This window comes from Ovis canadensis, chromosome 13 (assembly GCF_042477335.2).
Source record: "Ovis canadensis isolate MfBH-ARS-UI-01 breed Bighorn chromosome 13, ARS-UI_OviCan_v2, whole genome shotgun sequence".
In the NCBI taxonomy this organism is placed as follows: Eukaryota; Metazoa; Chordata; class Mammalia; order Artiodactyla; family Bovidae; genus Ovis; species Ovis canadensis.
In genome coordinates this window covers 93,584,300-93,727,092 of record NC_091257.1, presented here as the reverse complement: position 1 = coordinate 93,727,092, position 142,793 = coordinate 93,584,300, and the positions used below count along the sequence as shown (strand labels likewise).

Sequence of the window (142,793 nt, the reverse complement as noted above, 5' to 3'; positions counted from 1 at the left end):
CTTCCCTGTGGCTCAGTTGTAAAGTGTCTGCCTGCAATGTGGGAGACCTGGGTTCAATCCTCGGGTCAGGAAGATCTCCTGGAGAAGGAAATGGCAACCCACTCCAGGATTCTTGCCTGGGAAATCCCATGGACGGAGGAGCCTGGTGGGCTACAGACCATGGGGTTGCAAAGAATCAGACATGACTGAACGACTTCACTCACTCACTCAGAAAGAAAAACAAATTGACTTATATAACTGAGTCAACTTTGGCCACCTCATGCGAAGAGTTGACTCATTGGAAAAGACTCTGATGCTGGGAGGGATTGGGGGCAGGAGGAGAAGGGGACGACAGAGGGTGAGATGGCTGGATGGCATCACGGACTCGATGGCTGTGAGTCTGAGTGAACTCCGGGAGTCGGTGATGGACAGGGAGGCCTGGCGTGCTGCGATTCATGGGGTTGCAAAGAGTCGGACACGACTGAGCGACTGAACTGAACTGAGTTCAGGGCTATTCCAGCTTCAGATATGGCTGGATCCAGGCGTACCCATGTTGCTTTTAGGACTCAGGCTGGCCCCACCTTGCACCTTGCCGTGTTGGCCGTATTTCCAGGCAGTCTTTTCTCTCACGGTGGCTCAGGGGCCATGGCTCCACCAGGCTAAGATCCCACTAGCTCAGCCACTTCAAGCAACCATTTCTTCTCTTCTGTTCCACAGAATTGAGTTCTGTTGGCTTTGACTAGATCACGTGCCTACCCCTGAACCAATGGAAGTAGCAGGGGCCTGGGAAGCTTCGATTGGCCAGGTCTGGACCACCAGTCTACCCCTGGGGCTGGGGCCAGCTCAGCTGATGGGATGGTGCACCCCAGGGGGGACATCAGTGTATTCTCCAAGAGGAGGAGAAACAGGAACTGGGTGGGCCCAGACCACGGGGAACGCAGCATCTTCAGCTGTCCACACACCAAATCTGACAAGGACCCATGTTGAGCCTGGCATCAAGCCCAGAAATAAATCTGGCGCCTTTCTGCCATCTGGGAGGAGAGAAAGAGTTAAGCAAGTATAATTCAGTGCACCGTGAGGGGCTTCCCTGGTGGCTCAGTGGTAAAGAACCTGCCTGCTTACATAGGAGACACGGGTTCTATCCCTCATCCAGAAGGATCCCGCAGGTCATGGAGCAACCAAGCGCAGTGGGCCACAGCCATCGAGCCCGAGCTCGAGAGCCCTGGAGCTGCAGCTACTGAGCCCGCCTGCTGCAACAACTGAAGCCCACACGTCCTACAGGCTGCACTCCGCAACAGGGGAGTCACCACGATGAGCAGCTGCACACCGCGACTAGAGACAGCCCGCGCAAGGCAGCGGCGACCCAGCACAGCCACAGATCAGTCCAGTTCAGTTCAGTCGCTCAGTCGTGTCCGACTCTTTGCGACCCCATGAATCGCAGCACGCCAGGCCTCCCTGTCCATCACCATCTCCCGGAGTTCACTCAGACTCACGTCCATCGAGTCAGTGATGCCATCCAGCCATCTCATCCGCGGTCGTCCCCTTCTCCTCCTGGCCTCAATCCCCCCCCAGCATCAGAGTCTTTTCCAATGAGTCGACTCTTCACATGAGGTGTCCAAAGTACTGGAGCTTCAGCTTTAGCATCGTTTCTTCCAAAGAAATCCCAGGGCTGATCTCCTTCAGAATGGACTGGTTGGATCTCCTTGCAGTCCAAGGGACTCTCAAGAGTCTTCTCCAACACCGCAGTTCAAAAGCATCAATTCTTCGGCGCTCAGCCTTCTTCACAGTCCAACTCTGACATCCATACATGACCACAGGAAAAACCAAAGCCTTGACTAGATACATGAAACTAAAGTTATTTTTAAAAGGCACTGTGTGATATGTCCCAGGAGAAAGAAATGAACAAAGGGCTACAGACATAGGAGGCAAGACCTTTACACTCATCCCTGAGGAGAGAAGCGGTACTCAGCTGGCGGGAACAGCTTCGGTAAGGCTGAGGAGGTGGGACAGGACGAGGTGTGTTTGAGGAACCAAGAGCCATCCACTTGATTTCCACATAGGGGACGAAGCTGCAGAAGTCAGGGTAGATGGGTCAACCCAACTGAAGCTTTTGGACTTTATCCAGGTGGCAGTGGGGAGCCATTGATAGTTCTAGAGCAGAGACGTGATCCAGAGTTGCGCTTTCTTTTTATTTTTAATGTTTACTCATTTAAACATTAGACTGGGCTGTGCCCGGTCTTAGTTGCAGCATGCAGGACCTTCGGTGGGACTTTTCTGTTGCATCACACGAATCCCCTGGAGGAGGAAATGGCAACCCACTCCACTATTCTTGCCTGGAGAAGTCCATGGACAAAGGAGCCTGGTGGGGTATAGCCACAGGGTCACAAAGAGTCAGACATGAATGAGTGACTCTCTCTCTCTCTCTCACACACACACACACACACACACACACACACACGGTCTCTCTAGTTGTGGCACACAGGCTCTGGAGCATGCGGATTCAGTTTTCCGAGGCATAAAGTAAAAGTCGCTCAGTTGTGTCTGACTCTTTGTGACCCCATGGACTGTATGGATTCTCCAGGCCAGAATACTGGAGTGGGTAGCCTTTCCCTTCTCCAGGGGATCTTCCCAACCCAGGGATTGAACCCAGATCTCCCACATTGGAGGCAGATTCTTTACCACAAGGGAAGCCCAAGAATACTGGAGTGGATAGCGTACCCCGTCTCCAGCAGATCTTCCCAACCCAGGAATCGAATCAGGGTCTCCTGCATTGCAGGCAAGACTTTACCAGCTGAGCCACCAGGGAAGCTCTGATGCATGTGGGATCTTAATTCACCCACTAGGGATCGAACCTGGGTCCCCGGCACTGCAGGGCAGATTCTTAACCACGGCACCACCTGGGGAGTTCCAGAGTTGTGCTTCCTGAAGATGAACTATGGAGCAGGGAGGAACCTTGGGTGGCTGTCACAATTGTCCTGGTGCAGGTACCGGGCACTGGGGCGGGACAAAGGCCTCGGAGAGGTGGCAGGCCGTGGCTTTCCTCACTCATCTGCCCACAAAGCTCCTCAACTCAGTCATGTTCCCTAAACCGACAGCAGTATCTGCTCCCGCCTCCCGGGAACGGAAAATGGTCCCTCCAGCCTCCCAGTTACTTGGACCAGAAAGCCTAGAGCTGGCCTGCTAGCCTCTCTTTGCTCTGTGACCCCTACAGCCCTTGCAGGCAGTGCCGTTGGCTCTGACTTTCAAAATACACCCTGAATGCCACTTCTCACCACCCCTGTGCCCATCACCCTGGGTGGTGTTACCCCCCAACCCCCATCTGCACCCTGTCTCTCCCACCCCACCCCCGTGTATTCTCTCAGAGCAGCCTGGCGGATCCTTCAAAAAGACAAAGCCCCTTTTGTTACAGGAATTGAAAGGCACTTCCGGCACTGTCCTGCCCGGAGCCCTCCAGGGGGACTTCATCGCCCCAGAAGGAAACCCAAAATTCCCTGGCCTGGAGGCCCTGTACCCTTTGACCCCGTGACCCCTTTGACCTCCTCCCTCAGCTCTCCCGGGCTCACTCAGCTCCAGCCCCACCACCCTCCGCTGCATTCTGCAAACATTCTGTACTCGAGGCCTTTTCACGGTCCCCAGGGAAGATGGCACATAGTAGGGTGCTTAGCAGACGAGGGGGTGTGAATGGAGAACCGTGAGATAGAGGCCTGAACCCTGATGGGGCCTGAGGATAGGATGGGGGCCCGTGGGCGGACCCCAAGCTATCCAGTTAGGCTGAGCAGGGCCCCAGCTTGTCCCCGAGGAAGGGACCGTGGCCACCCCAGCCAGCCCCACACCCCACTTCTATTGACCTGCGTGGTGCCCACCGAGTGCCCCGGGCCAGGAGTCAGGACAAACGTGGAAGGCAAGGCAGGAACGGGCCTGGTCCCTTCTCCAGCTCCCGGACCCCTCTCCAGCTCTGGTCCCCTCTCCAGCCCCCGCTCCCCTCTCCAGCCCCCGCTCCCCTCTCCAGCCCCCGCTCCCCTCTCCAGCTCCTGGGCCCCACTCCAGCTCCTGGCCCTCCTCAGGATGCAGGGACGCTGAGTGCACCGCTGAGTGCGGTGGCAGGGGGCTGGACACGATGACCTTGAGAGGTCACTATGTCATCCATTTGGTCTTGGCGGTCTCCCTTCATTCTTGCCTCGACAGACTGAAAGATCACGAAGCCATCTCTTCGACAAAGCATGTGGACTTGACAAATAGTTGCCCAGCGGCTCTTTGTGCCAGGAGCGCGGTCAGGGGACATTTTCGCCACAGCTGCCAGCTGGCTTACCCCGCTTTCCCGCGAACCAGAGGGCTCTGCTTGGTGTTACCCAGAGGGGAACAGGGGTCCTGGGAAGTGGGGTGGTGGGGCTCCAATACTCGGGGATGTTCACCAGCGCCCGATACCCGCAGGAGCCAACCCACTGCGAGCCGTGGGTACTAAAGACAGAAAATATCCGACTTGCTTGGTGGCCCAGCGGTTGAGACGCCGTACTTCCACTGCAGAGGGCACAAGCTTGATCCTTGGTCGGGGAACTGGGATCCCACAAGCTGTGTGGTGTGGCAAAAAAAAAAAAAAAAGACAGGAACTACTGGGTTCAGCAGATCAGATGTGCAGGACAAATGGCAGAAAAGAGACTGGGACCCTAATTCCTAGGTACACTGCCTGGGTTTCTGTGCTTCCAAATACCCATGTCCAAGCCCATTCCCAAGTTAATAATTACAGCTACACTCATGTTCCACCCATGTGCCAGGCCCTAGTCCAGTATCTCATACCAATTACCTGGCTTCATTCATTTGACAAAAGTTCACTGAGCACCAACAGTGTTCTGGTTATTAGTAATGACCCAAACACCCAAACCTCCTGCTTTCCTGGAAATGACACTCTAGTGCCGTGACAAATTAATATAACATGTCCTGTGTGCAGCTTCCCTGGTGGCTCAGATGGTGATGAACTGTCTGCAGTGCAGGAGACCTGGGTTTGATCCCTGGGTCGGGGAGATCCCCTGGAGAAGGAAATGGCAACCCACTCCAGTATTCTTGCCTGGAGAATTCCATGGAGTCAAGGAGCCTGGCGGGTCACAGTCCGTGGGGTTGCAAAGAGTCGAACGTAACTGAGTGGCTAACACATTTTCATGTGTATTAGAAGGTGATAAGTAGCTTGGAGAAAAACTAAGTAGAGAGGGATCCTGTAATGGGGAGGGTCATCAGTGGCATCACACTTTACAGGTGAGTGCTGTCATCACCCGCATTTTGCAGATGAGGAAACTGGGGCCCAGAGAGGCTGTGCGACTTGCCCAAGGTCACACAGCTCTTAAGCGTCAGAGATAGGATTTGAACCCAAGCCCGGTGGCTCCAGAGTCCTGGCTCCTGAGATGATGAGGAGCCTAGTCCCCTGCCTTTAGCACAGGCACCCGCATAGCCATGGGACAGGAAGGGGCTCAGGGAGGAAAGGCCGCCAAGACCAGCTCCCAGATGTGCAGCCTTGGAAGGTATTTCTCCTGCCTGGGCCTCACTTTGCACTTCTGCAAAACGGGGAGCTGCAATTCCTTTTTTTTTTTTAATTAATTTATGTTTTATTGAAGGATAATTGCTTTACAGAATTTTGCTGTTTTCTGTCAAACCTCAGCATGAATCAGCCATAGGTATACATATATCCCCTCCCTTTCGAACCTCCCTCCCATCTTCCTCCCCATCCTGCCCCTCTAGGTTGATCCAGAGTCCTCGTTTGAGTTTCCTGAGACCTACAGCAAATTCCCATTGGCTGTTTATTTTACATATGGTGATGTGAGTTTCCATGTTCCTCTTTCCGTGCATCTCGCCCTCTCCACCCCTCTCCCCATGTCCATAAGTCTATTCTCGATGTCTGTTTCTCCACTGCTGCCCTGTAAATAAATTCTTCAGTTCCACTGGAGCTGCAGTTCTTGCCTAGAGTGGGGGCACCCCAGGGTGACCCCCAGCAGCTTTCATACTTGCCCTGCAATCTATCCTCTACCAGGGGCACCTCCATAATAGACCTCGTCACTCCCCAGCACGAACACCCTGATGGCTCCACTGCACTAGGAACAAAGTTCCAGCTGCTCTCCCTGCTGGGGTGCTCTCTGCTCGCTCTCCCTGCTGCGGCGCCCTGGCCGCCAGCTGCTTCTGCCCATGCCCTGGTGCAGGCCTGCCTCCGGCTCTTCGCCTGCATCCCCTTTGCCTGGAACCCCATTCCGCACAGATGGGCAACAAACAGGACTCGGCCCTCACCTGAAAGCCAGAGCTCTGCTGTCCCCTTGGCATCGAGATGCAAAGACACCCAGATGGAGACGGAGACGCTGACAGAGGAGGCAGCCTCTCTCGACACACACCAGATAGACGGCGCCAGGGACGCAGCCAGAGGCGGATGCTCACCCTGCTGCAGACACACCCAGGAAGGCACGCTGGGCCGCGGCAGACGCAGGGAGCCGCAAGCCTGCTCAGACACAGCGCCTCAGCGTGCAAGGCATGCCTGTGCGCACTCAGCGACGGTGTCAGGCACACGTGCCCCTCTGTGCACACACTCACGCTCCACCAGCACACACACACACACACAGGTGCGGGCACACATCTCCCTCAGGTGCCCGGAACAGCCCTGTGCCAAGTGTCCTGGGCCGGGGACTGCCCACAGCCAGCCCTGGCAGCAAGGTGTCCCCGAGAACAATGGTGCCCCTCCCCTCCCGCCGCGCAGACACAAGGAGCCATTGTCAGGCCGCCGCACACGACGGGCAGACTCTCCACAGCCCTCCCAGCGGCTGCGCCCGAGTGTGGGGGCGGAAGGCTGGCGGCTCCCCAGGCCCACCTGCTCCCATCCGCCCACCCCGGACCCCACCTCCTCCAGAGCCTCCAGCCCAGTCCTACAGACCCCAAGGGGCCTAACCCTCCGGCCCACCTCCCCTGTGGGTCTCATTAACCCTCCTCAGGGGGGAGTCAGGGTTACCAGGGGCAGGGCTTGGTGGCCCAAAGTGTGGAACGTAGATTGAACACCCATGCCGTGTGACCCCAGGTGAGTCACTCCGCCTCACTGAGCTCCCGTGCCTCATCCATAAGGTGGGATAATGCCACCAGCTGCCTCATAGGGTTGGGAGGATAGCAAATGGAGGCAGAGCATACAGAATGCCAAGGCAGGGGGTGCAGCCTAGGAACCGGGAGGCCTGGGCTCCAGGACCAGCCCTGCGGCTTCCTGGCTACAAGGCCTTGGGCGATCAGCGTCCCCTCCAGACCTCAGCCTTCTCACCACGGAGTGGGGATGATCACGGTCCCTTCCACCGAGCTGGTGTCCACTCCAGCTGGGGGTGGGTCTGGCACACAGCAGGCACCGAATCAGTGCTGGCCACGATCCATTATCTTACATGGACGAGGGCTCCTTTATTCATTGGTACCTTCCTTTCATTTGTTTGACACTATTTCCTGTGGACCTACTATGTGCTCCTGAGCTTGCTGGGCCACATGGGCCTCGTAGATGTTTACTGACTGCCTGAATGAAAACTGTGGTGTCAGAGAAGACTCTTAAGAGTCTCTTGGACAGCAAGGAGATCGAACCAGTCCATCCTAAAGGAAATCAGTCCTAAGTGTTCATTGGAAGGACTGATGCTGAAGCTGAAACTCCAATACTTAGGCCACCTGGTGCGAAGAACTGACTCATTTGAAAAGACCCTGATGCTGGGAAAGATTCAGGGCAGGAGGAGAAAGGGACAACAGAGGACGAGATGGTTGGATGGCATCACCGACTCAATGAACATGAGTTTGAGTAAGCTCCAGGAGTTGGTGAAGGACAGGGAAGCCTGGCGTGCTACAGTTCATGGAGTCACAAAGAGTCAGACACGACTGAGTGACTGAACTGACTCAATGAATGAACGAAAGAAGGCAATTCAGTGCCCATGATGCCCTCCAGGCACTCCAAGGACACCAGCTCAGAGTGGTCGGGTGGCCTGGGCCAGCCTCTTAGAGGCTTGTGACATCCAGCCAGGGTCCTTTGTTGGTAAAGTGGCAACCGGACCACTGACCCCAGCCCCAGAAGTGAGGCTAAGGTGACAAGCAGCGCGGAAAGGGGAGGAGCTGTCGCTCAGGGAGCAACTACCATCTGGGGTCACCCTGCTGGGGGCACCCCGATCTTTTCAGGACCTGCTCCTTCTCATCCTTAGGTCTCTGTGCAAACAGATCCTCCCCTAGGCAGCCGTATACCCACCTCCTGATCCCTACTGCCGCAATCTGATCAGTTTCATCAGAAAACTTTCAGCACCACCTGACTTCAGGTGATGTGTTCCTTGGCTCGTTTAGTTTACTATTTCCCTCTAAACCAGGGTTTCTCAGTCTTGGCACTCTGGACATTTGAGGTCAAATCATTCTTTGCTGTGAAGCGGTGTCCTGGGCGTGCCATGATTGGTTCAGCAGCACCCCTGGCCTCTCTCCGCTGATGGCAGTAGCATCCCCTCCCCCCACCCACATTTGTTATGACACCACAAAGGCCTCAAACATTGCCAAGCGTCCCTGGGTGACATAATAGTACCCAGCTGAGAGCTGCTGTCTGCAGTAATGAGCTCAAAGTGGGCAGGGATCCTTATCTAGTCAGTTTCCTGCTCTATGCCCCAAAGTGTACAGTAAGTATTCAATACATTCTTATTGGGTGAATCTTAAAGAGATATATCGCAAAGACATGCTCTTCTTTTTCTCAGAATGCTTTTCCACACCTTTGTCTGGTGAACTCCTACTCATACTTCAAGACCCTGGTAGGCAATGTGTATGAGAAAAGTGGGCTGAGCAGGGACTGGGAGGAAGAAGAAAATATCTGCTCTGTGCTGCTCTGAAAGGGGAACCATGACCCCCTCCAGCTTCTCCACGCCCTGCAGGAAAGCGGACCCCGCACAGCCTGAGATTCCTGTTTCTTAAGAGAAGTCAGAAAAATGGATTTTACATCAACTTTCCTGGTATCTTGAATGTTGGTAACTGATTCACATTTTTTTAAATTACATCAAGGGCCAAACCAAACATATTCCTGGGCTGGATAGGGCCTGTGGGTGGCAGCAAGGTTTGCCCTGAGGGGTTTGGGGGTCTGGCCACCTCTGGGTACCCTGAAGGGTCAGAAGACAGTTCTTGCTCGTGTCTCACTTGCATCCGCTTTGCTGTAGTAGTGTGGAAGGGGTCCTCATAGGGCAAGGCAGCTCTGACGAGCAGAAGTGAAACTGCCAGCAGAAGACGGGGTTCACAGGCAATTGCTCAGCCCACCCTAGGCTGGCTACAGGCCCAGTTCAACCCAGAGCCCAGGGTGGAGGTCCAGGTCGGTGGCGGGGGGTCACATCCTAGGGCCTGTGCCAAGCCAGTCTGTGGCTCTGAAATTTCCACACGGTGGGCCTAGTGTTGGGGCTGTTCACCCCAGATTCCTCGGCCTCTCTAAGAAATAAAAACAGGGAAACAAAGGCGGGGGCGGGGCCTCACTGAGAGTTTGGCCTGTAGTCTCGTGGGCAGGCACAGGAGGGGTAGGAGGTGGACTTCTCTGGAAAGTCCCTCTGCTTCGGGAACTGGCTGGATGCCGGGGAGAGAAGACACCCGGAGGCTCCGAGTCTCTGAGGCTCCAGCCGTATCCAACAGCTCCTCTGACATCTGCCCTTCCTGGGACAGAACTTTCCAGAAACGGAAAATTGAAAAAGCCCCTCTCTGGAAACCCTGGGCCCCCTTGATGGGAACTAGGGGGCTACAGGGAAAGGGCATGGGCATGAACCCCAGGCCCAGGGCTCGATGTCCCTTGAAGCCACAGCCAGCCTCTCCTGTGCCCACAGCCCTTTTGGGGGTCTAAAGAGCCCCCCAGCCATTTCCCTCAGCCAGGCCCAGGTCACAGCAGACCCTGTCACCACCGTCCAGGAGGCTGCAGCCCCTGGACCACACCTCAGAGTACCCCCCCCAGGCAGTGGGCCTGGCCTCTCCAGTGTGGGTTCTGTATCTGCAACAGGCATCCTTTTGTGATGGGAAGTCAAGCATGTAGCACGTGATTGGTGCTGGGAAGGGAGAAAAGGAAGTAACGCTTTAGTGAGCAAGGACTCTGCTGGTCAGAACCGTCTCTACACTCAGCCTTCAGCCTCACCACATAACCCTGCCTGGGTGCAGTCAACAAACATTTGGTGAGCAACTGCTGTGAGCCAGGCCCTCAGGGTTTAAAACAGAATAACACAGAATTGAGCTCTGTCCCCTTGGAGCATATAGTCTGGAGGACAGGAATTAATAAAGTCCCCAAATCATGTCAAGCAGTTGGAGGGACATTAACACAGGGCAAAGGGGTAATGAATCTGCCTATAATACAGGAGACCCGGCTTCAATCCCTGGGTCAGGAAAATCCCCTGAAGAAGGAAATGGCACCCCACTCCAGTACTCTTGCTGGAGAATTCCACGGACAGAGGAGCTTGCTGGTCCACATGGTCCCGAAGAGTTGAACATGACTGAGCAACTAACACTTTTGAAGGGTTAAAGAGTAATGGGGAGCAACTTAAAAGGTCAGAGCTGCCTCCTGAGGGCATTTCAGTAGAGACCCCAATAGGGTAAGGAGGGGTATCTGGAGGAAGGATCTTGCAGGCAGAGGAAACAGTGAGTACAAAGGCCCTGGGGCAGGAGTGTATTTAGCCTGCTGGCAGAACACAAGTTGCCCAGTGTGGCTGGAGGGGAGGGAAGGAGAGAAAATAGAAGAAGATGAGCTTGAGGGGGAGCAGAGGGGCAGTTATGCAAGCCCTGGGAACCACAGGAAGACTGGCTTTTCTGCCAAGTGAGGTGGGAGCCACATGAGGATTCCGAGCAGAGGAGGGTCATGACCCGACTTCCTATTATTCGCCCCATGTTAGAGATGAGGAAACTGAGGTTCAGAGAGGTGAAATCACTGGCCCAAGGTCACACAGCCAGTGAACATCCCTGGTGGAATTTGAACCAGCATTCCTGTGACTCTCCATCTTTCCATTTCCTGACAGTTCCTGGTTTGGGGGAACCTTCTAAGGTGGCACAGTGGTAAAGAACCTGCCTGCAATGCAGGAGACATGGGTTCAATCCCTGGGTCGGGAAGATCCCCTGGAGGAGGGCATGGCAACCCACTCCAGTCTTCTTGTCTGGAGAATCCCATGGACACAGGAGCCTGGCGGGGTGCAGTCCATGGGGTTGCAAAGCGTCAGACACAACTGAGCATGCTCCTGCACATCTGGTTCTGGTGCAAGTCAGGAGGCCAGATCGGGGCAGAGAAGGGACTTGGAGCTGCTGTTTACAGCTCCTTCCTCTGCCCAGCACCACACCTCCTCCCTCACCCCCACCATCCTCCAACTGCCTGCACCACGGATGAGCTCCTAACCTTTCAGACCATCCCCTCCCCGGTACAGACCGGCCCTCCCCAGTACAGACCGGCTCTCCAATAACAGACCAGAGGGGCCATTCGAAGGACCCAGCGCACATGGCAGGGCGCCAGCTGAGGACCTGGAGCGCCTGGGGCCGCTGCGGCTCTGCCCCTGCTGTGCAGAGTGGCCAGGGCAAGTCCCCAGCCTCCAAAGTCAGGCTTGTTTCGAGGACAATCACTTTCTTTTTCTTGTAAAAAGAAGAGAAATGGTCAGCCCTTCAGTTTCACTCTGAGCCTGTCAATGTCTTTCCAGTAACTGCAGGGCAGGGGGCTGGGCCACTCCTGGAGGCGGCCTGTGGACGCGTGGGGCACTGTGGTTGATGCCACCTGGCCCCCCTTGCATCACCCCACTCCCCACTCCCACACCCCTCCCGCCTCCTCCAATAACTGCGGTCTTCGGTTTCCCTTTAACACCAAACGCAAAACTCTGCTGGAGGTAAGGCAGAAGGGAATCTGTGTGAGTCTGAATTGTGGTTGAGTAGAGATATTCTTAGGCGCCTGCTTGCAAGGGTGGTGAACTTTTGGTGCTAAAAGCAGAATTGCTTTTCAGTAAATGTTATTACTCAAAAGGAAGTTGTCACCGCCACCGCCACCCTGAGCCTCCTCCAACTGCCACACTCTCTGTCAGGCCCAAGGTGGTGGGGGGAGGGTCTCTGCATAGCTCCCAGGACCCCACCAAGCCCCCACGGGAAGCTCTGGCCGTCTCAGCTGACCCCAGCCAGCCAAAGCTGACATGAAAATGCCCACAGGCTGCCCTGGCATCATACCTCAAGGTACCAACTCTTTGCTTACTCAGCATTTACGTCTCCGAGCTTGAGTCTCGGAGGAGCTGAGCCCGAGCTGAGGGCGGGGCTGAAGGAAGAGCTGTCAGTTGATTGCTTCTTCAAGAGCTGTAGTCCATCTGGGCAACTCACCCTTCTTAATCCTTGTTTCCTCTTCTCTAAAGTGGGGAGGGGGTGATGATGCCCCAAAGCAAAGAGCTAAGCATCCCAACTGGTTATGGTAGATGTTTAACAAATAAAAAGAAAGTGAAAGTGAAGTCGCTCAGTCATGTCCGACTCTTTGCGACCCCGTGGACTGTAGCCTATCAGGCTCCTCCGTCCATGGGATTTTCCAGGCAAGAGTGCTGGAGTGGATTGCCGTTTCCTTCTCCAGGGGATCTTCCCGACCCAGGAATCAAACCCGGGTCTCCTGCATTGCAGGCAGACGCTTTACCGTCTGAGCCACCAGGGAAGCCCTTAATAAATAAGGTTATTAATAATAATCAAAATGACACTAAATTGAAATCAGACTAGGGCTCAGCTCCACCATAACCTTGGACAAGTCCAGCTCCACCATAACCTTGGACAAGTCCACTCCTCTCTCAGCCTCAGCTTTCTCCTGCATAAAGTAGAAATAGTAATAATACCTATTGTGCAAGACTTGTTGGGAGACTTTGACGAGCTGGAGCATGTAAGTCATGAGGCACACAGTAGGTAGGCAGTCAGCATTCCTTCCATCCCTTCTCTTTGGTGCCTCAGAGAGGCTAACCCCTGGGCTCGTGGTCCCCTGGAGAGGCCCAGCCCACGGAAACCGCCTGTGTTCTTCCTTCACTGAGAAAGGTCCTTGAGAGTGTGCTCCAGAGCCCAGAGGGGAGACAAGAACCCATCAGACCAACCTCAGGGCAGCCGTTTAGCACACAGCCCTTAGTGAGAAAGGAGTCAGAACAAACCTCTGATGGGGGGTCACCATCCCAAGCTAGGGAGCCAGCCGAGGATGCCCGAAGGTCCGATCGCCCGCCTGTCGCGGCCTTGAAGTAACGAGGAATTTACAGAGCAGCAGGCGCACTGGAGCGCTGGCCCCGTGTGAATCTCGAGTCACCTCTTGGAGTCTCTACCAAGCCCTCGAGGCAGGGCCTCCCGCTGCTTAGCCGCTTGCAGGGGTGGAAGCCAAGGCTCAGGTCGGTGAGAGGACTGCCTGGCTGCGATTTGAACCCAGCCGGTGCCATCGGCAAACCACACACTTAACCACTGCACGACATCCGCTGCTTGAGATTCTGATAGTGCCTCCATGTTACCAAAGATACAGTTGTGTTCAGAAGTGGCTAGGTAGAAAAAACTTGGATTTGTATTCTCCGTCAAATTTCTTTCGTTGAGATTGGTGTAGATTCAGGGGCAGTCTCAGGAAACAGAGATTCCTACTTACCCTCTCCTCCATTTCCCCCATGACAGCATCTTTTAAACGACGGCACGGCCAGATTGCTGACACTGATCCAGCCGAGATGCAGAATGTCTCCATCCCCGTAAAGACCCTTACCGCTCCTCTTCCACAGCCCCAGCCACCTCCTACCCCCAACTCTGTCCTTTCTGCTGGCCACCACTAATCTCGTTTCCATCCCTACAACTGTATGAGTGTAAGAATACTATGTAAACGGATTTCCACGGTGGTACCGTGGATAAGAATCTGCCTGCCAGTGCAGGAGACACCAGTTCAATCCCTGGTCCGGGAAGATCCCACATGGTGAGGAGTAACTGAGCTGCCCACCACAGATACTGTGCCCACGTTCTGCCACGATTGAAGCCCCTGAGCCCAGAGCCTGTGCCCAGAGCCTGTGCCCTGCAACAGGAGAGACTACCGCGGCGAGACGCCTGCCTCCTGCAACCAGAGAGCAACCCCCACTCACCGCAACTAGAGAAAGCCCTAGCACAAGGGAGACCCAGTGCAACTAAAATAAATACATAATTTTAAAAAAGAATACAATATAAATATTCCTAAAGAAAATCAATCGTGAACACTCATTGGAAGGACTGATGCTGAAGCTGACGCTCCAATACTTTGGCCACCTGATGTGAAGAGCTGACTCATTGGAAGAGACCCTAATACTGGGAAAGATTGAAGGCAGGAGGAGAAGGGGACAACAGAGGATGAGATGGTTGGATGGCATCACTGACTTGATGGACATGAGTTTGAGCAAACTCTGGGAGTAAGCCTGGCGTGTTGCAATTCCATGGGGTTGCAAAGAGTCGGACACGACTGAGCAACTGAGCAACAAGGTGAAGGGAATCATATGGTTTGTAACCCTTTGGGACTGACTTATTATTTTTTTTGCTCACATAATTCCCTACAGATTCATCCAAACTGTTGCACGTGTCAATATTTTGTTCCTTTCTATGCTGAGTAGAATTCCAAGGTATGGATACACCAGTTTCTTTAACTGTTCATTATTGCAGGGCGTCTGGGTTACTTCCATGCTTTCCCTATTGTAAGTCAAACTGCTATGAACATATGTGTACAGGTTTTTGTGTGAATCTAAGTTTTCATTGCTGTATTCAGGAGCACGATGGCTAGATCATCTGGTAGTTTTTAAGGCATTGCCTAACTGTTTTCCAGAATACTGTGCCGTTTTACATTTCCACTAGGAATGCGTGAGTGATCCAGTTTCTCCAGGCTTCGCCAGCATTTAGTGTTCCCATCACTTTTCACTTTAGTCATTTCGATGGGTGGGTAGTAATACCTCATTGTGGTCTTAATTTGCATTTCCCTACTGGCCAGTGACGTTAAACATCGTTTCATGTGTTTATTTGCATCTGTGAATCCTATTCCATAAAATGTCTGTTCCTGTCTTTTGTCATTTTCTAATTGGATTTCTTTCTCATTGCTGAGTTTTGAGTGTTCTTGATACATTCTCAATACTGGTCCTTTGCCAGATACATGGTTTTCAAATATTTTCTCCTGGTCTGTAGCTTGTCTTTTCATCCTCTTTGACAGAGCAAAAAAAAAATTTAATTTTGATGAGGTACAATGTATCACTTTTTCATCTTAGGAATTGTGTTTTTGGTGTTCAGGTGTAACAATTCTTTGCCTGGCCCTAGATCCTGAAAACCACTTTTCTCCTACTTTAAAAGAAATGAATGTTTTATAGTTTCATGTTTTAGTTTAAGTCCATGACCCATTTAATCTTTGTTATAAGGTGTGAGATTTGGGTCAAAGTCAAAGATCTTTTCTTTTTGCCTATGGATGTCCAGTTGCTCCCGCACTATTTACAGTAAGTCCCCTACATACGAACCTTCAAGCTGCAAACTTTCAAAGATGTGAACATGTGTTTCATCAGTATCAGGTGTGAGTGGCACTGCAGCTTGCCCCCCCAATCTCCTCTTGCTGACAGTCCTTCATCTCAACCATCCCCCTCCTCCCCTCCCTCCTCCATAGTAACTCTTCTTGCCCTTGATACCAGCCCCTGTATGCCAGCTGTTGTACTCTGCTGCTGCTGCTGCTGCTAAGTCGCTTCAGTCATGTCCGACTCTGTGCAACCCCATAGACGGCAGCCCACCAGGCTCCTCCGTCCCTGGGATTCTCCAGGCAAGAACACTGGAGTGGGTTGCCATTTCCTTCTCCAACGCATGAAAGTGAAAAGTGAAAGTGAAGTCGCTCAGTCGTGTCTGACTCTTAGTGACCCCATGGACTGCAGCCCACCAGGCTCCTCCGTCCATGGGATTTTCCAGGCAAGAGTACTGGAGTGGGGTGCCATTGCCTTCTCCGACTACTGTACTTTTTAAGGTACTACACTGTGAGATTAAAAATGTTTTCTGTTTTTTTGTGTGTGTTTTTTAAAATTTATTATTAAAAAATGGTGTGCTGCAGTCCATGGGGCCATGAAAAGTTGGACACGACTGAGCAACCGAACTGAATTGATTATTTGTGTGAAAAGAATTATAAACCTGTTAAAGATGGTACTGTAGAAACAATTGTGTTAGTTGGGTACCTAGGCTAACTTTGTTGGACTTAACAAACTGGACTTACAAACATGTTCTCGGAACGGAACTCAGTCATATGTAGGGGACTTACTGTATTAGAAAGGTTATCCTACTGAATCGCTTTCACAGTTTTATCACAAATCAGCTGGAGAGGTTTGTGTGGGTCTAAGTCCTTTCTTTACTCCATGGATGGCATGTCTCTTCCTCTGCAAACACTACTCTCTCCTGTGTGGTTAACTTTAATATGGGGGAGAATGATTCCTCCCACTTTGTAGAAAATATATTGTGTTTTATCTCTTTGATAAATGGGGTGGCCAAGCTCTGTTTCTCAATTCACTTTTTAAAAATAGACTATTGATGCAGACATGGCTGAGGCTCCAGAGAGATGTGTGCGCCTCCTCTGAAGTGTGCAGCTGTAGACAAGAAGCTGCCCAGCCAGGAGACTACATTTCCCGATTGCCTTCGTGTCTGGGTGGACCCGTGTGACTAGTTCTGGACAGAGAAGCGTGGCAGGGCAGGGTGGGGAGAGGGTACATATGTACATCACTCAGGCTGACGGGTTCCTTCTCCACCATCTCCTCTCTCGCTGGATCTTGATCCCCAGGGTGACGTTGAACACGGCAGAGCCTCCAGCAGTTGGGATACCTAAGTGACTGTGTGAATCAGGGGTCCTCCTCCCTGTGACCATCCCAAAGAACAAAAACAGCAGCATAAATGAAATACTGCAGCACTGTTAAATTTTAAAAGTTAAAGTAACACAATAAAACTTGTAAAATGTCCATCCATGTACAATTTACAACCGTTTCCCACAGCTCTGGCATATTCACAGTTTGGGAGACATATATCCTAACCCTGTTTTAGAAATCCGTCCACATTCCTTCTACAACTAGGAAAACAGAGGCCCAGAGAGGGAAGGGGTTCGCCTAAGGTCACAGAGCAAACCCAGGGCTGAGCCCAAGTAATTCCACTTGATATACATAACTGATTTCCATGAACCTTTGATTCCTTCTCTTAAAGGGTGGACAAGTCTGAGCATGTGTCATCCGAGGCTCCAAGTGGATGATTATAAAAACAAATCATAATTAATAATTCCTTAGGAGGCAGGTCAGAGAGCTTCCGGGGCAGGGTGGCGCCTCTGAGGGCTGATTTGGAGGAGAAGCAATTTTAAGAATCCCGCCTTTCATCGGGGGAAGGGGAAGCAATTTAAAATAAGCCTAATAAACATGGCCCATGCAGTGTTGACCCGTGGAATGACGCTCTCGCCTCCAGAAGCTGCTTCGGCCTTTGTGATGTGGGATTTGTCTGTGTGCTGAGGTTAAAGAAGAAGGGTGGGAAAAAGGCCATGAGGGATTTATTGGGGAAAAACAACATCAACAATAATTTATTGCAGAACTGAGTGGGTCAATGCCTGTGGGTTGCTGAACTGGTGGGTCAAAGGGCATCAGAAAGAGCAACTTTGGAGGACGCAGGAGGAGAGAGGGCAAGCGCTCTGGGGTCAGGTTCACAGACCCTGGTTCAAGCCTGATCGGCTGCTGAACAGCCGTGAATCCTCAGCCACGGACTTCACTACCCTGTGCCTCAGTTTTCCCATCTACGAAATGCGGAGTACAACAGAACCTCCCACCGACGGCTACCTGGGACTAAAGTGAGGCAATGAGCGTGAAGCTTCCAGCACAGTGCCTCTCACACAGCAGGCCCTCGACTCGTGCGTACCCGCGTTCCATCATTGCCGGGTAAGTGAGTCCTGACGTCAGTGCAGACATCGAACCAAGGCACTCGTACTCCGGCGCTCCACGATCCTCCACCCGGGCTTCACATTCTTATAATATCGGTTCCCGGGACCCACCCCAGAGACCCTGCCGCAGCAGCTCCTCAGGCAGGAGGGAGAACGGCCCCCGTGGGCCAGCACGGTTTCACGCACACCATGCAGGATGGACCGTCAGTCCGCTTTTTCCCCTTCCGCCCGGCGCTGCGCCGTGTCTCGGCTCTAGCCACACGGCTGCGTGTGTGCCTAGTCCGTTGCCTCTCATTTCTGATTTCTGCATCCTCCCTACTTCTTGAGCCCCTTCTTCTAGCACAGACTCCGGGTTGCTCCTCCCTCCCCTCTCCACATTCGTGATGAACTTTCTCCATGAGCACCCCTGAAGTGGGGGAAATGTCTCTGAGGCTCCCTATTATCATTGAAGTTTAACCTAGTAGCTCCAGTGACTGAAATCGGAAATCTCCAGAGTGGGGCCTCAGACCTTGAAGTTTTCTAAATGCTCTCCAGGAGTGATTCTGAGAAGCAATAACACAGATGGAGACTCACTTGCTTACCAAAATCTCCAGAATCAAAATACCAAACATCCTGGAAAGAAGAAATGTCAGTGAGTTAAAAATGGAATTTCAATTCCTTTGCCAGTTTACCGAGGGCCCATAACAGCCAGGTCCTGGGGACACAGAGTTGGTGACCAGAGTTAGCTTCAGAGTGGTCAAGAGACTGGCACTCAGGAGTTCACAACAGCAAACAGCACATTCTACATCCCAAGATGTGGTCCCTGCCCTCAAGTTGTTCACTCCCTAGTGGGACAAGCAAAGGTTTTAAAGGGTAATTACAACCCTCTGTGAGAAAGGCTAATATTAGATGTGCATACAAGGAATGGGGTGAAGTAATTGATTTAAAAGGGTTAGGGAAATCTCCCTTGGGAGAGTGAAGGATGGGTTTTAAAGGATGAATAGGAGTCTGCTAGAAAAAGATCAGGAACCAATAAACACTTGTAGCAAATGCTGTTGGTGCCCACCCAAATCCCCTGTATGACCACTCCCGCTTGCTGCAAATACCTGTGTTTACTCTCTCTACTTGAGAACTTTGGTCTGGCTGTGGGCATGTGCATAACCAGAAGTTCCAGAAAGTTGATGGCCTGGAATGAGCCCTCAGCTGACCACTGATGGAGAGTTGGCGGATACACGGCTGGTTTCCTCTCCCCTTGGCTGGAAAAAGTCTGGGATCCATGCTCTACACCGGCTCCCTGCGTGGGTTTGAGATCCCCTTGGATGTTGCTTGCTGATAACCACGTGTCCTATTTGCTTCCTTTCCTGTCTTGCTCATCCACCCTGCTATGGGGACTTCCCAGAATCACTTTCCGAATATACGTCTTGAACTTGAATCCTGTCTCAGGGTCTGTTTCTGGAAGAACTCAGACCAGGACAGCATGCTCTATGCAAGAGACCGCACGGGCAAAGGCAGAGGCTGGAAGGCACATGGTTTGTGTGGACGAGTCCCAGCACCTACTGCGCAGGGCGCTGTACGGAGAGGAGGTCGAGAAGTGTCGTGGATGGATCTCAACTGCCACGCTAGGACCCCGGCTTCTTCCCACTTTTTCTGCTCAGGAAGTGGGACCCCATTCCAGAGCAGGCAGGGAAGTGAGCTGTTTAAATTCCTCAATGGTGTGCTAGTGAGGCTGGTGAGCTAAGGGTGCCAGGCTCTCTAGTCACTGCGTCCACGATCCACTGGCTTTGGGGTTCATTTGAACATGATTCAAATCTGACCTGGACAAAGACAGGAAGAAACTGGCCAAAGGCCACTGTCTTTGGTTAGCAGAGACAGCCCAGCTGGGTAATTACTGCCCATCCAGTTTGGCTTTCAACAGGGCACACTAACTATCTCTCTGGGCCTGAGTTTCCTCCTCTGTGCCATGGGTACTCTGATGGCACCACCCTCATGGGACCACTGCAGCACCACGTGAGGCTCCCTTCTCTTGCCCCTCTGCCCTGTGGGGGCAGCTCTGAGGGACAAGAGGAAACATCGTCCTGAGCTGTCAGTAGAGAGCCCAGGGCCAGCTTCATCTTGTAACTCCCCCACCCACCTCCCCCAAATCAAGGTCTCCAGGAGTCTCTCGGGCCCACCCAGGTAGGAATCATCTCTGGGGTGTGCCCACAGTGCCCCCATCACATCCCCTTTATGCCCAGCACCAGTGTGGACCACAGGACCCCCTGGGCCCAGCTTGACAGGTTAAGCCTCAAAATTTAGTTGTGGCAAAGTTGAGTCGCTGACTTGCCAGCAGCTTCCCACCCTGGGCTCTAGGGGGGGCCAGGCCGGGGAGGGAGAACAAAGGCTTTTGTTTGCCCAGCCGCAGAGGAGGATGAGAAACAGCAACTCCTGCCTGATCCTGTGGAAGCCCCCACAGCTGCCGGCTCAGGCCTGGAGCCAAAGGAGACAAGTTAGAACAGCCAAGTGGGAGACCCGGAGCCCAGGGTTGGGAAATCATGTTGGGGGAACTGTCCACCCATCCCCCCTCCATTCATCCTTCCACCGCCTATGTGTCTATGAATCTGTCTGTCTACCCATTACCTACCAGTGCCTCCATCTGTTACCCATCTCTCACCCACCCATCCATCCATCTGCCCATCCTTTCCACAAGCACATACTGAGCATTATGGAGGCCCAGGCCCTGCGTTGGGTACTGGGAAAACAGCTGTGAATAAAGTCCCTACCCTTAAGGGGTTGATATTCTAGGAAGGGAGATGAGTCATAAGTAATATATTTAATAAAATGACTGAGGGGTAAAAAAAAAAAAGCTAAGCCACAAAATAAGGCAAAATAGGAGGAGTGAGCGCAGGACTATTGTCCATGGAGTGGGAAAGAAAGGCAAGAAAGAAACGACGGACCAGATCTGGTAGGGGAGCCGCAAGTGCAAAGGCCCTGAGGCACGATTGAGATCGGAATACCGGAAGAACAGCCTAGAGGCAGTCTGCGTGCGTGCTAAGTCGCTCCGACGTGTCCAGCTCTGCAAACCCATGAACTGTAGCCCGTCAGGCTCCTCTGTCCATGGGATTCTTCAGGCAAGAGTACTAGAGTGGGTTGCCATGCCCTCCTCCAGGGGGTCTTCCTAACCCAGGGATCAGACCTGGGTCTCCTGCAATGTAGGCAGATTCTTTACCATCTAAGCCACTAGGCAAGCCCTAGAGGCCAGTCTAACCATCACTGAAAGAAGGAAGGAAGGTAGAGGGCAATAGGGGGTAAAACTGCAAGGGCCCTGCGGGCAGAGAGGCCCAGCTCCCGCTCTGGCTCTGAATAGTCAGGGAATGGTTCCCTTTTCTCCCCAGACCTTGGAATTTCCACCTATATAAAGAAAGCCTAGATGGGACTGTCCTTTCCCATCCAGGGCTCTGTCATTTACAAAAGAAAAAAACAGAAAGATGGCCTTGCTCTTGCCTGAGAGCCAGAAGAGTCGGGTTCTAGACTGCAAGAGTGAAGAAAGCAGACCCTGGGGTCAGGGGTTTTAATCTCTCTGTGCCTCGGTGTTTGGGGCCGTAAAATGGGAATAATACTAATACCTTCCACCCCTTGGGGCTCTTACCAGGAGCCCCAGGGATGGTGCAGGGAAAGCATCTCTTTGGTTACCTTCCTCGTCCCTGTTACACTATGATTCGATGAGACAGGGATGGTGGATCTTGCTGACCCTCCTGTTCCAAGGCAGAGAGGGTGAAGCCCTGGGACGTCCCTCTGGATGCTGCCGGCCTGGGCTGGCTTGGCGAGGCCTGAGGGCGGGATCTTCAGAGCTAGGGTCTAATCCTACAGGGATTGCTGGAGCAACGTGGGGATAAGGCCCGGCGTGCAGCTCAGAGACCTCCCCCTCCCCCAAACAGGCAGCTCGGCTTCGGCACAGAGCTCATCTTGGGACAGGCAGCAGAGCCCCTCAGGGCTCCACCACACCCACCACTGGGCCTGCTCTCAGCCTCCCTTTCCAAACGCACTGCCCAGGTTCTCGTGCCTCGTCTGACCCTTCCCTGCCTTAGAACCTTCACACCTGTGGGGCTGGCCACCCGCTCTGCCCCTTCCAAGCCAGCTCCTTCCCCTCCCGCAGGACTCAAAGGTCACCTTAGAGAGGCCTTCTCTGAACATCAGGGCAACACAGCCCCACACCTCCATTCATTCTTCCTCTCTACGCTGGTTGCCTTTCCTGCAGAGCCTTCCTAAACACTCTCTGAAGTTCCTTGCCAAGTTCTTTGTTTCTCCACTGCCTGACTCCTCCGCTCTGATGTCAGCGCCGCAGGACAGAGGCTGCCCATCCTGCCCTCTGTATCACCAGCAATGGGCACACAGCAGGTGCTTAGTCCATTTTTGCTGAATGAATAATGGGAACGTAATGATTCCTTTATTTTTTGAAAACTGTTTTCCCACTTAAAAATTAACTTTAATTTCATAATGGACACTATTATACTCTTTAATATTTTTCTTCACTGTTACTGTTAATGGTTAAAATTCCCTCTGACCTTCAATCCGGACACTCCCTGAGGTGGTCATGTAACTGGTTTGGCAGTGTCCTCCCAGACTTACTCTTGTACACGTACACACATAGAAATGCACAACATTGCCGCTGATATTGTGTGTGTGCAAGCATGCGTGCGTGTGTGTGTGTGTGTTTATGTAAATGGTGAACCAGATTGGGCTCCCAAGTTGCAAACAACGTAAACAACTCTGAGTAATTGGACGTTTAAATTTTATGTGTCGACTTAGCTAGGTTATTGTGCCAGTTGTTCGGTCAAATATTAGTTTCACCGTTGCTGGGAAGGTATTCTGTAGGTGTGGTTAGCATCTACACTCAGTTGATTTTAAGTAAAGGCAAGTATCCTCCATAATGTGGGTGGGCCTACCAGTGAAAGGCCTTGAGAGTGAAAATGGAGGTGTCCTGGAGAAGAAGGAATTCTGTCTCTGGATTATAATATAGAAATCCTCCCCGTGTTTGTGGCCTGCCAGGCTGCCTACAAATTTCAGGCTTGCCACCCTCCATAACTGCATTCCTAAAGCTAGATGATAGACAGACAGAGAGGTCAATGATAGATAGCTCATCTCCTATTGATCTTCTTTTCCTGCAAAACCCTGCCTGTTACAGTAATTTAAAGAGACACAGGGGACTTTCTTGGTGGTCCAGTGGCTAGGACTCCATGCTCCCAGGGCAGGGGGCCTAGGTTCAATCCCTGGCCAGGGAACTAGATCCCACACACCTCAACTAAGAGTTAGCAGGCTGCGTCTCAGAGTTCAGATGCTGCAACTAAAGATCGCGCATGCCACAACTAAGACTAAGAGACACAGTCTCTTACAAGTAATTTAGGGGAAAAGAAAAGAACAATCAATCAAATAGACACAAAAGACAGGGTCAAGGAGACATTTCACAAAGGAGATGCAAAATGCCCAGTAGAATGACACAGAGGGGCTTAACATCACTGATTGTCAGGGAAATGCAATGTAAAACCACAGAGGGATACCACTTAGGATGGTTAAAAAGAAAAATACAGAAAATACCAAGAGTTGATGAGGAAGTGGAACATCCAGAAGAAACTCATACATGACTGGAAGAAACACAAAATGGTGCAGACGCTTTGGAAAGCTGGTGATTTCTAATCAAATGAGACATGCCTTCACCACATGACCTAGCAATAGGTCTATTACTCAACAGCAATGTAGACAGATGTTCGCCCAAAGATGTACACAGGAATGTTCAGAGCAGCCTTATTCATAAACAGCCTCTACCTAGAAAATAGCCACGTGCCCATCCGCAGTAGAGGGAATGAATGAACTGAGCCACATCCAGACGATGGCTTCTTGCCCAGCAATAATGATGAATGACCCGCAACCACATGCAACAACATAGATGGGTCTCAGAGATGTCAACATTAAGAGACGGAGCCAGACACAAAAACATGTCATTTAATTCTATTTAAGTAAAGGGCTAGAAACAGACACACTACCCTTGGTTACCTTTGGGGAAGTCATCACTGGCAGAGGGAGTAGGGGAGCTTCTGGGGAACAGGAACACTCTGTTTCTTGATGTGGGCTTGATGTGCTCACTTAGGAAGATTCGTCACGCTGTCACTTATGACCTGTGCCTTTTTCTGTATGTATTCTACACTTGAGGAAAAAGCTCACATCAGGGAGGGGACACGTGTATACCTGTGGCTGACTCATGTTGATGTTTGGCAGAAACCAACACAATTCTGTCAAGCAATTATCCTTCAATTAAAAAATAAAATTTTTTAAAAACTCAAATTAAAATCAGGGGTTGGGAGAGTCTAAGAGAGTTGAAGAACCAGGGCCAGTGCCCCAGCCACAGGACTAGATCGGGTAAGACCTCTCTGCAGCCTCTGGACTACCCCTCATTCCAAGTTTGGGTAGGTGTGTCTGATTGGTTAAGTCCAGGTCATGTGACCACCCCATAACTGCAAAGGAGACTGGGAAATGTGAACAGCCAGCAGGTTCACCATCAATGGTGGAAGTGGGTAGGGTCTGCCTCAAAAGATGGGGAGTCCTCAGGCCACTGCAAGGTACTCGACTCTTCCCCTGCCAGCAGCTATTCAGGTCGTTTCCAGTAACCATTTTGGCACATGTCCCTTGTGCCTGACGTTTCTCTAAAGGAGACGCCAAACAACGGAATTCCTGGGTTCTAAAAAAGATGAAATTACAGTTTGACTGTTTACTGTAAAGGTATCTTTCTGAGAGACTGTTCCACTTCATACTTGGACCAGAAGAATATGCGTGGCCATTTCCCCCGGCCTCCTGAGTACTTTACACTTTAGTCTTTTATTTGTGGCAAACAGAGGACTCAGAAACCTTGTCTAATTTTTGTTAGTTTATATTTGCCTGACTACCAGCAAGGCTGGATGTCTCGCATGCCTATTTGCCATATGGATTTCTGTTTCTGTACGTTGCCTGTTTCCATCTACTTACGCTGTTATTCTATGGGTTTTTCTCTTATTGCTCTGCAGGGATTCTTTAGCTACTATGGAAATAAATCATTTGTTTACATTGACGTTGCAAATATTTTTACCCAAGTTGTCATTGGTCTTTTAACTTGGAAGTGAACACAAGTTGTTTCTCACAACTTTTCTGAGGCTGGGAAATCAACACTGAGGCAAAGGGGGTGGGGATAAAGAGGAAAGGGGATCTTTCTGACCTTACCCGGTTTGGTTCCCACTAGCTCTGAGGACATTTTGTAATCTCTCTACCAGTCATCCTTTCATTTCCTTGTTCTTGTCACCAATAGGAAATCGTATTAGAGCCGCAGTCATAGGACTACTTAACTTCTACTTTACTCTTTTTTTTTTTTAAGCCAGAAGTTTACAAAACTTGGTGTGGAGAAGAGTAACTCCCATGCCCTTTGGTATTCTCAGAGTCCCTAGTGGGGAGTCAGCCAGGCTGACCACCTCTTAAGACTGTTGACTGCATGAATAAAGGAATTAGATTAATGCCAAAATTTTGCAAATTCCTTCAGAAGCTGCCGCTAGCTGACAAAGGGGCAAATGTTGTATAGGGCATATGTGAGCAAATGGTCTGGAGGTGGAACTGAGCAATGATTTAAAGTACCCTTGAAAATCTTTCGTTGTTCATAAAAAGGCAAGAGCACACGGTTTGGTGACTACAGATTCATTTTAAATGCACAAAGTCAGCAGTTGGCAGACTATAGCCCTTGGGCCAAATCCGGCCCTCCGCCTGTTTTTGTAAATAAAGTTTTATTGGCACACAGCCACATCCATTAGTTTCATATTGTCTGTGGCTGCTTTCCAGCTACCACAGCAGAGTTGAGTAGTTGCAACAGAGACCATATGGTCCACAGAGTCCAAAACATTTATTATGCACTAGCTTTATAGAAAAAGATTACCAACCCCTGAACTAAGCAATTAAAAAGACCTAACAAGTTATAGTTTCACAGTATTTTTAGATAAATAAAACAGAAAAGATGAAAAAATGATTTTTAAAAAGTGTTTGGCCAATCTTATATGGCTACATCTTTCTAAGCTAAATGCATAGAAGGCGTAATCCACTGCATAAAATGGTGAAGAGTAAGTCCAGATTATTATTATTATTATTTTAATTTTAGCAGCTGAGTAATTTCTTTCAAATTACTTTAAGCCTCTCAACCTCAACTTTCTCACCTGAAAAATGGTAGTGATGATAGCAGCAACATCATAGGGTTGTGTATTTAGTGGGATTCTTAGAACAGTGCCTTGCTGCTGCTGCTGCTGCTGCTGCTGCTAAGTCACTTCAGTCGTGTCCAACTCTGTGCGACCCCATAGACGGCAGCCCACCAGGCTCCGCCGTCCCTGGGATTCTCCAGGCAAGAACACTGGAGTGGGTTGCCATTTCCTTCTCCAATGCGTGAAAGTGAAAAGTGAAAGTGAAATCACTCAGTTGTGTCTGACTCTTAGCGACCCCATGGATGGTAGCCCACCAGGCTCCTCCATCCATGGGATTTTCCAGGCAAGAGTACTGGAGTGGGGTGCCATTGCCTTCTCCGAGAACAGTGCCTTAGAATCTAGTGAATGCTATATAATTATGTGCTATTATTACCATCATTGCTGCACACAGACAGGTTGATGTCCTGACTGTGCTACTTCCCAGCCCTATGGCCTTGAGCACATGGATGTCCCTCCCCAAGCCTTAGTCTCCCCGTCCTTAAATGGGATCATAGTTTCCATCACATGGAGTTTCTGTAAGAACTATGCTTAACACAGCATCTGGCATACCGTAGGCATTCCACACTTGTGGGATGTTATTGCCACTGTCCATTATTCTGACTTCTTTCTGACCCCAGAGCCTCCACACACTCTGGAGCTCAGCCCTCCTCCTGCCGTGCAAGGCAGGCCATGACTCTGGACCCGCTCTGTACCAGCACAGACTGTTTCCACCCAGCAGTGGTTTATTTAACTGTCCTCTTAAGTAACTCTCCAGCCATCAAAGGGCTGTTTACAAACCCCACAATTAGCTTTCCTGGAACAGCAAATAAACAGAAGCCTAATTAGGTATGTTTCTCCTGGCTCAAGGCACAGTGATCTGAAGGCTTGGGCATAGTAGCCATCAGTTAAATAAACATCTGTGGGATGTATGGATGTAGAGACGGATGCATGATTAGAAGAATAGATGGGTGACGGATGGACAGATACTGTTTAAGATGATGGAGAGGCAGACGAATGGAAGGACAGACAGACAGAAGGTGAAAGGGACAGAAAAACGGACAGAAGGATAGGCGGATGCAAGTGTGGATGGATGGCTGGAGGCTGACGGAAGGGACAGACGACAACGGAAGGGTGGCTGGATGGGCAGGTGCTTGGAAGGTAGATGAGTGGGTAGATGAGTAGGCGGGTGGATGGATGGATGAAAGGGTGGATGTAAGGGTGGGTGGATAGATAAGTGAGTGGAAGATGGGTGGGTGGATGGCAGATGAGTGAATGAGTGGGTGGACTTTAGTGAGATACTGGAGCAAGAGGGCAACACGAACAGAAGTTCTGGGCTCTTTCTGACCTCTGGGCCCTGCCCTGCTCCTCGCTGAGACGCCATGTCACCGCTCGGCAGAAGGGACTCAGGCCTTACGGTATCAGAACAATCCTGGGTTTAAATCCAATATCCTAGCTCTGTGATCTTGAGCAAATCTTATTGCTCTCTGGGCCTGAGTCTCCTCCTCCTCCATAAAACGGATGCTCGTAACTGCCCCCACTGCTTGCAGCTCCTGAGAGGCTAATGGGTCAAGTGTCCGGGCCATAGTCCTTGCTCTGTACATGTGAATGCCTTTCCTGCCACTGCCGGTGCATTGCCCAGACCCGTGTTCCAAGGATTCACCCTGACGGAGGGAACAAAGACCACCCGTACCCTGAAGAGCAGGGCCTGTTCCCACTGTGGGGGAGGGGCAACTGAGACCGAGCCCAGAAGTTGGACCTCCTTCCTCCCCAGCTCCCTCAGGGGTCTCCGCGTGGTCTTCCAGGTCTGGGAGATGAGAATGATGGTGTGAGAGCCAGACTCCTGAGATCGAATCGCTCTCCTCCCACTTTCCAGCTGGTCACTTCAGGCAAATTACTAACCACTCTGTGCATTGGGAAAATGAAAGTCCCTACCCCAGAAGATTATTGTGAAGGTTGAGTGAATTAATACAATGAAGTATTTCCTACAGTGCCTCGCACAGCGAAAGCGTGACTAGTTACTGTTATTACTGTATAATAGTTATTATTATTATTACTATTATCATTACCACCTCTCTCACGACCCCTTCACTTTCCTGGCCAGAAGAATCTCTGGCGTTCCCCACCAGAAGATGGCCTTCAGGCTGGGCTCGGAGGAACAGAAGACTCCCGGTTAAAGGGCACTGCCAACCAGGGCACTGCTGGGGCAAAGGCGTGGAGAGGAACGCTCCCCGGGAGCGAAGCTGGAGCGTCTTTGGCCAGAGGGGGGTGTGACTCCCAGTGGCAGAGGCTGGGTGGGGTGCCGTGAGTCAGGGTTTGGCCCAGCCAGGCCCTGGGAGCGCCATTTCCCATCAAGGGCCCGGGCGGAGTGGCTGCGGCTCCCTCTGGCCAAGGGTGAGGGTCTGAGTCAGCCCTTGTCAGGTAAGAGGAGGAGGACGCGGGACTTTCCCACCTGCCCTGGAAGCCCGTGTGAGCTGGGCAGGGTGCCTCCCATGGAGAGCAGGCAGGCAGGGACCTCTGCACCAGGTACGGTTGGTGCTGCCCACCTCCACGGCTGACCCTGGAGCCCCGAGTCCAGAGAGTGGCCTGGGAGCTTCTCCTCTCCCGACACATGGGCTGGGACCCAGGACCCCAGCCAGGGGCTTTTCCTAAGGGAGGAAGAGAGCTTTGGTGTCCAGTGAGGTCTGGGAAGCCAGGGAAAATCTCCCTTAACAGGAATAGTTATTTGAACCAAGACCTGAAGGATGGGAGGAAGTGGGCAATATATCTGGGGAAGAGTGTCCTCAAGAAAGAGAACAGCAGGTGCAAAAGTCCAGCAGTGGAGGCTGGGGTTTTAGGGGGGCAGGGAAGGGACTGCCAGGCCACGCAGGCCCTGGCGGCCCACGAGGAGCGCTTCAGACTTTAGGTGAGAGGAGCGCCCCAGGACGGCTCAGAGCAGGAGCGGGACTGGCCGACTTAGGTTCCGATGAGACCTCTGGCTGCACGTAGAGAACAGATGGGGGTGAGGAGTAGAGCACACGGCCAGGTGGCCGCAATGGTCCAGGTGAGTGAGGACGGGAGCTCGACGGGGGGTGGGGTCGGGGGGGACCCTGCAGGTGGGCAGAAGAGGCAGGTTTTGAGGAATCCCTTCGGGCATCAATCAACACATCCTTCCTGAAGACTTATGCCTGAGCCCTGTGTGGGAACTGTGGATACAAGGATGACAAAGACTGCGCCCTTGCTTCATGAATCAATATGATGTGACCAGTGCTCAAAGCCAGGGGTGAGCCAAGGGCATCCACACTGTACCAGGCCCCGTCTGCTGGCTTTCTACATAGGCTTAACTCAACCTGGTGAGATAAGAACAACCGTGAGCCCCCATTTTACAGATGAGGAAACTGAGGCCCTCTTGGGAGGGTTAAGTAAGCAGTGTGTCCAAAGTTAGGAGACTCCTCCCCACTAATAGGATTTGCACCAAGGACTGCACAGCTGCAGGACTGGCCCAGCTGACCGCTCTGATCCCCGGCCCGGCCCGTGTAATCAGGGAGGGCTTCCTGCAGAGCTGAGGCTACAGCTTGGTTCCCAGGGATGGGCAGCATTCCATCAGTGCACAGAGGGGGCATTCCACACTTGGGCACGGCAGGGGCCATGGTCTGGGGGTGAGGTCAGCTCCCTCAGCCAGTGTCTCTTAAACCTCGCTGAAAAGTCATCTTTAAAGTCATTCACACTTTTTATGAATGATTTTGTTTTCCTTTGCTTGGTTGGTTTTTAAAAAATCATTTACTAAGGTAAAATTCACATAACATCCATTAGCCACTTTAAAGTGAACAATTCATGTGCTAGTCACAGTGGTATTCGCAGTGTTACGCAACCACCGCCTCTCACTAGCTGCAAAACATTTTCATCACCCCAGAAGGAAACCCGGTACCCATTAAGCAGCTGCTCCCCACTCTTGAGCCCTGCACCCCAGTCCTGAGCAGCTACCATTCTGCTTTCTGTCTCCGTGGACTTATCTATTCTACGTGTTTAACAGGGATTCACGCCACAGGTGACCTTCAGGATCTGAATTCTTTCACTCGGCATGATGTTATGGAGGTTCATCCTCTTCGTAGCACATGTCAGTAACGTGAACTTTTTTCAAGGAAATTTTCAAGGAAAATTTGTACAGTTATTGTTCTACAGACAAAACATAATCTTAAAAGCAATGATCACAAAGAAATATTATTAAACTCTAGCTGGATTCTGTGGCTGGCTGAGGGCTCCAGGCTGAGATTTGCTCTGCCTCCTAAAAGGAGATGAGCAAGCTTTGGAGACCTGGGAAAGGGCGGCCAGCACCCACGTGCGGCTGTCTCTGTGGGTTAATCAGAAGAATCAAAGAGAACTCCAAAGGGAACAATGCCCTGGAGGCTCCTGAGATTCCCAGGGCAGACACAGGGAGCGTGTGGTCCACGAGGATGTCTCCCCAGGGCCTCGGCAGGGGGACCCCAGGGAAACGCCGCCGACGGGAGCCTGCTGGGGAGCCAGTGCCCCAGCCCAGACCCAATTCAGAGAACTCCACGCTAAATGCTGTCTCCCCTTTCCCAAACCCTTTCACATCCCTCAGCAGGACAAGTGACACCTGGGCTAGTTACTGGACTCTGTTCCAGTCCCTTGATGTATTTGCCCACTTCTATGCCAATACCAGCCTTCCCAGGAGGCGCTAGTGGTAAAGAACCCGCCTGCCAATGCAGGAGACATAAGAGATGCAGGTTTGATCCCAGAAGATCCCCTGGAGGAGGGCATGGCAACCCACTCCAGTGTTCTTGCCTGGAGAATCCCACGGACAGAAGAGCCTGGCAGGCTATAGTCCATGGGGTCGCAGAGTCGGACACTACTGAACTGACCTAGCAGGCACATAGAATTTTACTTTTTAAACCTCTGCCATAGATCCCATAGACTTCCCTGGTGGCTCAGATGGTAAAGCATCTGCCTGCAATGCAGGAGACCCGGGTTCGAACCCTGGTTGGGAAGATCCTCTGGAGAAGGAAATGGCAACCCACTCCAGTACTCTTGCCTGGAGAATCCCATGGACAGAGGAGCCTGGCAGGCTACAGTCCACGGGGATCGCAGAGTCAGACACGACTGAGCGACTTCACTTTCACTTTCATAGAGCCCAAAGCCTGGACGGACAGGTCCTCCATCTTAGTTCTTTGGCTTCAGAGTTGTCTTGGCTGTTTTTACACATTTCTTCTTTCACGTGACTTTAGAAACTACCCTTTTCATGGACAAGCCTAGAGATATTAAGGGACAGACCCCAAGCCAAAGGGCTTCAAGCCTCACGGCTCATTTCCAAGATTCCCAGGAATTCATAGCAGTTTTGGGGTGGGTGTGCTGTGAGGAGAGGCTGGTCTCTGTATCCCCATCTGGCTGGGTCACCAAGGAGAAACGTCTGCTTGTTAAAGGCTTTACAAGTATCAGTCGCTCAGTCGTGTCCGACGCTGGGACTCCATGGACTGTAGCCCACCAGGCTCCTCTGTCCATGGGATTTTCCAGAATACTACAGTGGGTTGCCATTCCCTTCTCCAGGGGATCTTCCTGACCCAGGGCTCGAACCCGGATGTTCTTTACTGTCTGAGCCACCAGGGAAGTTAAAGGCTTTAAACGCCTTTAGAAGTGGCAGTGTTTGCCACAGTCATATTTCCCCCGTACACTATTTACTCTTTCTCTTTAAGCCGACTCATGTTTTCAACTTTTATTTAAACTTCATTTTAAAGGAAACATTTGATCTCTGCTTTATCTGAGAAACCAGCATCAAGTACGAGGCATTTGCTGTTGGTGCCTCGCCCAGCTCCCCTCCTGCTTACTTCCCATGAACATAAACCAGATTCCAGCTGCCAGCACCTACCCCCTTTACCCATGGGCTCTGCCCACCTGCAGGAGGCCAGAAGTTCTGGGAATTAACAGGCCAGGGAGCTGCCCCCAACCAAGGGGGGCATGCCCAAGGGGGTATCCATGCCTCAGCTCCCTGACCGCGCCCACCGCCCCCCACCCCCGCTGGAAAATCCCAAGGCTGTCGGCACCTTCTGTACCATTTCTCAGAGTTCTGCATCAGGTGGAGCCCCAGGTGCCCACAGGGGTTCCTTGCTCGACAATATTCCCTGCACTGGAGGCCTACCCCCCACCACCTCCTAGGCTCACTTTCCCACACCTCCATCAGAGTTTTCTGGGATCATCTCACAAATAAACTACTTGGCTTTGAATTATTTTCTTGGGGATCTGCTTCTAGGGGGACCCAACCTAAGGCATTTGCTATAAATTGAAATATTCCGCATATTACACAAAGTGGTAAAGAACCCACCTGCCAATGCAGGTAGACATGAGAGATGCGAGTTCGATCCCTGGGTGGGAAGATCCTGTTGGAGGACGGTATGGCTACGCCCTCTTGTCTGGAGAATCCCATGGACAGAGGAGCCTGGTGAGCTACAGTCCACGGGGTTACAAAGAGTCGGACACGACTGAAGTGTCTGAGCTCGCACACACACACTGTTTCTTAAAACAAAAGAAGACATATTAGGAAATGAGAAAGACACACAGGCCTCAAGTAGAGCCTGCCTTCTAGAGCCTGACAGAACCAGGAGGACAGAAAGGAGCTGGAATGACTCGCAGGGAGCTGGTGTGATTCGGAGCCCACAGAGCTGGCTCCGGCCCCTCCCACAGTCCACAGTGGGTGAGGCCCTGAGGACCACCTTCCAACAGGACAGCTCCAAGATGGTGGAATGCCCCAGCTGGCAGGACACAAGCCTGGTGGACCCAGTAGGCAGTGCTCAGCACTGGGCCAGCTGCAGGGGCCTGATGGAGACCAGGAGGAAGAGGAAGACATGGTCCACCCTGAAGGTCCACCATGAAGAAGCACCGAGAGCCATCAGCCTGTCACATGGGCTAAGGGACTCAGTTTTGCTTGAGTGCACCTCAAAGGAGACATCATTCATTCATTCAACAAAAGTTTATTGAGCTTCTACTGTATTCTGGGCACTGTACCAGGCACTGGGGAGACAGGGAAGGACAGATCAAAATCCCCCACAGCACTGATGCTCTAATGGAGGACACAGGCAAGAAATAAGTGAACACACAAGTAAACTCTGAAATGAGAGCCCTTGGTGCTACAAAGAAAATAAACAGAATTACAGGATGCAATCATAGCTTGTGAGAGTTGGACTATAAAGAAAGCTGAGCACTAAAGAATTGATGCTTTTAAACTGTGGTGTTGGAGAAGACTCTTGAGAGTCCCTTGGACTGCAAGGAGATCCAACCAGTCCATCCTAAAGGAAATCAGTCCTGAATATTCATTGGAAGGGCTGATGCTGAAGCTGAAACTCCAATACTCTGGCCACCTGATGCAGAGAACTGACCCATTGGGAAAGACCCTGATGCTGGGAAAGATTGAAGGCAGGAGGAGAAGGGGAAAACAGAGGATAAAATGGTTGGATGGCATCACCAACTCAATGGACAAGAGTTTGCGCAAGCTCTAGGAGTTGGTGATGGACAGAGAGGGCTGGCGTGCTGCAGTCCATGGGGTCACAAAGAGTCGGACACAACTGAGCAACTGAACTGAACTGATAGGATAAAATGTAGACGTGAGGGAGGCTTTTGATAGTGTGGCCTGGGAGGGCCTCTGGGGAGGGAGTAGTTTAAACTCAGAACTGAATGTGGAGAAGGAGCCGGTCATGCAAACAGCTGGAAAAAAGGGGTCTCAGACAGAGGGAACAGCAAGTGCAAAGTCCCAGAGCTGGGAATGAGCTTGGTGTGCCGGAGGAGCAGAAGTAGGCTGCTGTGCTGGAGTGGAGAAGCGGGAGGAAGGGTGGTGGGAGCCAGGGTGAAGCGGTCCCTGGAGCCAAGTCAGACAAAGAGATGCCTGGTGAGTGTTTGTGGGATCATGAGTACCAGGGAAGACATCCACGGGTACTGGATGGGGAGCAAGGAGGGGAGCTGAAGGCATCGAGTTTGGGAGGCTTCTTCTCTTGATGTCTTTGCCAGTGGAAGGGAAGGCCAAGGAGAATGACCTTGGTTTGCATAGCACCAGCTCAGACTGCAGCGGGGAGGGGCTTCAGGCCACATCTGGGCGCATCTGGGTGGAACAGGGTAACTTCAGTTATTAAAATCAACAAACCCATCTTTGGCATCTCATAATAGCATCTACTCCATGAGATGCTGTTCATTGAGAACCTAAGCATCAGACTCTATGCAACCTGCTCAGAGGCTGCCAGATATATCCCCTTTCCAGAAAGAAGTTCACAGAAGCAGAAAATTGCAGTATGAAGTGGTGAGTGTTCCAGGGAATGTTAAACAGAGGAAGGGTCATTCAAGTCGGCTTTTGAAGGATGAAGAGGAGCTCGCTGGAGAGAAACCATCAACAGAAGGGCAACGCTCTTCCTTTTGTCCTCATGCACATCCCAGCACCTGAGACAGAGCATGGAGCATAGTAGGTGCTCCATCCGTGTTTGCTGGTGAAATGAATCAGACCTGCCCACACCTCAGTTATTCAAGTACCCGGCCTCACTATTTTTCTGCTGTCTGCTTTCCACTATTTCTACCAGTGAACCAGGGAAGCCGCTCAGTCATGTCCGATTCTGCGATCCCATGGACTGTAGCCTACCAGGCTTCTCCATCCATGGAATTTTCCAGGCAAGAGTACTGGAGTGGGTTGCCATTTCCTTCTCCAGGGGATCTTCCTGACCCAGGGATCGAACCCAGGTCTCCTGCACTGCAGGCAGAAAAGCCTATTGCTTAATATTTTCCTTCAAGTTGAATTACCTTTCTATCTAAGTGAATTTATTTTAAGAGGAGACATTTGATACGATCACTAGATTTGAAAAGAACAAAGAATATTTGCCATAAATCAAAGATAGCCAGAAAAACCACCACAATGAAAACAGAACAGTGTTATTGAAGTCTGCCTGTTGAGAGAATAAAAAGGCAGGCCGCAGACTGAAAGGAAGTATTTGCAAATCACATATCTACAAAGGACTGACTCGTCTCCAGAATATAGAAAGAACTCTCCAAACCCATTAATCAGAAAACAATCTGATTTTCTAAATGGGCAAAAATTTGAACAGCCACTACACCAAAAAAAAAAAAAAAACAAACCCAGATGGCAAATAAGCACATAAAAAGATGCTTAACATCATTAGTCATTAGGGAAAGGCAGATTAACACAATGACGTTCCAGAGCACACCTATTAGAATGGCTAAAATTAAAAACAGAAAACAGACGATATTAAGTGCTGGTGAGGATGGGAAGCAACTAAAACTTTGATGCAATGGTGATGGGAATACTAAATGCACAGACACTTTGGAAAACTGTTCAGCAGTTTCTGATTAAGTCAAACGTACAGTTACCATGGGACCCAGCAATTCTACTCCTAGAAATTTCCCCAAGATAAATAAAATGTTATGGTCACATAAAAACCTATTTGCAAAAGTTTTTAAGTGGCTACACTTATAGTCACTGAATCTGGAAACAGCCCACATTTCCCTCACCTGGTGAGTGGGTAAACAGTCAGTGGTATGTCCATATAATGGAGTACTGTTGGAGAAGACTCTTGAGAGTCCCTTGGACTGCAAGGAGATCCAGCCAGTCCATTCTGAAGGAGATCAGCCCTGGGATTTCTTTGGAAGGAATGATGCTAACGCTGACACTCCACTACTTTGGCCACCTCATGCGAAGAGTTGACTCATTGGAAAAGACTCTGACGCTGGGAGGGATTGGGGGCAGGAGGAGAAGGGGACGACAGAGGATGAGATGGCTGGATGGCATCACTGACTCGATGGACGTGAACTCCGGGAGTTGGTGATGGACAGGGAGGCCTGGCGTGCTGTGATTCATGGGGTCTCGAAGAGTCGGACACGACTGAGCGACTGAACTGAACTGATCCAGCAATAATAAGGATCAATGTACGGATAACATGCAATGAAATGAACGTGTCTCAAATGCGAGGTGCTGACGGTAAGAAAAACCAGTCTCAAAAACCAATGCACTATAGGATTCCACTTATATGACGTTCTGGAAAGGGCAAATTTATAGAAAGAGAAAAGGATCAAAGTTCAAGAGCAAGTGGCACTGACCTATGGTCATAGGAGCCAGGAGAGCAATGCTCAGAGGAAGGGAAGAGGCAGAGGAGAGGGAGGGCTCTGGCCCTATTTGTTTAGGTGCTAATTCAGAGAAGATGATGGCACCCCTCTCCAGCACTCTCGCCTGGAAAATTCCATGGACGGAGGAGCCTGGAGGCTGCAGTCCATGGGGTGGTGAAGAGTCAGACACGACCGAGCAACTTCACTTTCACTTTTCACTTTCATGCATTGGAGAAGGAAATGGCAACCCACTCCAGTGTTCTTGCCTAGAGAATCCCAGGGATGGGGGAGCCCGGTGGGCTGCCGTCTATGGGGTCACACAGAGTCGGACACGACTGAAGCGACTTAGCAGCAGCAGCAGCAGTTACTCGGCTGTGAAAACTCAAGCCGAGCACGTCTTTCCATACGTCATGCTCGGTCACTTCAGTCATGTCCGACTCTTCGCGACCCCATGGACTGTAGCTTACCGGCTCCTCTGTCCATGGGATTTTCCAGGCAAGAGTACTGGAGTGGGTTGCCAGTTCCTTCTCCCGCATATGTCATAGCTGAGTACAAAGTTTTTAAAAGTTTAGCTAGAGAGAACTGTATGCCAGAGGTATGACGTCTGAGACTTGCTCATTTTCACCAAGGGAGATAAGCAAGGATTGAGTGTTAGAGACAGGTTAGCATCTGCTCTTCATGATGTAAAGGAAGAACTATAGAAAGGTCTGCAAAGGGAATGACTCTCTCTATGACACAATGTGAACTGACGCTCTGCACCCTAGAAAATGACACAATGGGAACTGACGCTCTGCACCCTAGAAAACGAAGCTGGGTGGCCCCGAAGGTGCCCAATTGTATCAACAAAGAGAACGTGCATCTGAGACAGCATGCTGGAAGGGTGCGATGGCTCAGCTCTGAAAGCACAAGAGCCCACATTTGGCCAGAGCCGTTAAGAAGTAGCTGGATTCGATTTCGCGTTTTTCACCTCCGTGTTCCCTGGCACCCAACACAAACCCAGTACGTGGTTAGTCTTCACTGGCTGGTCGCCCCTCCGAGCGTTCTCATCGGTTGTTCCCTCTGCTTGGAGACGCTCCCTTCTCCCACCCTGACCACCTGAGACACTCCTGACCTCACCTTGGGGATGACTCTCTTTGCCCTGTTACTTGAATATCCCCTAGCATTGCTGCTTCAGGGTCACGACACATGCTGTTTCCTCGGTTTGGAATCACTTCCTTCTCCCTTCGCCTGGGTCAGTTATCCCCTTTTGTGTGCAAGTGATGGAAAACCAAACTGTTTTCAGCCAAAAACAGGAAATGTAGTGGCTCATAAAACGAAAACATTCAAGTGTGTCTAATTTCAGGTATGGCTGGAGCCAGGGGATCCAACCCTGTCTAGCTCTGTCTTGATCTCTCTCAGGCAGGTTTTTCTCTTATGAAGTCCCCGATGCTCCAAGCTTTCACTTGCTCACTCTCCATCCAATGGAAAAACTGCAAGCCTTTTCGCCAATAATTCCCAGCAACCAAAGTCCCAGGATCAAGTTTCATTGGGCAGGCTTAGTTACATGCCCATCCCTGGATGGATCACACGGAGCCAGACCTGGTCACATGTCCACCTTTGGAGACAGGGTCCTAGGACACCCCACCCAAATCTCATGGAATGAGATGAGGGAAGAGGAGGTTCTCCAGTAGGAAATTGGGGTGCTATTACCCCAATACAGGAGAAACCAGGAGATGGATACTGATCCCATCTTCTCTTGGAAAACTCTAGCGCTTCCCAGCATGCTGTGTGACCTCAGGCCAACCGCTTTCCCTCTCTGGTCCTCATGTGCCTCTTCTGAAAAATGGGCAGGAGGCTGTTTGAATTCCAACATTCCAGAATTCTGGGACAGCTTCCAGGACTGGCGGCTGCTCCTGAAATCCCAGGAACGTTCCAGTACTTCTGGGGACGGAAGTGGAGCATCAGCCAGAGCCGTCCCTGGCCCCCTTGGCCTGGGAACATGCTTAGAGGATGACAATTGGGCTCCCTTCAGCCGAAATTCCACTCCCTTGGGGGCCTTGCCAAGGAAAACAAGCCCAAGAACTGGGCATTGAAGGTGAGCATATTTGACAAGTTTTAAGACGACAATTTATTTACACAGGTGTGGGAACCGTCCCCTCGCACCCTGCTTTCTTTTCTTTCTCTTCCTCCCCTTTCCAAATTCTTTCCCCCAAGGGTGCTGACAGACATGCCAAGGGAGGGGGTGGCTGGCTTGGGGATCAGCCTGGAGTGAGTCCATGAGCCCGAGGCAGCAGGGGAGGGGTGAGGTGTCTGTTCCGGGGGTGGCCCTTCTCCCTTCACCTTCCTTCTTGCTCTCAAGCTACGAGACTGAGGTCCTGGATTTCAAAGCAACCTGAGACCTTCAAGAGAGTGGAGCTCGGCCCATCCTCAGTTGACAAGGAGTAGCTGACCCTGGAGCGAGCCAGGCAAGAGGTGAAGAAAGCAAAAATCATTTCTTAAACACCTACTGTGTCCCTAAAGCTGAGCTGAGCCTTAAGAGCACATCGTGAATGACCCAGATGGAAATCTCTGCCCTGGTGGAGCTCATGAGGAAACAAACATAGGAAATGATGAGTTACCTTCACAAGCACTTTAAGAAAGTAAAATAGAGCAAGGGGTTGGGGCAGGGCAGGGGGGCGGAGAGACTCTAGGTTTAGGAAGTGACGTTTGAGCTGAGAAAGCAGAGAAGGTGCCTGCTAGGCAGAGATCTGAAGGAAGGACATTTTGGGCAGATGGCTCTGCACATGCGAAGGCCCTGAGGTTGAAGGCGACTTGGGTGTCCAAAGAGCACGGAGGAGGCCCGTGTGGCCAGAGCCGGGCGGGGAATGGAGCTTGACCAGAGCTCTGCTCTGTGATTTCTGCTCAGGGAAACAAAGACACAATGTGGGGCTGGTTATCCCCACTTTACCAAGGAGGAAACTGAGGCTCAGAGCAGGGCAGTGACTTGCCCAGGGTCACACAGCAGAGGCAGACCCCAGCCCCTTCCACCTGGTCCCAAGCCCATGCCTATTGCTTCTGAGAGGCGAGAGGGCAGGAACAAGGAGTATCCAAGACCTGCCAAGTCTCTCATCTGCAGCTCGGCCCCCAGGGGAAGGGGTGTCTGGAGGGTAAGCCCTCTTGCTTCCTGTGGGAAGGAAGTGGAGACTGATTGAGCTGCTGAGTCATAGGGGTACCACAGGCTCCTAGGCCTCAATGAGCCCTGCCTCAGTTTACCCATCTGTAAAAAAAATGGGTATAATAACATGTCTGCCTCCAGTACCAACTTCAGAGGGGTGCTAGGAGGGTTAATTACTGCCTGGCAATTCCAGGAGCTGTGATGAAAGGTGGTGGGAAGTGGGCACTATTAACCCGGGCAAATAATTACTCCCAGCCCGGGGGAGGAAGAAGAGGGGTCGCACCTGGTCTGATTCGGCCTCCATCCGGTTTCCTTTCCAGATGTGTAGGAGCGCAGCAGTCATGGGCATCTGGCTCTGACAGCCGTCCTGCCCCAAGACGCCCAGTGCCAGGAGGACATGGGGCTGTGAGTGGGCACGAGCCACACAGACCAGTCAGTCTTGAGACTGCTTCTCTGCCCCTCCCTGATGGGGCGACCAGGGCAGCACCCCTCCCCTGTCAGGGCCTCGGTTTCTTTATGTGCACAACAGGGGGCAAGAAGCCTGCCTTCCCCACAGGCATTGTGGTTTTCACAAACACACAGACACGTTCCATCTCCCTGGCTGCATGTCAGGCCCCAGCCTCCCATGCCAATAGCCATCCTGACTGCCACGGCCTGATGGGAAATGGTAAAAAAAGAAAAAAAGAGAGAGAAAAAAAATTCTAGAAATAACAAAATAATAATTTTTAAAACACTCTTCAGGGGACTTCCCTAGGGGTCCAGTGGTTAAGACTCTGTGCTTCCAATGTAGGAGGCACAGGTTTGATCCCTGGTCAAGGAACTAAGATCCCACATGCTGCTTGGCACGGCCAAAAAATAAAAAATAAAATAAAACACTCTTCGGAATGCTGATTAGGCCTCATGTTGCCCCCAACTCTTGGGCCCCAGAAGCAAGCTCCAGCTGCCCTCTGCCCCTGGAATCCCAGCCTCTTGCCTGGCTTGGGGAGGGGAAACAGGGACAGATCCCAGAGCAAGCCCTCTCTTCCTCCTTTCAGTTATTTATTTTTTATATTATTTTCTTAAATTGAGGTAATACCGACATAGCATTATATAAGTTTCGTGTGCACAACATCTTGTTTCTACTTCTGCACACCCGACACTGTGCGTGCGTGCTGAGGCGCTTCAGTCGTGTCCGACTCTGCGACCCCATGAACGATAGCCCACCAGTCTCCTCGATGCATGGGAATTCTCCAGGCCAGAACACTGGAGCGGGTTGCCATGCCCTCCTCCAGGGGGTCTTGCCAACCCAGGGATCGAGCCCAGGTCTCTTATGTCTGCTGCCTGGGCAGGCAGGTTCTTTACCACGAGTGCCATCTGGTAAGCCCACCCAACAGTGTGTTCACCACTGAAAGTTCATTTTCCATCTACCCCCAACTGGCGGGGCCCCTGTATCCGTTTTGCCCACCCCCTTGCCCTGCCTCACCTTCCCTCCTGGTAGCCGCAACTTTCTCCTCTGTATCTATGTGTTGGTTTTTTGTTCCTTTAGTAGTTTTCTATAGTCCACACACGAGTGAAATCACATGGTATCGATACTTGTCTTTCTCTGTCTGATTTATTTCACTGGGCATAACACCCTCAAGGTTCATCCTCGTTGTCGCAAACGACAAGGCCTCATTTTTTTCCTGGGTGAGTAGTATTCCACTGCATACATCCCTCTATGTGGCAACATTGTGCCCATCTCACGGAAGGGGACACTGAGGCTCTGAGATGCAAAGGTCAAAGCCCTAGGCTAGGAAGAGGCAGATTTCAGCCCTCCACTTTCCCCTGAGGCTGTCTGAGTCCCAGCTGAAGCCTCATTGTAGATGCCCGATCCTAAATGGTGACCCCAGAGATGAGGCTTTTCCATGTGAGTGGGCTGCTCCTGGGCTTGGGGACCCCAGAGAGGAGGGAGCCAGGCCCTTGCCAAGTGGCCGCCCCTGCAAGCACAGGGCAGGCCCCAGGCAGCTCACTTTCAGGAGGAGCCCAGGGCTCAGAGTGCTGGTGCAGGCAGGGCGTCTGTGCCCCGCCGACCCCCGCACGCTTACTTGGTCCCCCTCTTACCCGCAGGTCCCCCGCTCCAGCCACACTGGCCCAGGTGATCTCCAAACACACCTTGGCTCCCACCAGCGCATCTTTGCACCTGCAGTCCCCTCTGCCCAGAGCAATTTCCCCACACACACTCCTTCCCACGCTGGCTTCTTTTTATCCAATCTCTCTTCAAAGGTCACCTCCTCAGAGAATCACTCTTGGGCTGTCTCCATCACAGCTCCTGCTTTATTTCCTGGACAGCCCTCATCCCTCTCTGAAATGACCTGAAATTTCTGATGCCCTCACTACAGTATAGACTCTGTGAGAACAGAGGGGCTTGTTTTTATTTCTTCTTTTTTTTTTTTTTCTTTTTTATTCACTGCTGTATTTCCAGGACCCGGTAGAACACAGCAGTGCTCAACAGATATTTATTGATGTAATAAAGACATTTTTGAAAATAAGAATCATTTGGGTCACGAGGAGAGGGGTGGGTGTTCTAGGGGGCAGGGAGTGGGGATGGCTCACCCAAGGACTGAATGATTTCTCTGGAGCCTTTCAAAGTCCTGGGGAACTCTGACATCACAACAGCGACAGTCCTGCTTGTCGGGCGCTGACTGTGCTCAGCACTGTGCATGGATCATCTCATTTAATCCTCGCACTGGCCCCGTGAGGTCAGTCCTGTGATTATGCCCATCCTTCAGATCAGGAAACTGTAGCTTAGCCAAAGGGATGCATTCCCGGTCACCAGTCTCCCCCACGCCCTACCTCCCGCCCTCCAGAGCCCCAGGGTCCCCTAGAGACAGCCCCACCCCTTGATTCCCAGCGCAGCCTGGAGAGGTCACGTGCCCTGCCCGACGCCCCCCGCAGCTGGTTGGCGGTCCGGAGGGACGATCCCTGGCTCCCTGCAGCCACTCGCCCGTGGGGAGGGAAGACTGGCTTGGCGGCCGGCCGGTCCTGGGGACGCCGGGCAGCCAGGAGTTTCTCTCCCCGGACTTACTGTACATGATTCAGCGCCAGCCCCGGTTGTGAAATCTGGGAATCTTGTGGGCAAGGCCAGGCCCGGGGGATGGCTGTCTGGGAAAACGAGGCCGGGAAGGGGTTAAGGGGGGCAGCAGGCCACCCCCCCACACACACCCCGGGGGGGAGGCACCACGCCAGGCCAGCAGAGAGCTCACCGTTCGCACTGGGCTGGCCACCGCCTGCGGCCTGTCGCTGACATCACAGCTGCGTCAGTCCAGCCTGCCCAGCCCCCCCGACTTCCTTCCCTCCCGCAGCGGCATCTCCAGCCACGTCTCCAACTGTCCTCTCCTGGGCTGAGGGGGCAGCCTGTGCCCAACCTCCCCTCCTGGGAGGGAGGGGGAGATGATAAACAGTCCTCTGCACACAGGAGGCACTCCATAAGCCACAGTTGTGATGGATGTGAGCCAAACCATAATCCCGCAGGTTAAAGGTTCTCATACCCATTGCAGAGAAGAAAAGACCGAGGGTCCAAGAAGAGTAGGGACTTGCCCAAGGTCTTCCAACTGCACGCTCGTAATTACTCGAAATGTTAATATAATCCTTGGCTTTTTATTAGTAGCACATGTATCTCTCATTGCCCATTGGATTGCAATGACTATCCCGAGGCTGGGGATTTTCTTTCTTATCTCATTTGTTTGCTTAAATTCAATTAAACCAAATAGGCGTTTGTTTGACTAGAGAGATAATAAAAAGGTTTCATAGGAACCATTTGCAGATCAGTGATGACTTCTGGTACTGTATTAAATGAATTCTATCCTTGAAATTTTCAAAAACCCACTGAGGACCTGCTCTGCTCGACACCACTTGTGCTTATTAGACTCAACCCCTACAGGGTGGCAGTGCAATTAATCTCACAGATGAGAAAACTGAGGCGTAGGGAGCCCCCATAGCTGGTAAACAGCAGTCATAACAAAAAATAATACCATAAAAATAATAACTGACATAGATTAGGTACTTACTCCACGTGCCGAGGGTAATATTTACATCATCTCACTGGCTTCTCTCACGACTCTAGGACATAAGTGCTGTTAGTTTTCCCACTTCACAGATGAGAAGCTGAGAGGTTAACTCACCTAGATAATAAAGCTGCTAAGTGGCAGAGTTGGGATTTGAACCCAGGTCTTCTGTCCCTGCGTGCATGCTTGCTAAGTCACTTCCATCGTGTCCAACTCTGCGACCCTATGGACTGTAGCCTACCAGGCTTCTCTGTCCATGGGAATTCTCCAGGCGAGAATACTGGAGTGGGTTGCCCTGCGCACCTCCAGGGGATCTTCCTGACCCAGGGATTGAACCCTTGTCTCTTATGTCTCCGGCATTGGCAGATGGGTTCTTTACCACTGGCACCAGCTGGGAAGCCCCTTAGTGCCTACTCAGAACTGGGCTGGACACACAGTGGCTGCTTAGGTAACTCAAGGACAACCAAGCTGGAGAACCCTGGGGCTGCCAAGGGATCCATCCCCCAAGATAGCCCTGGCATCAGCTCGAGGCCACCGGTGTGGGCCTGGTCCAGCTGGAAAAAGACATGTGCTCGTATCTTCTCCCAGAATGCCATCTCGCCCACAGAGGCAACAGCCCCCGAGCTCACAGCCACCGTGTCCACCCACCTATGAGGAAGTTCATTATTTTCTCCATGTACCGGGCAGAGAAAGCAAAGCTCAGAGAGGGCGTGTGGCTTGCTCAAGGTCACACAGCAGGCTCCAGCCCCACTTCTACCTCCCAATCCTGCTCTTAGCTGGCAGAGGCCTGGGGTGTGTGTGAGGAGGGGGAAGATAAGGTCTGTGCCCACCAGCCCACCCTGCACCTTGGGATGAGGACTTCCTCTCCCCCTCCTGCCTTCCTGAACCCCAGCTGAGAGTTAGTGGGAGTTGGTGGGAGCCATCCGTGAGCTGCCTCACAAAGCTAGGACAGGAAGGGTGTTCCTGGCCGAGCGACCAGCGCAGGAGAAGGAGGCGCAGCTCATTGAACAGTGGGGGACACATGTCCAGCGAGGCTGAGGGGGAGAGAAGAGGGCTGGGGGCAGGAGGCCAGCCGGCGTAGCAGGAGCCTTGAACGCCGCACTGAGCTCGGGCTCTCTCCAGGGGCAACGAGGAGCCAAGAAGGCTGCAGAGCAGGGGCTGAGCATGATCCGCAAACAGAGGACTGAGCGCTCTGGACCTCCCCTGTTCTTCCTGCTTTCCTCCCGGCCTCTGCAGTCCGTTTTCCACTCGCCGCCAGAGGGGTCCTGTGAAACCGCAAGTCAGACTGCGTCCCGCCTCTGCTCGGAATCCTCCGTGGTGCCCGCCTCCTGCGGAGAAGCCACGACAGAGGGTCCTGGTGGCCCGCCCCGCCCCTGCCCCCAGCCCTGCTCAGACACGCCGGCCTCCTCCCTGCCGCACCACCTCAGGGCCTTTGCACTGCGTGCTCCTCCCGCGTCGTGAAAACCTCTTCCTCCTGCTGGTTCCCTCCCTCCACTCACAGGTTGTTGCTCAGAAGTTCCCTGCTTAATGAGGCTGTCCCTGACCCACCTCTAGAAACCTCCAGCTCAGCCGACCTCCTTTCCCCACTATTTCTCCCTGCAGCCCTGGTCCTTTCAAATACGATGTGTGCGCGTATGTGTGCGCGCGTATGTGCGCGCGCATGTGCGCGCGTATGTGCGCGCGTATGTGTGCGCGTATGTGCGCGCGTATGTATGCGCACACTCAGTCATGTCCAACTCTTTGTGACCCCGTGGACTGTAGCCCGCTGGGCTCCCCTGTCCGTGGAATTTTCCAGACAAAAATACTGGAGTGGGTTGGTATTTTCTACGATTTGGGATCTTCTCGACCCGGGGATCAAGCCCGAGTCTCTTGGGTCTCCTGCACTGGCAGACAGCTTCTTGACCACTGCACCACCTGGGAAACACTTCAGATACAATATACAACTTATTTATCTTGTTTGTTCCACCAAAGTGTGAACTCCATGGGGGCAGAGACCTCTGACTGTCTCGTGTCCTGCTTTGACCCCAGCGCCTGACACACAGGAAATGCTCAATAAATATTTGTTGAGTGAATGAGTTCTCTTTTCCCTCAGATTAATTTTCTGAGGGTTTAGAGCTTATGACCTTTGCTCCCAACTCCAGATACACAAGTGACTTGCCCAGGGTCACTCAGCCCACAAGTGGTCAGTTGATCTGACCCCCAAAAGTCTGTGATATTTTTTCCTTCATTCCGGGCTGCCCCTCTGGGATTTAGGCTGATGCCATGTTACCACTTCTGAGGGCTCTCCTTGGCTCCACCTTACACTGGAGGCTCAGAGAGGTGAAGCAACTTGGCCAAGGTCACACAGCAACCAAGGGTGTGAATTCAGGTCTTTCTGCCTCTGTGTTTTGGGCATTTTCCACTAAAGCAGCTCTGTCTCTCTCCCCTCCTCCTTCCCTCTTTTCAGCCAGTGTGTCTGCCGCTGAAATATCAAGCCTGCCGTGTGCAGCCTGGACATACACCATGTCTCGGGCCGGGCCCCACCCGCCACCCCGGCCGGGCCGCAAGCACAGCGCTGGTCCCACATGCCTCTGGGATGAGCTGCAGAGAGTGTGACCAGGCCCAGCTGACACATCTCAGAACAGATGTGGGCCCGCCTCCCACGGGCCCCGCGGAGCCCAGCCAAGTCTCAGCCCAGCATCCACCCTCAGGGCGTGGTGCCGGGCCTTGGAGGGGGCGAGGGCAGAGAAGACCAGCGACCCTGGAGCGTTCACGTGAGGCAGAGATTAAGGGGCTCCAGGCTCGAATCCGGGCCCAGGCCTCGGTGGTTATGGAGGGAAAAGAGACAATTTTTCAGGGCTTAAAATCTGATGGGATTTTAAATGACTGAAGTGGGCCAGAGTTAAGATGATAAAGAGTTATTTTTCCCTGGCCTCAGCTTCAGAGAGACTAGAGGGAGTGGAGGGGACCAGGGCACGCACCCTGTCTAAAGCCCAGTGTGGCCCCTTGGGGATGGGGACCCAGTGCGATCAGAATTTCAGGTCCTCTGATTTTCCAGAAACACAGGTTTTTATCCAACATCTGCAGATTCTTTAATGTTGTCTCCTTTCATTTAAAAATTCTGTTTGGACTGAACACAGCCAACCTAAGGGCCAGATTCGGTCTCTCGGGCCTCTGGTTTGTAACCTCTGCTTGGCCAAAGAGGATAGCCAGAGAAGGAGCGGACCAGGTCCTGACCAGGACTGGAAGGTCGGGACGGTGGCCAGAGCTCGGCGCCAGCAGCTCCAAGGCGCTGCGGAAAAGGTCCCTGTCATCTGGTCCCCCTCCTCCGTCTCCTGGGTGAGGCTTCCTGGCCTGCCCGCCCGCCGCAGCTGGCCGTGGGGTGGAAGGGGGCCCACATGGGACACAGCCGTGGCTGTGTTTTCCAGACAGATCCTCATTTTCCTCTCCTGTCCCCCACGGCCCTGCCACCCCAGGAAGTAGGTGACCCTGTGCCCCACCAGGTCACCCCCCCAAACCATGCCCTCATCAGCCTGCTTTTTACATGCCAGCTCCACGCCCCGCATGCTTCAAGCCACACGGCTCCACCGCCGTCCCTCTGAATCTCGGCCGCATCCTTTCACAGCCAATGTTCAGATAAGGAAACTGAGGCTCGGGGAGAGGGAGAGACTGGCCCAGGGCCCTACCACAAGCACGCAGAGGAGCTGGACCCGAGCTCAGGCCTCACGTGCTGGGTCACGGGGGCCTCACCTCCTCTCCTCCTGCTGGAACCCAGCCCGTCCTCCGAGGTTCGGCCCTAGAACTTCCTCCCGTAGTGTTTAAGCAGCAGCCAGGGACTTCCCTGGTGGTCTAGCGGTTAGGACTCTGCGCTTCCAATGCACGGGGACTAGTATCCCACGTGCCTCGTGGTGTGGCCAACAAAACAAAACAAGACAGAAAAAACAAGCAGCCAGGTCCTAGGCCAGGAGCTGGGTATTCAGAAATGAAGAGGTAGGGTTTGTCTCAGGCTCCCCCACAGTGTTTGTTGGATGAACATTTCACTCGCTTCCTGGGAATCTCCTTTTCCCTACGCCATAGGCTTCTATCCAGTCTGTCTCAGCCTCAGCATCGTGTGCCTCGGGCCACTTGTCTACACACTTCCCAGATGTCACCCCTGCGTGGCCCCCAGGCATCCTTCAAACCAACGCCCCCAGGTGAACTCTCCAGCCTCCCCACACTGGCCCTCTGCCTCCAGTTTCCTGCTCTTAGAAGGCCCACCTTTGCCCAGTGGACAAAGCCAGAGGCCCGAGCGCTGTCCTCAATACCTCGCCCCCTACACCCTCAGCCCAGCTGGTCACCGAGGCCAGGGAGTCTTGTCCTCAGCGTCCCCTGAATCCGTCTGCCGCTCCGCTCCTCCTTGGCTGACCTCACTCTCCTCCTCCCTGTGTACCCCTCGTAGGAACACCCTCCTTTCCAAATCAAGCTTCCCACAGCAGCTGGCTGACGTTTGCCATTTCCTACAGCCGCCAGCTGTATGTAGCTCCCCACCACAGAAGGTAGTTCCATCACAGAAGGTAGTTCAAACACCTTGGCCAGCCTTAAAACCCTGGATCAGTCCAGTGACCTCGCCCCATCCGTACACATTCTGGCCTCAGCCAACCCGAACCCCTCTCACTGTTCCAGCACGCTGTGCTTTCTCTCATCTCTGAGCCTTTGCCAGGCTGTTCCTTCTGCCTGGAGGGTTCTTCCCCACCAACCCCATCTCTTGTCTGACTACTCCACGAATGCCCTGCAGGACTCAACCAAGGTGCCATGGGCTTCATACAACGTCCGCTATCCCCTAAGCCTGGTTTAGGTACCCACCGAGGTCCTACCCCGCCCCCGTGTGAATCAGATTACAGCGGCAGGAACCAGAATCCCTCCAGTGTTTTGTTTTTTTGTTTGTTTGTTTTAACACAGAAATGATGGAATACAGGGATGTGGGCCCTCACAAAATTGCTAGACAGCCTAGAGGGGCTCCAGAATGGCACAGCGGAGCTTGCCCACTGGGGAAGCTGCCACCACAGCCAGTCCCGATGCTAGGGAACCAGCAGACCACCACAGGGACTGCTGGCTTTCAGAACACCTCACTGTAGCAGTGACCTGGATGTTAGGAGGTCACTACCGCTACCTCTGAGGAGCTCCCCGGGTGGTGCTAGCGGTAAAGAACCTGCCTGGCCAGTACGAAAGATGTAAAAATGCAGGTTCGATCCCTGGGTCAGGAAGATCCCCTGGAGGAGGGCATGGTAATCCCCTCCAGTATCCCTCCCGGGAGAAGCCCATGGACAGAGGAGCCTGGGGGGCTACAGTCCACAGAGTCGCAAAGAGTCGGATATGACCGAAGCTATTTAGCACGCACCGCAGCTTCTGAATCCCTGAAAGTGGTGAGCAGGCAAAGTATGCGGCTACCAAAGGAAAACCCAGCCATGACCAAGGTTATCAGCAGAAAGAGAGCGAAGGCAAAAACCAGATGGGCTGTACTTTCTGAATCTCGTGGGAGAGCATCTGAGTGGCCGAACCTAAGGAGCATACAGAACCCTGTCTGCACAGGAGACTGGGAAATGCGGCCTGCAACGCTCCAGCCTCTGCACCCTCTAGATAGAAGGAGACAGTGACGTAAGTGGAGACTGGGTACCAGTGGACCCTAAAGGTGACGGCTCAGAATCCCCTCCACAGCCCCAGTCAGCCTGTGGTTTACTTGCTTTTCTTTCCTGCCAGACTACGGTCACTTTAAGGGACTTGACAGGGCCTTAGCTACTGCGGGTTCACCAGCATTTATTGAGCACTTACTATGCCCTGAGCACCAGGCTATGTGCATTGCACACTTGTTTACATGTTTGTACCCCATAGGGTAGGGATTATCGCTATCCCTATTTTAGATCTGAAGAGGAGGCCCAGAAAGATGAAGTAATTTTCCTAAGATGACCCAACCAGTAAGTATTAGAGAGGAGATTAAAAATGAAAACTGCTTGACTTTACTCTTTAAACACTGTGAGAGACAATTTTATCTTTTCACAGCCATCTCCCAAGCATCCAGAAAAGTCACAGCAATGCCGTGTGACGGACAAATGAATCCACAGGTGACCCTTCCACTGGGATGCTCCCTGTCGCCATCTCAGCCACCTTCATCCCTCTGGGCCTGGGTTCCTCCCCGAGGACAGGCCTTGAGAAACAGAAACTCACTGTGCAGGGCCGGAGCTCCCCAGCCCAGCTCTGTAGATGGCCGCGAGGCTTGATGGCCACCGCTGCATTAAAGCTGCTTACACGTTGCATCTAGGAGTCGTTTTTGGGAGATAGGGGTCATAGCTTTCATTAAACTCTCAAGCTCCCAAAATTCGACAGACTGGTACCCCAGGGAGGGATGCAGGGATCTTCCCGCCATCCTGGCCTCAGTGCAGACCTTTGACATTGGTATGTATTCGCTTGCCCATGTATCCATTCATTTCCCTATCCATCCACTCCCCCATCCACCCATTCATATACTTACTCCACCACGCATCCACTTATCCATCCACGCATCCACCCACCCATCCATCCATCCACCCACCCACCCATCCATCCACCCACCCATCCCTCCCTCCATCCATTCTCTGACCCATCTGTCCATCCGCTTTCTCATTTATCCATCTCATCTAACCATTCATTGTTTCCCTGGTGGCTCAGTGGTAAAGAATCCACCTGCCAGTGCCAGAGACACAGGAGATGTGGGTTCAGTCCCTGGGTGGGGAAGATCCCTTGGAGAAGGAAATGGCAACCCACTCCAATATTCTTGCCTGGAAAATTCCATGGTCAGAGGAGCCTGGTGGGCGACAGTCCATGGAGTTACAAAGAGTCAGACACAACTTAGTGACTAAACAACAGCAAAACCATTCATCAATCTGCCCAACCATTCATTCATGAGGTCACTACTTATCAATTCATCTATCCATGTATTCCTTTATGTGTTTATTTATCTAGCCATCTATTAATGTGTCCATCATTTCATTTATTTATTTACTCATTAATTACACGTTTACTCATTCACCATTGATAATTCAGTGTTCAACTGTGAAATCATCTATACTACCCATCTCTTAACTTATCCATTATCCATTTGTTTATTCAACCATCCATCATCCGTCTATCCATTTACATGCTAACTTCTTTATCCATCCATCCTTCCATCCTTCCATTAAGTCAGTTCATCATTTCAGTCATTGATTCTTCTACTCTCTCATCCATCTATCTCTTCATCCATCTCAGCCATCCACCCTCAGCCATCCACCCACGTACCCAGCCATAAACCATCCATTCGACCATCCACCCATCCATCAAAGCATCACTCATCCTTCCACCCATTGACTTCTCCATCCACTCATTCTGGTCTGTTCCCTGTCCCAAAACCAAAAGATGAATCAGAACTGGTCCCTCCCTTGAGAAGCTGACAGTCTAGTAGCAGGAACAGATGGTTACAACTCAACATGGAAACTATTAGGAGGCTAAAGGGGGCTCGAGGCAGGTGCCTCCACTGGAGGGGACTGGGTCTATCTGGGGATTCAGAGAATGTTCCTTGGAAGAGGTGGCATGTAAACCATGATTCATAGACAGGAAAACAGTGATCAGCTTCCCTTAGATACATCAGAGGGTGGCTTACAGAACACCCATTTACGTGATGCCCACCGAGTTTGTGAAGACTTTAAAGACTCTGAGAGGCCCTGCAGCAAATGTTAACATTGTTAAACACAGTGATCCTCAAGTTCTTTGGATCATAAACCCTTTTGCCCACTTTACTGCTATTAATATCCCAGAGAATCTGTGTCCCTTAGAAGCTCATTTGGGAAATGCTAGTCTGGTCCAGCTCTGGACAGGGAAACCTGGTGTGCTGCAGCTCATGGGGCTGCAGAGTTGGATGCGACTTAGCGACTTGAAGAACAACAGTCTGGTCTAAACGTCTTATCTCCACAATAAAGGAAAACAAGGTTTCATTAAACAGTCTCTGTCTCCATAGTTTTTCCATCAGGAGACAAGATGCAGTCCACAATATACACCCAGGACTTTTTATTTTTTATCCCTAGGCTGAGCACAGTAAGTGTTCAATCAGCATTTGTGAAAAAATGTTGTTATTGAAAGAGTCACTCCAAAACTGACCCCTGGTTCTTGAGCTCTCCCCATTTTCAGTGACCCCTATATGACCTCAGCCAGCTCCACAGCTCCCAGACTCAGTGTTTTGGCCTGAGAAAGGGCCAATAAAGTCCCCTCCAGGTGGGGACTGATGCAGAAAGCTTGTGCTTACACACAGCCCTTGCTGCAGGCCCGGCCTCAGGGTGTAGCCCTGACCACCCACACCACCTTCGCATATGGGCAAGTTGAGTTGCCAGCCAGCCATGAGAACTCTGGGCCTGGCTGAGCCTTCACGGCTGAGCCTGGAACATACCTGGAAATTGCCTGAGTAATCCCACGGCGTCCCTGCCCAGCCTGGTGGGGCATGAACTGGAAATTCCCTATAATATTGCTAATTAAATGATTCCTCCACCCTCCTTCTCCTGTGCCCTGGCCTCCCGCTCTCCCTTACTCAGCTCCCCGAAGCGCCTCCAGAAACCTCTGCAAAGGAGTCCGACTGGTTTGGGGAGGGCTGGGCAGCCACTTCCCCTTCCCACCGCCTACCTGCCCGCCCACTGCCCGGAGCCCAGGCCATGCGGGAGGTGCAGGCAGCACGGCTCCAGGGAATGGAGCCAAACGCCCACCCCAGATACAGGGGCCTCTGAGTGCCCCCTCGGCCCAAGCCCGACCCTCTGCACAATTCAAGTCCTGTTCCGCGGAGACTGTCCCAGGGAGGGGCCAGACTCATGTAAGTGTGACTCTAGAAGGCGTGCTACTCATTGCATGTCTCTTAAACCTCAGTGCGTGCTGAGTCGCTTCAGTCGTGTCCAACTCTGTGCGACCCTATGCACTGTAGCCCACCAGGCTCCTCTGTCCATGGGATTCTCCAGGCAAGGATACTAGAGTGGGTTGCCATGCCCTCCTCCAGGGGATCTTTTCCAACCCAGGGATGGAAACCAGGTCTCTCTTGTTTCCTGCATTGGCAGGTGGGTTCTTTACCATTAGCACCACCTGGGAAGCCCGTTAAACCTCACTCGATAAAGCTGCTTTAAAAGAAAGTTGTGCGGCAGTGTGACCAGTGCAACAACAGGGAAACTCAGGAGGGGCATGGGAGAAGCATTGGGAGGGTAGTCAGGGAAGGCTTCCTGGAGGAGGAGACAGTGGGTCAAAGTTTCGAAGATGAAAATGAGTCTCATCAGGAAAGAAGAAAAGAGAGTGGTGTCAAGTTCCAGATGCCCTGAGTTCAAATTCTGACTCCTCTGCTTACAGGCTGTGTGGCTTTCAGCATTGACTCAACTCAGACTCAGTTTCCTCCTCTGTAAAATTGATTCCATTATAGTATTAATATCAGTATTGATCTTATAGGGCTGGTGGGAGATACAAAATACAGAAAGCGCTTGGCCTAGCATCCATTAGTCGCAGCTTATGCAAAAGCCCCAAGGCAGGAAGGGACAGTGATCCGAATGATGGTGAGAAAGTTCAAGTGGATTCATTAGAGAGAGAAGCAAGGAGACGTCCAGGGGCCAGGGCTGTAGGACACGTGGGCCATGGTGAGGGACGGAGCTGTCTCCTGAGGACTGGGGAACCAAGGAAGAGCTAGAAGCAGGGCAGTTTCATCATCAAGTCTGTCCTCTTAGCAAAGCCATTCTGGTTATTAAAAAAAAGCAAACAAAAAATTACAGTCGGGAAACCGAGGCTTAAACAGAGAAAGATTGGGCCAAGTTCCAGTGGAATTACAAAGCTTAAAAGGAAGTGGTCTCTCATTCATTCAAACCCTTGTAAGCAGATGAAGAACTGTTATTGTCTTCTTACATGCCTCTAATGATGGGGAACTTACTGTCTAAACTGCTGGGCAGTTCATCCTGTAGGGCCCAACAGAGAGGCCTCCCAAATTGCCCCTAGTTTTTCCCTCCAACTCTGCTCAGATGCCAACTGCTCCTCTGGCCAGAGTCACGCTGAGAGGAGCCCAGCAGACAGGACAGGAAGTGGGAAGCAATGTGAGTTATGACAGAGACTTCCTGGGTGCCGCCACCAGCTCCCTGCCATGAGGCCCTGGGCCATACCCTCTCCTCTGGGCTTCAGCGTTTCTAAATGGAAACGCTCACTGCTCCGCAATCTACTTCCAGTTCTTAGAAACTGACTGGGCCTCACACAGGTGCCCCGGTGGGGGCTGGGGCAGTCACAGGGGGTTCACCAGTCCCGCCCACCCACTCCCATCTCGGGAGGCCAGAGCTGACCTCGGGGCAGGCGGGGCAGGCAGGCCTGTCTGGGGATAAAGGCAGGAGCCCCAGGGTACAGCCAGCTTAATAACAGGCTCCCAGATCCAGGGGGTTTGAACACAGGGGAATAGGTTCAAACACAAATCGAGCAGCCCACATTCCTGCCTGCAGCTCTGAGAGCCAATGGTTCCCATACCCAGTGGGCTTGGCCTGCACTCTCTCCAAGCCCATCCTTCCCGGTGGGGAGGTGCCCCCTTCTCTGTGCTCACCATGTGCCAAGCTTCTCACTGTACTCAGAATAAGATCCACACCCCTGGCCCTGGCCCGGCCCACACCTGACTTCTCCTCCTACCTCCTCCTCTCAGTCATTTCTGTACCGGGGGCCTCCCCAGTGCTCCACAGGCAGGCCACGCTGGTGCTGCCTCTGGGCCTTTGCACTGCCTGTTCCTCCTGCCCAGAACACTCTTCCTCCAGATCTTGCCTTGGCAGCTCATCCTTCAGGCCACAACTCCAAGGTCACCTCCCCAGAGAGGCCCTCCCTGACCCCATCCAGTTGCTCTGTCTCACCATCCTGCCTTATTTCCTCCACCGAAGGCTTCGTGGGGATGTCTTATTCCCCCAGGTTTGGTGTCTGCCTCTCCCAGGGTTTGGAGCCTTAGATGGCGGAGCTGACGACTGGCCCAGTGTTGGATCTGATGTCACCAGGCACAGCCTGGCACCCACCCATCAGTATAGGTTAAATGAACAAGTGAAATGGATGTTGGAGATGCTGAGCCCATTCTGGGGGCGGTCAGTGCTTCACCAGCTTAGACCCTCTCACCTCTGCACGGATGGGCTGGAAGAATCCCTGTATTTACACAGAGACTCACTGTGCCCCCAAACACACCTGCACATATATGCGCGCACACACACCCCCCACCCCACCACGCCACCCCCTGCCTCCGTACCTTGACACCCAAACAGCTCAGCGCGCCTTCCTTTCTCCAGGCTCCAGCTGGCCCCACGCCCGCTCTTCTCCCCAGCCTGCCCCCCTGCCCTGGGCACCAGACTCATAAAGGACGAGGAAGGGCCTCGGGTGGGCTGGCCAGGTGCCATGCGAATGCAGCCCCTGGGGCCCTCGCCTCCCCCTGCGCTGCCAGACACCTGCGTAATGAGTGTCATTACTGGGGACCCGCTGGGCAGGCCCCGGCTCGCCCTAGCCACCCAGGCTGTGAACAAAGCTGGGGATGGGGTTCGGGGAACACGGGGCTGTGGGGATGGTGGGGATGCCTCTCTCCTCCCTGGCCCCAAAGCTCAGCCCTGGATTTCTGGAGCCGCAGAGACAGCCTCTCATCTCCCACACAGACTCCCAAACCTCAGGTTCCTCTCCTAGCTCGGCTCAGGTGGAGACAAAGCAGGGGACACACTCACTGAGTACCTATGCGTGCCCGCGTGGTGCCAAGAGCTGGTATTGCCACTTCCCACTTTAGACACCGCCGCGTCTGTCCACCTGATCACCTACTGTCTCTCTCCTCCTTTTGAGCACAAAATGTGGAGAACATTTATTGAGTATGTACTGTGTGCCTTGTGCTAAATACACGTATTAATGCCTGTGTTCTTAGAACAGCCCCACGAGGTGGGTACTGTAAGTTATTCCATTTGACAGAAAAGGCTCAGAGAGGTAAGGCAAAGTCACACAGTTGATGAGAGGCAGGCCAGGAGCAAAGCCAGGACTTCTGGCTCAGAGTCCGTGTTCTTCACCGCTTGCCACGCCGCGCCACCTCTCCCATCACAGCGGGCAGCTTCGTCCGAGCTGTGCCGTCCCCAGTGCTCGGTCTGGTGCCTGGCACATAGTAGGTCCTCATAAAAAAGCAGTGAATGAGTGAGTGAGAGAATAATCTCGCTGAGTTCTGACACTGTCTTTCCAAGTGACATCTACAAATGAGAAAACCAAGGCTCAGAGAGGTCAGGTGACTTGCCACAGGTCACACAGGGACGGCACCCCGCAAACTGAGATTTGCCCTTCAGGTGTCTTCTGTCGAAGCCAGGGTGGGAGCTCACGCCCCGTGCCCCTCCTGGCCCCTCGTGGCCCTGACCCCTCTCTGGGCTCGACCAGGAGGCCCAGGAGGGTGAACGTGTGTCTGTCCAGCCGGGGCACACAGTCGACCTGCAGACTGAAACTGCAGCTTCTCCTGGAGGCTCTGAGGACGGTCTCGCTGGACCAGATTCTGACCAGTCCCCCCGCCCCGTCCTCTCTCCTAGCTCCTGAGCCATGAGGAGATTCCCAGATCCACCCTGCTCTCCCTTGCCTCTGGGCTTCCCCCTACCAGCACTCTTCCAGACACTGCCCCAGCCTCAGCTTAAAGGGCACCTCCTCTGCCAGGAAGCGCCCAGCACTCAGGGCTCTGCGAGGGCGCCCGCGTTGCTGACCCTGGGCCATCGACTCCTCAGCCCGCGTCTGACTTCCTTCTTCTCAGGGGCAGTCGGCCTGAACTTTCTGTCCAGCCACCTCAGTTTCATCCCCACCCTTCCCTTGACCTAACTTCTGGGTGAACTTGACCATCGTTAGCTCATCTGTCAGAGGTGTAGGAAATTTAAGTCAAAATAGTGAGTGAAGGCCTCTACTCAGATCCCATGAAGGGCACTCCACCCAGAGCCCACTGCATGGTCTGACTCCTACCAACTCCTCTGACATCCCCTTTCCCCTCCCTCACTCCCCGCAGCCACCTGGCCTCCCCACCTTTCCCAGGACACTCCAAGCCCCAACCCACCCCAGGGCCTTTGCCCTGGCTGTTACCCCTAGTGCAGCCCCTTCCCCCAGGCTCTGCTCCTTCTCCTCCTTCCCACGTCTCTCCAGGTCACCTCTTCAGAGAAGCCCTCTCTGATCCATGAAGCTCCCGAACACCCCTGTGTGTTTTGGTCATGGGGCTTCTCCCCCGCTGAAATGATCTTCTCTGTTCCTGGGCTTGCTCAACTGATCTTGTCTCTTCCACCAGAATGCAGAAGGAGACCTCGCTGGGTCTCCTAGAGCCTGGTATACAGTAGGTGCTCGAGCAACAGGCATGGAATGAAGAGAAGACATCAAAGTGCTGGCCGTCCCTGCCTCGTTCCTGCACCACCCACCCCTGACCCGAGCGGCCCCCAGCCCAAAGTTCAGGAGCTGGGAACCAGGCAGCCGCACTGCCGCCGCCGGCAGGCCCCTCTGAGCCCCAGAGCCTGTCTGGTTCCCAGCCTCATAAAAACCTCCGCCCTCACTGTGCCCTTGGGCGGCACAGGGAGTGGGAGGTGGCCGTGGGGCCCAGAGGCTGACCCTAACCCAGCTCCGGAGAAGATATAGATGCCCAAGTTGGCATCCATGGAGCCGGGCGGCCAGGTGTCACTTCAGCTCCACGGCACAGCCTCAAGGGCTGCCCTGCCAGGTCAGGACCACCACAATCACCCTCCACCAGGGAGGCCACCGAGTGCAGCAGGGTGCAGCCATGTGCTGGGCCCAGGCCATGGTGTCGCCAGAGAAAGGCACAGTAGGCATTCGAACACAGCTCCAAGGGATGCCTGCGTGAGCTCCAAGGGATGCCCGCGTGAGCTCCAGGGGATGCCCACATGAGCGCCCACCTGGGCTGGTCAGTGCACAGACATGAAGTGCGCCCTAGTGATGCGCCCGATGCATCCGGCTCCAAGCAAGGATCCTGGAGGCAGAGCACTGAGCCCTCGGGCAGGGGACCCAGCCCCTCTGTGCCTCGGTTTCCCCACTGGGAAATAGACGCCACCGTCTCTCCCTCGCCAGGGTGTTGAGGAAATGAAAGGAGATCCTGCAGGGTCCAACAGAGCTGCTCAGATTCCTTGCTGCCCCACCCTGCTGCACACCCTCTGGGCCTCAGTTTCCCCATCTAGCATGTTGGGTTGTGGCGAGGGTAGAATAAAATATTTGCCCAATGCCTCGCACACACTAAGCGCCTCATAAGTGCTTGCTGTTATTTACTCCAGGCCTCTGGGGCTCACTTTCCCTGTCTGTAACTCCAGAGGGCAGTCCTGATCACCCAAGACTTCTTCTAGGTCACTGGGGCAAAGGTCCAGGGGTCCTAAAGTGGCCCTGGCAGGGGAGGGGGACCTGGGGCTGGGGGAGGGCGGCAGGGTGGCGGGATCGGGAAGCCGCCGGAGGCTGCAGTGACTCACCGGCCAGCTGGCCTCCAGGGGGCTGGGCTGTGGCCCCCCACGCACCCCTCTGGGCCCTGCCTTGCGCCCAAAAGTGCTGTGTCATGCTCTGTCATGTGGCTCCGGGTCATTAATACCCGAGTTCTGGGAAGCTTGGGCCGAGTTCCCGGAAGGGGTCAGCCAGTTCAGTAAACAGATTGGCTGGTTGGTCGTCACGGCTGAGCCGGGCGGGCCTGCAGCTCGGGAGGCAGGAGGTGGGGACTGGTGGCCAAAGGGGGCCCAGGAGCCGCCCTGATCCCTGTGCAAGGCTGGCACCTCCCAGGGCAGCGTGGCCCAGGCTCTGCCGACGCAAGGCCAACCTGAGGCTCAGAAAAGGCAAGGCACTTGCCAGAGGCCGCACAGCAGGGCCAGGGCTCCGGGTCAGGATTCTGGACTCACTGTCTAGGGCTCTCAGTGCCCCTCTGACTAACAGGCAGGAAACTCTGCATCCTCTTCGCCTCCAGATCCTGCCCCGGACTCTGGCCAGTTGGTCGGATGAAGAGACAAGCTCGTGGGAGAAGGCAGGTTGGGAAGGGAGCAGGTTTGGCTGGCTGTGAGGCTGTCCCCATGGTGGGTCCTCTAAAAGTGATAATACATATTCTAGCAGTTTGTGAGCACATGCAACGCACCCTTAGACACGAAGTGGTACTTGGGCTCCACTCTAAGTGCCTGCTGTGAATTCACTCATTTAATGTGCAGCCACGTTTGCACAATAATCACAGCCATCATCTTTAAAGCACCTACTATCCACTAGGCACTGAGCTGATCCTCATGTGGACCCCATGAGGTGGACATTATCCTCATAGAGGCCCAGAAAGACAAGCAGCTATATTACTTGGTGGAAGGAAAGTAGGCTCCAGGCTCAACTGGATCCAAGAATTCAAACCTTGACTTTGCCCCTTCCGACTGCACGACCTCATGCAAGTGCCTCCATCTCTCAGAGCCTCAGTTTACCCCTCTGACAAACGTGATGATTGTATTCAAATCACTCAGAGCCAGACCTGGCGGGAGCACGTAAGAAGCAAGGGAGGACAAGGACTGTGGGCTTGGACTGCTCTGGGCCCCAGTTCCGCTCTGCTGCTTCCTAGCTGTGTGACCTTCGGTGTGATGTTTAACCTCTCTGGGCCTCCACGTCCTCTGTACGATGGGGATTGTGGAAACACCTCCCTCATACCCCTGACAGCAGGGACGAGTGAGCTGACACCCCAGCAGCCCTCCACGCAGTGCTGGGCATTCCACAGGCACCAACACAAGTGACTCGTTCTTGCATCTCACCTAAGATGACTCTTCTGGGATGAGGGGAAAAGGCAGCAGGTAGTGGGCAGGACAGGACACTCACAAGCACCCTTCTGTACCCGCAAGTGATTTGCACAGAGGAGGTCAGCTCCCCGTTCCTCTTCACATGCTATTTTCTCAGCCCTGGCTGTGCCCCTGGCCTCTGTTCTTTGGTTCTCACGCTGCTGTCCACCATCACTAGCCCAGCCCCCAACCCTTTCCTCCAAACTCTCCTCTCATTATCCCCACCTTCACACGTCTGCACAGTTGGGGCCCCCCTCCAGGCAGGCTCCCACTCCCCTAACCCAAGGGCCTGGTCTACATTCCCCCCATCCTCTGCCACTCAGAGTCAAAACCGCCTCCTCCAGGGAGCCCGCTCTGATCCACCCCTCGAAAGCAAACTCTCCTGGACTCTCTCTAAACCTTACTTACCCCTTTCTATCATTGCACATCAGCTATTTTCGCACATGCCACCTCAAATTTTGGCTGCTGCGAGGTGGAAAATTTGCAAGGGAGATTGGGGGGAAAAATTGTCTTGCCTCTAAAACACTTGAAGAAACTTGCTAAATAGAAATTAATAAGTCCTTTCATGAATCTACTCTAACTTCACAATTCATTATTAAATTTCTAATTTAGTACTTAATGAAAATTTTTATGGCGTTTGAAAATAATCTGCGAACGAGAATGTTCCTTGTTGGGCAAACACTCCCTGGTGTACATGGGGATTGCCAAGAACCCAGAGCCCGTGGTGAAAAAATGAGCTGCTCATTGCCAAACAATTTCGGAAGTGAAATTATTAATATCATTAAAATCCTTTGGTGATTTTTCCAGCCAGGCTTTTGGCCTGGCCCCTTCCTGTATTTCCCAGCACCTCCCCCCCATAATCACACCCCCTTCCCTGATTCCCTGGTTCCATCTCTCCTTACCTCCCTCACCCTCAAAAACAGTCTGCATACCACCCCCAACACCTCCATGCCCTTGCTCACACTCCTCCACCTCCTGGAATGCCCTCTCCTCTTTTGTTTTTTTTTTTTTGCTAGAATCTGACCCTTTTTCAGAGCCGAGTCCAAGCTCCTCCTCCCTCCCGCCCGGTGCCCTGCCTCACCCTAACCCCCTCGCTGGAGCACACCTACACTTGTGACTCCCCATCGGCAAAAGAGAGGGGATGGCTCAGCAGGTGAAGAATCTGTCTGCCATGCAGGAGATACAGGAGAGGCGGGTTCAATCCCTGGGTCGGGAAGATTCCCTGGAGAAACAAATGGCAACCCACTCCAGTATTCTTGCCTGAAAAATCCTGTGGACGGAGAAGCCTGGCAGGCTACAGCCCAATCGGTCTCCAAGAGTCGGATATGACTGACACCCAAGCACACAGAGGGGAAGAGAGGCACCAAACTCATGGCCCTCAGGCCAAGTCTGGCCTGTACATTTATAGATTAGCTCCAATATTGAATAATCAGTCCAGACGTACAGTTTCCATGAGAAACTGAAAGCCCTCACCTTGGAGACATTGGGCTGAAACTGAGTGGCGCCCATTCTTCAGATAAGCCTGTCCCTCTCACCAGCCAGTTCTCCGCGTGTGCTATTTTCCTGGCCCTGGAGGTACCTGAGTTTGTAACCCTTACCCTGGAGTGGAAGTCCTATGGCTTCCTTCAGTCTCAGCGCCCCTTCCTGAAACATCTTCGGTAGAATCTCCAGCTCTGGTTGAAATGAGGGACCCCCTGCCCACTTGACCGTGTCCTCACTCCCGGAAGAGACACCCCCATGCCTGCCATCCAGGTGCGTCCTCTGGACACTTCAGTTCTTTGAAGCAGAGTTTGGAAACCTCAGCATCACTTCGGGCCAGGTTGGGACCCATCTCGGACCTACTGAACTGGCACCCGAGAAGAGAAACTTCCTGATGCAGCCCCCCTAAAATCAGGCCCCCACTCAGCAAGACGCACCTTTACTGACCCTTGCTTGGGCCAACAAATCCTGCTGAGTTCGCCTTCAGAACAGAACCAGAGGGACTTCTCCAGGGGCCCAGGGGTTAAGACTCCCCGCTCCCAGGGTGGGGAGGGGTGGGGTGGGTGGGGCTGGGTCTGGTCCCTGGTCGGGAACTGGATCCCGTATGCTGCAACTAAAGATCCTGCATGCGGCACAACTAAGCCCAGTGCGGTCAAATAAACAAATAAAAATAAATAAATATTTTTAAAAATTAAATCCAGAATCCAACCGCTCCTCCAGCCCCCCTCCCTCCCCCATCCCGGAATCCCTGCCCAGCCAGAGGGATCCTGTTAGACCAGTAGTTCTCAATTCAGGGCTGATTTTGGGGGCCCCAGGGTGCATTTGACAATGTCTGGAGATATTTTTTAGCTCTCAGGACTGGGTGGGAGAGGGGGCGCCCCTGACATCCAGGACGGGGAGGCCAGAGGCGCTGCTCTGAGCCCTGTGATGCACAGGACAGCTCCACAACAGAGGGTCATTGGCCTGAGTATTGACAGGCCCAGCGTCAGAAACCTGTGATCCAACCTGAGTCGGGCCCTGTGCTCGCTCAGAACCCTCCGGGGAATCCCACTTCACTTGCAGTCAGCCTCCGCCTCCTCCTGTCGCCCACAGGGCCCTGGGTGATCCCGACCCTGACAGCGTCTCATCTCCCCCCAAACCTCCCACTGGCTCACTCAGCCAGGTCACTCTCCTTATCTTGCCCCCACCATGCGAGAATTTTCTCCCTGAGGGCACTTGCATCTGCCGTTCCCAGCATCTGAACCCTCTGCCCCAGACATCTGCAGAGCCGGCCCCTCACTTCCCTCCAGCCTCCTGGCCCGTCAGTGGTGGCCTGAGTGACACCACAGCCCCCTACTCCCGCCCCCACCCCGCACTTGCCCGTTGTTTCGCTGTCTGACACACTCCATCTCGTTTGTTTCCTGACTATCTCCCGGGCTCAAGTATAAGCGTCAGGGAAGCAGAGAGCTCACCCATCGTTTAGTCCGTTTTGTCCGCTGTCGTCCCCCCAGTGCTTAGCCCAAAATGTTGTTTCTGTTTAGTCTCCAAGTCATCTCCAACTCTTTTGCAACACTATGGACTGTAGCCTGCCAGTCTCCTCTGTCCAAGGGGTTCTCCAGGCAAGAATCCTGGAGCAGGTTGCCATTTCCCTACTCCAGGGGATCCTTCTGACCCAGAGATCAAAGCTGCATCTCCTGCCTGGCAGGCAGATTCTTTACCCCCAAGCCACTTGAGAAGCCCTTAGCGCATAATAGATGTTCAATAAATGCTTACTGAGAGAACATATGACTCGGTATACCAGGCCCCCAGTGTGTTAGAATTCTAGAATTGCAGAGGCTTAGTCAATTGAGGGCCTTCCCTGGTGGCTCAGATGGTAAAGAATCCACCTGCAATGCAGGAGACCTGGGTTCGATCCATGGGTTGGGAAGATCCCCTGGAGAAGAGAATGGGTCACCCACTCCAGTATGCTTGCCTGGAGAATCCCATGGGCAGAGGAGCTTGGTAGGCTATGGCCCATGGGGTCGCAAAGAGTGGACATAGCTGATCAACTAACACTTTCTTACTTTCCATCCATTGAAAGCCGGTGAGCTGGTGACACCTTTGTCCTGACTGGAACAGTTCTACAGACATGGACTCCATGGTCTTAAGCATCCATCAGGCTTCCATTCCAGGCCAGAGCACCACCAAAGAGACACCTAAGTCCTAGCTTAGAGAAAGACAGAAAGGTAATAGAGAAAGGGAGGCAAAGGCTGGGCCAGGCGAGGAGGCTGAAGCCACAGGTGGTGGTAATATGAGATAGGCCCCAGCCTAGGAGGGGTCCCCGGGCTGCCCAGCCCCTGGAGACCCTGGTCCCCCTCACAGAACAAGAGCTCCACCTGGGAGTGTGGAGGAGGGCACTCCTGGAGACCCCGGGCAGGAGCTCAGAAGAGAAAGGTGGACAATTTGTTCTAAGGAAAAGCCATGTAATGTGAGTTCACTGAGAACCAGGCCAAAATCTTAGAAAAAAAGATAAATAGAGAAATTTGCCTAGAATCTGTCTTGCAAACTAAAAAAAAAAAAAGTGAAAATAAATTGGTTTTTCTCCTTGACCTACCATGATAACATAATTATACAAATTCTTAGGATAATCAAAGTGAAGGGAATGTTGATATATTTAAATAAATATAAACAAAATAAAATAAAATGGCATTACAGCAACATATCTTTTTCGTTGCATGTGACCAACCTGACATAATCATGCAGAGAGTTATTCAGTCTGCTCTGTGGCCACCCCCGGGGCCCCTGGTCCCTGCTCCCATAGCTGGCCAGCCCACTGCAGACTCTGGAAACCTGGAGGACGCTGAGGCCCTGCTCACCCGGGATGGACTCCCGTGTACCACTCCCACCACCTGCAGTTTTGATCCAGAAGACGGGCCCAGATGCACCTGATTGGCGGGTGCTGGCCACGTGGCTGTGACCACACCTCCGGGGAGCAGCCCCACTGGGGTCCTGCCTTCCTTCCCTCCAAAGTCCCTATCCCTCAGACCCTCACTGGCTCCTGCAGCCCGTTCCACATCCCAAGAGGGACGAGTCCAGCACCTGCAGTTTTTGAATAACTAAAGGATTATTGTGTCCCACTTCAGGAACAAATGAGAAACCAGGAAAACATATTTTTACAATCTTTAACAGTGAAGGAGCTAATTTTCCCATTACAAAGATGGTCTCAAATAAACAAGACAAACGCTCCATGGAGAAAATGGTAACACCATAAAAATGAAAGTAGCTTGGGTATCCACTAGGCACCAGATGCCAGGGATACAAAAGTGGACGAAGGCTGCTTCCTCCTGAGCTCACTGTCTGTGGGAAAAATGACTAAGAGGCTGGTCCGAACCCCACAGGGACCAGGGGCATCTAGGGAGCAGGGGAACGACAGGGACACGCCCACGTGAAGGGGTGGGTGGTGAGCTGAGAAGGGGACAGAGTGCCCCAGGAAGAAGGCGCTGCTCAGGCAAAATCGTGGCAGGAGGAAGAACGCCAGCCACAGCTTCTACAACCTTCCAAACCAGAGGTGTCCACCAACTTGCGTTCTGTCTGTTGTTTTTAATGTGATTTTTTGGTCCAGCATTTAAAACTCCAGACTTTTCACAGACAACCTCAGGTTTCTGGCTTCTCTTGATAAATGGAAAGACCTGGGTCTCGTGCCGGCTAAGAAGCAGCTGAGAAGGGCTTATTCTCTCCAGTCCACGGGCAGCCACCACCCAGCCCACCCCTCTCTTCACATCGCCAAGCTATCTGAGTTTTTTGACTCCCTGTTTTAAAGGTTGCCAGGGAGGATGCTGGGGAATCAGGCCCAGAGAGCTTAAGCCACTCTCCCAAAGTCACACAGCACGCAAAACAGGGCTACAGCCTGAGGACTCGGGACAGGAACCACCTCCTCCCCGGAGCCCCACGGACCCCCACCTCAGTCCTCCAGGAGCCGCTAACCCTGGCCCTGGGCCCCCGGAGAACCAGGAGGCCGGGCCGGGGAAGGCCCTGTCCTGTTTAGGTTTTGTGGTCTCGTGAGTAACTGAGTGGAAAAAAACAAGCTTGAAAAGATAACAATTACAACGAAAATTAAATCAAATCGGGCCCGTGACTCATTTATGGAGCCGTAAAAACAGAAAACAAAAACAAGCTGGTTCTGGAGGAGGGAGGCCGGGCCGAGGAGGGGAGAAGCCGGAGAAGGGAAAAAGTAAAGCATTAACAGCCTCTGGGGCCATCAGTTACCCCAACAAAGAGGTGACGATGCCAGGCCCCTGAATGGGGCGAGGGCCTCGGGGGCGCAGGAGCCGGGGGGGCCCATGGAAGGGATCAGATCCTAGATTCCGGTGGGGTGGCTGGTCTTGTCTTCCCAAATGTCCCTGTGCGCTGGGTGCCACTCATGTGCTTCCTTCTACAGACGAGGAAACTGAGGCTCAGAAGGGCCCAGTGACCAGCCTCAGGTCACACAGCCAGGAGGCGGGAGGCTGAGAGCCAAGCCTGGCCCCAAAGCCCATCTGAGGTTCAGTCTTGCCATCTGGAAAACAGGCTCTTGAGCCCCAGCCCTGTTCCAGGGTTCTGGAAGCTTCCCTGGACATTTCGGAAGCCCTGAAGTCTAGCCCCCTGACGTGATGGGCCCCTCTCCAGCCTCCCCGTCTCCGTTTACGCAATCACGGGGTCACCCCGGGCGATGACAGAGGCAGGCCCAGGAGCTTGGTGGGTCTGACCCGAGGGAGCTTCAAAGCGATGCCCTGCCCGCTTCCCAGAAGCCTCTGCCCCCAGGGGGATGAGAGCGGAGCCAGAGGCAGAGCCCGAGGGCGCCCGCCCCGCAGGCCTGCGATTCCCCGAGGTCGCCCTGACCCAGGAACCAGGCCGTGCGGGTGGCCGAGAGCTGGGCCGGGGAGCCGAGCTGGGCAGAGAGCTCAGGAGCACCGGGAGGCGAGCACGGGGCCTGAGGGGGCTGGGGGAAGGGGCCCTGGAAAGCTAAAAATAACACCGCTCACCAGGCTAGGACATGGGGTGTGGAGTGCTTACTGTGGGCAGGGCACAATGCCAAGCACCTTACATTCACTCATTCATCCACTCTGTAAGTCTCTCTCGGGCGTCTTCTTGGGCCAGGTGCCATGTTGGGGGCTGGGAACCTCACGATGATCAAGAGAGTCACAAGTGGAGCTGCCATCCTGAACACTGCAGACAGACAAGGAGAAACCAGGCTGTATCGGAACGTGGTAGGAGCTCCAGAGACAAATGAAGCTGGGAAGAGGGCGTCAGGCATTAGCGGCGGCCTGGCTGAATTGTGACGATTAAGCAGGGACCTGAAGGAGCAAGAGCAGGCCGCCCTCAGGAATGGCGTTCCAGGCAGAGGGAACAGCCAGTGCGAAGGCCCTGGGGTACGCACACGCCTGGTGTGTGTGAGGACCAGCCAGAGGGCCCGTGGGGCCGGGGCAGAGAAAATCCTCCCAACAGGCAGGAGGGCGGGTACTGCTGTCATCTCCTCTTACGGAAGAGGAAATTGAGGCTCAGAGGCGGGAAGTGACTTGCCCAGAGGCACAGAGTCAGGAAATGGCAGAGAGAGCACAAGTCGGGCTGTGTGGGGAGGCGGGAGCGTGAGCCCCAGGCTGCAGGGCCCGAGGGCGACCCCCAGAGTGCATGCGCCTCCTGCCTTGGTGACAGCCACGGACGCTGTGATCATGCAAGATTCCGGTGCAGGGGCCCCAGCCTGCCTTCACCCCGCCTCCCAGGCCCCCTGGGTCGAAGGGGCATCAGGTGGCCGAGAATCCTGGGAGCTCGTTGGGGCGAAGCAATGAGTGACTGCGAGGAGCTCCTGGCTTATCCCTGTCCCTGAGGACTGAAGCAGCTTTGCAGCCTCAGTTTCCCCGTGTGTCAAATAATGGGTCCACTTCGGTGGTCTCCAGTAGCAGCGGTGTAGCGCTTCCGTGGTGGCTCAGCAGTAGAGAATCCATCTGCAGTGCGGGAGATGTGGGTTTGATCCCCGGGTGGGGAAGATCCTCCTGGAGAAGGAAATGGCAAGCCACTCCAGTGTTCTTGCCTGGGAAATCCCACGGACAGAGGAGGCTGGCGGGTTACCGTTCATGGGGTCACAAGTGACTCGGACACGAGTGAGCGACTAAACAACAACAACGATGGCAGTTGTGGATTCTCGGGTCCAGAGAGAGGCATGGCGTCTTGAGGTCACACAGCCAGGGAGTGGCAGAGCCGGGGTGAACTGGGAGCCTGGCGGCTGGCCCAGAGCACGTCTTCCTCCTCCCTGGATGAGGCTTCACCCTGGATCTCAGCCGCCTGAGCCGCTCACCCTGCCCTGATGTCTTCACCCTTCTCCCCTTCAGCCAGCACCCTGCACCCCTCACCCTGTTCATGCTTCCGGGCCTTGGCACGTGTTGGGGGCCGGGAACATAATAACGATCAGGAGAGACTCGAGTGGGGCTGCCCTCCCGAACACTCCTCTTCTTGGGAGTTTCTCTCTCTTCCTTCCCCTGGGCCTTCTCCTCCTCTCGTAAAGGGAAAATAAAGCAGGGTCAGAGTACAGAGAGAGAGGTCAGGAGGTGGAGGGTGTTTCAGCTGGTGAGGGCGAGCACTCAGAGAAGGCTCCTCGGAGGGGTGACATCTGAGCTGTGACCTGAAGCGACTGAGGGAGGGAGACATGGGAATACAGGGTCCATGAGGGTTCCAGAGAAGGAAGAGCACATGCAAAGGCCCAGAGGTAGAATGATCCATGGATTGTTAGAGGAACAGCAAGGAAGCCATCTGTCCAGAAGGGAGTAAGCCAGGAGGAAAGTGGAGGAGACAAGGTCATCAAGAGGGATAGGGTTTGCTGGGGTCGGAGGCCACACAGGGCATGGTGGGCCCTGGGGAGGACTTTGACTTTGACTCTGAGTGAGGTGGGAGCCTTGAGAGGTCTCTGAGCAGCGGGGGGCAGGGGGGACCGGCTCTGCCTTAAGTCCTAAGGGCTTCCCTCTGGCTGTGTGCGGAGGTCAGACGGTAGAGCGGGAGGTCCCCAGCGGGTGACGCTGCTGCCATGGGCCGCGGAGGGAGGAGTGGAGCCGGGCAGAGGCAGGTGCTTCCAGACGCAGAGGTGAAGCTGAGAGGAGGCGGCAAGCTGTCAGCCGTCAGGGTGAGAACAAGGCAGAGAGGACAGCCCCTGCGTTTGGGGAGCTCCTGGAGCACAGGGGCGCGGTTTGCTGCGGTGGGGCGGTTGCAGGTAGACCCGGAGACCGGCCCACTCACAGAGCTTGGCTGAGTCTGGGGCTCCTGTCAGTCACCTCAGTGACAACTGGGAGGAGTGAGTGGACACTTGTGTCAGCGCAAGCATCCGGGCTGGAGATCACTAGCGTTTAGGTGAGGACAAGAGCTGTGACTCTGGCACCTCTGTTCCCCTCGCCCCAGTGCCTTAGCGGGCCTTTACGAAGCATCCAAGAGACCCTTGAATAAACCCCAGAGCACGTGTCCTGAGTGCCCACCACGGTCGGGGCCATGCCAAGAACTTCTTCCCACTGACCTATTTCATTCTCACAATTTCTGACGGGGTGGGTACCACCACAGCCCGCTTGCAGAGCCGAGGGTGAAGGAATTTTGCCCAAGGTGTCAGCTAGCGCTGAGAAAATAAATTTCTGGATTAATTCATCCTAGGAGACTGCTCAAGTCAAGGGTACAGCTAGCAGCAGTCGCGGTCATCAGGGGAGTTGCAGCTGTTCTCAGCAGAGTCTCACCGTGACGCCTGGCCCTGGGCCTGGGGAAGCTGGAGGTTCCTGAGTAACCTCCTCCAGGCAGTGGGAAGGATGGCCTCTTGGTGACTCTAGGTCCCCTGGAAAAAGGTGGAGGGCAAACCTAGAGTTCCCCAAGGCTAGCAGAAGGGAGACTGGGAAAGCAGCTCAGAGGAGATGAGGGAGCTACAGTCAAGGACCAGACTGAAGCCTCAAGCCAGGTGAGGAACTCTGAGACTTTAGGGCAGACTTCGGCATCAGTGAGACCCCCACCACAAGCGAGCCCCCCCACCTAAGGAGCCCACAAGCGTTCTTCATCAGCCGCCTCACGCTCATCATTCACAGCAGCCACAGCAACCCGCTGGATGGAGCCGGGAGAAAGGCTGAGGCAGGGGTGTTTTTCTGCGTGTCGTTTCGGGGTGGGCCATTCCGGTTTGTCCTTCTGTGTGTGGGACCATGTCTGTTATTTGTATACTGTATGTGTGTGAATCAGTATTTGCACTGTGGGGTTCGATTTGTCCGCTCAACATCCCCTAAAGGTCAGGAGAAGAAGAATAAGACTCAGATAGGGTTTGTTGAGATCCAACCTTGTGAGAGCCACTGGACAAAGTTTCTAATATGTAAAATCAGAGTTGTGATCCCTTTTTCCTCCCAGGGCTGTGATAGGTTAATCTAGGGCTTGGAAAACTTATTCTGTAAAGAACCAGATAGTAAATACTTTTACTTTTGAGGATCATATGTTCTCTCTCACAACTACTCAACATGTGGTTGAGGGTGCAAGCTTTAGAGATAATAGTAAATGAATGGGCATGCTGTGTGCCAATAAAACTTTATTTACAAAAACAAGCTGTAGGCCAGATTTAGCCCATGGACCATGGTTTGCCAACCCTTGGGATAATGCATGCAAACCAGAACACCTGGCACAGAGTAGGCACTCAATAGTATTTGATGAATGAGTGAAAGGAGTCTGAATTTCACTTTCTTCACTTCCTAAGAAAAAATAATTACAGGGACTTCCCTGGTGGCTCAGATGGTAAAGAATCTCCCTGAAATGCGGAAGACCCAGATTTGATCCCTGGGTTGGGAAGATCCCCTGGAAAAGGGCATGGCTACCCTCTCCGGTATTCTGGCCTGGAGAATCCCACGGACAGAGGGGCTGCAGTCCATGGGGTCTAAAAGAGTTGGATAAACTGAGCAGCTAACACTCTCCGCTGGTCCAGTGGTTAGGACTTTGCCTTCCAGCGCAGATGGTGTGAGTTCAGTCCCTTGTTGGGGAGCGAAGATCCCATTTGGGTCATGGCCAAAAATCCTTATTACTTGAGGCTTCAGAAAGGTAGGAATGGTGACAATAATAATCACCAAAAACCTGATGAGACAGAGATTCGATAGTCCCGTTTTACAGAAAGCGAGGCTAAGTGAACAAGGCCATAGAACGGGGAGAGGACGAAGTTGGGATTCCAACCCGGATCTTCTGAACCTGGGCCTGGGGCTCTCTCTACTCTGAAGTCTGGAGGCTGAGACTGAGACCCTGGGGCCCACACTGGGTCTGCAGTGGGGTCTGGCTCTAGATCCTCAGCTTCTTCCCCCCGACAGCCAGGGGTCTGCTGCCCATACTCCCTCCAGAGCAGTGGGTCACAAGCACAAGGGAGGGAGACACAGAGACAGAGGCACAGGCAAAGATCGAGACGGTGGGTCCTGGGAGACGGAAAGAGAGACAGAGGCGCAAAGAGAGGTGGAACTCAAGGCGGGGGATGCCTCCCATCCCTCCTTCCCGCCCTAGGGCCCCCTCAACGGCCCCGCCATGCTCTCCATCACCAACTCTTTCCATGGAAAAGTCGATCCATGCCCCACACAGTCCTGGGTTGGAATCCTGGCTCAGAAGATAGCTGCTGTGTGACGTTAAACAAGGGACTCCCCGTCTCTGACCCTCGTTCTCTCCGTCTGTGAAATGAAGACGATGCTGACTTGGACCGCTCACCGCCTGCTGGACCAGGTGGAGCATGTGGTCATGGTTGACTGATACCAACACGCACCCAAGGTACCCCACCCCCTCCCTGGGCTAGGGAAGGAGGCTAAGGACACTTTCAGAGCTCAGGGCTTGTATCCCCAAGGGGTCACTATTTACTTATTCAGTCTTTCCACACTGATTGAGCACCTGCTGTCTGCCAGATCCTGTGCTGGTCTACAGGGATGCGGCAGTGAAGAAGGCCAATAAAATTCCCTGCCCTGGAGGGACTGATGTCCTAGGTGGGAAGGCAGCTGAGAAACCAGCATGCCCGTGGACACAAAGTACCAGGTGGTGAGGAGGGCAAGGGGAGAAATAACTCAGGGACATGGGGGTGGAAAATGCCTCCAGGGGTGGGTGGCTAATTACTGAGTAGTTTCCTGAGTGCAAGGCACTTCCATTGACTTTAATCCCACTGAATCTCCTCAGCAAGCCCAAGAGATAGGTGCTCTCATAGGCCGCAATTCTCAGATAAGGAAATGGGCTCAGAGGATGAGTGACCTGTCCAAGTTCCCACAGCTGTAAAGGAGCAGAACAATGCAAACAGGCCCTGGAGTCCTGGGGCCAGTCGGAGGGGTTTAATCCAAGGTGGGATGAGTCGGTGGCAGTCGGTACTTGCTTTGCAAGTTAGCAGAGCAGGAGCTTGAATGGGGGACAGTCAGGCGGAGAACAAGACTTGCGTCAGAGGCCTCAGCAGCCAATAGGTTAAGCCCCTAGGAATCCGGGTCCCCGGGCTCCCTGGCAGTGCTCCAGCTCCAGCTCCGGCTCTCGCCACCACCAGGCCCCAGATAGGGTGACGGCCACACCCAGGCTCAGCCTCTGGCCCGCGCCGCCTGCTGGGAACACACAGTCCTTGGGACTAGGAGGCTCAAAATAGAAAGCTCAGAACCTGGGATGGAGCCTGGAATGCCCGGCAGGCAGGCCGGCCGGGACTCCTGGCCCGGCCCGAGCACTGCCCGGCCTGCTGGGGCGGCAGAATCAACAGCATCTCCCGCCAGGGCCTCCATCCCAACTGCTATCCTCTCAAAGCAGGTTCCAGGAGGCTGGCTCCAGGGTCTGATGAGCCTGGGCCCCTGTCTGGGCTTCAGCTGGGCCTAGCCTTGTGGCCTTGGGCAGGTCACCTACCCAGAGGGACCTGAGTGTCCTTGGTGTTGTTACTGTTTAGTCACTTAGGCATGTCTTTACGGCACCATGGACTGGAGCCCACCAGGCTCCTACGTCTGTGGAATTTTCCAGGCAGGAATACTGGAGGGGGGTGCCATTTCCTTCTCCAGGGGATCTTCCTGACCCAGAGACTAGAACCCAGGTTTCCTACGTCTCCTGCATGGCAGGCGAGCTCTTCACCACTGCACCGTTTGGGTGACTTAGGGTCTTTATCTCCCAACAGCTCACAGAGTTGCTCATTCAGTCATTCTTCAGCTGGCAAGCACCTGTCGCGTTCCCGGCCCTGTGCTGAGCACTGGAGACCCAACAGAGAACAAAAGAAATAAAAAGCATTGCCTCTGTGGATAAGTCAAGTCCACAGTGTGTCGGAAGGGCTTCCCCACCGGCTCAGAGGTAGTGAATCTGCCTGCCATTCAGGAAACATAGGCAGGAGACCTGGGTTCAATCCCTGGGTTGGGAAGATCCCCTGGAGAAGAAAATGGCAACCCAGTCCAGTATGCTTGCCTGGAGAATCCAATCCATGGGGTCACGAAAGAGTCAGACTTGACTAAACAACAACAGAAACAATGGTGCATTAGGCCTGGTGGGACTCTTTGCGACCCCGTGGACTCTAGCCCACCAGGTGCCTCTGTCCACTGGATTCTTCGAGCAAGAATAGGAGGCCCCAGTGGTAAAGAACTTGCCTGACAATGCAGGAGCCAGAGGAGACGTGGGTTTGATCCCGTGGGTCGGGAAGATCCCCTGGAGGAGGTCTTGGCAACCTTCTCCGGTTTTCTCACCTGGGGAATTCCATGCACAGAGGAGCCTGATGGACCATAGTCCATGGGGTTGGAAAGAGTCAGAAGGTGACACTCTCAGGGAAACATGAAGCAGGGACAGGGACATGGAATATTAGGTGAGGAGGGGAGGTGGAGGGGGGGCCTGTGGACAGTTGGGGAAAAGTGTTTCAGACCGGGGGAGCAGCCAGTGCAAAGGCCCTGGGGCAGCATGAACTTGGGTCATTTCAGAGACACAGGGCAGCCAAGGCATCTGGAGGGGTGAGAGGGGAGGGGGCGGGGGGGGGGAGGTCTCTCTGATACGGGCCTTGTGAGCCAAAGGACGAGCTCAGGCTCGATCCTCCTTGGAGCGCTGGGGATGTGGCTCAGCGGGAGAGCAAGGCGGGCTGATGCTCAGTTGTACAGGACCGTCTGGCTGAGGGTGGAGAGGGACGTCCTGGAGGGACGGGATGCAGACTTCTGTACCAGCGCAGGTGAGAGGTGACAGCAGAGGAGGAGGCAGAAGGAAGGATGTGGAGACCCCTCTGGGCCTCAGGAAACCCAGCAGGAAGTTGGCCAGCCGGAGGCCCAGCCTGGGAGGCTGACTGGTTTGTCCAGCCTGGAGCCTGCGACCCCCACCCCCAGCCCGTGCTGAGTGTGCCTGGAGTGTCTGCCATGAGGCCTGGGCCAGACAGTGCCCGTGGGACCTGCCGGGAGGCTAGGCGGGTACACTGGCCACAGGCCTGCCCACGTGTGGAAACTCTCAAGCCCACTGAGTGGAGTGAGTGGTAATTACAGGGCCTGGAGCAGAGGGACGGGGACCGTAGACCGGAGCCTCCCCAACAGCCAGCCCCACTCCTGTTTGCTGATCACCTGTTATGTACGGAACCCTCACCACACACCAGCTCAGCCCGCCGGCACCTCAACCCTGTGCCCCTGGGACCTTCACATGACCCGACTTTCAGACGAGGAAGTTAAGTTGCCCACAGTCTCACAGGATGAAACAAGACAAGAAGGAGCTGAGGCGCACACCGAGGACCCCAAATTTGGCCTTCCTTCTTTGTGGCTCCACTAGCAACAAAGTGCTGCAGAGATCAAGGTGAGTCCAGAGAAGGAGCACGGGACTTTGAACCCCATGGGGCTTTCTCTGGGCTTTAGCCCCCTGCTGTGTCAAGGAACTAGTCATTCATTCATTCACAAGGCTTTACTGGGCACCTGCTCTGCACAGGCACTGCGCTGGGGGCTGGAGGCAGAGCCAGGAGCAATGGACAACACTCTCCCCTTGACGATGGTGATGTTCCAGTGGAAGAAGACAGACGAGGGTTATGAACAAGCAAGGTAATCTTCTAGGATAAGCTCTAAGTCCTAGGAAGAAAATAAAAGAGCCTGAGGTGACAGAAATGAGGGGCTGAGCAAGGAGGGCCCCTCTGAGCTGAGGCCTGGGGACAGCTGATGGAGGAGAGTTCTCTATTCCAGAGGAAACAGCAAGTGCAAAGGCCCTGAGGCAGCAGCAGTTTGTGGCACAAGGAGGAGGTCAGCGTGGCTACAGTTGAGCAGAAAATGGGAGAGAGCACGTGGGCTGGGATGGGGGAAGGAAGGGATGTTAGAGGGGGCTAGGAGGTGACAGGGTGGAGTGACTGCCCCCCCCCCAAGCCTTGTGGGGGACTGTGAGGACTTTGGCCTCTGCTCTGAGAGCAGCGGGAACCTTGGAGTGTTCTGAGCAGAGGAGGGCCAGGACCTGTCTTGGGTTCCAAGGGGATCCCTCTGGCTTAGGAGGCAAGAGTAGAGGCAGGAAGACCCCTGAGGAGGCAGCTGCAAAAGTCCCAGTGGAGAAGGCAGTGCTGGACAAGGTGGGCAGTGGAGATGGACCCTCAGACATTCGGGCAAGCTCACTGGTGGACTAGCCAGGGTGAAACTCAGGTCTGGAGCCTGGGCAGCCAGGTGCTGGGGTGCCATCACCACAGTGGGGAATACCCCAGGTCTTTGCTAGAGGATGGGGGCCCTTCTGGGCATGAGGAACCACCCAGAGTAAAAGGGGGTACCTAGGACTTCCCAGGAGGCTCATGGTAAAGAATCTGCCTGGCAATGCAGGAGACACACTTTGATCCCTGGGTTGGAAAGATCCCCTGGGGTAGGAAATGACAACCCACTCCAGTATTCGTGCCTGGGAGATTCCATGGACAGAGGAGCCTGGTGGGCTACAGTCCATGGCGTTGCAGAGTTGAACACAACTTAGCCACTGAGCAAGGTCCACCACAGCCCTGCCTCAAGCAGACTCAGTGAAGAGACCCCATGGACAGGTAGCCCTGGCATCTGAGACCCCAGAGAGGAGATGCTCTCCCTGGTGAGAGCCATGCAGATACAGTGCACCCTTGACCCACCGACCTCTCACCCCATAATAAGTGAATTCACTGCTCTTTGCTGTGCCCAAGCATCCCACTGGGCTCCCTGGAATCCCAGGAGGCAGCAGAGATGGGATGGAGCAGGCTGTCTCCATCCTCCACGGTCCCCTCCACCCGCCTCCCCTGCCAGCCAAACAGGGCTGAGAACTCACGGCCAGCTCTTTCCCCACACCTCTGTCCAGCCTGGTCCCCTTCCCCTCTTTCCCTGCCCGCACCGCCGCCGGCCCCTACTCATCCCAACCCCGAAGCCTTCAGAGATGATGCCCAGCATCACCTGTGGGCCCTGCAGCTGGGAACTTGGCTCTAGCTCCCATCATCTCACACTCCATCTCGTCATAACTCATCTGCGGTACTAAGTTCCCATTTCACTGATGGAAGAACTGAGGTTCTGAGAGAGGGGGCCAGTTCCCAAGGTCACAGGCAAGGTCAGCAGTGCTAGGATTCAAACTCAGGTCTTGATTCCTGATCTCTCAACCTCAGAGTGGTACAGCTGGCTGCTCAGCTGGGCAAAATCTACACAAGATGAAGACTAGGGTGCAAGCTGCATATTTGGGAAGATGACCCCAGAAACATCAGTAGGGAGTGCGGAAGTGGGATAAGGAAAGGGTGAGCGGGTTTTCTGTGAGCTCAGCCCCTGGGAAGCTGGAGGAGAAAGCGCATTTATGCACCCGGTACTCACACAACTGTTCCCACCTCTGTGGGTGAGGGTTTCACCCTTCTGCCCGGCACTCCACAGCCCCGGGAAGCCCTCAGGCAGAAAGAGTGAGGACAGTGACCACACCTGAACTCCCAGGTGGGCACTGCGAGGACCTGGGTCTGTGCCCCCCCAGAGGGGTCTTCAGGTCCTCCCTCTTCCCCACGCCGCCCACTCTGGCCCTGCTGCAGCCCTTCTGACCCACAAACATAAGCCCAAGAGACCAGAGCTGGTACCAGTGGGAAAACGGAGGCTGACAGAGACTCCCCGCATGCCTCAGACTGCTCAGGGGGGAGCGGCTGAATGCCCCTCCCTTGTGGGTCTCCCGACTTCTGGAACGCGGCTGGCACCGGGATGCAGACGGTGACGTGCAGTGGAATGCAGCTGAGTTACGTGACCACCGGCAAGTCCCTCCACCTCTCAGAGCCTCCGTTTCCTCATCTGAAGAAGGGGATCTTTAAAATAAAAAGGCCAACTCGCAGGATTTTCTGCAGGGATTCAAGGGGACAGAAAGATATAAAGGGCTTAATACAGCACCTGCAAGAAGCAGGAGGCGCTTCTATAAACATGTGCATTTCTCTGAGAGAGGCCTGCGTCTCTGGCGTTCAGTAGACGGAAGCCACTATTATTGTCCTTGTCGTAGTGGTTGGGGACCCTCTCCCTGAGGAACCACGCCCAGGCCTCTTCTGTTGAGACGAGATATGGCTGGGTCAGACCTCCTGGGTCCCCCAGCCTCTTGCTCAAGGCTGCCTGAACTTAGGGGAAACAGAGGAGGAGGAGGAAGGGGTGGGAGCTTGGCCAGGCCGGCTGGCGGTAACCGCGGACACTGACCCTGCCCGAGAGGCCCGTCCTCGCCCGTCCACCCCTCCGCCAGAGCCGCCTGCCCCTTCACGCCCGGGACGCCTCATCTTACACAAGACAGGAAGTGGGAGGCCCGGAGCGGGGGGCAGCCGGTGACGCCAGGACCCCGTGTCCACCCGGCTGCAGACGGGATGGGCAAGGGAGGCCCCCGCCAGGCTTCCTGTGTGCTGAGCACACTGGGCAGAAAGGAGAAGTGAGGCCCAGGGTCACAGGGAGATCCAGGCAGCATCTTCCCCCACCCTGGCCCAACTGTTCCGCCTGCCCTCCCTGACTCAGGGGCCCTGAGTTCAAATCTCAGCCCGGCCATCTCCCAGCTGCATGACTCTGGACAAGGCAGCGCTCAGCACCTCTGTTTCCCATCATTGCTGGGGAGCAGAGACGCCTCTCCTCTAACCCTCCCACCTCGAGGGTATTGTCACCATCCCCATTTCACAGATGAGGAGAGCAAGTCCATGAGGTTTTTTCAAGCAGCATCAATATACTTGGATATTTAGGGGCATGATGGGAGAGGGTAAGCCTGAAGACCTACTGCATGCTGGCGACACAAAGACAAGGCCAACAAGACCCCTAGACTCCATCCTTAATCCACACGGCACTGTTGTTGTTATTCAGTGGCTAAGTCGTGTCCAACTCTTTGCGACCCCGTGAACTGCAGCACGCCAGGCCTCCCTGTCCATCACCATCTCCTGGAGTTTGATCAAATTCATGTCCATTGAGTCAGTGATGCCATCCAGCCATCTCATCCTCTGTCGTCCCCGTCTCTTCCTGCCCTCAATCTTTCCCAGCATCAGGGTCTTTTCTAATGAGTTGGCTCTTTGCATCAGGTGGCCAAAGTATTGGGGCGTCAGCATCTGTCCTTCCAATGAAAATCCAGGGTAGATCTCCTTTGGGACTGACTGGTTTGATCTGCATGCTGTCCAGGACTCTCAAGAGGTTTTTTCCAGCATCGATAGGCATTACTAATCAATTATGATTCTCCCTCCTAGGAGCCCAGATGCAGCCTCAGACAGCTCTCCAGCCACTGCCAATCCAAGCCCCTAAGGCCTGAGTAAGTAGGGAAAGAAAGTCTGCTCCCCCAACTCAGCAACAGTCTGGATCAGAGGAAAACTTTCTCAAGAAAGAGGCTTCCCTCTGGCAAGCTGTCTTTGGGTATTTCTCTGCGATCAGGGACCCTGGAATATATCTATACCTATCAGCCCAGATTCTGAGGGCTCTTCCTAGAGCGGCATATTGAGGGGACCACTGGCAAAGTCTGGGCTTTGAGGGAGACGTTAACATAGTAACTGGGTCAGGGCTTGCCCTTGGAGAGGAGGGTTTGGGGTCCAGGGCTGGGCAAGGAGGGGGCCAGGAGGAAGAGAAGGCCAGATCGCCAGCATGCTGTGGACTCTCAGCCACGCTCGGGAAAGTCCAGTGACCCACAGCCCTAGGGAGGATCGTGTAAGAAGGAAAAATGAAATCGAATGCAGAGCCCTGGGCCTCCGGCCAGCCCTGGCCATCTAGCCCTGTGTTCACTGCCATCACGCTGGTCCAAGCCGCCATCAACACTCGCCTGGACATCTGCGGTTGTTTCCAACCTGCTCTCCTTGCTTCACCTTTGTCCCCTACACAACCTTCCCACATGGCAGCTGGAGGGATCAGAAATAAAACCCCGAGCAAGCCACACCCCTGCTTCAACCCCCCAGTGACTGCCCTTCACATTTAGGATAAAATCCAGATGCCAGATCCTGGCCCCCAAGCCCCAGGTGCCTGGTCCCTTCCTCTTTTCAACACTATCTCCTGCTTCTTTCCCCATCTCTGACACTGCCCAGGAACCCCCAGGAAAACTTGCTACTCCTTAAGAACCCAAGCTGATTCCACCTCAGGCCTTCGTTCCCTCGGGTCCCTCCACCTGTAACACAGTTCCTCCTTATCTCTGCTTGGTGGGTGCATCTCAGGAATCAGGTCTCCGGAAATGCCGCCGCCCCCCACCTCTCCAGGCTGCCCTTGCCGTCTCCTCTGACTGTGTTCCTCCGGTCATATCATTGGAGCACCGCCCCAGGCCTGGAGGTTTGTGTAACTCAACCGTGTCTGACTCTTTGCGACCCTGTGGAGTGTAGCCCACCAGGCTCCTCCATCCATGAAATTCTCCAGGCAAGCATACTGGAGTGGGTTGCCATTTCCTCCTCCAGGGGATCTTCCTGACCCAGGGACTAAGCCCACATCTCCTGCGTCTTCTGCACGGGCAGGCAAGTTCTTTACCCCTGGGCCACCCGGGAAGCCCCGAAACTGTCTACTTACTGGTGTCCTTGTCTGCCTGCCTCACCAGCATGCCAGCAGACAAGCACTGTGCCCACCCTGGTCACTGTGTCCCCAGCACCCAGCACACGGTAGGTGTTTAATAGATATTTCTTGAAATTGAGAGGAAATAGCATAAATTGCCTAGGGGAATTCTCACTGGGATCTTCCGAGCCCCCACTCACGGTCCGTCCCTGGCAATGACAAGGTGGTCCCTTAAGTGCCATCCACCAGAGGGTGTACATGGCTGGGTGAAATTCTGATTTCACTGGGAAGGTGATGGGTTAGTGATGTGTGCCACAGAGCAGGCACAGTGGGGCGTCTGCATGCGTCTGTGTCTGGTCTGCTCAATGCTATCTCCACAACACCCAGGACAACCCCCTGCTCAAGAAACATCGTGGAAGTTCAAATACATGGGTACTTTGTCTAACTGGCTACTTTTTTCAGATAGAAAAACACTGCTAGCTCTTCTAACTAACAACTGTTGGCCAGACGTTCAGCCAGTCCCCAAGGTGTGCTAAACCTGAGAACAGTCTTGGGAGAGACTCCGATCCTCTGTTTACAGAGGAGGAAGCCAAGATGACAAGATTTGACTGAGGTCACCCGGCTGGGTTTGCTTGACCCCAAAGTTCTCCCAGAACTTAGTCTTGCAGCCCAGCCCGGGGTTGGTCGGGGGGAACGGAGACCTCACCCAGGCTCCTGCCCTCCCCCAGGGAATCCCTAGCCCCCTCCCTCGGGCACAGGGGGTGCAGAGAGGCGGCCTCTGCTTCCCTTTTGAGGCATGTCACACGGCTGTGGTTAAACGGAAGCAGGGCCCCTGCCCATCCCGGGTGTGGACCTCCAAGGGCCCCACCCTCTCCATTCCCAGCTCAGACTCTTTCCAGCTGACCACGGGGGTGTCTGTTCCCTGTTCCTCTTTTCTCTGGACGGGAGGAAGTGGGTGGGGCCATGAGACAATGCAGAGACTCAGTTTCCTCATCTGGCAAGTGGGCTCAACCCCGGACACCTCCAGGAGTTGGTCTGTGGTGATTTAAGAAAATTCGTGAAAGATAACAGGCCAGGCTGTGAAAGGCGGTCAAGCAGGAGGGCAGAAGTGGGCAGAAGGGCCTCTGGACCCCATCCCCCTCTTACCCTAAGAACAGCCTCTCCATCACCCGCATTGGAAGGCTCCATCACCCGCATTGGAAGGCGGATTCTTAACCACTGGACCACCAGGAAAGCCCCTACATGGTCTTTTTAGACTCCCTTATTCAGTCTGCTTTGCCTCACCACAGGGCCTTTGCACATGCTGGGCCCAGTGCTGAAGCATGTGTTCCTCCCTTCCTCAGGTCCTTGGCCCCTGCTCAAGCTCCAGTTCCCAGGTCAGTTCTTTTCAAGGTTCCTGACCTCCCTCCCCAGTCATGTTTCAACCCTCCTGCCCCATTGTGTGCTCAGCTGCTCAGTCATGAGCGACTCTTTGTGACCCCCATGGACTGTAGCCTTCCAGGCTCCTCTGTCCATGGGGATTCTCCAGGCAAGAATTACTGGGGTGGGTTGCCATGCCCTCCTCCAGAGGATCTCCCCAACCCAGGGCTCCCACATTGCAGGCGGATATTTTTTTACCATCTGAGCCACCAGGGAAGCCCAAGAATAATCGAATGGGTAGCCTGTCCCTTCTCCAGGGGATCTTCCTGACCCAGGAATCGAACCCTGGTCTCCTGCATTGCAGGTGGAGTCTTTACCAGCTGAGCCACCAGGGAAGCCCCATTACAGGCCCTCAAGTCACCTCAGGCTTGCCAGTCATAAACGGACATTTCCGACGGTGATCTGATGAGCATCCAGCTCCCATACTGGGCTGTGAGCTCCCTGTGGGCAGTGCTCATTTTCTCCCCGACACCTGGCACAGAGTAGGCCTTTATGTCTGTTGGACAAATGAATGAATAAATGGCAAATGCAGAATGAATGGAGCAACAGACAAGCGTGCCCTCCAGACGCCCTCTCCTGCCTCCCGCTCTGGCTGTGGGCCCAGCCCCACCACTGCCCTGCCCAGAGCCCCTCTCCCAGGAAGGCTGCTTCAGCCCCCACCCCCACCTGTCCCCTCCCTCAGCTCTCAGCAGAGAGAGAGAGAGACTTCCTTTCCTGGACAGAAACCAAAGGGATGGACCTCAGTCGTGGGCTTTCAGACTGGCTTCCCCTGAGCCTGATATTCTAGGGCCGAGCCTTGGAGCCAGCCTCCAACAGAGGTCAAGGCTGGGAGGTCTCCCATCCCTGACTTCAAGCAGAACAGACCTCCCCCTTTTACTCATGTTCTATTCAGGGCAATCCCAACTTAGGCACTTTAACAGGAATTCAACCATACATGCTCAGCAGAAAAATCAAGCCTCAGAGCAAGAGGAGCTGATCACCCAGTAGGCGTGCCAGGACGGGGAGACGTGGGTTAGCAGTGCCGCCAGGGTCTGAGTCTGCTCAGACGTGGCCCTGCTCCCCCACTGCAGCCCCCAAACACCAGCCCGGCCTCCCCCGGGGGGGACCTAGTGCTGGGAAGATGGCACGGAGTGCGTACATCCGCCTCGGTCGGGGAGGGTTGTGTCCTTCCTGTGGAATCCCCAAGGGGAACTTGGCCGTGGCCGATTTCCACCTTACGGGCCAGAGTTTGAGCCCGTCCATGGGCGATGCGGGCCACCGCCATGGGATCTTCTTTCGAACAGTGGGTACCATGGCTCAGAAAAAAAGGAAAAGAAAAGGAAACCATCGAACAAGATGTTCCCAAAGGGAGCCCGGAGGGTGAACGGAACATTCCTAAATTCCATTCCTGCCGAGTGTCATGGCCCAGGCTACGATAAGTTCTGGGTTCTGTTGCCCTTTGCTTTGGGCAGAAGGGAGGCTCAGGGGTGCTTGCCCCACCTCTTGGACCCCTCCCTCCCTGCCCCCCCAACCCTGACAGGTCTAGGCAGTGCCCCTGGGTTGAGAGGGACCCATCAGCTCTCAGCCGGCAGTTACCTTGGCCCCAGGGACCCCACAAGCTGCATCACTGAGGAGCTGCCAGGACTGTTGACAAGCACAGTATTCTGGGACTTCCCTGGTGGCCCAGGGGTTAAGCCTCTGCACTGCCAATGCAGGGGCTGCGGCTTCAATCCCTGGTCAGGGAACTAAGAGCTCACTTGCCGTATGGTATGGTTAAATGTTTTTTTAATAATAATAAAATTAAAACAAAAATTTAAAAAAAAAAAACCAGTGTTTTGTGCACCTACTGTGTGCCAGGCTCCATGTGAATAAGACAGCATTCCCACTTGCTAGAGCTCACCTTCAGAGTGAGTTCAGGGTGGGCAGAAAACACTGAGCAAATGACCAGCTGAGAGAGAGAGGATGGCAAGCTCACCAGAAAAATGAATCAGAGTCAGGGACAGAGCAGGGTGGGGGGGCTGCCGCGGCGGGTGAACTGGGAGGACCCTCGTGGGAGCACAGGCCTGAGTGAGGAGGGGAGCAGGTCACAGAAAGGTCCAGAAGGACAGTGTCCCAGAGTGAGCTGCAGCAAGGGCAAAGGCAGGGCCTGGCTGGGGAAAGCTTGGTGTGTTTAAGGAGGTGCATGCGAAAGTCCCTGTGGCCAGAGGGGAGGCGGCAGGAGGCAAGGTCTTCGGGGCAGGGAGGGAGGCGGGGGCCTGGGAGGGCTGTGAGAGGCAGCAGTGAGCTGATGGAAGTTCTGACTGGGTCCTTCTGGAAGGTGGCAGCAGGGAGGCGGGGATGAGGAGGGGCCAGGTGCTGGCCGAGGAAGGGAGAGACTGCCGGAGTCTGGGTCCAGCCAGGAGGCAGAGCCGGTGGGATTTCTGATGGAGTGGATGTAGGGTGAGAGCGAGCTGAGAGTGAATCCAGGGTCTGAGAGCTGATCCCCTCCTGGGTTAGGGGCAGTGCCGTTTTCTGAGCCGGGGAAGATGCAGGGAGTTAAATGACATCCGCGTCTCTGATTTGGGAACCTGAGCAAGACAGAGACCCGGGAGGAGGAAGAAGCTGGTCTCAGGCAGACCGAGTGGCCTGAGCCACCGATGGACATGCGGACAGGGACTGGGGAGACCTGGTCAAGGACAAGGGGCCCTGTGCGCTAAGCTCGAGGCATGGGGTCAGGTGAAGGCAGGAGAGAGTTCCGCGCCACCTCAAGGGCCATTTATGAGGCCTGAGAAAGAACAGGCGGGGAGGACAGAAGAGAACCAGAGAGACCAGCCTCTGCAGCCCTGGGAAGATGATGCCAAGGGGCAGGGAGTGACTTAAGGGACAAGTAAGAGACGTCCCGGCAAACCCAGCCCATCTATGCAGCCTTGATGTGGGATGTCTGTGAGACTGGAATTGGCGGCCAGCCCAGATGAGCCCCCATCACCTTTAGAGCCCAGAATTCTCTGGGGCAGATGGAAAGACTGTGTTCTGATTGGTTTAAAGCCAGCCACAGGCATTCTTTCCTGGCTTAAAGGCAAACATGTGACTCCACTGTAACATGGGACACTAGGGGAAGTCTTCTGGGACATTTAGACAATATTCTCCTGTTTGATAAAAGAGTGAAATTCTAGATGAGAAAGATCTCTTTCCCGCCCAGCCCCCTTCCCTTCCTGGTGAGGATGTGGTCATGTGGGATGTGATGTTTGGTGCCACAGCAGCCACAAGGGCCCATGAGGAAAAAAAGAAGGGAAGAGAAATTAAGCTAGAGCCCAGACTCTTGTTATAATGTTTAGCTAAATGTCTTTACTTTTCCAGGCATGGAAGGTCTCACCGGGATAAGAGGAAAATGAGAAGGACCCCTGAGATGGGAGAAAATAGGGAGGAGATGTGAGAAGGCCTTAAAAGAGTCTTTTAGAGGATTTCATTTAGGGCAGCATTTTTCTCTGGTCCCTGGGAGAGAAAAAAGCCAGCCTCACAGATACTTAAACCTTCACCTAGGATGACACTTAAAACTTCATTCTAGAAGTCCAGGATGACATGGGTAGACATATCTAATGGTACAGATTGGGGAACCAAGGCCCAGGGAACTTAGCAGCTGCCCGCGGCCACACAGCAGAGAAACACCAGCTCCTGCACCTAGCCACGCTGCCTGCCTCCCATGTCCTCATCCGCCAACAGGGGTAACAGCAGCAGATATCAGGACTTCCCTGGTGGCCCGGTGGTAAAAAAAATCCACTTTGCCACACAGGAGATGCAGGTTCCATCCCCGATCAGGGAACTAAGATCCCACACATGAGGCAAGTAAGCCCGCATGTCACAACTACTGAGCCCCCACGGTCTGGAGCCCGCGAGCCGTAACTAGAGAGCCTCCATGGATTGGGTGTGGGGTTAAGGCAAAAAACGAAGGATCCCACATGATGCATGATCCCGCGTACCACAACGAAGACTGGACCCAGCCACACAGACAAATATTAAAAAGAAAATACAGCAGGTGTCCCTCTGACGTGTCGAGTCTCCAGAATCCATGAGCATCAGCACAGTGGCTGAGATACAGGGAGCGCTCAACAATGCCAGGACACAGGGCCTGGTCCGTGGCAGGCTCCGTGAGCGTGAGCAACTGTTTCTGCAAGCAGCAGGTGGTCTATGAAGGACGCGCCCATCCACCGAGCACCTCCTGCATACCAGGCACGTTTCTAATCCAGAGCACCCGGGAATTTGCTTCATCCCCCACAACAAACAGCTCGAGAGGCTTCATTCGCTCCCCAGCTTAGAGCTTCCCTGGCCCCACGTACTCCCCTCCAAGTCCTCACTGACCCCCACTGAGTTCCCTTCGCCCCTGTTTGCATGCCTCCTGGGGCAGGCAGCTCACTCCTGAGGACCCCACTTTCCAAAGTTCTTGGTCCCTGGGTGGCCCCAGGCAAGCATCGAGGGCCACTCTGGGCCTCAGCTTCCACACCCGTGGAAGGGCGTGAATCCCAGTCACAGCCCCTGGCTGGTAGGGAGCCCCAGGACGGCCCTCGGCACAGCGCCTGGCCTGCAGCTAGCGCTCAGTCAACACGAGTGTGTGGGCATCAGCCATCCCCGCTGCACGGGGCCCGCCCGGCCTCTCGTATCCTGCCTCCTGCTGGAGCCCTGGGTCTGTCCAGGTGTGGGTGCCAAGGGGCCTGGAGTGACCCCTGTCCTGACCCAGGAGCTGGAGGAAGGGAAGGGAGGTGCTGAGTTTCCCAGGCCCGCCCCCTGCCGTGCCCCGCGGGGTGGGGGGGACCCCGGCTCCAGCTCCCGCCTGACCCAGGGCCACCCCCATCGTTCCCTTCTGACTCAACTCTGGGGCCCTGGGCCTGCCGAGGCTCCCACTTCCCTCCCGGATCCTCCACCATCCCCAGGGCCGAGACCTCCATCAAGGGCCCCAGATGAGGTGCCAGGTGCGGCAGCAACTCAGCCGTGGGGGCACGAGCTCAAACCCCAGCTCCGCTGCTCCCCAGCTGCAGGGCCTCGGGCCCTCTGCCTCTCGCAGCCTCGGTTTCCTCCTCTGTTCAGAGAGGGGTGACAAGGCCTCACTGCACTGCAGAGGCACGTCCAGAGCCTCAGGAAGCACCAGCCCCACTTCCTCTGCTCTCCGCAGACCTGGAAGACGGAGTCAGGAAGAAGCAGATGCAGGGGCCGGGAGGGGGTGACCGGCCCTGAAGCTGGAGGCTGGGGACTGTGAGCAGAGCACTGGATGAGGAGCCCACGGCCAGGTCCTGGCTCCAACCCTGCTGTGTGATCTTGGACAGTCGATGGACATCTCTGGGCCCCAGAATGCGGGAAAGAAAAGGCTGAGATCCTCTCTCCCTGGGAAGCAAAGCAGTGGGGAGGAGCCAAGTTTTCTTTTCATTTTTTTATTTTCAGCACAAAGGGCTTGAATGAAAACCAGCTGCACAGACAGAGAATCCTATTGTGAAGGCACCCGAGACTCCAGGGCAGGCGGAAGAGGCAGCTCTTGGGTGTTGGGCTGGGTAAACAGAGGCTGGGGTATTGGCCAGACACATGAACAGGCAGGGGACAGCTTCCCCCTCCTTTAGAGTACTAACCCTGGAGGCTGGGGCGTTCCCTTGCACGCCTCCAGCTGAGCCACCATCTCTGCTTCCAGACACGGGCCAGCCCTTTCGCTTCTCAGAACCTCTGTTTCCTCATCTGCAAAATGGGTACAGCCATCAGCACTTCTCTTTTTAATAGTGGAAGGTGTGTTGTAATAAGCTCAGGACGGTCTCCTCAGGCAAACAGCGTTGGTCTAATCCTGGCTCTGCCACTCACTGACTGTGTGACTTGGGGTTTCCACCTTCACCTCTCTGTGCCTCAGTTCCCCCGTCTATGAGATGAGCACAAGAGCAGTACCAAGCCCCTGGGAAGATGAACATTTATTATGATCTGGGATCATAATAAGTAATGATAATAAATAATGATCCTGGATAATAATAAATTACAATTATTATTTTCTTCTTATTTTGATCGTCTCATGAGCTCAATCTGCTAAGGCCCCATCCTCAGGAAGTCTTCTTTCCTCTGAGTGACAGTTCATCTCAGCACTTCCATCACATAATCCTGGAGTGCTTACTATGCACCAGTCTTGGCAAAGCCAGCATTCCGGAAGAAAGATGTTAAAAGCCGGACTCGTGTGTGAAGGGTTCGGCACGCAACAGGTGCTCGGTGATGTCATTCACCCAACACCTGGCCCCCATGGCCGCCCTGTGCTGGGTTCTTGCCGGCCTCTGGAGATATAGCCCTCTTTTGGGTCCCAGTCAGGGGGTCCAGCTTGGGATGAGAGATTAGCATGTGAAAGAGGCAACATTCTTCAACAAAGGAAGTCCAGGTCACCTCAAGAGCCAGAGGAGGTCAGGGTGGGCTTCCTGGAGGAAGTGAAAAAAAATAGCATCTATTAAGAATTACCTTATGTGGCACATAGTGCTCAACAGCTGGGCCCTGTTCTCTTTAGCCCTCTGAGCAAGGTTTTCCTCCTCACACACCTATTCTACGGGTAAGAGACTGACACCTGAGAGGTCCAGTGACCTGCCAGAAGTCACACAGCAAAGATGCAAAGGAGCTGAAATTCAAGTTCCACGGTCTAACTTAGCCCCTGCGGCGCTCTCTAGACTGTCTCTCGGATCTGGCTGCTGCTTCTGCCCAGACCAGACTCTCACCATCTCCTCCCTGGCAAAAATTGCCCCAGTGCAGCCTCCTCTGAAGCCTCCCCTCACTCTCTGCATGCCGTCTGTTGGCCTTGACACACACGGAAAGAGGTGGCGGGTGAGGAACAGGGCGTTCCTGGGATGAACTCCCGAAAGTCTGGCCCTCCTTCATTCTGGTAAAAAGGAAGGAAGAGAAGGGGCATCTTCTGCATCCTCCCTGCGTGGCCAATCAATTTCACAACAACTCGATGAGGTCAGGTGATTCGCATTTTCTAGAAGAGAACACAGAGGCAACTCTGCACCCCCTCACCCCGATGTTGCTGAGGGGTGAGGGGAGTGACCCCCAGGCGAGCTGGGGGCTCCGAAGCGTCTCCGAGCCCCTATTTGCCTATTTGGGGCCTGGGACCTACCTCTCAGGGCTGCAAGAGAAACGAGGCACGCGGCCTTGTTCACCTGGGGCCTGGCCGGCAGGAAGCACTCCACAGGCTGGTGTGATCACTCTGCTCATGTTATTACTGTCACAGGGACACCCCCCCCCCCCCCCAAGCCTGGAAGTCCTGGACCTGCAGTCCTTCCTGTAATGAAACCCTCCTGCCAAGGCCTCAGCCAGGGGCCCTGATCACTCATTTAATTATAATCTTTGGGGGAAAGCACACACCCCCACGAGCTACTAGGGGAGCCGACTGTGTGGCAGGGGTAACCTGACGCCCCTAGTCGACCAGCCCCCAGGCCTTTGTCTGAGTCCTGGCCAGATCACGCTCCTATTTTTCTAACCCCAAACCTGGGCTGGCATGAACTCAGTGCTCTGCGTTGTCCTGGGACCAGGCCCCCCAGGCTCACAGGGCCTGGCCTCGTCCTTCCTCCACCTGGAGATCCGGCCCCCAGGAGGCGTCTCTGGGGAAATCAGAAACCCAGCAGGGCCCACTGGGCGGCCTCCTGTGTGTGCCCAGCCCTGGGCTTCCTGCACGTCACTTCACCAAACCTTCACAACTTCCCTGTACGGAGAGGCTCACACTACACCCATTTTCCAGGTGGAGAAACTGAGTCCTGGAGCATCAAATCGTCCCCCAAGTTGACACAGGGGAAAGTGGCAGAGCCTTTCCCAGGAGGCGGGCAGGGTACCCTGGACCCTCAGCTGGAGCCAGGCATCACATCCTGTGAGCAGGAGGTTCTCCTGGGAACCTCACAGAGTAGAGAAGGAAGAAGCCTCAACCGTGGGGCAGAGGATGTCATGGCTAAGGGCTGGGATTTCCCCAACAACTGCTCCAAGTTCAAGTCCAGCTCCGGCCCGGCCTTACACAAAACCCTGCTGTTCTCCACACCTTGGTGAGGAGACGATTCAGGTTATCAGCTGTGTAAAACACTCCTCAGCAGGTTAAGTGCTCAACTACCAGGTGCTTAAAAAACCAGAGTTTGAAAATGACAAAGGTTACCAGCAGGCACGTAGCAGCTGCAAAAAGGGAATTAAGTGTAAGGGCTGCCCCCTCAGCCACAACACCCATCACATCCCAGGGGCCAGAACTGAAATCAGAGCAACACCAGGGGCTAGCGCAGATGGGGTGGGGGTGTAAAGTGATGCACACGCCTCTTTTATTTTTTTGGCCATGCTGCGTGGCGCGTAGGATCCTAGTTCCCTGAACAGGGATCGAACCCGTGCCCCCTGCAGTAGAAGCATGGAGCCCTAACCGCTGTGTCGCCAGGCATTCAGCACATGTCTTCTTTCATTCCTTCTGATGGGCGCCTTTCCCATCTCAATACGTGTCTGGAAAGCACGTGAATGCCACCAACCCCACTCTCAGCTTCCTGGGGGGTTCCCAGAATGCAGGAACCATCAGAGACCCAGCGGGGAGGGCAAGGGCGGTGTGGAGACAGCTCCCCTCCATGCAGGCTGTCCTTCTGGAAGGTCTCACTCCTGCCAGTACCCTTTCAGTGCAGCAAGCATCAGCTCGCCATTGCGGCCAGTCCCACACCGCACCTTTCCTCACGAATTCCCTTAATCCTGCCTGAAAAGTCTCTTTTGTAAGCCCTCCCTAGGGTGCTCCATTCCAGAAGGGTCTGTTTCCTGCCAGCCCCTGAGTGTTACAGACATGAAATAAACATGGCCCAGTGCTGAGATGTGAGGAAGCCAGGTGACCGGGGCCTGGGGCTCATTAGACTATCTCTTACGAAGTTCTGGGCAGTTGATATATATTTTCTAAAGAAAAAATGAGACACCAGAGAGAAAGCAAACTCAGCAGGCAGGAAGCCCAGCCCATCCGGGGTCCTGAGGGCGCGCCCTGAGGTCAGCGGAGGTCAGAGGGTCCACACTCACTGCTCACTCCTTCTGGGCTCCTTCCCTCTTTCTCTTTGGCTTGAACCTCCCTGCAGGAAGTGGGGACTGCATGGGGGATCACTGCAGAGGGGCCCCCAAGCAGGACTGCTGTGTGCCTCTGGGACCCCCCAGTCAGAGAGCAGGCTGCACTGAGGGAATCTGGCTCCAATGGGTCCTCACAATCCGGGGGTGGGCAGGGGAAATGGGGGACACCCTCCGGAGAGCAGGCTCCTGGAGGTACTCCCTCCTCTTTGGTTCCTCATCTTCCCAGGCCCCTGTCCAACCCTTTTTGCACAGAATCCTTGGAGGGGTGCGGGGTTGGTGTTTTATTTTGTGTGTGTTTTTAATACTAACACACACGATGACTCAGTGGGTAACTTGTCACACATGCCTAAATGGAATTATTTTGTGTATACTGTTTTGGTTTGGCATCTAGCCGGGTTTTTGTTTTTTTTTTTCTTTGCTTTTCCTTTTCTGCAGAAGCCCTCTCTCTCACCATGTTGACAGTTGAGAATGGGATCCTACGTATTCTTCTCTGAGCATCAAAATCCTATGCAGGCTCCGGCCGGACAAAGGATTTCTTTATCTGTCCTTTTTTTTTTTTTTTTAACAAATGGGGATCACGTTGTTTGTCGGCCTCTTGCTTTTCTCATTCAGGAAGACACAAAACAAGGACTCAGCGCTCGGGTGTTCTTAGCAGTGTTATTCATGATCGCCAAAAGGTGAAAGCACCTAAATGTCCATCAGCAGACGGATGGGTAGACATACCGTGGTATGTCCACACAACAGAGCATTATTTGGCCACGAAAAGGCATGAAGAACTGATGCATGTTACAGGAGCCTCAGAAAGATTACACTGATTGAAAAGCCAGACACGAAAAGTCATGTATTGTATGACTTCGTTTGTATGAAATATCCAGAATAGATTAAGCCATAGAGACAGAAAGCAGAGCAGAGGTCGCCAGGGCTGGGAGCAGGCTGGGATGAGGAGTGACCTGCTGAACGGGTAGGGTCTCTCTTTTGGGGGGCGATGAAAGTGTCTTGCAACTACATACAGAAGATGTTGCTCAACACGGTGAAGGTACCACTGCATTGGTACATTTCACCAATGCAGTGAAATGCCACTGCATTGCACACTCAAAATCGTTAGCTAATGATTACACGATGGAGCGACTTCACTTTCACTTTTCATTTTCATGCACTGGAGAAGGAAATGGCAACCCACTCCAGTGTTCTTGCCTGGAGAATCCCAGGGACGGGGGAGCCTGGTGGGCTGCCGTCTATGGGGCCGCACAAAGGCGGACACGACTGAAGTGACTTAGCAGCAGCAGCAGCAAAATAACCTGGAGAAGGAAATGGCAACCCACTCCAGTGTTCTTGCCTGGAAAATCTCATGGAGAGGAGCCTGGTGGGGTTCATGGCGGGGTTCATAAGTCAGTTCATGGGGTCACAAGAGCTGGACATGACTTAGTGACTAAACCACCAAATGACTTATGTTTTGTGAATTTCATTGTAATTTTTTTAACTATAAAAACTATGAATGTCTATATTCCTCCTCTTGAGAACAAAGGTAGGGGTAAAAATCCGCCTGCCAATGCAGGAGTCGTGGGTTCCATCCCTGGGCCTAGAAGACCCCCTGGAGAAGGAATTGGCAACTCACTCCAGTATTCTTACCTGAAGAATCCCATGGACAGAGGACCCTAGCAGGCTACAGTCCACGGGGCCACAAAAAGTTGGATACAACTGTGTGATTAAGCAATGACAAGAATACTGGATACACTGTATTTTTCCTTGAAAATTTTCAGTTAAAAAATAAACCCTAGCGGGGGAAATCCCTGTGTAACTAAGAATGTTTAAAAACCAACAGAAAAGATTAAGCACACAAGGCACCTGGGAAAACCATGAGTCATTCTTTTTAACGGCTGCGTAATAGTCCACGGTGTAGCCAGACCATGAGTGAGTGGTCTCACCCATTTCTCCAAAATGATGAACAATGAGTTTTCATTTTCATTCTTCTTTTCCCTCCTTTTTTTCCCCCTCACACACAGGATTTTATTTCACCCTCACTCCAATTCTAAGCTTTTGTTCCCATTCCTCAGGTGAGAAAACCAAGACCCAGAAAGAAGAAAGTCAAGAAGTGACTGAGCCAGAACTTGAAACCAGGACTGTCTGGCTCCAAAGCCACATAGCCCTGGGCCCACTGCTTGCTGGGGTTACAACAGGGAACAATACTGACCAAGGACCTGCCCGCTGAGAGCTGGCAGCTCCCTCACTCTAACGAGGGAGAGAGATGAGAAATAAGACGGACTGGCGACCTATGTGCCCTGTCCCAGGTGTCAAGATTATAGGAGGAAAAAAGGGAGGGACGGGGGAAGGGAACAGTGTAGTCAGGAAAGGCCTCGCTGGGAAGATACATCTGGGCAAAGGCCTGAAGCAGGTCAGAGAGAGAGAGAGCCTTGCAGCTCTCATCCATTTAGGGGAACAGTGTTCAAACTGCAGGGAACAGCAAGTGCAAAGATCTGGAGACAGGGAGCAACAAGGGGCTGGGTATTGCTGGTGCGTGAAGGGAAAGAAGCAAGGTCAGGCCACAGAGGGCTTGTAGACCCACTGAGGAGGCTGGACTTTATTCTGGGAGTCATGGAAGATTTCGTAGCAAGACAGATTGGAGGTTAAATCTGGCTTGTGAAAAGCTCCCTCTGGCCTCTCTGGGGGGAGCAGGAAGACCAGGAGAGCGTGTCAACGGTGGCTCAGGCAGGGAGGGGTTGTCATGGAGATGTTGCTGCTGCTGCTGCTGCTAAGTCACTTCAGTCGTGTCTGACTCTGTGCGACCCCATAGACGGCAGCCCACCAGGCTTCCCCATCCCTGGGATTCTCCAGGCAAGAACACTGGAGTGGGTTGCCATTTCCTTCTCCAGTCGTGGAGATGATGGTGGAGAAAAGCTGTCTGGGGCTAAGTGACTGGTCCAGCAGCTGGGGAGAGGCTCTGTCCACCTCCCCTCTACTTATGCATCCTTGAACTTAATCCCCCTTGGAGGAAGCCAGCTCCCTATCTCCCCAGAGAAAGTGCCAAGAGAGGAAGAATTTTGCTGACTCACGGGCAGGGGCCTCCCAACTTCCCATGGGGAAGGATGGACGGAGGAATCTAAGTGCAGATGGTGGGGTGGGGAGCCTTGTGGGGGCTGAAAGCAAATAAATAATTACAACTGTGCTAAGTGACAGGGTTAACAGGGTGACCTGGCTTGTGGGGGGGGGGGGTGTCATCAGGGAGGACTTCCTAGAGGAGGCAGTTGTCTGGGAAAGAATCAGAAGAGGTAGTAGTTTAACTAGGCCAAGGATAGAAGGAAAAGCATCCCAAACAGATGAAACTGCTAAGAGACTGGAGGCAGCCTAGTGAGTTCATGTTCCTGAAAGGAGGCCTGGCGGGGCAGAAACAGCCCTTCGTGCTGAGCCCAGGACAGACAGCGGCGTAAGCCAGGGAACATACCCAACCTGGTGCCACATGTGGTCAGCTCCCGGCAAAGGACTTCTCCTTCTGCCGTGGAAACCATGCGGGTAAAGATCTGCCCGCCATAAACTTCTCTGAGCATCACTGCAAGCCAATAAAAGAAGAAGATTGGAAGACCAGTAAAAGAAGTCCCTGAAATTGTTCTCTTCGGAGAGACAAGAAGAACAGGGCCCAGGGAAGAGCCAGGTTGTCGCCTTTGACGAGTCACTTGGTGAGAAGGTTGCTGCGAGCTTCCCCGCCCGGCACCAGCCTTCCTGACTCCCCTATGCGCCTCGCAGGACCGCGGGACAGACCAGCCTTGTCACCCTTGTGGGGCGGGGGGGTGGGGGGCCCTTGGTGGGGCAGATGGCAGCTGGAAAAGTGGGGAAGCAACCTGCAGCAGGAGCTGGCTTGCTGCCCGAGGAGGGGGAGCTTCAGAGAGGACAGACAGAGATACCGAGAGAGAGACAGAGGGCAGAGACAGAACAGACAGAGAGAAGACGGGCGAAGAGAGGGAGCGGAGGGGAGGAGAGGAAAGAGGAGGCAGAGGGCAGAGAGAGACAGAGAGAGGGGGCGATGAGACCAGGGAGAGACCGAGAGGAGGAGAGAGGCGGCGGGAGGGAGGGGAATGAGACAGAGGCAGGCAGACACTGAGACAAGCGACAAAGAGGAAGACCCAGGGGCGGAGGGAGACAGAGAGGGGCCCGCCGAGCCGGGCTTGGGGAAGGGGGCAGGTGCACTCCAGAGCCCCTGAGTCTCCGTGCCTCTGGGTCTCCAGCTCTCCACTGCGGGAGAGATTTTAAGAACCTTGCAAAGACCGCATGGTCCGATTTTGCAGCACTAACGCTCACTCATTCGCCAAACACCCACTGAGCCCCTACTGTATGCTGCGTGCCAAAAACCGTGCCAGGCACTGGGGTACAGCCCCCAGGCCCAGCTCCCCTCCTGGAGCGGACACCCTGAGGGGATACAGGCAGATCCGTGGCTGTGTTTCTCCAAACTGAGATAAAGGGCTTGGAGGGTGGAGACAGGGAGCCGTGGGCAGGGCAGGCGGCTGGCGGCCAGCTGGCCCCCAGAGAGAGGGCAAGAACCAGCCCTGTGTTTGGGGAGGGTGAAGAGGTCAGAGAGCTGGAGCAGGAGTTCTTCCTGGAGCCCCAAGGAGGCGAGGTGGGGATGGCAGTGGGGGAGGCCTGCTCAGAGTGGCAAAGCGACCCCGTCACACCAGGCCTCAGGTGACCTGGTGGAGCCTCCTAGCGAGGTGGGGTCCTGGGAGAGCGCTGAGTAGGGCAGGGACACAGACTGCCTCGGTTGCAAGGGGCACCTCTGGCTGCAGGTAGAGAACCAACCAAGGGGCCCAGGGTGGAAGCAAGGCACCCAGGGAAGGGGCGATCACCACAATCAGGGCAGGAGAGGAGGGGATGTGAGTCTGTGGAGGTAAGGAGACGGGAAGGAGCCTGGTAGTCCTGCCCTGGTGATGCAGGAGGGACTGCAGTGGGGACCGGGAGGCTGTTTTAGGGCTCAGCCTCAAGCGCCCTGAGAACCCCCTTTTTCTGATGCAATGAGCTGCTCCTCCCGTATCACACTGCCCCAACCCGTATCACACACACCAGAGGACTCACACTTTCTCAGTGTCCCTGAAACAAGACCTTGGGAATCTGGGTGCTTCCTTCTTCTGAAGAGTCTGCAGATGGAAAGAAGCGGGGTGGTTAGGGGGGCGGGGAAGAGAAGGAAGCGGCACCTGCCCTCATCACAGACCCATGGACGCCCACCCCACACACCTTCCAGAATCCCTAAGAATGATGGGGAAGGGACTTGCCTGGCGGTCCAGTGGCTAAGACTCCACACTTCCGTCGCAGAAGGTGTGGATTTGATCCCTGGGGAACTAAGATCCCGTATGCCACTCTAAGCAACCAAAGAGGGGAAAACAACAACCAGAAAGAATGATGAGGCAGAAGAAAGGCCTCCACTGGAGGTGTGAGCTGAGCCTCTGGTGGCAATCATTTTGAGATCTCTAAGTATATCCAATCAACACATGAAAGTCACTCAGTCGTGTCCGACTCTTGGAGACCCCAGGACTGTGGCCCTCCAGGCTCCTCTGGTGAATCAACACGTGAATCGACACGTGGTTCACCTTAAATTTACCCGGTGTTATGGGTCAATGACACCGCAATGAAGCTGGAAAGAGAAAAGAAGAAGAAAGGCATGCCAGAGCGGGACAAGGGCTCCAGGGTCCATTGCCTCTTTAGGAAACTTCAGGAGTAAGTGATTCATTCCTACCAGAAATGAGAAGAAGACATGATAATAATAGCAGTCACTGTTCCTGCATTGGCTTCCCAGATACTACTTCTATTTTTATAAATTATTGTGTATTTGGATTACAAAACTGAGAGACTCACTATTTTAAAAAAAATGAGAGAGGAGGAAGGGAAGGAAAGGAGGAAGAGAGGAGAGGAGGAATTTGCATATCACGTAAACATGTACCTCTCTGTCCTCTAGTCACACTGGCCTTCTCACTGCCCTGCAAGCACCCCAGGCCTGTGCCTGCCCCGGGGCCTTCGCACTTGCTCTTCTCTCTGTCTGGAATGCTCTTGAGTCAGAGAGCCAGGCACACAGCTCTCAACCTCCCTGCCCACAGCAGCGCCTCCATCGTGCCTACCATTCTTCATAGAACTCGTTGCTGCCTGACCCCGTATTGCTTCACGGTCCCTGAGCGACCACCAGAATGCCAGCGCCACACCAGCAGGGACTTTTTCTGTTTTGTTCGCTGCTGAGTCCTCTCTCTTCTGAATAACTCCTGGCACACTGTAGGTGTTCAATAAACAGCATTTGCGGTACAGGTGGATGAATTAGTAAATGGATGTGCACATGAATGAAACAGCTCTCTCTTCGGCTAGGCCAGGAAGAGGAGCTCTCTGAGGGCAGCAACCAGAGCTCGTGCATCCAGCACCCAGTAGGCATTTGTGGATTGAACAGGTGGTGCATGGAGTCATTGGGAAATGGGAAGAAGGAAGAAAAGGAAGTATTTATCCAGGCTCCCTGAGAGCCTACCCCGTCCTAAGCCCACCCCATATGTTAGTTCACTTCACTTATTGAATTATAACTCAAAGTATAAATGAAATAAATAGCCAGGAGTCCATGCTGAAATGACTGAATAAACCGATATGTAAAAGAGAACAGACAGATGTGGGCAGAAGAACTCTGAATCACTTGTACAGCAGAGAGTAACTGCCTACTCCTTGGGTGGAGGCTAACAGAGTGACTTCCTTCTTCCCTTTCTTCCCAGGTGGCTCAGTGGTTAAAGAATCCACCTGCCAATGCAGGAGACGCTGAAACACGGGTTCAGTCCCTGGGTCGGGGAGATCCCCTGGAGGAGGAAATGGTAGCCCACTCCAGCATTCTTGCCTGGGAAAATCCCATGGACAGAGGAGCCCGGCGGGCTACAGTCCCTGGGGTGGCCAAAGAGTTGGACTTGGCTGAGAGCAAGCAGGACTACTTCCTCTCCAAGAGCACGATGTCGAGGAGGGCAGGGCAGGGAGAAGCGTGGCATCACAGCGGAGAAACCTGGCGAGCACTGCCTGAGCCCGGTGATCAAGGTCAACATCAGCAGCGAAAGATCCTGTTGACAGAGTGCACTCTTGATGTGATATGATAAAAATGGCACTTTACTGCTGAGAGCTTCCTCCTCAAAACCCATCACCCCCACCTAGCTGCGACAAAAACAGCCGGCCAGTTCTGCCAATAACGGAGCAGCCTACAGAAGAAACGTCACAGCCATCCCTCAGAACTGTCTTCACCGAAAAGAAAGCACGTCTGAGAAACCGTCACACCCATGAGGAGCCTAAAGGACGTCACAACAAAATGTGATGTGGACTGCTAAATGGGATTCTCAAACAGAGGGGGAAAAAAAGACACTGGGTAAAAAGATTTTACAAGCCTGAATAAATCGCAGACTTTCACTGTAACAAATGTTACTAGTAGGTAGACAGATGTTAAAGTGTTCATCGTTGGAGAGGCTAGGTGCAGGGTGCTATCTTTTTCATTTTTCTTTCAATCTACAACGGTTGTAAAAAAATAAAGTCATCCTTAAAAACTAGCATCTTTTTCCAATATGCTGTCTTATACATTCTTTTTAAAAATATTTGTTTATTTATTTGGCTGGGCCACATCTTAGCCGGGGCAGGCAGGATCTTTAGCTGCCGTGTGTGCAATCGTAGTTACCCCTACCAGGGATCGAACCCAGGCCCCTGAATTGAGATCATAGAGTCTTAACCACTGGACCACCAGGGAAGTCCCTTATACACTCGTCTAGGTCATGGAATGACTTTGTCCAAACCCAACTGACGCGTCTTCTATACCAGAAGCTTTATTTTTCTATTTTACTATCTAACCTGTGAGCTTCAGAACTCATGTTTCCAGAACACGGCCTGTTCATCTCCACGTGACACCCTTTCTGTCTGGAAATTGTGCCTGAAACCAAAGGACCTGTCCTCCTGACCCCGGAGAAGTTCTTTGGTTAATTCATCCTGTTTATGTCTGTTGTTTAACCTGAATGCTCTGCAAATGCCGCTGTGGGCCGAACCCTCAGGAGTCATCACTAACTCCGAGTTAAACTGCTTTCTCTCCTCCCTCCTTCCAGTCTCTATGACCTTGCGAGGCCCTCCCAGGACTCTGTGTCCAGCTGAGAAGTGGTCTGAAGTCTCCACTCGGGACGTTCCCCACGACAGAGAATGGGTGAAGCAGAATGACCTGCTTCAAATGCCAGTGGTGCTGCGGATGAGAAGCTCTGTGATTGAGTAAGGGTGGGCCCTGAGCCCCGACCCCAGACCTCCGACCCCCGACCCCTCTGGACCTCTGCTCCCAGGGTCCCCCTCCCCTGCTCCCAGCGACCCCCTGGCCCCGAGGGCAGCTGACACTGTCTGGGAGGAAAGAGCAAAGGGGAAGCCCCTGGCAAGACACCCATTTCTCAGAAGTGCTGGGTTGGAAGTCAGGGGGCCTGGGTTCAAGTCCAGCGTCTGCCTCTGACTCATAGCGTCACCTTTGGCCACTCACTTCCCCTCGTCTGGACCTCAGGTTCCTCATCGGGGAGTCAGGGGGTGGACCAGCTGGTCTGCCGAGCCTTCCCCATTTGACAGGCGCTGTTGAAATTGGGGCAGGTGATACCATTCCCCTTCCCAGCACCCCTCCTCCGGACTCTCCCAATAAGCGCCGAAGTCCAGAGACATTCCCAGCTGACAAACTCACATTCCCATCTAACAGACTGCGATGACCTGTCCCCTTTGTATTTCTCGAAAACAGAAACGCTCAGGGAGGGGTGGGCAGGTGCTTTTTTTAAGGTGCCAGTTCCAGAGGGCCCAGGCTCCGGGCTGGAAGTGAATCACCATGAGTTTGCACTTTGTACACTGTAGTCACTCATAACTGTAGCCTTTGTTTATAATAATCACCGTTGGAATGAAATTCAGAGTCCTCCTGCCTCCGAGGCCCTGAAGGGCCCACCCGCTCCCTCTTTCTCCGACCCTCTCTCTTTCCCTCGCTCTGACGCACCTTCCTGTACTTGGAGCCCCTAACTTGTTCCCACCTTAGGGCCCTGGCCTCTGGGGTTTCCTTCACCATCAATAGCCCTCTTTCAGGTCACAGCTGCTTCTCGGGAGACACTCTCCGACCACCCTACTTCAGGAAGCCCCTGGCCACTCTCCGTCACACCACCCTGCAGTGTTTCTCCTAAATGGGCACCAGGGTCTGAAATGATGCTGTTTGCTCACTCGCGCACTGTCTGTCCAAAGGCGGGGATTGTTTTGTTTGTTCTGGGATCAGACCTCGACCTCCTGCCCAGGACCTGGTGCGCAGTAGGGTCTCAGTACATCCTGGTGGAACTCATGAGCGAATGAAACCCAAGTCATAGAACTCGTCAGCAGCGGAGTCTGCAGTCCAAAGAGCCGGCATTTGGTGAGCGTCTACTGAAGCGCCAATACTTTGGCCACCTGATGCAAAGAACTGACTCCTTGGAAAAGACCCTGACGCTGCGAAAGATTGAAGGCAAGAGCAGAAGGGGACGAGGGAAGATGAGATGGTTAGATGCCATCACCAACTTGATGGACATGGGTTTGAACAAGCTCCCAGAGATGGTGATGGACAGGGAGGCCTGGCATGCTGCAGTCCATGGGGTCGCAAAGAGCTGGACACGACTGAGCAACTGAACTGAACTGTGTGCCAGTCACCACACTGCTGTCTCATCCTCCCAGACGGTGGCTTTACAGTTTGCCCATTTTGCAGTTAAGATCAGGAGTCCCAGGCTTCAGGGCCTTCAAAAGGACAGAGCTGGCCTTGAGCTCAGCCTGGGGCCTCCAGCGCCTGGGCTCCGTCCTCCCCACTTGGCTCCCCACTGGTGAGAGAGCTGGGGGAGGCGACCAGAGCCCCGCCCTGCACACACACTCCTTGTCTCAGACCGAGCCTCCTGAGGGCCTTGCTGTCCCTGCCACCTGGTGGGGCCCCGGGGACCAAGCTGGGAGCCAGGTGTGCGGGCAGCCTGGCCTTACGCCCATCAGTGCTGGGAACCAGCTAGGGGAGCAAAGAGTCTGGACCCGTCCCAGGGCCACTGAAGGCGGGCCACTGGCCCCAGGTGAGCTCCCGGGGGTCCCTGGGGCTCGGACGGCAGCAATGGGCACAGGGTGCTTCTGGGGGCCCAGAGGCTCGGGTCCCACCTGCCTTCCTCTGAGGGCAGAGCTAACCTCTGGGGTTCTGAGCGGAGGAGGGCAGGTAAACAGTGGCTGGCAGGCAGCCTGTAAATCCCCAGTGTGGACCCCCACTTCAGCACTTGCTAGCTGAGTGTCCTTGGGCAGGTCTCTTCACCTCTCTGGACCTCCACCTCTGGAGGGCGGGTGGTGCAGCTGATTCTAATGGAGCCGCTGTATTTAAGGTCTGCTCGGGCAACAGGGAGGAGAGAAGACAGCTGAGGGGTTGGAGGACAGTCTCCTGCTCAGGTCGAGGAAGCCCCCCCTCCCAGTCCACCTCCCACCCCCGGAGGAGGTGTCTGCCCAGCCAGACCTGGAACAGGGAGTGGGAGTTTGGCGCAGAGAAGTAGAGAGAAGGGCGCTCCGGGCAGAAGGCACAGCCTGGGCAGACAGCGGGCGTTCTGCCCGGGGAGCCTCCTTCCTTGCTCAGGTCTCAGCTCAAACACCACCTCCTCAGAGGGGCCTCCTTCTGCCTCCAAGGGAGGGAGCCTAACCGCCTGCCTGCCATCAAAGTAGCTTCCTTTCCTCCTCGCACTCAGGGCCATCTCAAGCGTTAGTTTATCACTTGTCTGCCCTGCCAACTCCCCCAGGGCAGGGACGCGTCTGTCCTGCTTGCTGCTCTGCCCAGGGGTCCAGCACAGCAGCTGGCGCACGGCAGACACCGGCCCCTGCTCCGTGCCTTGCTCTCCTTGCCCATGAAATGAGCGCCATGACAGGGCACCCCTCACTGCGGGGTTGTAAGAGCTCAATAGCTCGCATTTGTGGAGCCCTTAGAAAATCCAGGCCCCCAGGAGGTGCTCTGCATAAGTGTATAAATAAAAAATACCATCACTGCCTTAAGACAATCAGGGATGTGTAGATTAGAAAGTCATAATACTGCCGATCCCCAAAGCTGTATAACCCAATATGCTACAGTTTATGCTTACATTTCAATCTCTATTTTACCTTTTGCCCACCTTTTTATTTTGACAAATTTTAAATGCATAGAAAATAGATAAATAAATAAAAAGAAAACGTGGGGCCGTGAAAGCCTACAATCTCACCAGTCAATTGACCTGGCTCAGACGGTAATGAATCCACCCACAATGTGGGAGACACGGGTTCAATCCCTGGGTCAGGAAGATCCCCTGGAGGAGGGCATGGCAACCCACTCCAGTATCCTTGCCTGGAGAATCCCATGAACAGAAGAGCCTGGTGGGCTACAGTCCATGGGGTCACAAAGAGTCGGGCACAACTGAGTGGTTAACGCTTTCAACACTGACTTTTAGCTTCGTGTGCTTCCCTCTCTCTAGATAAAACAAGAAAGATGGATATTTATACTTTTATTTTCTTGTCTTATTCTTCCTTTCTGACCCATGTGGGAGCCAGTTGAAGACACCAAGATAATTTATCCCTAAATTCTTCAGCTGTTTGGGGTTTTTCTTTTTAAATCTCTTGCTCAAAGAATGTATGAATTCTCTGGAACCAATTCTAACCAATTCCCTTACATATCTGTAATTCTACAAACCTGCTAACATGTGAATCCCTGAACCTGGGAACATTTGCTTCTAGAAACCATCATCTGCGGCTTCTTGGAGTCCACTCATGCTTGAGGCTCTACCTCTCACTCCCCTGGGATTCCCGGAGCCCTGCCGCTGTGGTTCAGGAAGTCTACAAGGCATCTGATGCCTCTGAAGCCAGATTCCCACTTCCCAGAAGCCAATGCCTGGGACTAAACAAGGGGAAAACCCAGCCAGCCCCGATACGATGCCAAGCCCCGGGGATGTCAAGTGGTACAAGGGCCTGGGTCACAAGCCCAGGGGTGAGACCCTGGCCTGGCCGCACCCACTAGCCCTGCAGGGCCTCCCCAGGGTGCTCAGGCCTCCTCGGGCCAGCCTGGTGAGGGGCAGATGGGCGGCCCCCACCCCCGCCCTGCTCATGGAGCAATCTTCTGAGTCACCCCCACCTCATGACTGGCCTGCCCGCCACCACAGAGGCCTGTAATTAGCCTCCTCCGAGGCTGGGTCTTATCAGCCCATCGGGGCAGACCAGGGAGGGGACGCCCCAGAAGTCCCTGCAGACGCGGCCTGTCCCGGGGCTTGGTGGCACGCAATCCGGGTGTCAGCCAGTTCCACGTCCAGAGGCCCACTTTGGGCTCCCAGCATACCCCCCGTCTGTTCCCCAAAACTTGGCCTCAAATTCCACCATTCAAGCCACGTTCCTGCAAAATGTAAACCAATCACTCACGTGTCAGAGTGATTTTGCCAAAGCCCACCTAGAGAACCAGCGCCGTTAAGCACCTGAGGGGTCAAGGAAGACCCGGTAGGGAGCCGCCTGTGGTTGTGACTGTCAGGCAGCCTTTGCAGGGGGTGCTGGAGAAGAGAGGAAAGAAAGGATGTCTCCTTCCCTCCTCCCCTGATTGGAGGACCTAACCCTGGTGCCCATTCTACAGATGAGGAGACTGAGGTCCAGAGACAATCCAGACCAACTCCCATCTGCCAGGATGTGCTAATGTTGAGGGAGTGGATAGGGGCCTCTTCCAGGGAAGGGGGAGCCCTCTACTCCCAGCAGAGGGCACAGCGAGGGCAGTCAGGCTGCGACCCAGCACGCTGAGTTCAAATCTACTTAAACCTTTGCACCTCCGTTTCTTCAACAGCGTCAGCTGCAGATAAAAACACCATCCTCCTCATGTGACGCGGTGAGAATTAAATCTGGCGCAGACTGAGGTGCCTCCTGAACACCCAGAGTGGGCTTTTTCCTGCCTCCTCTTGATACTGGCAGACTCCTCCTAACTGGGGTTGAAGGGAAGCTGGGAGGCCACAGTGTCGCTCAACCTGGGGATGCTAACTCTGTGTCCCCCATCACCTCACCTCCCACACACAGGTCCCCGAGAAGCTGCAGCTGATCCCCAGACTGTCCCCCACTTCAGGATGGGGCTCCCTAGAATTAGCACCCCAGCCCCACACCTGCACAGACACACACAGACACATCTCCAGGCCTGCAGTAGGGCAGGTTGCTTTGCGATTATTAATAATTTCCTCCCTCCATCCCTCCCCCAGACCTGCTCAACCAGTCTCCCCACAGGCAGCAGAGCTGGCCTGACATTTGAACCGACTATTATTCTCTCACTTGTGGGAGAAGCCAGAGGGAACATGGGCGCTGTGTCCTGAATCCTGGGGTGGGGGAGCACCCAGGCCATCCACAGATACCCCTCCACCCCGAGGTCCTGGGCACAGCATTCAAGCTCCCCAGGGCAAGGGGTTCATTGACCCTGAAGACCAGGTAAGATAGAGAGATTAAGCCCCTGGCAAGGGGCAGACTGGAAAACCCTCTTGAACGGGGCCAGGAATGTGGTGTGGTTAAGAGTCAAACTCAGCATCTGGATTCACATCCTGGCTCTGCCTTTGACTTGCTGTGTGGCCTGAGACAAGTCACTTGCACGCTCTGATCCTGCTTTCTCCTTTGTGAAATAGGGATGGTGAATCCCCACATTGCAGGGTCAGTGAAATTTACAAAGCCCCAGGCCCAGTGCCCAGCTGGTTCCCTGGGGCCAGGGTCTGCTCACTGTCTTTCTTCCTGGGAGCCCAGGGAGGCTGTGCCCAAGTGTGGCCCCTGAGACAGAGCCCTGGGGCCTGGAGCCACTAAGACCTTGAGGTCTAGGCCCATTTCCACCCACCTCTCAACTCCATCAGTGGGAACAGGCCAGGGTACGTGTCCCCCTGACGACTCCCTTGCTCCATAATTAGCGTTCGTGGCTTCTTCCTGATAGTTAGGCAGCGCCTGCAGAACCCAGCACACCGGGCCAGACCCAGCAAGGCCCTGTGCTGCCCACGGCACCCACGCTGGCCGGAAGAACAGAGGATGGCTCGGCACAGTGAGTCCTGGGGCCATGGGGAACCACTGGAGGCCTCGAGGAGGGGCAAGACCTGAGCTGGGAGGGTCAGACGGTCGAAGCTGAAAATTCAGGGCCTCCCAGCTGTTCCTCTCACCCTATGGAATAGCAGAATAGCCAAGGGTGCAAGCTGCTTGGATTCAAATCCAGACTCAATACCTGGAGCTTCGCGGCCATGAGCAAGTCACGGTGCCTGCACCTCCGTTTCCATCAGTCAGAGAGGGGTGATAACGACCTAGAGGTGGGGGAGTTTATATGCAGCAATGACTCATGAGCACACGTAGTAGGTGATCAATAAATAGAAGCTAGGCGTTGTTTCTGTATCTAGCCAGTGTCTCTCTTCACGTTGTTCCCTCTGCCTGGGAGGCCCTTCTCCATTTGTCTCATATGAACTCCCATGCATCCCTATGGCCCCATCTAAATATTGCCTCCTCAGAGGAGCCATCCCTGACCCCCTATACTCACACACGTGCGCACGCGCACACGCACGAACGCATGCACACGCATCGGAAGTCCTCTCTTCTGGGCTCTCTGGTGCCACATTTGGTGCCTCCTTCAGCAGCTTGGCCACACTCCGGGTAGATGAGCTGATGCTCTGGGGTTCACCAGGGATCACCATCGCCTGGCATGCAGGGATTGTGGGTGGAAGGAGTCCTCTCTTTCTCTCTCTCTCATTCACTCTCTCTCTCCCTCTCTTCTTATTTCTTTTATAATTTCAATCAAAACAGACTCAAAAAAATCCCTGCAGATATGGGAAAAGCTTATAGTTTCCAGGCAAACTGAAAAACTTTTCTCTGACCAATTCCAGAGAAAAGGAGAGCAAAGATTCCAAAAAGGTAAATTCGAGATTGAAAAGCCCTTTAATGAAATGTGTTATAGATTTGAAAAAAAAAATAAGAAATACCATGTGGAAAGATAAGAAGAATAGAGTAGATCTGTGTGTGCCGATCTGGAACAGGGTCCAAGATAAGCTGTTGAATAAAACAAAAATAAAAACAAGGGGCAGACTGAGGTATGAAAGACATTGGCTACCATCCGTGTGGGTAGCAGGGACACAGGAAAGGACAATTTATAAATTTGTTTGTATTATGTAAATTAGCTCGGGGGGAATTTGGTAAATAGAGGCTGCTGCTTGGGGGAGAAAGTTGGAGACTGGGGATCAGGAAGAGCAGAGACTTATTTTTCACTCCATATTCTTTTGTACTTTCTGGAGTTTGTCCCCTTCACTCACAGGAGCTATTCAAACATAAGCATGTGAGTAAAGTTTTGGGCTTTGGAAACACACACTCCAGCGCCAGGCCCCAGCTGATGCAGGAACACTCTTCAGCACCCCTGACAGGCTCTCCTGCCTTGAATGCTCCCAGTCATGGGGAGCTCAGTAACTCACTAGCCAGTCAATCCATCCTGGGGTGGCTTGGAAGGGTGGGGTTGGGCTCAAGGAGAGAAGGCAGGAATGTGCATCTGGGGCTGCAGATAGATGCCTCTCCCGTGTCCCCGACAGTGGATAGAAATGTGACTTTCTGATTTAGGGACCTGCTCCGAGGGCCCGTCTGTCCTGAGGCCCAGGCAGGAGGTGGGCAGAGTGGCAGGGCGTGCTCTACTGTGACTCAGGCCCCACGGGTGCCCGGGGCACAGACAGCTTCCCAGGGCACAGGGCTGTGACTCAGGGCCACACAGCAGGGCCAGCCCAGGTGGCAGCTGGCAGGCCACCAGCACGCCCGCACCCTTCTCAGCCTTGAACCCCAGCAGGGCCTCTGTCCCCAGGCACTCGGCACCTGGCTCGACGCTGGCCCCGGCAGAGGGTGGGATAGGGAGAAGGTTCTGGCACCAGGCGGCCTGGGTTTAAACCCCTGCCTCAGTTTCTCCTTCTGTACAGGAGAGAGCCCCATTGCCCTGCCTCCTCACGAGGCTAGTACAGAGATGCTCTGAATCCATCACGTCTGCGCCGGGAGCAGCCCCAGCATGGAGCCGGCACTCAGCAAACGTCTGCCATTGCTGCTGCGGGTTCCCAGACTGTCGTGAGGGTCACTGACCCTGGAGCTTCTCAGGGAAGCCTGGGCACCCCAAGGTCACCTTGCATGGCCCGGTGAGCAAGCCCCGAAGGCGCAGGCCTCCAGGGGCACCCAGCAGCCCTGAGGGACTCCTAGGTCCTCCCCCACAGATTGTCAGTCTGAGGAGGGCAGAAGTTTCCTCTTTCCTCAGCTGTGCCCCATGCTTGGAGTGGTATCTGGCACACAGTCAGGGTGGGCTTCATGGGCGTGCGACCAGGCCCGTCACACGGGGTCCCACGTTCAGACCCTCCCTTGCTGGTACCATCTTGAAATTCTTCCTTTTGAATAAGAGGCACTGCACTTAATTTTGCACGGGCCTCCCTCCCCGTCCCCGCAAATCCTGTGACTAGTCACGTACATAGTCGACACCCAGTGTGGGTGCAAAAGAGGGTAAAGAGTCTGCCTGCAATGCAGAAGACCCGGGCTTGATCCCTGGGTTCAGACGATCCCCTGGAGGAGGAAATGGCAGCCCACTCCAGCATTCTTGCCTGGAGAATTCCATGGGCAGAGGAGCCTGGCGGGCTACGGTCCATGGAGTCGCAAAGAGTCAGACAAGACTGGGCAACTAACACAGCAGCGTGGACTTCTGAGTAAACGAACGGCCAGATGGATGTTGCCCGTGGCATCTCCTTGTACCTTTCACCCCGAGAGTCGTGGATTCCAAGGCTCCTTTTACTGACAGAGAAACAGGCTAATGGAAGTGAAGAGACGCACCCCAAACCACCCAGAACTAGAACCCTAAAGCCCTGGTGCCCACGGCCACCTTAAGCGTGGCAGGCTGGGTGATGGAAGGACAGAGCCCCGAGGATCTCGGGGGAAACTGAGGCCTGGCTCAAGGTGGGAGCTGGCCCTGCTTGGCGCGAGTGCCTGCCCGGGAGGCAGCCTGGCCGGGTGCCTGGTCAGGAGGCGGGAACCTCTGTGAATCGCTCCTCAGTCCCCGCGACCACAAGCGGGTTGGGTGAAAGGCGGTGGCTCCCCGCCCGCTTCCCCGCCGACGTGGGCCCAGACAATGGGCCTTTGTGCCCGGCGTGGGCGGGTTGTCAAGGTGCGCGGCCCTGGCCCAGAGCCCTGGCCTCAGCCTCCACGCGGGCCAGGGGGCCGGAAAATCCAGGAGACAAGGAAGCAAGGCCTCTCCCCGAGACAATCACAGCCAAGGAGATGGGGGCACAGAGCAGGTGTGCCAGCCCTCCAGGGCCACACAGTGCACGGGTGTCAGAGGCCAGGCATCAGCCTGCAATGCCAGCCTCCCGGTCATGTGGCCGGAGGGTGCCCACCCTGCAGCCGGGGCTTGGACAGCCCTGCTGCTCAAACCCACCCTCGGAGGGTCGGCAGAGCCGGGACCCCCTCCCTCTCTCCTCTCACTGCCCCTCTCACATCCCCATCCTGAAGGAGCTCAACTGGAAGTGACAAGCCCCCCTGGGAGCTCCCCCCCAGACTGCCACAGCCACAGCCCTGCTAGGAAATCGTGACCCCTGGGGGCTCCATCAGACTTGCTCTAGAGCTCTTTCTCCTTTTGAGACCACATGCCTGGTGGGAAACTGCCTGGTGCGCCCAGCACTGCCAGGAGCTCCACTTTACAAGAGAAAACAGAGGCTCTGAGATGGGGCTGAGCCCTCCCAAGGGCCCCCAGGATACAGCGGTAACGTGTAGCTGGACTCCAAATATTTCCGCTGGCCTCCAGAGAAAAATGGGGGCGAAAGATGGCAGCCTGGCCCTCCCAGCACCTACCAACTGGTGGGAAAGACAGAAGTCAACAAGAGGGACAGTGATAATGAAGAGTAGCTACCGGTTATCGAGCATTCAACACGTGCTTTATGCACAGAATCACATTTCACTGTTGCAAAATCACGGGGAGGCAGGTATTATTCTTGTCCCCATTTTACAGATGAGGAAACTGAGAGGCTCAGAAGAGGCAATTTACCCAAAGTCAGTCAGCTAACGGATGGATCCGAACCCTGACCCCTGAATGTCTCTGCTCATTCATCCCCTGCCAGGCAGAGTGAATTGTGCCAAATTACCGAGGAGGACGCTGAGGCTCTGGGCAGCAAAGTGACATGCCCAAGGTCACACAGCCAGCAAGTGGGAGGGGGGGCTTCAACCCCGGGCCTCTGGCCCCCAGAATCCAGGTCTGGGTTCCTTCCTCCTCTACCTCAACTGGGTCTGTGAAACGTCCCTCGGAGCCATCTGCACCAGCGGCCCCTCCTCCTCATCTCCCACCTGATTGGATGCAGCCGCCCCTCCGCCCCCATCCCCGCTGGCCTCTCCCAACACACAGCAGATGCTTATGAAAATCCGGAAGAGAATCCCAGTCAGAAGCAAGCTAAACGTCCATGCGGAGAGCTTGCAGGAGAGCGCTGTGGTCTGATCCTACACCAAAAATAAATAGATGCGCCCGAGCTGCTGTACCGATGGCAGCGGATCTTGAGAACAGAACACTGAGTGGGGAAAAAAGGCAAGTTGCCGAAGCAAAAGTACCAGTGACACCATCTGTTGAGTCACACCCACAACCAAAACAGCACCCCAGGTCTCCAAGGGGGGGCGGGTGTATAAACCACTTTGGGAAATTGGCCATAGCTACAAGGACTAAATATGTGCCTCATAACCTCACTCTTGAACATACACTAAAAGAACTGTGTTCTTAGGTCTGCCAAAAGATATGCCTAAGAATGTTCATAACAGCGCTATTTGAAATACTGGAAACCAGAAATTAAATGTACGTCTCCACGGACAGTACGGCGATTATATGAGCTGTGGTCTGTTTAACCAGTGGACTACTACACAGCAGTGCGAAGGAATGAGCCACCGAAGAAACGCGGTCAATCCCACCAGGTTGAGAGGAAGCGCCAGATACAGAAGAGCACTCACAGAACGGCCCCCATTTGCACGCAGTTCGAGAATGGCAAAACCAAAGGCTCAGAGTGGCCCGTGACTGGATCCGGGTAGTGATCCCATGGGCCATCAAATTACACAATTGAGATTGGTGCACTGAGCTGTGTATACGTTATACCTCCATCAAACAAGCAACAGAAGGACAAAGTCATCGGTGGAATCACGAGCACCGAGCCAGGCCCGCAGTAGCTTCGAGGAGAAGTGCAACCGGGAAGAGGCAGGGGCCAGGGGCGCCGTCTCTACTGGGCTGTTTTCTTCTTAAGCCGAGTGACGGCTGCATGAAAGCTGACTATGTGATCTTTTAAATGTTTTTCTGAATGTCTGAAATATAGCACTGAAAAAGCAAACCAAAACCAAAAACCATTTCCAAGGCGTCTGCTGCTCCGGAAGGCACGCTGGTTCCCCACTGCCTACAGGTTGAGGCCCACCCTCATTTTGCATGCCATTCAAGGTCTCATCCTGGGCCTTAACCTGTCTTTCCAGCCTCCTCTCTCACTCCTCCCCACCAGCCAAGCTGGTCTCTGCACTCTTCCCCTAACACACCTTAAACATTCCCAGCTCCACGCCTTTCCTCCCACCTGGAATGCCCTCCCCATTCCTGTACCAATTATGCTGAGTGCTTTAAGCTATTAACTCCTGAAATCAGAGGCTGAGCCCTGGGGAGGTTGGAGCACTGCTTTCAGCCCAAAACAATCTCCATTGTCACCCCCCAAAAGCGATCCCAGAGAACCCAAGCACAAAGAGTGGTCCTGCTGTGCCACGGTTTCCAGACAAATTCTCCCACACCCCATTTCCGGAGACCCCCACACACCAATAGAGGAATTCTGGCCTTCACTCTTCCCTAAGGGCTGGGTCTGTATCATTCTCATTTTACGCTGGGGGAAACAAAGGCTCAGAGTGGGCAAGTGACTCGTTCAAAACACTCAGCAAAGACTGTCTGGTTCCTGAGACCTTGGCATCCCCTGAAAGCTTGTAATCGTGACTGGCTCCAAGCTTGTTCCTGCCTCATGACCTCTACGTGTGCCGTTCCCGCTTCTGGAATGCCCTTTCCCTAGATCTTCCTGTGCCCAGCTCCTTCTCATCATTCTGGTTCATGAATTCAGAGCAGCCTTTTGAGATCCCACTCCCACCGACCAGGGCAAAGTACAAGCATGCTAAGTCACTTCAGTCGCGTCTGACTCTTTGTGACCCTGTAGACTGTAGCCCGCCAGGCTCCTCTGTCCATGGAATTCTCCAGGCGAGAATACTGGAGTGGGTAGACATTCCCTTCTCTGGGGGATCTTCCCGATCCAAGGATAGAACCCGCGTCTCTGGCGTCTCCTGCACTGGCAGGCAGGTTCTTTACTGCTAGCGCCACCCAGGAAGCCCCGGGGCAAAGCAGTCCACCCTTATTTTATTCTAGTCCCATCACTCACATGATCTGAAATTGCTCTGAGTATTTACTCACTCCTGTTTTATCTGCCACACGCACAGCCCCTAGGATATAAGCGCCACAAGGCAGGGTTTCTGTCATTCAGTGCGGCTCACCGGGGTCTGGCACAGTAGGCGCTCAGTGAATGGGCGAGACCACCCTCCCTGACTGATGGTGCCCGCCGGGATCACACAGTGAGAATGCCACGGAGAAGGGGCTCCGTGACCGCGTAGGACCAGAATCTCTGCTCCTCGGCACTCGGCTCTACCTAGGGCCAAGGCCGCATAGGGGCCAAAGAGACGGGAAAGAAAGGTGACGATGCTCTGGGCCAGGCATCCTGGCAGACCCCGTCCCAACCACCAAGCAGGCTGAAGGGCCCCACGTCCCACTGAAAGCATGTATGTTTTGCTCTTGATATTTGTGACTTTGTTTAATGGTATGATTTTGCCCTTATATTGTTAATTTTTAGTCTGGGGTTTCTTCTTTGTCTTGTAGCCCCATTTCCCCAGGTTTTTAGCATTTTCATAGTTGCTTATATAGCCTGTATGGCCCCCACAGGGTAAAGATAAAAAGAGAGAAACAGTAAGAAATGAGGAGAAAGAGGCAGAAATGAAAGATGGGACACAGAGGCAGAATAAAGAGAAATAGGTGGACATGGAGAGACAGGTACAGAGAAAGAGAGAAGGATGAGAGAGGCAGAGAGGAGAGACCAAGAGGAAGATGGCGCGAGGCCTGCCGCCCACATCTCCTCTGCAGGACGTGCACCTCGCCGACTATGACAGCGTTTACTGGATGCTTCCCGCCTGCAAGCACATGCTTCACGCGTGACAACTCGTGTTGGAGTCTCATTCACCGCGAGGTGAGTGTTACCCTCATTCCTGTTGTAAAGATGGGACACAGAGGGGTCCCCAGCTCACGCCCGGTCACACAGCCAGCCAATGTGAAGCCAGCTTTAAGCGTCAGGTCTGCCCCACGCCGAAGGCCGAGCCACTTCCTCTAGTAATGGGTCTTGGGGTTTCTAGATTTGTTTTAGGGCAGCTCTTCTCAAATTCGGCTGCACCAGCCAAAGACGACATGAGTCCTGATTCGGCAGGGCCGGGGCAGCGCCCAAGACAGCATTTCTTTCAGCCTCTTGGGTGGGCCCGGCTGACACTGTGGACCCCAGATCACACTCGACCAGCACAAGTGCAGAGGCCTCTGTGAACCTGAGGATCTGATCGGCAGCCTCGGATCCCCATCCCCAGCCACAGGCCCTGGGGCTCCCTCGGCCCCTTTGGGTCACTTCTGTTCTCAGCACTTCCTGTTGCTCTGCCTTCAGATGCCTGGGAATTCCCCATAACCCAACTGCTGCGGCACACAAAGACAGCTGCACAAAGATGTCCATTGTGGCGTCGCTTATGGGAAAGACAAACTGGAACCACCTAAATGTCCACCAGTTGGGGACTGTTAAATTACACCGGGATTCATGCAGCCATTGAAAACGGGGGCAGAGCAAAGCTGAAAACATGCATGACACCTGACCCACAGTTCCACTTCTAGGAATACATCCTCCAGGCCTGCACATGGGCACACAGAGGCTTGCATAAGCCTATCTGTTGCAATTTGTAGTGGTGAAAGCCTACAAGCAACTTGATATCCCTGAATAAGGAACTGGTTCACCAAACAGTTCATTTCTATAAGGGCCTACCACATGGGCTTAAAAGAAAAAAAAAAAAAGCAAAAAGGACAGTCCTTTATGCACCTATGTGGACCTCCTCCAAGGTCTACTGTTTGGTGAAAATAACAAGACATAGAAACAGTGTGTAGGGTCTTCCAATATCTATAAGGAAAACAAGAAGAAAGAAATTGTATGTTTTTGTTTATCTATGCATAGGACTCTTCTGGAAACCAAAACAAGAAGACATCTCGGGGAAGAACTGAGGGAACAGGGACAGGCGGGAGACAGGCTTTACTGTACACTACTTGTACCTCTGGAATCTGGCACCATATAAATGCATCATCGATCAACAAAAATTAATAAAGAAGTTTAAATGAAAGAAGAGCGCTACATTTGGGGATGTGGGGAAATGCTTCTGATGAACTGTTGAGGGAAGAAAAAGGAGACGACCCAATCTTTCTAATGCAGTGTTCACATATACCCATGCATGCAGGTGCAGAGAGAGGTGTCCGTCAGGAAACTGTTCACAAGCAGAGTCGCTGCTGTCAGCGTGCTCTGTTAATTCATTAATCCTCACAAAGGTGGGGGGACGAGGATAGGCTGATGTTGACCCCATTTCACAGGGGGGGAGACTGAGGCCCAAGAGGGGTCATCTCCTGGCCAAGGTCTCACGGTCAGGGCAGGCAGAGCGAGATGAGAGCCATGGTCACTGGGCCACAGGGCCCCCTCAGTTCCACTTGGGTGATTTTTAATTTTTGCTTTGAATTTTTCAGCATTGCTGGGCTCTAACACAATGAATCTGCTTATCTGTCTATCTCTCTCTTTCTCTCCCTCCCTCCCTTCCTCTCCTTTTAAACAAAGTTTTAAAGAAAAGGCCTTCAGAACATCCATGTTCCCACATCCGCCATCCCCCTCACCTAGCACTCATGTACCCCTGGGACTTGCCTTTGAGCCCCAGGTATGAAGAATCCTGGGGACAGCTTTTAAGAAGAGTACATTTCAGGACGTCCCTGGCAGTCATATTAGGGCTTCCCTGATAACTCAGTTGGTAAAGAGTCCGCCTGCAATGCGGGAGACCCCAGTTTGATTCCTGGGTCAGGAAGATCCCCTGGAGAAGGGATAGGCTACCCACTCCAGTGTTCTTGGGCTTTCCTTGTGGCTCAGCTGGTAAAGAATCCGCCTGCAATGTGGGACATCAGGGTTCAATCCCTGGGTTTGGAAGATCCCCTGGAGAGGGGCAAGGCTACCCACTCCAGTGTTCTGGCCTGGAGAATCCCATGGACAGTCCATGGGGTCACAAAGAGTCAGACCCGACTGAGCGACTTTCACTTTCACTCACTGGTGGTCCAGAGGATGGGGAGTCTGCCTGCCAATGCAGGAGACACAGATTCAATCCCTGGTCCAGGAGGATTCCACACACTGCGGAACCACTAAAGCCTGTGGGCTGCAACTACTGAGCCCGCAGGCTGCACCCCCTGAGGCCCGAGCACCGAGCGCCTGTGCTCCACCCGAGAGAAGCCACCACCGTGAGAAACCCACTCACCGCAACAAGGAGCAGCCCCGCTCGCTGAGACTAGAGAAAGCCCGTGTGGAGGAAGGAAGACCCCGTGCAATCAAAAAAAATTTAAGTATATTATATATCAAGCCAGGGCAGAGAGAATGTTCTGGATAAAAGGAGCCCAACGAGATCCTATCAAATGCAGGGACTGATCCTTGACTAAAGTCCAGACAAGAAAAATAAACACACACACACAGAGCTGTCGAGGACACTTTGGAGCAACCTCAGTAATTTAGACACAGATTGGATACTAGGTAACGTGACCAGATCAATGCTAACTTTCTTGGATGTGATCATGGCGTTGGGGTTGGGCCTGGGAATGCCTACGCTCTTCAGAGGTGCTTGCTGAAGTATTTGGGGTGAAGGGTCAGGATGTGTGCAACCTACAAACATGTCAGCAAAAAATCATGCACAGAGAGACCAAGAATGCCCATGGGGCCAAGTGTTGAGTGCTGACAGTTGGGGCATCTGGATAAAGGCACTATAGCAGTTCCGTGTAAGGTTTATGCACATTTCTAGAAAGACTGGAAATCTTCCAAATAAAAATCTGGGAGAGATCACTGGTTTTCCACACATGGTGGTATCGAAAGAGACTGACCACAAAGGCGCACCAAGGAACCTTCTGGAGTGATGGAAATCTGTGCCTTGATCACGGCGGTGGTTATGCAACGAAATTCACAGAGCTGTGCACCAAAAAAAGAGTGACCTCTATTGTAAGTTAATAAAGTGACCTTCATTGAATTATACTTCCCAAAAGGTGACTTTAAAAAAGAAAAGTTGGAGAAGACAAACAGCCAGCCAGGCCCCAACCCACACAGGCTCTGGGAACACAGTGGGTCCTGCCTTGAGGCAGCCAGGCCTGAGCATGTTCCACTGTGGACCCCAGGGGTTCAGCAATGCACAGAGGCTGGCTCTCCAGATACTGGGACCTGCAGCCTGGCCTCGAGGAGCACCCAGGCACCAGTTAGATACCTCCTGCCTCGCCGCCTCGGCCTGACTGCAGGGCCTCAGTCTCCCCAGGACCAGCAGGGACATACTGAATAACTAACTCCCTGTGTGTCCCAGAGAAAGCGGGTCTGGGTGCCCCTCATAGGAGTGAGTGACCACTCATCTTCATCCCTTGGTCCACCCCGCCATCACTGGGGACAGCTGGATCTGCAGGGGCCCAGAGGAGGGAAGCAACTTGCCCAAAGTCACACAGCAAGTCAGGTCACTCTGTCTGGGATAGATCACTCCTAAAGCTTTGAGCCTGAGGTCATCACATCCAAGCACCCCCATTTCTCAGATTGGAGGCCCGAGGCCCGAGACAGTGTCAGCAGGCAGGTGAGCCATCTCTTGGGAATCCCAGACCCTGCTGCCCCGGCCCTATTTGGTGTGGTTCCCACAGGCAGGCTCTTCGCGGGGTTGCTAGGGAGGTAGGGTGTGAGTCTCCGGTCCTGACCACCATCCTCTGCCATTCCTGCCGTCCCTTCCTGGGCATCCTCTGCCCCCACCCCACAGGGGCAGAGAGAGGAGGCAGGGGTCCCATGCCTGCCCCCCACCGCCCCAGGGAGCGCCCACATGGCAGAGGGCCACAGATTCTGCCCAGCCCACGAAACTCACCTCACCCAGAACCTGTTTCAACTCCTCCAGCTCTGCTTGGCAGCTGTGGAGGCCTCATTAAGTGATGCCAGTGCCTCCCACACACACCTGAAGAAGGGGAGGGGGCACACACCACGACGGAGCCCTAGGGCACCTTCCTCAGAGACCCCCGGGCCCCCAGAGGGCAGAGATGGCCCAGCACCCTGCCAGCCAGGGCCTGGGTATCAGCGGCCTCGCTACAAAATGGTCAGGCCGCCTTCTCCCCAGGCAGGCCTATGTGGGTCCTCTGAGCTGTTTAACCTTCTTAATTAACCGGCAGTGATTAAGAGGCCACCTTGGAAGGCCCCCAGGGCTTCGGGGAAGGCTGGGGCCAGGGCCCCTCAGCCATGGCAGACTCGGAGGCTCCCCACTCAGCAAAACAGAGAAGAAGCCCCCATCCCACACCAGAGAGCTGGGGGCAAAATAGCCCATCCCCACCCCCCCACCCCCGCATCAGCTGTGTGATGCTGAGAAAGTGGCCTCGCTTCTCTGGGCCTCGGTTTCCACTGAGAGGAAGGCAGGGTGGCGGTGAGACCTGATTAATGACTGTTTGTGAAAAGGCCCCAGTGATGCTGCTGATAACAGGCCCAGCTATTATTCTGGGAAAGGCATCGAGGAGTGTCTGAGCCCATAATTACTGAGAGGATGAAAACAGTAAGGAACGAGGAGGCCTCGCCCAGTCCTGCCTGCCCCTCATGCCTGCCCTCCTGCCTCGGCAGGGCTCCTCCCAGTACACGGGGACCTTGGGAATGGAGCTGTCAGACCCCAGCCTGGGCCCTGAGACTTCTGTTCCTCTTCTCAGCACCGAGAGTACTCAACTGTGTCCATCCATTTCTTCACTCATTCATTCGTTCACAAATGTTTATCAAGGAGGGCATGGCAACCCACTCCAGTATCCTTGCCTGGAGAATCCCCTGGGCTGAGGAGCCTGGCAGGCTAGAGTCCCCGGGTGGCAGGGTCAGACACAACTGAAGCGGCTTAGCACACGAGCACACAGATGTTAGTCAGTACAGCAGCAAATGAGATAGACGTGGTCATGCCCACATGAGCGCATTCTACTAGAGGAAATGAGTGATAAACAAGTAAGGATCCATCAGAGGAGCAGGGCATTTTTTAAGCTGATGTGATAGAGAACAACTGATCTCAAGGGCTTAAGGAGGACTTCTCTGGAGAGGTGAAACATTAGCGCTGAAAACCAAAGAATGAGATGGAGCTGCCACGGGAAGAGAGTTCCAAGCAGAGGGCAGTGCATGTGTAAAGGCCCTGGGGTGAGAAACTGGCCTGTTGGAGGAAGCTAGAGCAGGGAGGAAGAAGGGGAGAGTGGTGGGAGGTGAGGTCAGAGGGGCGGGCAGGGTGGGGAGCGGACCAGGCAGGCCGTGATGCAAGCGTGAGCCTGGATTGCATCCTCAGGTCAGCGGGCAGCTGCGGGAGAAGTTTAAGACGGAGAGGGACGGAGTGGGATCAGCTCACCACGCAACGTGCAGGGCCTGCTCAGTGCACACATGCTGTGAAGAAAGCATCCAGATGGCTGAAGACCCCGATGATGATCACCTTGCCCGTCTGTAGAACCATTTCCCACTGGGGAGTCAAAGCTTGGCTCTACCACTCCTTGGCTCTGCGACCCCAGGCCTCAGTTTCCTGTGAAACAAAGATAACAGGTTCTTCCTTTGAAATGGGGACGGGCCGCTCCCCCCCCCAACTCACATGGAGAGGATGATCTAAATCCCCAGACACTGACACAGCATGAGTTTCCTGAGCACCTACTATGTGGAGTGAGAATCTGCAGGGTGGATCTGCCAGGAGAACTTGGAAGGGGACACTCAGTCCTCCTGAGGGCTCTGAAGCATCAATGCCTGATTCAGATCCCAGCTGTGCCCCTGAGAAGCTGTGTGTCCAGCTTCCCTGGGGGCTCAGTGGACAGGAATCTGCCTGACAATGAAGGGGACATGGGTTCGCTCCCTGGTCCAGGAAGATCTCACATGCCACAGAGCAACGAAGCCCATGCCACAACTACTGAGCCCGTGTGCCTAAAGCCTGTGCTCCATGACAAGAGAAGCTGCTGCAACGACAAGGCCATGCCCTGCAGCGAAGAGCAGCCCCCACTCACCCCAACCCGAGAAAGCCAGCGCACAGCAGTGAAGACCCAGTGCAACGAAAAATAAACATTATAAGCAAGAGGGCTCCTTTAAAAAAGAAGAAGAAGCTGTGTGCCTTGGACAAACATCTTGACCTCTCTGAGCCTCAGTTTCCTCACCTATAAAATAAAGTTAATAATAGTAATAGCGGTTGTTGGAAGGATTAAATCAGTTAATATGTATCATATATTGGGCTCAGCAGGTAAAGAGTCCACCTGCAGTGCAGGAGACACCGGAGATGTGGGTTCAATCCCCGGGTCGGGAAGATCCCCTAAAAGAGGAAATGGCAACCCACTCCAGTATTCTCGCCTGAAAAACTCCCATGAAGAGAGGAGCCTGGGGGCTAGAGCCCACAGTGTCACCAAGAGTCGGACACAACTAAGCAAACAATTGTGTATTATCCATTTCTTAAGGCCTTCTATAAGTGAGCTCCCCACCGCTTCGCCCCCCACCAACTTCCCCATGCTGAATTTCTTAGCTCAGTCACTGCCCAGCACGTCCAGTCTCACCTCTAGACTGTGTCCTTCCAGCGACAGGAGGGATCCTTTAAATCACATTCCTCAGAGGAGCTCCTCGGTGCCACTGTGGCTCCCCACTGCCCCCAGGCCAGGGTACCTCAAGCAGATCGTGCCACCGCTTAGCCCACCCTCATCTTCCCATCATGCCCCCAGCCTGAGCAACTTCCGGTTCTCTGAATGCCCTGCCTCCGGCCCTTTGCACATACTGTGCCTTTTGCTGGAATGTCCTTCCTCCCAGTATTCTGCCAGAACCAACTCTTCCTCCTAAGGGAAGGCATCTGAGGCTCCCAGGGGCTGCCACATGCTGCTCGCTTAGCACCCCATGCTCTCCCATCAGAGCACCTGTCGAGGGACATGTCAGCTAGACTGGGAGGATGCTGGCAGCCAGAACCGAGTCTGGGGCCTCTCTCTTCTTCGAGGCCGGAAGGCTATCTGTGAAGGGGGGCGTGGCAAGTGGAGTGAGTGAGTGAGGTGACTGAGGTGGGTGACCTGAGCCAAACTGAGCTGAGGGGAGTTAAACCAAGTTTCGACAAGGTGAGTTGAGGAAATGAGGTGAAGCTGAGCTGAGTTGAGCATTAAATTGAGTTGAATTGACTTGAGTGAATTGAAGTGGGTGAAACTGAGGTGAACTGAAGTAAATTAAACTGAGTTGACCTGCGAGAAACGGAACTGAGTTGAGGTAAGGGGAGTTAAGTTAGGATGAGTTGAGTTAAATCTAATTCAAGTGGGTTTTAACCTGAGTTGAGGAGCACAGAGCTAATGTACGTTGAGTCAAAATGAATTGAGATGAGAGGAATTAAACTGTGTGAGTTTAGACTGCAGTGAGTTTTGCTGAGTTGAGTTGAGGAGTTCAGTCAAATCAAGTTTAGGTGAGTTTTAAACTGAATTGAGTTAAACCAAAGTTAATCAACTCTTTTTAATTGCTGCCCCTAACAGCATGTGTATCGACTTCCCAGATGGCTCAGCAGGTGAAGAATCAGCCTGTAATGCAGGAGACTCGGGTTCGATCTTCGGGTCATGAAGATTCCCTGGAGGAGGAAATGACAAGCCATCCCAGTATTCTTGCCTGAAAAATCCTATGGACAGAAGAGCCTGGCAGGCTACAGTCTATGGGGTCTCAAAGAGTTGGACACGACTGAGTGCTTAAGCATGCTTTCATGCATGCAAGGAGCATGTTTAGACAGTTTTTTTTTTTCCTATCTCCCTGTGAAGTTTTGATGCCTGTCTTCTAATTTACCATTGTATATCTGGGATGTTGTTGTTGTTGTTTTTGGTATGCATATCTGTGCTTTAGACTTAAAAACATTAAGAGATTTTCACCCCACAAGAATCAATTTCCATCCTCTTGGGGGCAGTATCATCCCCATCACTGCCACCCCATTGCCCTTGAGAATGTTAAGTTAGGCTGAGCTGAGGCGAACACAGTTGCAGCTCTTGGAAAGGCTCCATCTTGTCTTCCTGAAGGTAGAAGTTTCTGGGACAAGGGTTGAGACTCCTGCAAGACTGAGGCAGAGGCCAGGCCAACCTCCGTCCCAACTCCCCTTCCACCCTGCCTAGTTCCCTTCAGCCCATTCCCTCAGCTGTGTAAAAGAAGGGAAAGGAAGCACACGGTCCTGAAGCAGGGATGAGCTCAAAGTGTTGAGCTTAGCTGAGAGAGGCCCATGTAACTGGAGAAGTGAGGAGGAGATGGCTCGGGAGTGGTGAGGTTCTTGTGGGACATTGGGATAATTGTGACTTTTATCCTAAGGCAATGGGGAGCCATGGTAGATTCTGAGCAGGAGAGAGACTTGACCTGCCTGGAACTAGAGTCTCTGGATAGAGGCAGAATGGACCCCCTCTGGGTCCAGGATGGTGCATCTGATTGGCCGAGACCAGTCACATGTCCATGCTCTAGCTGCAAGGGAGGCTGGAAACCTAGCTTCATATTCCCAGCATCCTTTGTGGAAAGTAGAATCTGCTCATAGAGCCGTGAATTCTCCAAACATTAGAAGGAGATTCAGATTCTGGACAGTTGAAAAAAGTGGCCCAAAATGACCAATAGTGACAAAATAAATAATTAGAGTGCTATGAGGCTTGTTGGGTGGGAGGCGAAAGGTCAGGCTAAACCTGGTAGGAGCTGTCCCTGTCCCAAGACCCTGAGCCAGCCCTCATATACACAAAGCTGCTTCCTGGTCCCCAGCCTGAGACAATGACCCTGGGAACACACTGCTGGATCTCAGAATCTTGGGCCAAGAGTTGCTACTTGCACTGTTTTATTTAGCTTTTGAAGGCTGTTCCATCTGTAGCCATGGTGGCCCTAAGGGGCCCAGTGGGGCATACACCAGTAATGCCTGCTCCCAGAGACACCCCCACTTACAAAAAGATAGGCTCCAGAGCTGAGCAGCCTGAGGGTCCAATCTCTGGCTAACAACTTTACGTCCCTGAGTCTCAGTTTCCTCACTGTGAGAGCAATAGGAACATCCCACCTCACAAGGGAAGTCACTTCCCACCCAGGATGTCAGGATGGTCTCACACTGGGCATCGGGCATGCAAAGATCCTAATTTCATTCCCCCTGACCACGCACCTTCTAAGTGCCAAGAGCCAGACTGGACATCTCACACCTCCAGTCCTAAGCCCCACAGCAAGCCACAGAGGCAGGTCGGAGACTCAGACCCAGGGCTGCGGAGCCCTGCATCCGCACTACCAAGTCTGTGCTTCCGCTGTGTGCCTGGCCCTGCTCTAGACGCTTAATCTCACTTAGTCCTCGCCACCCTCGATGAGTGGAATGCTATGATTATTATCTCACTTTCTAAATGAGGCTCAGAGACAGACGCGAACTTGACCACGTTCACCTACTGGGAAAGGGGGCAGAGAGGAGATTCAAGCCCAGCTGAGCTGACCCCAAGAACCAGCCCTTCTTCTCCCCTCTGAACACCTGGCTCAACACACACCTTCTCCACGAAGTGTCTCCAAACCCAGTCGCCCCCATCACCACCACCCAGCTTGCCCGCATCACTCCATGCCCGCTGGCACTCAAACCCAGTTGCCGCCCCCCCTCCTTGCCCCCATCATTGCATGCCTGCTGGCACTCAGTATGGCTTTTCCTGTAGTTGTTTGCCATGACTGTGAGTGCCATCGTTCCTAGAATTTTTCCCTTGACATCCCCCCTCCACCCCAGGTCCCCCCCAGCCTACCCCCACACCCCACACAGGGGGCCTTGGGCCAGCCAGAGCCCCACCTGCTTCATAATAATTAATGAAACCCCAAACTGTGACCTGCACTCTTGGTCCAAGCCTCGTGCCTAGTGATCTCAGCTGGCGTGGTGAGGGTGGGAGGGATGAGGAAGCAGCGGAAACATTCGTGGGATGAAGGGGTCTCCCTGCCCCGCTCGCCACTCCCTGAGAGGACCTTTGGCAATCAGACAAGGCAGTAGGTTTACCAAGAAAAGGAGGAAGAAGAAAATGCAGGCAGAAGGCAAGAAGCGCATGGCATGGGTGATTCAACACCCAGTGGGCGGTGGGTGCCTGGATACCAGACTCTGGGGAGTGGCTGACCGAAGAGGGGGTCCACAGCCCAGGAGGAGGGCCAAAGTCAAAAGGACCCAAGCAGAGAGAGGAGGGGTCCATGAGCTCTGAGCACCATGTGTGGCTGTTATCCACTCAGACCTCCGTAACTCCACCCAGCAGCCCTGCAAGGCAGGTATCCACACCCCCATTTAATGTAGCAAGACACAGAAGATCAGAAAGGTAAAGTGACTTGCCCCAGGTCACACAGCATCTAAGTGGTGGAGCTGAGACTCAACCAATGTTGACGGCTCAGAAAAGGAGTTAAAAGCCTTCGTCGTCATACCTGGATTCCAGTGTGGGCTCCCCTGCTTGTGACTGTGTGGCTTTGGACATGTCACACCTCCTCTCTAGGTCTCGACTTCTCAGCACAATGGGCAACACCCCAACCTCATTCATTGTCGGATGACATCTGTGAGCTGGCACAAAGTCTGTCTCAAATCAGAGACAGGTACTGTGGGGCTGGTGGTGTGCACCCTATTTGAATGCCCCCATTACTGGGGAGCCCAGTCCCTTACAGAAGTGATTTTCCCTTTAAAACTTCTCCTTATTTTGAGCTAAATAAAACATGCCTTTCCCAGGACCATCCCAGGCTGGCTGTGGGGCCCTCACTACCCTCCGCTCCTCCTTTGACAAAATGAAACGAGACTGCTGACCTTGCAGAGAGGGCTCAGTCACTTGACAAGCATTTGCTGGGCTCCTACTGTGTGCCAAGCCTTGGTCTTGGCACTAGGGGCACAGAAGTAAACAAGACCGAGAAAGTCTCTGATATCACGGGGCTGGTGTTCTATGGAGAAGAGACAGACACTAACCCTAGGAACCCTCAGGAAATACAACCACTGGATCAGTATTCGTTGGGGAAATCTAAAGACAAGAAGCATCCAAACAACAGAGAACATTTCGAATTTATTATTCTGATCGCCCAATTTTTAAACGACGTCATTGTATGAATGAGATGATATTCCTTCTTGGCTCAAAACATTTCTGTGGCTCCCACCGTCTTCAGGGTCGAGTCTAGACGCTGCACATGCAACAGATAGGGTTCCAAATGATCTGGCCCCGGGACCTCTCTGGTTTTACCCCCTTGCTTACTCCACTCAAGCCATACTAGGCTTCTCCCTGCTCCTGGAATGTGCCAAGCTCTTTCAGCTCTCAGAGCTGCCGCGAGCAGCAAGCTGTCCCCTCCACCTGAAGCTCTGCCTCTCCTTCTCCAACAGTTGCCATCTCGCACCCCAGGGAGACGGATCTGGGTCCAGTCTTGCCTCTGTTTGGTTCACTTGGCCTCCCTCCCCCTGCCCCTACGAAAATCCACGCAAAACGGAAAGAAAAATAGCCAGGAAAGAGCGTGAGTCATTTGTTTACAGGCTAATTAATTACTAAGCTCAAAAACTTGATTTCCATTCTTCCCTTTTTTCCCCTCTCTGCCCTTTGAGAATGTTTGGAATCCACATTGTTTCCCAACGCAAAAGTATGTCAAGTTTATTTTTAGCAAACGCACATGATGGCTGGGACTGTTATTCATCCCCCCCGCCCCGCGTCAGTAAGAAGCCACTCCACAGAGCGTGCGGGCAGCTGAACGCTCTTCACATGTGGCTTCTGGGAGGCCAGCAGGTCCGCCATAGCCTTGATGGCCCTGGGCTCAGTGAGACCCGAGCAGGGTCTGAGGGGCTGGGGATAGACGTTCCCGGCTGCAGTTTCTCCTCCTGACCAGGGCTGGCGCTGTGGTGTTGGGGTGGGAGGAGTGATGTCTCCCAAGCTGGCTGAGCAAACGCCTTTTTCCTGGACCGCCAAGTGGCATAACTTGGGTATTCCGGTGACTTGTCCTTCCACATTTTGTCTTTTGGAAGGGAGTGGGAGAAGCCTGATTGATTGACCTTTGGTTCAGTCAGGATGGACAAGCCCTCCGATTCTGTCTAGCTGATTCTCCTGTGCCTTCTCTGCCCACTTCCCCACCACACACCCTCACTCCCACCCTCCATGCCTGTCAGCCGACCCTGTCACCCCCTCCTGCGCTCTGAGAGCCCAGACTGGAAAGTAGGGGTGGCCTTGTCATGGGAACTCTTCCAAGGGTTTCCTTCCAAGATGGCTGCTTCCACTTCCTGTCCCAAGATGGAGTCCAGCAGCTATGAAAAATCTACTTCCAGCTACTTCAAGGGAATGAGAAAGGACCTGTCTCCAACAGATACCATTACCCAGCAATAAAGATGGCATTATGGCCGTGGAGAGCAGGAGAGTGTTACTTCTAGAAGGCGGGATGATATTTACCACACTCGCGCTGTGTGTGTCCCTGGGCCTGGCATACAGTAGGAAAGACTTAGTAAAGGATTGCGACCTGAGTTCTGGGCTCACCGTGCAATATTAGTTAAGTCACGCACTCTTTCTGAGCCTCAGTGTCTTCCAAATGGGTAACTGACCTCTAACCCTACAGCTGGGGTCGCAAACTCAGCTGCCCACAAGAGTCAGGGAGGGACACAAAAGTGAAACAGGTAGGGGGCGGCTGTGGCCGGGTAGGGCCCTTGGCGGCCGCCATTCCTCAGCTCCAACACACAGCAGTTACGAACCCGGGGCCCCTGGATCCTCTCGTTTCTCAAGGGAAGCCAGAAGTGTGGATGTTTCTGTGCAACATCCTTAATGTTCAGGGTTGGCAACTCATTTTCACTTTCAGCAAAAGCACTGCAAGGGCCAAACCCAACGTGCCTCGAGGCCAAGCAGGCCCACGGGCCACCAGCTTGAGCCCTTGGTGGTTAGCACTCGTGGTTCAGGAGGCCTTGAACAGGCCTGTCCCGCCCAAGCCTGGGACAAGGGTTTGGGATGGAGGAGGCGGTGGAAGCCTCGCCCCGTGTGGGAGTAGCTATTATCCCGGCTTATGGGAGGGCTGGGCTGGACTTGGTGGTGCTGGGGCTGTGGGCATTGCCTGCAGAGCTCTGCCTTCCACTTAATTAAGGAAGCTGATAATAATCTAGGTGGAGCGTGGAGATAGGTCAAGAATGAGTTAGCAAACTACAGTCGGTTGATTGTATCTATTGTAAAAAGCCCAGATATAATATCAGATTAGTACACTTTGTGTGCCGTTTATAACACCGTGTCATTATGGGACAGACGTGTTATAATTAAGGCCCCAGCGGGCCCCCTTCTCTCCCTGACTTTGCAGGTCCGGGCACCGTGTCTCCGCTTAACTCCTTCCTGGCCAGTGGGCTCTGCTGGCGGGTTTGTAACACAAATCTGGATCAGCCAGGCCCTGACACATCCCACAGGGTGCCAGACTCCTTGCTGGGCACTGGGGGGCAGCGGGAGAACCAAGGCAGCCGTGGGTCTGTTGTCACAGAGCTCCGAGGCTGGGGGAAGGAGGGCTGAGAGTAGATATAGACACAAACAAAACAAGTCAAGTTCATGGTGAGTGCTGTCAGGGAGCTGGATAGGGGGCCCTCGGGGGAGTCGGGCAGTCGAGGGACCATCTGACAGGCTGGCCAGGAAAATGTCTCCAAATACAAGCTAAAGAGGGCAAAGCACGTTCACTGGCCCTGGTGAGGTTCACTGAGGTGTAATCTAGGCCGACATGGCCCTTCCTGCCCACTCATGCCCTGATTCAGCAAAACTTTGTGGCACACCTACTGTGTGCCAGGAGCTTCCCAGGTGGCTCAGTGGTAAACAGTCTGCCCACCAATGCAGGAGATGCAGTTTCGATCCCTGCATTGGGAAGATGCCCTGGAGGAGGAAACAGCAGCCCACCCTGGTATTCTTGCCTGGAGAAGGAGGACAAGAAGAGACATGGACAGAGGAGGCTGGTGGGCTGCAGTCCATGGGGTCACAAAGAGTCAGACATGACTGCACACACACGCACACACTCGCTATGGGCCAGGCCTGGGCTGAGCACCAGGGAAGGACTGTGAACAGAACAGACAACAGTCCCTGCCCTGAGGAAGGAGACACATATTAAACAAATAAACAAATATGTAATATGATGGCGAGTCAGGAAGAAAGAAGGGCTGAGGGTGATACTGGAGGTGACGCTTCAGCAGGGTAGCCAGGGAAGGCGTCCTGGAGGCAGTGACATTGAGATGAGGTCTGAATGACACGCGGGATCCAGCTATGAGGTAGAGCTGGGGGAAGAGCGCTCCAGACACATGGAACAGCAAGGCAAAGCCCTGGGGTGAGACCACACCTGGTGTGTTGGAGAGCTCGCAAGGAGGCAATCGGAGTGGAGAAAAGTGAGCTAGGAAGAGAGAGTAGTGATGAGGAGGTCAGAAAGGCAATGGGGCCAGATGAGGCAGGGCCCTGTGGGCCTTGGGAAGACTTTGGCTTGTGTTCTGGACGTGAGCCACGGAGGGTTCTAAGCAGAAGGACAAGATCTGACTTAGGATCCACCTGGGTTTAGCAGGACCCTTTGGGCTGTGTGGAGAATGGCGAGATCAGCAACGAGGTGCTTTGAATCCAGGTGTGGAAGTGAAGGGGGGCAACCCGGTTGGGTCTGGATGTATTTCAAGGGTAGGGCTGACAGAATCTCCTACCAACTATCGGATGTGGGACAAGAGGTGGATCGAGTGACCCCAAGGTTTGAGCCTGAGCACCTGGAAGGGTGGAGCCGTCATTTCCTGAGAGTGGAGAGCTGTGGGTGGGCCCAGGGCCCAGGTGTGCCCTCTGCCCACTCCCTGAAAGCCCCCTGCTGACTCCCAGCCCACCCCAGCCTCTGCTGGGTCAGGACAGGAGGGAGAGAGTGAAAACTCAGCTCCACCCAGGCCTCCAGGCAGGAAAGGGGCACCCAGGGCCTGGCCGCAGGGTGACACAACATTTAATAATTTTGCCGCTGAGAGTTTTGCAATGGGCGCTCTTTATCGACTGCTAAAGAGAGTGGGATTTTGCAACCATCCCAACGGGTGATACGACTAATGCCAAGCCAGAGGGACATGGGACCAAGCCACGGGCATCTCCTTGACCCACAGGGACTGACACTCCAACAGGCAGTCCAGAGCTGAGCCATCACGGCGCCACGAAGTGCCGGCAGCAAGCTCTGGCCTCTGGATCACGAGATTCCAATCTCAGCTCATCCACTTGGCCGGGGACCTTGGGCAAGTCACTTCCCCTCTCTGGACCTCAGCTCTTCCTCTGTAAAAAGGAGAGCAATTAAAGGGATTGTTTTCAAATTACTTTAAAACTATTACCCAACCTACCATTTAACCTTTATTGAACATTGACTGTGTACCAGGACCCATGCTTAGGCGTTTTCTCTACATCATCTCATTTAATCCTCATGTCTTTTAAATCTTTTAAACTGCTGTTTTCCTATTTTATAAATGGGGAAACTGAGGCTGAGAGAAAGGAGGTGCTGCCCCCAGGTCAGCCAGCCTGTGAGGAGCAGGGACTCAGACCCAGGTCTGTCTGAGTCCAAACCCCGGCTCTGTCTTAGGAAGTCACTGCGGGTCTCTGAGGCTGTTTCCTCATCAGCATACTAGGAAGTACAAAATGAGTAGAATCGAGCAGCTTTGCCCTCAGCGGGTTGGTGTCCAGTACTTGGGCCACCCTGCGAGCACAGGGGCCATTGGCTTTATCACCAGGACTGCTGTGAGCACCACCCTTCAGAGTGCCCAACAGCTGGGATGCCCCTCCTCCCTGCTCCATTCAGCCCTGCGGGGCACAGACAGGGCACAGGCTTTAGAATCATGGCCAAGATCCCTCCTGCCCTCTTGCTGTGACCCTGGGCACATCCCCCCTGTCCCCTGGGGCAAGAATTCCCAACCATTCCAGGCCACTTACAGGCCAAAAGAGGCCACTGAGGCAATGATAATCCCGGTGTGCTGGGCCTGCTGAGCAGTCCTATGGAAAGGGGTCGTTTACCCTATCCAGCAGAGGAGGACACCAAAGCTTAGGCTGGCACACAACTGGCCCAGGACAGCAGTGCAAGGAGAAGGGGCAGAGATGCTGCTCCACCATGACAGGGCCTCTGCCTACTAAGGCGCTGACGCAGAAGCCTTCCTGCGAAGTCTCTCTTTGTTTCTCTCCCCTTCTGTGTCTCCCTGCCTTTCTCTTTCCTCTGTCTCTCCCTCAGTGTCTCTGTCTCTCCCCCATGTCTGTCTCTCTCCCTGTCTCTCTGTCTCTCTCAGTGTCTCTGTCTCTCCCTCAGTGTCTCTGACTCACCCTCAATGTCTTCTCTCTCTCTCCCTCTGTCTCTTCCCATGTCCCGGTCTCTCCCCATGTCTCTGTCTCCCCCCATCTCTCTGTCTCTCCCTCTGTCTCTCTGTCTCTCCCTCTGTCTCTCTGTCTCTCCCCCATGTCTCTGTCTGTCCCCTATGTCTCTGTCTCTCCCCCTGTCTCTCTGTCTCTCCCTCATATCTATCTCTCCCTCTATCTCTGTCTCTCCCCCGTCTCTCTGTCTCTCGCAATCTCTGTCTCTCCCCCATATCTCTGTCTCCCCCATCTCTCTGTCTCTCCCTCTGTCTCTCTGTCTCTCCCTCTGTCTCTCTGTCTCTCCCCCATGTCTCTATCTCTCCCTCATATCTCTCTGTCTCTTCCCCATGTCTCTCTGTCTCTCGCTCAGTGTCTCCACCTCTCCATCGTTTCTCTCTGGCCCTCCCTCAGTATCTCTGGCCCAGGCTCCCTCTTCCCTACATTAGCTCTGGGCCCGCCCACCTCCACTCCATTTCTGGCTCTATCAATATTTATTGAGGAGAAGGCCTCTGGCCATCTAATTTGCCTGACACCCTCACCCAGCCGTACCTTTCCTCTCACAGACACCACCCAAGGGTTCCCTAGAGAAGGAAGGCAGGGTGGGGGACCCACAGCCTCAGTGGTGCTCAGAATGTCCCCAGTTCAGGGTCCACAGCCCTGGCCCCAGACCTGGCCCCAGCTGGATTCTCTCTTATAAGTCAAGGGCAGACTCTGCCCACAGTGCCCTGGGGGCGAATGCTAACTGACCCCAGCCAAACGTGGCCCTCTCTCTCCCCTTGCACTGATTGGCTGAGGTTAGACGTGGAGTGTATCTGTGGCCAGTGAGATGGGGAATTCTGCCAAAGGACGTCTGGGAACAATTTCTTCATTCTTAGGAGGACATATGAAGGCCTTTGCCTGCCTTGACCATAGCCACGTGAGGAAGAGATGGCAGGAGATTTGGCAGCCATCATGGAGCTATAAGGAACGGGGCTGAGAAGACAGAACCACGAGGTGGGAAGAACCTGAGCTTTCAGTGACGTCCAGCCCACCCCAACCTCCAGCTCACCAAACCATTCTTCATCCACGCATTCGACAAATCTTTATGTTACACCTGGTGTGTGTCAAGCCCTGTGCTGGGCACGGCAATAGAGCTGGAAACAGAACTGGCGTGGTTCCTGCCTCGCATTCCGGAGCAGGGACTAGACCTCCACTGAGTCATCGACTGAGCAAGTGCGGCCATATGGCCATAATGACGGCTGCAAGGAGAGATCCACGGAGACGAGACCCGCAGGGGGCAGGGAGGAAAGCGCCCCAGCAGAGCACCTGAGAGGGAGAGTGGCAGGAGCCTGGCGGGGAACTTCAGGCAGCACCTTCGGGCTGTGACTAGGAGGCTGAGCCTTATTCTGAGGGCAGTGGGAACCACGCAGACTGTTGAGCGAAGTTGCTGCATGGGGATCCTGCTTATGTTTCCTAAGGCTCCATCGGACAGCACGTAGGGAGGAGATGTAGGGGTGAGACGGAGCAGGAGAGCGATCGTCCAGGCTGAACGGTGTGGGGGTGGGAACCCCTGAGCAGTGGGGACCGGAAAAGGCAAGACTTCGGGGGTGGCAGTAACGGTCCTTATTGATTGCTTCCCACCGTCAGGCACGGTTCCAAGTGCCTCACAGACAGTATCCCATGTAAGCACGTCCCTGTGAAGTGGAAACTCTTACGGTCCCTGCTTTACAAGGAGGAAACTGAGGCCATCGTGGGATCAGTGCCCAAGAAGTAGCTCAGAGCCTCATTTGCCAGCACGTTCTGCCTCCACTCCAGTGGGCCTCAGGACACTGTAAACCTGGGGCATCCAGGGTTCCTTTGGGCTGTCAGTCACCCCGGACTCTCCCTGCCCCCATGGGGGACACATGGGAATCTCATCATGTGTCAGCCCTTTCCTATTTCACTCTCCTTGAGAAGTCACTTCTATCACATCCAAGGTCTCCCAGCCACAGACTCCACGTCCCCTGCACCCGCCACTCTCTTCTATGGGGCAGGACCCCACCCCCCATGACTTGGGAACCCAGAGGAAGGCAGGGACTTGCCTGAGGCCACCTAGCATGTCCCTGGTGCAGGTGCCTCAGCTGAGGTGAGGCCAGCAGGGCCTGTGCAGTTATCTGCGGCCAGAGGCCCAGTGGGATGGCTGGGGCGCCTGATACGGTGGCCTGTGGTCCCAGCCCCCTCGATGTCAAGTAGGCCAGGCACAGCCCAGAGATAATCAGGACTGGATTCTGGCCAGTGATTCATTACAACATCACACCCAGGGCCACCCCACAGCTGTGAGGACTCAGAGGCAGGATCTTCTGAGGCTGGGACTGCAGGAGGGGTGGGGATGGTGCGGGGAGACCCAGGGGTTCCTCTCAGATCCCTTCCTAGGAGGAATCCACACAGCAGAAATGTCCAGGCCGCTTCTTGACGGTCACAGGCTGGCTCACGGCGGGACACAGTGGTGATCAGGCAGAGCTGGTGCCTATCCTCAGAAAACTGACGCTTGCGTGGAGGAAGCAGGCCTCAGAGCTGGAGTCCCATTAAAAGGAAGGAAGAAGAGGGACTTCCCTGGTGTCCCCGTAGTTAACACTCTATGCTTCCAATGCAGGGGCCGTGGGTTCAATCCCTGGTCAGGGAACTAAGATCCCACACACCGTGTGGCTCGGCCAAAAGAGTCAAAAAAAAAAAAAAAAAAAAAAACAGAAGAAGAAAAGGAAGGAGAAGGGCAGGAGAGGCCTCCTAGTGAGGTGACTTTGAGCTGAGGGCTGAAGCATACATAGGACAGAGCTCTGGGAAGAGGAAGAGAATCCCGGGAGCATATGCAAAGGTCCTGTGGTGGCCCAGTGTGGACTATCTGGGGTAAAAGCATAGAAAGGGAGGATCAGGGTAATGAGGCAGGAGCAGAAACAGATCAACAGGCACCCCTAGACCAAGGTGAGGGGCTGGGATTTTAGTTTATGGGCCACTGGGAGCCATGGAAGGCTGCAGGCAGGGCTTAGGACAGATGCGTTCAGACTGGGAGTCCAGGGCATCAGATCTGCAGGACGGCCTGGGGGGTGCTGAGCAATGTCAGGTTCTCAGACCTGAGGCTCCAGGCCCCTGGAGCCCTCCTCGGTCCAACATTCGGGGCTCTGGCAGCCAGCATCGGAGGCCCAATGGAGCCATCCCGGGGACCCATAGGCAGTTCCAGGCAGCAATTATCTGTTTTGAGCACTAGTAAGTCCAGTTTCACCTCAGGCCTCCCAGCTCTGCTCTGAGAGGGGCCCATGGAGAGGCAGCCTCCAGGTACAAGGTCCCAAGGGAATGCTGGAGGGGCAAGAGAAGGGGCCCCCCTGAGCCCGTTCCTAGGAACACGCAGAACTTCAACTGCCACCCCGAGGCGTGGAGACAGCCCTGCTGGTGAGGCCTGCAGCAGGCTCTGCCCCGTGCCCACACCCTCCCGCCCCCAAGCTCCCTGTACCTCAGGCGGCCCCAGGATCCTGGCCGCCCCAACTCCTGCCCCGAGATCCCCACTGTCTCTCCTGCTGTCTCTGGTTCTTCACCTCTCTCAGCTGCACCTGGCTCTGTGTGTGTGTGTGTGTGTGTGTGTGTGTGTGTGTGTCTCCTGCTCTCCATCCTCTCTCTCTGTCTCTCTCCTTGCCCTCTAGCCCCAGCTTAAAGCCCAGGCACTCTCCCCTTCCCCGCTGGTCTCCAGCCCAAAGCCCCAGGTCTAGAGAAGCCCTTCGGGTCCAGCCCATCAGGGGCGCAGGGTGGGAATGAGTGACGCTGAGAGGCCCCAGGCAGAGGAGTAAAGACCGTGTCTGCCCTGACTGCTCCAACCCTGCCGGTTTTTCCAGCTCAGCTCCGCCCTGCACGGGGCCACCCCCTCCCCAGGTACCCACTCTCCTTGCTCCAAGTGGGGCCTGACCCGGAGCGTCCTGGAAAACAGAAGGGGAGGCAGGATCAGCTCGCCTGGGCCCTCCAGCCAGCCCAGGCTAGGGCTGGAAACTTACAACTCTATAAGCAAGTGGGGGAAACTGAGACTCAGAGAGGGCTTAGGGCCACACAGCTGAATAGGGTCAGACTTTGAACCCAGGACCCAGGAAGGGATGCAGATATAAATAAAGGTCCCCCTCTTGCTCCTGGACCCCAGGTCTCCTTCCCCAGAGGTCACCCTGCTCCCAGTTTCTTGTGTGTCCTTCCAGAATCATCCAGGCATATCCATATGTCTCTTCTTTTATGAATGCTTTAACACAAGCGGTGGAACGACACTGTTCTGCACCTGCTTTTTCACTTAGCCGTATCTTGGAGATCTTGTCTTATCAAAACCTTCTTCCTTATTTCTGACGCCTGCTGTGTCCTCCAGGGAGTAGACCAGCCCCAACAAACTTGCCCAGCCCCACTAATGGACATCCTGGTTGTTTCCAGTCCTTTTGCATCCTCCCAACACACACGTGTATCCACTCAGGTTCACACACTTGCTGGGCTGCTGACCTGTAGGATCCAATTGTCTAGGAAGGTGGCAGTGACTGTAACCCAGGGATAAGCTCAGAAATCATCACAATTGCCGGCTTCTGGATGCTCCAAAGCACCCAAAGTGGGAGCTTGGGTGAAGGACCCTTAGAATCTGCGTGTTTAGCAAACACCTCCCAGAGAAGAGGGACTCGTCGAGCTGAGAGGCTGTGGCAAAACAGTGGACTGTCTAGCTGTGTTTTCCAGCCGTGTTTGCAGCTCGCAGGGCCCAGGGGACGCCCTGCCCTCCATCCCAGAGTCTCCCTTTCGTTCCATTCATGTGAGGCTCTGGAAACACTGGCGGGGGTGGTAAAAAGGACTCTGCACGGTGAAACGTAAGCAATAATGAAGCTGAAAAAAATGAAGCAATCAAAGGGGAAACAGAGGCAAAGAGAGGCGACTGGACAAGGCTGAGATTCCACGGGCCCTGGTGTTGATATGCAGCCAGGCTGAACTTGAACCGAGGTCTCCTAACTCTTAGGCCACGAGTTTTCTGTTGCACGCCACACACCCTGGCCCAATCTCCTGTCAGTTAGCCAGCACTGATCCCCCCACCCACCAGCGATCTGCCTACTAGCCCACCCCTCCTCATCCTGTTCGCTGTTCACATCATCACGCAGCCCACCCTACCCATCCAAATCCATCCATCCATCTATTCATCTAGGTCCTTGTTCACAGACCCTCATCCAACCATCCACCCCCCAACCTCCACGCAGGATTCGGAGCACCTACCAAGTACCAGGTGCCGTTCTAAACCCTGGGAGCCCAGGATCTATGAGACAAACCGGTTCCTGCCCCAGGATCTCAGCGCCTACAGAAGAGAGTGACCGCAGATAGAGAATCACACACATCCAGACCCTGAACAGGGTCCTGGCTGTGAAGACCACGCACAGGGGTGGAAGCGAGCACGTGGAGGGTCAGGGAAGTCCTCTTTGGGTGAGGACCCTCTCCAGTGAGGGCTAAGTCAGGAGTAGGCATGAACCCGGGGGAGAGGGGAGGGAAAGGCATTTGTCGACGAGGCAGCAGCATGGGCAGAGCAGGAGACAGAGGAGCAGGAGCTGGGGGCTGGACGAGTGGCCCTCCAAAGAGGAGGGAGGGCGGGAGGTGAGGAGGGGCGAGGCGGAGGTGTGAGCAGGACGTGCTGGCCAGGGAGGACGAAGCTGATGGGGGAGCCAGCTACGGCGCGTGCGGGAGAGGGATGCTGGGAGACCTGGGAGGCCTGGGGTAGGAGCCACAGAGCAGAGGCCACCAGCCAGGAATCAGACTCCCCGGAAGCCGTACAGAAGAGGCCTCGGGGAGCTGTGGGGCGCTTCGGGGGACACGGTCTGCTTCCTGCCTCTCCCGCCAGAGAACCAGTCCCCGCGCCCCCACCAGCTCCCGGCGCCCTGGCAGCCCCGGCCTGGCCCCTCCTTCTGCTCACCGGCCAGTCCTGCCGCACTGCAGGGGGTCTTCCCCTGCCTCTCCCCCACCCAGTTCATCAGGGGGCTCCAAGCCTTCCGTAAGGGGTCCCCTCGGGCCTCACCCAACCTGCAAGGCCTCCATTAAAGCTTAGCAGGTCACTCCATTCAAAGCCTCCACAGTACCGTGATGCTATTTATTGAGTGCCTACTGTGTACCAGGCCCTGGACTCAGCACTTTCCACCGTTCTTTCTTTCCAGTCTCTCCTCTCCCTGGCTGCCACCACCCATAACCCTGGGGGGAGAAATCAAATCATATCCCCCTCTGCTCAGAATGCCACCCCTCCATGACTGCATCCACACACCGCCTTCTAGCGCCTCTCCTGCTTGTCCCCCTCACTCCCAGCAGCCCCCAAGCAGCTCCCCGACAGGGGAGGCCTGACCCCACCACAGGGCCTTTGCTCGTGCTGGTCCCTGTCCCACTCTCCCTCCTCCTCCAGGCCTTTGCTTAAACACAGCCTCTCTCACTGAGGCCCTTCCTGACCTCTGTAGTTAAATGCAACATCACACACACAAGCACACACACACACACACACATACACACACACACCAGCATTCCTTCTTTCTTTTTATAATCAAAGTGTTGGGTTTTTTTTTTTTAATTATTTTGGCCACACTGCAAGGCTTTCAGGATCTTAGTTCCTGGATCAAACCCAGGCCCTTGGCAATGAAAGCATGGAGCCTCAAACCCTGGACCGCCAGAGAATTCCCTCTCCTTCCTCTTCTGTGGACTTCCCCAGTGGCTCAGGCAATGTGGGAGACCCGGGTTCGATCCCTGGGTTGGGAAGACCCCCTGGAGGAGGGCGTGGCAACACACTCCAGTACTCTTGCCTGGAGAGTCCCCATGGACAGAGGAGCCCCGAGGGCTGCAGGCTCTCCTTTATTTCTCTTCACAGCGCTCACCGTCTGACTGGCTGTACCTCCCTCCATGAGGGTGCAAGCGCCATGAAGACACGGTTTGGGGCTGTCTTGCTCTCTGCTGTATGCGGGGACTTAGGCCAGGTTGTTCTCATTCCTGGAGCACATCCTTGAGAGGCTTCTGTGCGCTGGACGCAGGGTCACAGACATCGCAGACAGCAACAGGGAAACGTGGAAAGTGGCATCAGAGGCTTTGGGCTCAGGACGCCATGCGGTCACTTCCCAGTTGTGGGACCTCCGAAGAATACTGGAGCCCTGAGGTTCAGTGATCCCAGAGACTGGTGCCCCCCCACCCAACGCCATCCCGTCAGCTCCTCCAGGGACCCTGTGACACCCTCAGTGTTCTTCTCTGGAAAACGCTCCGCTCAGGTACCAGATGGTCTGTGCTTCCACAGCTTTCACGACAGATGCCAGCTAACCAAGAGCCGCCTCGCCGGGGCCCTCAGTGACCCAGAGCTGGGTTTTGCTGATGTTTCTTTTTTCCCTTTGTTTCCGTGAGTTCATCTACCAGCCACTTACTTATTGGGCACCAAGTGGGTGGCTATCATGGAGGATCACAGATGCTCCACTTACAGACAGGACTAATAGACGGGGACTCAGGAACAGAGAGATGGGTTAGAAAATGGGGAGGAGGTGGGAAGCCACAAGAGGACATGCCCACATAGTGGGCTTTGGGTGGATGAGGCTGGTGAAAATGTACCCAGGTTACACTTCCATAAAAGACTCACCTTTTAAAAAGTATAACAGGAGAAAAGGAAGGAAGGAAAAGACACATCGTGAAAGCGTAAGCTGCTCAGATGTGTCTGACCTTTTGTGATCCCATGGACTGCAACCCACCAGGCTCCTCTGTCCATGGAATCCTCCAGACAAGAATACCGGAGTGGGTAGCCATTCCCATTTCCAGGGATTCCCAACCCAAGGATCAAACCCAAGTCTCCTGCATTGCAGGCAGATTCTCTACCCTCTGAGCCATGAGGGAAGCCCAAAAGTGAAAGTGTTAGTCGCTCAGCTGTGTCCAACTCTTTGTGACCCCATGGACGGTAGCGCACCAGGCTCCTCTGTCCGTGGAATAAAAGGCACACTGGCACACACCTTTTTTTTTTTTTTTGGCCGCACCACACAGCATGCAGGATCTTAGTTCCCCAACCAGGGATAGAACCTGCACCCCCTGCAGTGGAAATTAACCAGTGGGCTGCCGGGGAGGTCCACACTGGCACACAGATCAAAGTGATGCATAGACCAGGGTCCGGAAGTTTGCACCCCCAAATCATAAAACCCTCCAAGGAGGGTGAGGAAGGGATTGGCTCTGGGGCAAGCGAGCCTCATCAGAAATGTTTTCACATCTTAAGAGAATGAATGCATGTCTTACTAGCATCATTTGAAATAAAAGGCAAAGAGGTCACTCAAGGCATCAGTGAGCAACTTGTATCTATTAAGCACCTACTGTGTGCTCCAGGGGCACATGGTTAGCCCCACAAAGGCCTAATCTTCCTGAGTTTCACCTTAGCTCAGCCCACTGATGGCAGCTGGGAACCAGAAAACAGAGTTCCTCTCCTGTCTCCCTTAGCCCTGCACAAAGTACTTCTTCCTTCTTCCCAGGTGAGGAAAACCGAGGTCAGCAAGGTTAGTGATGGTGATACCTACACTCAGAGAATGTACCTGAAAGTCTAAGGAGAAACCCTGGTGAAAGTGCTCAGTGACCTTGCTGGACGCCACAAGCCCGGCTCCAAGAAAATGAGGAGACTCGGGTTCTGAAACCACTAAGAATCTCAAAACGCAACAGCAGAGCATTAACCCAAGTACGGAGCCCTCCCGATCACAGGGACCTGAGCGCCTGCCCGGGGGGCAGGCTGGTGAAGCCCGTGCGGGTCTCACCTTAGCTTACCAAGAACTTCCTCAAAACTCAGAGTGATTCATCCACTTGTACAGAGTGAAGTAAGTCAGAAAGAGAAAAACAAATTTTGTAGATTAATGCATATATAAGGAATCTAGAAAAATGGTACTGATTAACCTATTTGCAGGGCAGGAATGGAGACGCTGACATAGAGAACAGGCTTGTGAACTCATCAGGGGAAGCAGAGGGTGGGACAAACTGAGCAGGAGCATTGAAATATATATATATATATATATATATATATATATATATATATATATATATATATATTTCCACACGTGAATAGAGCTGCTGGGAAGTTAGTATATAACAGTGCTCCCCGGTAGCTCAGCTGGTAAAGAATCCGCCTGCAATGCAGGAGACCCCAGTTTGATTCCTGGGTTGGGAAGATCCACTGGAGAAGGGATAGGTTCCCCACTCCAGTGTTCTTGGGCTTCCCTGATAGCTCAGATGGTAAAGAATCTGCTTGCGATGTGAGAGACCTGGGTTCGATTCCTGGGTGGGGAAGATTCCCTGGAGGAGGGCATGGCAACCCACTCCAGTATTCTTGCCTGGAAAATCCCCTGGCGGGCTCCAGTCCATGGGGTCGCAGAGAGTCAGACACGACTGAGCGACTAAGCAGAGCACAGTGACAACCTAGAGGGGTGGGATGGAGGCCGGATGAGATGAGGGTGGAAGGGAGGGGATATATGGATATTTTTGGCTGATTGACATTGTTGTATGGCAAAAACCAACACAGCATGGTAAAGCAATTATCCTCTAATTAACAATAAAATTTTTTTAAAGCCTCAGAGTGGGAAATAAGTGAGTTTTCTGAGTAATCTTCAGACAGTCTGAATCAAGCTCCTTTCTCCAGAACTTTCCATCCCATGCCAGCTGCCTTACCACACTGGTGTTCCTAGGTCTAAGGGCAACACAGACTCCCTCCTTCCTGCAAGTAGCAATAACACCACCAACTGCGGCTCCTATGATTGTGTGCTTGGGACGGGCGGGCGTGGTATTGAGATCTACACACACTGAACTCCTTGAGTCTGCTCATCGGCGCTGTATTAGCTAGATGCCCTCGTGGGCAGGCTCTGGAAGTGGAAACTGAGGCACAAAGTAGGGAGCTGCTCTGCCCAGGTCACACCAGCAGATGAGGGCAGAGCTGGGATTGGCACCAGAGCCCACACACTGGCTCAGGAAGGAAGGCAAAGGCCGGCAGGACGCGGGTGGAGATTGGCAGGGCTGCCACGGGCCAGAAAACCAGGATCCCGGCATGGGAGGTGCAGGCGGGGCCGCCCTCTGCCCCACTGCCTCCCCTCCACACTTGGAGCCCTGAGCCAGAGCTCTGGGCTGGAACAGGTTTCATCATCCCCCGCCAGGCCCCCGGGGAGCCTGTGGGAGCCCAGCACGGCTGTCCAGCCCACTGAATCCAGGCCAGAGCACTGGGTAAGGAGCATACTCCAGGGCCCCCCTAGACCCGGGTTCAAATCCTGCCTCTGCCACACCCACCAGGCAAGGACGTCTCCACCTCTGAGCTCGTGTGGATTTTTTTGGCTGTTGTTTTTCCTTTTGAACCTCAAGGACCAAAAAGGCCAGGTTATCTGAGCGGACTCCTCAGTTCACAGCGGTGTCTTCATTGTCCACACAAGGCTCCTCTCTGGTTTCATTTTTTATTCCCCTTAACCCCACTCTCCACTCCCTGCCCATCTCATTCTCCTATGTCCAATATTCGTCTTTAATTTTTTTATTCTTTTACTTTTGAGTTTAACTTACGTAGGATAACGTGCAGAAAAGGAACTTCTCTCAACAAACTTTTGTCAATGAATTTTTATCACAGCGCCTATTTATTTATGTATAAATGCATGTGACCACCAGCCAGATCAAGACATAGAACTTCTGCAGCAGCCGGGAAGGCTGATCCATGCCCCTTCTCAGACGCTACCTCTGCCCACAAAAGGAACCAATATTTTGACTTCTAGATTTGTCTGACCAATTCTCGAACTTTGTATCGGAGGAATCACACACAGGACGTGGGCTTCTGTGTCTGCCTTGCTTCCCTCCACAAGATTCTTTTAAGATTCATCCATAACGTGCATGAATCCACAGCTCACTCCATATCATTGCTGAATAACATTCCATTTATAGGTGGATTACAATTTGTTGCTCTTCTCACTTGCTAAAAAGCATCTCAGTTGTTTCCAGTCTGGGGCTCCTATAAACAAAACTGCTGGGAATATGCTTACAGGTTTTTTTTTTTTTGGACATGTATTTTCATTTCTCTCGTGTATACTGAAGGTCAGCTCTTTATATTTGTTTTTAAACTTATTTTGGTGTGACCTTTCAACTCATTAAAAATGACAAGAGTTACAGGGACTTTTCAGTCAAGCTACAACATCCTTCACCCAGATTGTTTATATTTTGTCCCACTTACTTTATCACTTCCCCTCTATTCATATTTCTCTCTTATCCTGTGTCATTTGAGAGCCAGTTGTAGGCATTGTTGTTTAGTCACTAAGTCATGTCCAACTCTTTCACGACCCCCTGGACTGTAACCCGCCAGGCCCCTCTGTGCATGGGATTCTCCAGGCAAGCATACTGGAGTGGGCTGCCATTTCCTCCTCCAGGGGATCTTCCCGACCCAGGGATGGAACCCATGTCTCCTGCGTCTTCTGCGTTGGCAGGAGGATTCTTTACCACTGCGCTATCAGAGAAACCCAATTATAGACATGCTGTCCTTTTATTCCTAAACCCTCCAGCCATATCTCCTAACCCTCTCCTCCCTCATTACACAGCCAGTACTACTATCAGGTTCAGGACAGAGCATCAGTGCAGCATGGCTATCAAACCCACACAGCAACCCAATATGCTGTGATCATCCTCATGAGAGTCTCTATGGTTCTTTTCTGGTCCGGAAGGATTCCTCGATTCCCTCAGGTGTACACAGGCTCTTTCAACAGTCCCTCGGCTTCTCCGGGTTGTTCTCATCCTGCTTTTGAGGATGACAGGCTAACTCTTTTGTAACATGTCCTTCACTCTGGATTTGCTCTATGCTCCCTCCTAGTTAGATTCAGGCTATGCATCTTTGCAGGGAGATAATATAAGTGATGCTGTGTTCTTCCTGTGTGTCCTGTTAAGCAGCACACAATCGTGATTTGTCCTATTGCTGGAAAATAAAGATAATAAAAATTCCCACCGCCTAGAGGTATTGAAAGGATTAAAGGAGACACAACCTAAGGCCTGATTTTATAATTATTATCTCTCCTGCCACTGGAGGGAGGGCCAGACATGGCCTAGAAGAACAAGCACAGGGCTATCCCCAGGCTGTCTCCCAGGCTCTAACCCTCACCTTACCTCCTGGAACTTGCAACCCAGATGCACAGAGAGATGGGAGTACCCAGGAGCCCAGAGTTCTAGTCAGACCAGACTGGAGGCCCCTTTGTGCTGGTTCAGCCTGATCCCCTGATGGGATGGGACCCAAGGCCCTGAGTGGGCAGAGGACTTCTCCAATGTCACACGGCAAGCCAGTGGGGACTCAGCCCAGCCTCTGCACCCTCCAAACCAGGGGCTTTAACCCTGAGTGGTTTTGCCCCCCACCCAAGGGACACTTGGCAATGTCTGGAGACATTTTTGGTTGTCACAGCTGGGGGCAGGGATGCTACTAGGCACCTAGTGGGTGGAGGCCAGGGATACTGCAATACCCAAGACAATGCCCCACAACAAAGAATGATCCCGCTTCACATGCCAAAAGTGCCAAGGTTGAGAAACCCTGGTCCACACTCAACTCGTGGCATCAGGTACCAAGTGAGCCCTGGCCAACTTATGCTGCCTACTTTCTCCCAGGGACTGCAAAGAAAGGGCAGTTTGGACCCTCAGCTATGTCTAGGGCTTAAAAAGAGGAGTTCCCATTGCACAAATGAAGGTTTGCTGCCTGAGTCTGATTTTCCCTGAGTTCACAAGGGTTCCAGCTTCCCAGGTGGCACTAGAGATAAAGAATCTGCCTGCCAATGCAGGAGCTGTAAGAGACCCAGGTTCGACCCCTGGGTCCAGAAAATCCCTTGGAGAAGGAAATGGCAACCCACTCCAGTATTCTTGCCTGGAGAATCCCATGGACAGAGGAGCCTGGCAGGCTACAGTCCATGGACTCACAAAAGAGTCGGACATAACTTAGCATCTGAGCAACACGAGGGTGCAGATCAGTGCTGTTGGAGAAGGTTTGAGGCTGTCACAGCCTCTGAGGAGCTGGGTGGTGGGGGCTTACAGGACATCAGCCAGATTGCTAGGCGGGGGTGGTTACACCCTGAGATCATGTCATCATTTCTGGGCTCTGATTTTATAGACTCTGAGGCTCCAGGTGGCTCTAGTTGTTGGCAGAAAGAGACAACTAACCCTGGCATGTAGCAGATTCTCAGTAAATGATTTGTTGGAAAAATTACTTGTGATAATAACTGATCTTTATTGAACAGGTCCTACGTGCACTGCTCTAAGCAGTTTGCCTGTATCATCTCATTTAATGTCACCGAGCCTAGGTACTATTATTCCCATTTTACAGAAGAAAAAACTGAGGCACAGAGAAGTTAAGTCACTTGTCCAAAGTCACAAGTTGTTAAAAGAAACATAAATGAATGAATGGGTGAATGAATAAAATGAGTACCCATCCCCATCTAGATTAGCACTTTTGCTTCAAACATTACCAAATTGAAAGTCTGGTTACAACACTTCTTGGCATCATAACAACCCCAGTTCAACACCCCTGACTCCCTGGTCCTCCCCTTCTCACTGCCTTGAGGGACTGTGTCCCCAGATCTGAGCCTGAGGTAGAGATTTGTGCCACAAAGATCTGGGGACCCTAATTTAAGGGGACCCTTTTGTTTATCAAGGGCTTACTTTCCACAAAGCCTCATGCTACACAACAGTCAGGAATGTGAGAGACACATCACACGCATGAGGAAACTGAGGCTTAGAAGGGGGAGGTCATTCATTCCAGGTCAAACATCTAAGTGACAAACACCTAGTGAGCCATACCCACCTGACTTGTGCGCCCCACAGGGAGTCAGAAGGAGAAAGGGCAGTGAGGAGAAACTGGCAGTGGCAAGGGAACCATGGAGGGTCAGCCTCAGTTCACACTAGTTTCCACAGAGTCCCAGCCTGCCTCCCTAGGTCCCCAGAGGCTCGCCCCTCTCCAGATTATTTGAGAAATAACCCAACTGTATTGAGTTCATCTTTCTTCTCCCCCCTGAATAAAGTCAACAGTTATAGCACACACACACACACACACACACAAAATCCCTTGATCAGTCTCCCCAAACTCCATCTCAGCATTCAGACAATCCAACCTGCACAAAGGCACATTCAATGACATCGTTACAGTGTTTGTGGCTTCGGGGACTTGGAAGCCGTGTCAGTGTCCATCATAAGGGGGAGGGCACATGAAAATACAGCAGACACACCACAAGAATGGTGTGCATCTGAGCAAAAGGCAGTAGAGGCGCCAGAGCAGCATGGAGACATCTCTAAGGCATCATCTGCCGGGAACAGATTGGAAATGGTTGTCCGCTGAAGTATCGTCTGAGCTAGAGAAAGGTGGAGACGACTTAAATCTCCATCAAAAGAGGACAGGCTGCGTGATTGTGGTACATCCATGCAATGGAGTACTGTGTGATCACTAAAAAGATCGAGGCAGCTCTGCAGTGGTGATATGACACAGAGCTGGAAGAGAAAAGCAAAGCACAGACCACAACGGCAAGCGGTATGATAAGAAGCGTGATGTAAATACGGGGTGCGCTCCAGTTCACACAGACCGTCTAAAACAAGAAACACTGCTGTGAGCTGCAGTGGCCTCTGGGGAAGGGAGTTGAGAGTGCGAGGGCTGAAGTGGAAGGAGGACCAGCTCTTCACTGCAAACTTGTCCATATTCTTTGAATAATGAGCATATGTTATACATTCAGAGTAAATAAAAATTAAAAAGAAAAATGCATAAAGACCATGAGGGAATGGAACTGAAACCATCCACAAGAGAGATGACACAGTGCAGGGGCCGGAGGAGGCATCCAGCTGGGGCATGTTGGGGGGGTCAGGGGAGGGCGGTGTGCAGAGATAGGAAATCGGTGACATGCAGGGGACCGTCAAATGAGGAGATATACTGAGGGTAATGGGAGCCAATTTTCTCCCTGTTGAAAAGAGAGTTCCCAATTTGGACAGAGAGACAAACAGAATCAGTGTTGGGGTGCTGGAGTGGGCCTCGAGTTATCAGCTGGAAACTCATAGTCTTCTAATAGATGATGGCCAATGATGATGATAGACAGGTGCAGAAGTAGCGATAATGTGTATGTAAACGTATGTCTAGATACATAAGTATGTAAATATACATATATGTGTGTGCATATTTATAGACACACAGTCCTAAGACAGCCTGGGAGTAGACAGACTCCAGCAGCGATAAGCACACTTCCTGCCAAGATATCGGCTTCTACTGTTCTCTAGGGAAAGGAGCCCAGGATCCTTGGAGAAATGGCTGATTCCAGGGCTGGAGCAAGGAAAGCACTATCTGAACCCGAAACACCTCCTGCTACAAGGCTGGGGAAGTGCTTAAAGAATGGTGGCAACATGTCAAAAGGCCAAGAAACTAACAAAAATAAATTAGTAATTGAAAGCTTGATGAGCAATGGGATAGTTACATGGTTTCAAAGTACCTCCCCTCAAACAATTATCTATTGCAAAGGGGAAAAAAAGTAACTTCACAGACATTCATGACAGATAATCTCTTCCAGTGATGGAAGTAACACCACCATCCTCACCACAAGGAAAAAAATGGTATAACCATGTGAGGGGAGGGGTGTTAACTTACTGTAGTGATCACTTTATAATACATGTATCAAATGCATGTATCAAATCATTCTATTGTACACCTTTAACTTCAGTTCAGTCGCTCAGTTGTGTCCGACTCTTTGCAACCCCATGGACTGCAGCACGCCAGGCTTCCCTGTCCATCACCAACTTCTGGAGCTTACTCAAACTCATGTCCATCGAGTTGGTGATGCCATTCAACCATCTCATCCTCTGTTGTCCCCTTTTCCTCCCGCCTTCAATCTTTCCCAGCGTCGGGGTCTTTTCCAATGAGTCAGCTCTTCGCATCAGGTAGCCAAAGTATTGGAGCTTCAGCTTCAGCATCAGTCCTTGCAATGAATATTCAGGGTTGATTTCCTTTAGGATTGACTGGTTGGATCTCTTTGCAATCCAAGGGACTCTCAAGAGTCTTCTCCAACACCACAGTTCAAAAGCATCAAACCTTTAACTCATACAATGCTATACATCAATTATTTCTCGGTAAAACTGGGGGCAAGGGGAGGGAGTAAACACCATCAACAACAGGACAAAGAAAAGAACACAGCATCACTACTGTGATTTATCTGCATGGTATGAAGAGGCATGACCTGAATCTAACCACAAGGAAACAAGAGACAAACCCAAGGTGAGGGATACACTACAAAACAGCTGGCCTGTCAACCTCAAGAGGGTCAAGGTCACGAGAATCGAGAAAAGACTGAGGAGCTGTTCCAGGTTAAAGGAGACTAGAGAGACATGGCAGCTCAATACAGCGTGTGCTCTGAGCTGCATCCTTTTACCGGGCGTTATTAGGGCATCTGGTGAAAACTGAATGCGTCT

General features: G+C 53.6%; 1 long non-coding RNA gene across 1 annotated transcript; it reads right to left on the bottom strand.

Moving 5' to 3' along the window:
* Positions 1–85,142: 85,142 nt before the first annotated feature.
* LOC138417816 (uncharacterized) lies at positions 85,143–87,393 on the bottom strand. Its single transcript, XR_011248304.1, has 3 exons — positions 86,856–87,393; positions 86,458–86,717; positions 85,143–86,166 (listed from the first exon to the last, which is right to left on the bottom strand). It is a non-coding gene; the product is annotated as an uncharacterized lncRNA (long non-coding RNA).
* Between the last annotated feature and the right edge of the window lie 55,400 nt (positions 87,394–142,793).